Below are 144,179 nucleotides of genomic sequence, written 5' to 3'. Positions count from 1 at the left end.
CTTGTGTCTACTGCTTTGAGCTTTCTTATAACAGGTTGGAACCTGCCTAATGTCAGCAGCACGGTACTTTACTACATCTTGAACCTTACACTATGTCTATCAACCATCTAACAACTGCATAGATAGTCCCTGTAACTAGCCAGAATGTTGTCTGTAACTTCTGCTGTATAGAACCTTTTAGTATCTAGAACCTATATATATATATATATATATATATATATACAGTAATTACTACATAGGATGTTCCTGTAACAAGATGAAACCTGTATGTATCATTTGCTCCATAGGACGTTCCTGCAGCTAGAACCTTGCATCAGTTCTGTATTAACTGAACATCTATCTGCTGCTTAGAACTTTCCTCTTGCAGTGTCCCACTAACCAGCGGTATACATTCCTCCCTATAGGCTCAGCCATTCCTCTTTACAACTAGCCAGCTCACACAATCATGTTGATTAACCCCTATGATCTCAGGTATTATATAGATTCATAGTGAAGAGTTAGACAGTACATTGCAGGCATAGAGGAAGGGGTTAAAACACAGAGGAATGAAGAATCCTCCCTCCCCTTCTTGCTTCTTACGAGGGGCCTGTGGACGTGGCATGTACTGTAGTAGGAGGGTTAGCACAATGTACTGCAAAGCTGCATTAACTTGTGGGCTTTATGGTGCTTGAAAGTTTGTGAACCCTTCAGAACTTACCATGCTTCTGCTATGCTTGACCTAAAGCTGTACCAGATTTTGCCTTCAGTATGGGAGACCCCTTGTGCAACAATAACTGCATCTAAACGTTACTGGGAATTGTTGATTAGTTCTGCACATCGGCTTGGAGGAAGTTTAGCCCATTCTTCTGTACAAAACAGCCGTGACTCTGTTGGGTTGGCGGGTTTCCTCCCATGAACGGCTCACTTCAGGCCCTAGTACTAAGGTCAGGGCTTTGACTTGGTCATTCCAAAACTTTAACTTTATTCTTTTTTAACTATTCTTTTGTAGAAGGACTTTGCATTGTTCTCTTGCTGCATGACCCGCGTTCTCCTGAGGTTCAGCTCACTGACCCATGTCCTGACATTTTCCTTTAGAATCTGCTGGTATAATTCAGTATTAGACCTTTTATATTAAATCTGTACAGTACAGATACAGCGGTGCTTAAAGTTTGTGAACCCTTTAGAATGTTCTATATTTCTGCTAATATTTGACCTAAAAACTGCATAATTAGTCCTAAAAGTAGGTGAGGTGAACCAAATCAAATAAATGAGTCAAAAATATTAGACATGGTCATTTATTTCAGTAAAATCAACGAATACCACATGTCTGTGAGTGGAAAAAGTATGTGAACCTTTAGGCCTCATGTCAACGGGCAAAATATGATTTAAGATCCGCAGCGGATCCGCACCCCATAGGGATGCATTGACCACCCTCGGGTAGATAAATACCCGCAGATGGTCAATAAAAGTGATTTTGAAAAAAATGGAGCATGAAAAAAAAATGGACTATGCTCCATTTTCGTGCGGGTCTCCCGCGGGCTTCTATTGAAGCCTATGGAAGCTGTCCGGATCCGCGGGAGACCAAAATCAGAATATACTCACCTGCTCCGGATCTTCCCTTCTTCGCGGCTTCATCTTCTCTCCGTCGCGGCCAGATCTTTTTTCTTCGGGCCGGCGCATGTGCGCGGCACGCAACCGACGTGCCGTGCACATCTGCCGGGCTGAAGAAAGAAGATCCGGCCGCGACGGAGAGAAGATGAAGCCGCGACGAAGGGAAGATCCGGAGCGTGCGAGAGGTGAGTTAATTCTTCTTTTCAGCGCTCATGTCCGCGGGGCAGGAGAGACCCGCTGCGGATTCTCCATGGAGAATCCGTAGCGGGCCTGATTTTTTCCCCATGGACATGATGCCTTAGACCTCATGTCCACTAGTAAAATTGAATTGCGGATTCTGCATGTGGATTCCGCGGGTGAAATTTTGCCCATAGGAATATCATTGGCCATCTACAGCCAATTAAATTGAATTTTGCACCTGCGGATGGCATTTTAATTGATTTGTGTTCTTCATGCACGGAAAAAAAAATGCAGCACGCTCCATTTTAGTGCGGATTCCGCGCAGATCGGCCACATTGCTATCACATTGCTATCAATAGGTGCAGATATCCGCATGAAAAAAAATATACAATTTAAAGCAAATCCGCGCGGAATCTTGCAGAAATCTGCGCGGATTGTAATTTTTCAGTGGACATGAGGCCTTAGGCCTTTTTCACACGGGCCACAGTGATATCACCAATAGAAAATTGCAGTAATATCGCATCGGTGTTCTGTGCGATATCGCTGCATTTTATTGAGGTTATATTGCGATTTTGACGCTACAAAGGATTTTCAGGGGGCTTGAAATATAAGCCCTACTCCAAAAATAAACCCTACCTGCATGAAAAAAAACCAATACATCACCTAAGAGGAGCTGTCCGTATCTGCTGCACGTCTCCTCTGTATCTCCGGCACTTTTTAATGTCCTCCGGGAGAACTTCCTGGTCAGGAGTTTGAAAACCCCCGCCTCCAGAAAGCGCCGCCTCTGATTGGCTGAGCTGCGGCACTCGAGGATCCTGGCTTGGCTAGTCAGAGGCCTGTAATATGGGTAAGGAGAGGTAACATCTGTCCTAGAGCACTAGGAAGGTGTTCCATCTTCCTTAGTTGCATATTACCCAGGGGAGCATGAATGGTCTTATAAGTCTCCTCACTCACCTTCTTCGTGCTCTCCTTAGGGGAGATGTTACCCCTCCTGTGCCAACGACTGTAATGGATCAGTGTGTTGTCCGTGGATAGCCAGCTGCAAATACAGACAGTAGACACGCTTTACATTTTTTTTCAAAAATGTACAAAATCAGAGATTATAAGCATTTTTGCAATATATTTTATCAGCCTATTCTGTACATTTTTCATAGAAAACCCTTCTTCAGCAGCTAGGAGAAGACGGTGCTGAGAAATCAGTCATCAACTAGCCAACTGAGCTGTGCAGGGATCTCCAGCTGTGCCTGCACTGTTCTCTAGTGCAGACACAGTAGCTTTCATAGAACCGTATACTAATAAAATATCTGCCTTATGTTTTATTACATTTATATATACAGTTTTCTCAAGTGCCATCTTCTGACATTGCTTTTATATATATTTGGCTCTATCCGCCTTCCCTTGGTGCTGTGAGAGAAGAAGCCATATTGTGTTGCAGACAGCTTCTCCTCCTTACAGTGCACCCGTTTCCCGCTGGACCCCAAGCACTGTCAGGGTGTTAGTACATTGGATTGTGACATACATTATGTCACAATATGTATAGTATGTCACAATGCGATGCACTGAGACCCTGACATTGCATGGGGTTCGGCGGGGAATGGGCGCACTATGAAGACGAGAAAATGGGAAGGTATGTGTAACACAAGATAGCTTCTTCACTACAAAGCGCTGGTAGATAGAGGCAGGACCAATATATAAAACAGGATGTCAGGAAAGAACACTAGGGGAAAATGTATATATAAATGTAATAAAAAATAGGGCAGACATTTATTAGTATACTGTTCTATGAAAGCTGCTGTGCCTGCACTAAAGATAGCCGTGCAGGCACAGCGCAGAAAGAAGCTCCCTGCTCAGCTGTACAGTTAGACTGGTTTCTCAGCACCGTCTTCACCTAGTTGCATAGCTAAGTAGGGTTTTCTATGAAAAATGTACAGAACAGGCTGATAAAACATATTGCAAAAATGCTTATAACTGTTTATTCTGTACAGTTTTGGAAAAAAAAGGTGTATGCACCTTTAAATATTTTTTTTTTGATATGTCAGAATTGGACTGAGACCCTAATCAATTACTGTAAGGGAGGATTGCCATGCTGCAGTGAACAGTGTTCTCCTTTGGCTTCCAACTCATATTTCTGTATCTCTAAGCTTCAGCAATTCCTTTGACATCTATGCAATCAGGGAAATCTCAGAGGGAAGCCAAAAGGGCACAGAATGCACTGAAGTGTAGCTACCCCTTCAGTTTGATTATCAGTAGGGGTCTTCTTAATGGAATATCAGAAAAAGTTAACAGCTGCATATTGGAAAATGCCGTTTATTCTGTTCCGTGACACATTTTCCTCATTACCGCAGTACAAAATTATGCTGTTTATATCCACTTATGGCAGACTGGCAGAGATTTCCTGCATTTAATATAATACTGCACAATATACCTTAATGTCCCCTTGTTCACTACCCCCAGGTGACATTGGTTGTGAATGTGGCTAGTCAATGTGGCTTCACCGATGAACACTACAAGGCATTACAGAAGCTGCAGCGGGACCTGGGACCTTACCACTTCAACGTATTGGGCTTCCCTTGTAACCAGTTTGGGCATCAGGAGCCGAACACCGAACGTGAAATTGATTCTTTTGTCAAAAAGCTTTACAATGTTACCTTCCCCATGTTCAGCAAGATAGCGGTGACGGGCACCGGCGCCAACGCTGCCTACAAATATTTGACAGGTGAGAAAACTATATACTGCCCCTTCGAATGAGACATTTTACAGTTCATTTTGTTATGGTGTAGTGGGTAAAAACCAAAGACCAAACCATTGCATAGAACCCCAAAGACTAGATATCGATGAGATGGTTAGTTGGTATGTCATCAGTGTTATTGGTGGGAAAGCTTTTTGAATGGGTCTTAACTAGAGATGAGCGAGCACGCTCGGATAAGGCAGTTACTCGAGCGAGCATCACTCTTCTCTCTCCCTGTCCCCCGCCTGCTCGAATGAGAATGCAGTTACTCGAGAAGAGCGATGCTCGATCAAGTAACTGCCTTATCCGAGCAGGCTCGCTCATCTCTAGTCTTCTTAACCCATTTCCAACCTCATTATGTAAATTTACATCATGCTGTTGTGAAGGGTGTATGGAGTGGGCTCGGGAGCCGAACCCACTCCATACCCGGTGGCTATCAGCAGTATTTGAGTTAACTCTGATCATAGCAGTTAACTGTTTAGATGCCAGAGTCAAAGCTGATCATGCGTTTAAACAGTCAGCAGGAGGGGGAACCTCTTTTCACTACTCACTGGCACCGTCTGACTGTGGCATGGCTTGATAGGCAACATCAAAAATCGCCATATCCTGCAATACTGAAGTACTGCAGTATAGTGGCCGATTAACGCGCGAGAATCCCAGTACTGAAAACGAAACCATTGAAATCAATGGTGTCATTTTGTTTTGTTTCGCGGCCGTGATTTTCACAGCCTCAAAACAGAACAAAAACACAGCCATGCGTTTAGGCCCTAAAATAACACTTTAAAATCTGCAACAGTCTAACACAAGGATCCACATGCGGATTTAGCCCTGTCAATGGGCAAACTTCACATGTGGAATTTTGACGAGTTTCCGCATCAAGCAGTGACATGTCACTTCTTGATTCAGAAACACTTTTGACGCAGTTTTTAGAGGTGGAATCTGCTGCAGATAATTCTGCTGTGTGAACTTATCCCTATGGTGCGTTCAGGTGTGGAAAAAATCCACAGCAATTCTACAGGGTCTGGTGCAGATTTTGGTGAGGATCCACAGCAGATTGCAGCCCTTGAATTTGAATTCCACACGTGGTTGATTTGGTGCATAAAAAAAGCACCAAAAAATCTGCGCAATCTGTGTGGATTTTGATGCAGAGCCGCAGAAAATTTCACCCCTTGAGTTGAAAGGGCGAAAGCACCTACAGATCCATATCAAAATCGCATCAAAATCCGTACTTTATGGTCCTCACCAAAATCCACCATGGTTCATACATGGCAGAATAGGTGCAAATTTTCTGTAGTGGAAATGTGAATGAACTTCTGTGCCAAAACTCGTAGATCCACATCATAATTCACCCTTCAATTCTCTTGGAGTCAGCAACAACAATGGGATGAAGAAGCTGCTGCTGGAGCAGTACCTGCATGGGCTGCAACACTGTTTCCTCTCTTGGGGAATGGGATCCACCAGTACTCCCTCCTCCTCTGTCCTCAGCCCGCGTGTTCTACTCTGAGGCTCAGGTGCGTACTGAGTGGACAGCCAGAACTCCTCCTCGTGCGCAACGTCACCTCTGTCTCCACCGCAGCGTGTATTATTGACATGGGGGCGGAGCCAGAGCCGGTATACTAGCACTACTAGTGCTGCACTATGTACAGAGAGAGGACAAAAGGTGTGGACTAAAATATGGGCAGTTTGGATAGCCCGGGCCTGCCTTGAGTCTTGGGCCAGGGGCGGCTGCAATTAAAGTTTTTTCTATTTCACCCCACTTAAATTTTTTTTTACGTTTTTCCGTAGATTAAATAGTACCATTAAAAAATTCAACTCGGGCTATTAAGGATAAGAGGATAAGGTGATAAGAGTGGCAGGTGGTTGGTCAGGGCACTCCACTCTAGGATGGCCCACCCACATATACATTCAATAAATACATCGGGGGGGGGGGGGGGGCAGGCTCACTCCCCGCAGGGGATCCTGGAGGAATTCCGGGCGTTCTACTCAAATTCTACAACATCCTGGGCCCCCTGGAGTCCACAGGGCACCAAAATTAACAAACCATAACGGAATACCTGGGCCATATTGCCCCGGGACTTGTCTCTCTGAAAGAAGCCCAGGCCCTACACCAGGAACTCATTGGGGAGGAGTTCGTGCAGGTTTTGCAGGGGATCAAAGTGGGGAAGAGCCCGGGTTCATATAGGTATTCCCCCAGATTTTATAAAACATGTGGACACTTAATCTCGGATATGCTCATTCAGGCTTTTTATGCCATTTCACGGGGCTGCCCCGTCCCACCCCAGGCCCTACAGGTACACATTGTCTTAATACCGAAGCCGGGCAGGGACCCCCTGTCATGTGGCAATTACCAGCCAATCTCACTAATAAACTGTGACCTTAAAATATTTTCAAAAATACTGGCAAACAGACTTAACCTCTTGGTCTCTCGTCTTGTACATGGGGATCAGGTGGACTTTGTTCCAGGTAGGGAGGCACGGGACAACACCATTAAGACCTTATCCTTGATAGCAAGGGCACGCAGAGAGACATTTCCTCTATATCTGCTGTCTGTCGATGCAGAGAAAGAGTTCGACAGGATTAGCTGGAGATTCCTTGAGGCGACCCTCTCTAAATTGGGTCTTGGGCCCAGGGCTCTCTCCTGGATTATGGCATTGTATTGCGGCCCCTTAGTGCAGGTCAGGGTTAATGCTAGATTGTCCACTTCCTTTGAAATCAAGAACTGTACATGGCAGGGGTGTACCCTATAACCAAACCTCTACATATTGGTGATGCAGACCCTGGCTAATGCCATTAGAAATAACCCCTCAATTCAGGGGGGACAGGTTGGAGATCGGAATCATAATGTTTCACTCTTCGCGGACAATCTTCTGGCCTATATCCCCAATTCCCGAGTGAACTTCCCCAGCATCATGCGAGAGTTTGCCATTTTTGGCGAGCTAAGCAATTACAAAGTGAATGCTCAGAAGTCAATGATATTACATATCTCAAACCTACAGAGGGCGAGGACGGAACTGGCCGTGGCCTTCCCGTTTCTCTGGGAGCATAAAGCAATCAAATATCTAGGGGTCCAGATCCTGGCGGATCTGATATATGACCTAAACTACAAACCACTTCTGTCGTCCCACAGAAAGGATCTGGAGGACTGGGCGGGGGTCCCTTTGTCATAGTTTGGTAGGATGAGCGCCATTAAAATGAACATACTCCCGAAGCTGCTCTATATTTTCCCGACCGAACCGTACTGCCCACCTGGGTTCTTTTTTGATAGACTACGAGGCCGGTTACTCAAATTCATTTGGAAAGGGGGTTCTAAGAGACTTAGCTATAAAAGTTTGACCAAGCAGAAAGAACGGGGGGGGGGGGGGGGGGGGGGCTTCTAGATTTCTGAATGTACCACAAGGCTGTGATAGGAACCTGCATATCAGACTTGTTTTACCATGGGTCAGACAAATTATCTGTATCCATAGAAAGGGGAGGCGTGGGGCCTTCTGGATTCTGAGGAGAATCAATTGGGAAAGGTTGGGGGCTTCGACCATGCTGGTCACTTTACTCAGAGCATGGAGGGGGGGTGATGTGGGATCTTGTTTCCAGGGCCTCTTACCCCCTTGGTTGGGAATCCATAGCTCACATCCACACTGGGTCTACACAGCTTGGGGTTCATGCTGTAGGGGACGGAGGCAAGGGTGGGGGAGCTGATGGGAGCGGAAGACTTACGACCCCTGACAGACCTGTGTGGAACACGGAGTATACCCCCAAGCTCTTGGATGCAATACTTACAAATATGTAGTTATATGGGGAAAATCAGACCGGAACTGGGCTGGAACCTGAGGCTTACCCCCATTGAACGGCTGTGTTGCACTCCGGAGACGCCTAGGCACACAGTCTTGTTGCTCTATAACCAGCTGCGAGAGGAGTGCCTGGACAGTCACCTCCCGAGATGGATAGGGGCATGGGAGGAGGCGCTGGTTAGGTCCCTTCCCGGGAAGCTCTGGGGCAGAGCCTTCCAGTTGACACACAAAATGTCCATATCTAGCAAACTCCAGGAGCTAAATTTCAAAATTATCTTGCAACGGTACATGACTTGGGAGAGACTGCACAGGTTTTTCCCGATGACCTCGGAGGCTTGCTGGAGGTGCTGGGCAGAGGTGGGACCGATGCTTCATATCTGGTGGGAGTGTCTCATGGTGACACCATTGTGGCAGGCTGTAATGCGCCTATATGGGAAAGTGAACAGAGATCAAAATAGTTCTGACACCCGAGCTGGCATTGTTGTCCATCTCTCCCATGCCTGCCACATCGCTCAAATCAGGCTTATTGAAGTTCTTCATTATAGCAACGAGACAGGTAATACCCAGGTTTTGGAAGCAGGGTATAGTGGTACCCAGAAGTGCATGGGTGGAGGCGATAGATGAGATTAAGCATATGAAGGGGCTTTGACTCGCGGACTCAACAGAGGGCTATGAGGGTTTCCATCGCACTTGGTCTGCCTGTACAGACATTTGGAATACCCCCTTACTGACTACATGGCTGTGAGCAAAACGTCTAAACACTATAAGGAGGTAAGTGCCCTGGAGTTAATGCCTGGATTCTCCCCCCACCCTCCCTCCCTTTTTTTTCCGTGACCCTTTTGTCTTTTCGTGTTTGTGGTTTGTGTGAATATTTGCGACATTGGCGTATAATTCTTTTCTGTAAATTCTAGCTAGCAAGCCCTTTACAGCCACTGTCATTTTTCAAGTGTATTGTATTTGATATTAACGAACTTATAAAATCAATAAAAATTTCTTGAACATAAATACAACTCGTCCTACAAAAAACAAGCTCTTGGAAAACGGGGACAAAAAAACTAAAGTAAAAAAATGAAAAATCTCTGGTCTTCAAGTGGTTAAAGGAAAGTATGTACAGACATCCGTTAGGCCCTACCACAGGTGGTCCCAAGGGACAGTCATAGTGGCCTTCAGGTATCTCTATAGAGATGCTAGCTTTAGTGGTTGGGTAATTGGGGACCAGGAATCCATGAAGGGGTTTACTACTGGGATTAGAGTTTTCTGTTCACAGTATTTTTATTGAATTCTCAAGAAATGTCATCAAATTCCAGGAAAGACAAAATTATTACATCACACAGATGACAGACTGATTATTTTAACAAAATTTGGATTAGGAACACTAAGTGATAAAAGAAGGAGAAACAAACGAAGAAAGGAGGGATTTGGCAGTGGAAAAAACATGATGATCATAATGATAAAGGGGTTTTCCATGGAGATACTATTGATGACCTATCATCAGGATAGGTCATCAACAGTTGATCGGTCGGGGTCAGGCACATGCTGTCAGCACCGCAATAACAGAGGTCAGAGCAGAAGTCTCTGCGCCAACCTCCGTGTAGTGGCTAGCGCTTGTAACTGCAGGCATGGCTCCCATTGATTTCAATGAGAACCGTGCCTGTAGTTACAAACGCCAGCCACTACACGGAGGTCGACGCGGAGACTTCTTCCGCTCTGATCTCTGTGTATTTGCGGCCCTTCCAGCATGTGCCCACTCAGCTGATTGGTTGGGGTTCCCGAGCTACGGACGCCAACTGATCAACTATTGATGGCCTATCCCGATGATGGGTGATCAATAGTATTTCCATGGAAAACCCCTTTAAAGGTCTTTTACAGGACTTTACTATTGATGACTTGTACTCAGAATAGGTCATCAACAGTTGTTTGGTGGGAGTCCACAGCTCCCCACCAATCATCTGTTTGCTGGGTCTGCAGACAGCTCTATAAGCATTGCAGGTTGGTACTGTAGACAGGGCAGCTATAGTGTTTTCAGCCCTGTTCAAAATCATCAAAGAAATGGGAAGAGGGGTGGTGTTTGAACTTCAGATATTTCTTTTGTTTTAGTATCATTGAGCATTTTTGTAAAACTTTTTCTAACATTTTTTTTTTTTAGTCCTACAAGAGTTGGGCCTAATAGGCTTCCGTACATGGGCCATGACAACTAGTCAGAACTTAGCGATCATACTAAGGAAGGGAGACAGTCAAGTGACACAGGGAGCTCCCTTACCCCTGTCAAACTACTTAGGTGTGGTGATCACTGATCACCGTAACATGTAAGGGGTCGAACCTTTCAGTTATCTCCAATCCTAAAACAATCATAATTATCCCAGGCATTGCCGGCTGGTGTCAGCAGAATGAGCCCGCTTCATACACAGCAGTGATCAGAAAGGGGTTAAATGAGTAAAATGTTGCACACCCTTTTCATCTTTATTTATATCTTTGCTCTTTTTTTCCCATTTTGTCAGAATCTTTTGGTAAAGAGCCGGATTGGAACTTCTGGAAATTTCTAGTTGCACCTGATGGAAAAGTGGTGAATGCATGGGGTCCTACTGTCTCTGTGGAAGAGGTGAGACCTCATGTTACAGAGCTGGTGAGGAAATTAATCTTGAAGAGGAAAGAGGAACTGTGATGCTCAATATCAATGGCCATAACCTGGCGGCTCAGGGAACAGGACAGGTTTTTATTGAAGCTATGTTGACCCTTTGGAACCATCTGCAACCGTGGATTGGCTGGTAATGCTGCCATGGAAACCTACGTATAAACATTAATCATTTCTAACAGAAGTCACCATCCCTCATAATAAGACGTTTAGAAGCACAGAACATGACTCAAGGATTTCCCAAGTCGCTGCAATAAGGAATCAATCAAGCAGGACAAGTGTTATCTCTATGTCGCTTCCTCGTCATTTTAAAGAGCGCAGAACATGTCATTTTTGCCAGATATTTCTACAAGTGTTACTTTTCTACACTTTTTTTTCAGATTTTTATGACCACTGCTTAAGAAGTTCCCATAATTTCAACCAAAGCCTTTTCCAATAAAATAAATTAACATATGGTCTTTGTATGCTTTGGTGAAGTGCAAACATTATCACGTATCGTTCCCTATTGGTCCCTAATTAGAATGTAATTTGATTTGTTGATCAAAATCTCACTAGTGTGTCCTTTTAAGGGACTGTGTCATCATCAGAAAATGACCTGTTGGTTAAATACTATGGAAATCTTTTTGGGGGAAATGTTTCAGGCATGAAAACAATAGTCCAGCATTAGGATAATAGGAAGTCCCTGCCTGTACAGGTCACGTTCAGCAGGTGTACCAAACAGCAGGGCTTTTACCTCCAGTAGGTATATCAGGCGTGGAGTGGAGAAAGTGGAATGGATGGCCCCACTACCAGCCTACCATCCATTCCAAAAATCCAGGCCCAAAGACTTTTAAAGAAAAGATCTCTGGCAACTACTTGCTGGAGATTACATTGCACTCCTGGATTTTCATGTCTCAAAGAGCGGGACATGACCTTCCTCCAGCCCCACTAGGCATAATAGCGGAACCTAGGGGCGGTGTAACAACCATCCTCTATCATGCCCCTCAGTACCTCACATACCCTCCCCCTCTGTTCGAACCCGTAGGGGCGAACATTTTTAGTAACCAAGCAATGGGTTCGGGATAACGTATCAGCATTGCCTTGTAACTTCCCAGCCCTGTGCTCAACAACAAATTTAAAGTTTTGTAAAGTAAGGAACCACCTCATCACCCGAGCGTTTCGCTCTTTGGCCTGACTCATCCAGGTAAGAGGGGAGTGGTCTGTCACCAATCTGAAGTGTCGTCCTAGAAAATAATACCGTAGGGACTCTAAAGCCCACTTTATCGCCAGACACTCGTTCCATGATGCTATAATTTCTCTCTGCGGGGTAAGTTTCCTACTAAGATACGTGACTGGGTGCTCCTCGCCTCTAACTTCTTGGGAAAGGACAGTCCCCACACCTACATCAGAAGCATCTGTTTGTACTACGAATGTTTTGGTAAAGTTGGGAGTAATTAAGACCGGTTCTCTACATAGGGCTGACTTTAACTTCAGAAATACCTGCTCGACCTCGTCATTCCACTTGATCATGGTGGAACTTCTTCCCTTTGTTAGCTCTGTCAAGGGCACTGCTATGGTGTCAAAGTTAGGGATGAACCTGCGGTAGTAGCCTACAATCCCTAGAAACACTCTCACCTGTTTCTAGGTCGATGGTATGGGCCAGTTTTGGATGGCCTCTACTTTATTAATTTGGGGCTTAATAACTCCTCTTCCTATTATGTACCCCAAATAATGTGCTTCTTCCACTTCCAACGTACACTTCTTGGGGTTTGCTGTTAACCCTGCATGACTGAGGGAATCAACTACCACCTGTACCTTTGCCAAGTGACTCTCCCAGTCATCACTAAATATAATCATGTCATCCAGATAGGCGGAGGCATACCGACGGTGAGGTTTCAGGATGATATCCACCATTCTTTGGAAAGTAGCCAGTGCCCCATGTAGCCCAAACAGGTAGGCAGACATACTGGAAGAGTCCCTTGGGAGTAGCAAAGGCAGTCTTTTCTTTGGCCTCGTCGGTAAGTGGTACCTGCCAATACCCTTTAGTCAGGTCCAAGGTAGAGAAGAACCTAGCATGTCCCAGCCTTTCTATTAACCCATCTACTCATGGCATTGGGTAGGACTCAAACTTCGAGACTTCGTTCAACTTCCTGAAGTCGTTGCAAAAGGTGCCATCGGGCTTAGGATTCAGGACAATCGGACTAGACCAATCACTTTTTGACACTTCAATGACCCCGAAGTCCAACATCTTTTTTACTTCCTCTGATATAGCCTGTCTATGAGCTTCAGGAATTCTGTATGGTTTCACCCAGACCCGTATGTGAGGTTCAGTGACAATTTCATGTTTGATCACTGACGTACGTCCCGGTAGTTCTGAAAACACATCCGTGTTTCGAAGCACAAACTCCTTTTCCTCCTGTTTTTGTACCCTGGACAGGGACCATGAAATAGCCACTTCAGGATCTTTGTCCACGGACTTTACAAAAACCCAGCTGCTCAGCGCGTTCACAGCTGCCAGAGACTCTTGTTCTTTCCAGGGTTTAAGCCAGGGTATACCTGCTCCAACCTGGAAGGAGGAGGCCGGTACGCTTTGTAATTGACTTCTCCTATGCGCTCAAGCACCTCATAGGGCCTCTGCCATTTGGCGAAGAACTTGCTCTCTACCGTAGGCACCAAAACTAACACCCTACCTTTGGCCAACCTGTTATAGACCCAACTCTGTGCCACTTGTGCCTGTTCCAAGTGTTCCTTCACGATGGGCATGACAGCTGCTGTCCTGTCCTGCATCACTGATATATGTTCTACAACACTTTTGTAGGGGGTGTGTTCACTTTCCCAAGTTTCTTTGGCAAGGTCGAGGAGACCGCGTGGGTGTCTACCATACAGCAGTTCAAACGGAGAAAAACCTGTGGAAGATTGGGGAACCTCACGTATTGCAAACATCAAGGCTGGTAACAAACAATCCCAATCCTTCCCATCCTGGCTGACCACCCTTTTTAACATACTCTTCAAAGTTTTATTAAACCTTTCGACCAGGCCGTCAGTTTGCGGGTGATATACTGAGGTACGCAGTTGTTTAATCTTTAGAAGTTTGCACATCTCTCTTATTACTTTGGACATGAACAGAGTCCCCTGATCGGTAAGGATCTCTTTGGAATACCAGTGCGGGAGAACATCTGGAACAGCTCTCGGGCAATGAGTTTGGAGGAGGTGTTTCTCAGAGGAATTGCCTCCGGATACCGCATGCCATAGTCTAGAAGGACCAGTATATACTTATGTCCCCTAGCCGACTTTACTACTGGACCGACTAAATCCATGGCAATCTGGTCAAACGATACCTCTATAACGGGTAATGGCACCAATGGACTCCTGAAGTGTGACTTAGGGGCAGTTAATTGACATATAGGACACGAGGCGCAATACCGCTTAACCTCCTTATGTATGCCTGGCCAATAGAACCTTTGCAACACTCGTTCTCTGTTTTTTTCGCTCCCCAGATGACCACCCAGCACGTTTATGAGCCAGGTCAAGAACTACCCGACGATACTGTTGGGGTACCACCAGCTGTTCCAGTTCTTCCCCGCGCACCTTATCCACTCTGTACAACATATCATTGTTAACAGCCATATAAGTGTATGCCTCACTACCACCTGGAGTTTGAGGTACACCAATTTTTTTTTTACAGCCTCACGGGCCCTGATCAATGTTGGGTCTTTCAGCTAAGCAGACCCAAAATTTTCATGCGACACCTCAAGTTCCGGCATGGCAGGAACTTCTGCCGTTCTTTCAGTGTCACCAACTAGTACAGCTAGGGGACAGTCGACATCGTCACTTGTGGTCACCCCTACTGCGGGCAGGGCAGTGTCTGGGTCATACGGCTCAGGACTTACCTCCTGACACACAACATTATTAGCAACATTCTTATTGTCCAAAGTCCTTTTTCTCCACATGGCCCAGAACAGTGGAAAGTCCCTTCTGATAATAGCCTCATGCATTAGGGACTTAACCACTCCTACCTCGTGGGTAGTTGTGCCGCAAGGGGTGGCTATTTGTATGGTAGCGGTGGGGTATTGCCGAGTGTCCCCGTGAATGCACAGTACACCCACTCGGCCTCCATTGTAACACGGTGAATTAACCAACGAACCATGCACTAGTGTCACAAAGCTTCCGCAGTCCAGCAAAGCCTGTACCAGAAAGTCCCCAATGTTCACTGAACATACCTGCGGCTCATCCCCTGACAGGTTTTCGGCGGCTAACATGGGGCATGTGTACAGAAAGACCCTCCGCGAGGAGCTGCAGTCCATGGGCTCGGAGCCTAGGGGGCAGTGTGCTGCAACGTGACCCCATTCGTGGCACCGCCAGCACTGTAGGCATCCGGGATCTCGCTCTCGAGCCCCCCGATGTGGGCCAACTGCTGGCTCACCCCCTGAGCCCCCTCTCTTCTTCCACATAGACCCACTGGAAGTAGAAACTGGCATAGTCTTACCAACACGACTGGAACCCTTAGCCTCTTTGTCACGCCCCGTCTGGTAGAGGCTTGTAACAGTTCCTCCGTGGCACAGTACCTCTCGACCAGATTCACGAGTTGGTTGGCGTTAGTCGGCCCAGCTTGCCCCACCCAACGCTGCACCGCAGGTGGCAAGGAACCGCGGAAGATATCCAAAACGATACTCTCTACCATTTAAGCAAGAGTGCAGTTCTCTGGCTGAAGCCACTTGGAGACAAGGTGTATTAAGTCCTGCATTTGGGACCGTGGGGATAGGCTCTCCGAGTACCTCCAGGTATGTACCCAGCCTGCACGCACCTGCATGGTCACTCCTAGTCGTGCCAGGATTTCGGCCTTTAGTTTGGCGTAGTTACGGGAGTCAATTTCACTTAGGTTGTAATAGGCCTTTTGGGACTCTCCTGACAGAAAAGGGGCACAACATCCGCCCATTGGTCCGTGGGCAGCCCTTCTCGTTCTGCAATCCTCTCGAAGATGTTGAGGTAGGCTTCCACGTCATCTGCGGCAGTCATCTTCTGCAGCGAAGCTTGCACCGTGGCCCTCGTGGTTGGTCATCCTTCTTGGGCCCCCTGTGGGTGAGCGCAATGACCTGCTGCGACTGCAGGCCGTTGTACCATCACCGCCTCTCGAAGTGTCGCAATTTGTTCCATTAGCAGGCGATTAGTCTCTTGCTGCATCTGCCTTGCCTCTGCATGGGCGTTTTATTGCTGTAGACTAACCTGCACCAGCTGTCGGACCAGGTCCTCCATGGCAGCAGTCTTCTACGGCTTTTACCCAGGACATACAGTGTTAGGGCTCATGTCCACGGGCAAAATAAGAATTAAAATCCGCAGCGGATTTTAACTCTTCTCCTGCCCGCGGATCCGCACCCCATAGGGATGCATTGACCACCCGCGGGTAGATAAATACCCGCGGATCGTCAATAAAAGTGATTTTAAAAAAAATGGAGCATGAAAAAATCTGGACCATGCTCCATTTTCATGCGGGTCTCCCGCGGGGACGGCTCCCGCGGGCTTCTATTGAAGTCTATGGAAGCCGTCCGGATCCGCGGGAGACCTAAAATAGGAATTTACTCACACGCTCCGTTTCTTCTCTTCGCGGCGGCGCCATCTTCTCTCCGTCGCGGCCGGATCTTTTTTCTTCGAGACGGCGCATGCGCGGGGCACGTCACCGACGTCATCATGCGCATCCGCCGAGCCGAAGAAAGAAGATCCGGCCGCGACGCAGAGAAGATGGCGCCGCCGCGAAGAGAAGAAACGGAGCGGATGGGAGGTGAGTTTATTCTCATTTATTCTGATTTTCAGCGCTCATGTCCGCGGGGCAGGAGGGACCCGCTGCAGATTCTCCATGGAGAATCCGGAGCGGGCCTGATTTTCCCCGTGGACATGAGGCCTTAGCCACAGGTGTCAATTCTTTGAGTATATCTCTTTAAGACTGCGTATGTCACTGCCCGCATACTCCACCATATGTGGGAAGACAGCTTAGTAGAGTGCGGGTTTGCGGGGTATTCGGCAGTCAGAGATGGAGACACGTATTTAAAGTCCACATACAGGCATGACCTGTGTTTATTTCAGTCCAACAAATCAAAAGCAAATCCAGACTTGACTTCATGCATGAAAACAATAGTCCAGCATTTAGTATAACAGACAGCCCCCGCCTGTACAGGTCACTTGCTGCAGGTGCACCAAACAGCAGGGCTTTTACCTCCAGTAGGTATATCAGGCTGTCTAGGTCCAGCAGCCATCCAGTCTCTCCCTGTGTCAGTGCACACTGCTATTTATATACACCTCTTCCTGGCCCAGTCTCAGCACCTGTGCTGAATAACCTTACACAGAGTGGAGGAAGTAGAATGGATAGCCCCACTACCAACCTGTCATCCATTCCCAAAATCCAGGCCCAAAGACTTTTAAAGAAAAGACCTCCAGCAACTACCTGCTGGAAATTACATTGAACTCCTGGATTTTCATGTCTCAAACAGTGGGAGATGGACTTCCTCCAGCCCCACTAGGCATAATAGCGGAACCTAGGGGTGACATAACGACCATCCACTATCATGCCTCTCAGTACCTCACAATATACATAATATCTCATTACTGACTTTTTTTTTTTCAGTTTTTTTGTTTTATTGGGGATAAAAATGCTAAAAAAAAGATTTTTTTTAACATTTATAGTTATTTTTTTTAAAATGTAGTATATTTATGCTAAAATAAAGTATGGGAACGGGTTCCTCTATTTGTTTCGGACGTTTTGATATATAATATGTATGGTTTTGGTTTACTGGGCGCATACGGTGACGGTTTTGGTTGGCGTCGGTTTTGTGTTATTTTCTTTCTTATGTATATATTGTTGTATTCTGTAATTTTTATTTACTTGTGTATGTAATTATGTTTTTTACTATCTATGTCCCCCATGATGTTATATAAGACCTCTGTGGGACATTCACTTTTTTTTTTTTAAATTTGATTCTTTCCCCCTGTAACTGGGGCTCCTATGCATGCCCCAGCTACATTGGTAAACAACCCCTGTAGTGACATTAGTCACTGGCAGAGCTGGCCAGGGTCTAGTATGACCCTTCAGCTCTGCTGTAGCAGGGAACCCCGGCGGTCACATGACCCCCCAGCACCTGCAGTGGAAGAAACCTACTTTCACTTTCTGGCTCTTATTGATTGCCGAGACAGGAGGCTTAAAGCGCCGCCGTAATTTTACTATCGGCGAGGTTTTAAGCCCAGGACCAGGCGCCGTATATTTACCGTGCATGCTCCTTAATCGGTTAAACGAGCGAAAATGAATGATAATTGTTCAGATTAAACGCAGCCAATGATCGAGTGACAAACAATAAGTTGTTCACTTATTGTTCATTTAACACTTTCCAATCCACTGTCTGACGTCTGAAGACATTATGATTTAAGGCTGTACAGCTCCGATGTTGGAAGACGTCCGTCGGGGTTCTCTTACTGTATATTGCCAGCCTCTCTGCTGTCGGAGCCTATCCAACGTGTCACCTCATGAAGTACTGGCTTTAGCCAGCAGATAGCGCCATTGTATAACGGCAGAAAAAGAGTAAGCCCCCTAGGAAAACCAGGATGCAAATTGGATTGGAAAGGGTTAATGCAGGCATAAAAATAATCGTTGGCTCGTTCACTAATCGTTTGATTTAAATACAGATCGTTCAGTTGTTCTCAGTCGCTTATAAAGTGAATGTAAACAACTAAACGATTTTTCGTTTGAACGAGCTAAAGATGTATCTGCCTGTATAAACAACCTGCCTGAGTAAACTCTGATATCACTCGCTTGTTAAAACGAGAAATTGGCAGGTCTAAACGGACCCAAAGGATGAAAACTAAGTCGTCAGTCCAGCTTCACTGATGGATCTTGTATTGAGAGTGCAGTGTCTGTATACAGTGATGTGCAGAAGCTGCAGAAGACAAACAGTGCAACAATTATAATTGAATACTATTGCAAAAATGATAGCCAGCCCAAAATACATACATTTATGTAATAAAATCATTCCCCAAAAGATGTCCATAGCCTTTAAATCAAGCTTTGGTTAAGCACATTTTTAAATAATTTTTTATTGCATTTTTATTCTAATTTTTGATGTCAATGACTCCATGCCACCGGTGCCCTCCAATTTTCCCTGTGACTATCCTCCTCTCCGGCGTCCTCCCATCTGTGTTCCCGGCCCGGATGTCACAGTCCTTTTGCACCCTCCCTTCTCCGCTGCCAACCCCGCTGTCACAGTGGTCGGCACCATGCCATGTGTCCGCTCACGGGACCGCGGTCAGGCTTCCCGGCGACATCCACCCTGTGCTTCCCAATCCGCTGTCACTGTCCTCATGGATACTAGACATGGATGTATGCAGTTGCAGCGTCACGTAGGGTGACCCCAGACACAAGGTACACATTGAGTAGCTGGGAGGGTAGAGTGGTCACTTGTCATGGTTGCTCTTACCAGGCTCCCTCCTCGAGGGACACGCGTAGCTTCGGCCAGAGCAGCGCTGGGCCTCTTCCGGACACTCCTAGGATAAGGATGCTCAATAAACTGGAGGGCAGGGATAGCAGATGTCAAGGGTTATGCCACCTTTCCGTTACCCACCGCTATGACTCTCGGCGGTAAATAATGGAGCCGCAGACAAAAATAACATATCTCAGGTCCCTGGAAACGGTCAGGGCCTGGCAAAACTTTACTGAACACAAATTCCAGATGATGGTACAATTTATACAAAATTGGCAGTGCAGGTAAAGAAGTAGACTTGAGAGTACCTGCACCTGGTGATCCCAGACTTCAGGACAGCCGGATGTGAAAACAAATGGGTGTACCTCTACACGGTTATCCCCTAGATTAGGAAGGCCGCATAGGAAAACTTCTCTTGCTCATGCTCTCTCTCCTCTCAAAGGACTCACTCTGCCATGGTTACTGTCACACAGATAGTTAGGAACCACTCTTCGTTCTCCATTCTTCACCACATGAGAGTTGAAGATACACCCATGTGGCTGGCACTCTCTCAGGAACCCAGAAGAATGGAAGACCTGAAGAATGAACCCTTTCCTGCTCTCATACACTCCTATTTATATTCTCACTCATACCACGTGACAAGACAAATGTATACATTGCAAGCATTTCCCAGGCTCATGTCAACACTTAACTCCTCACTTGCTGCAGCTGTGCAATACACATAACAGAATAACTAGACACTTTTGCACAGTGCACCTACACAAGACATGACATGTATGATATTATGGAGGGGGAATAGATGTACTGGGCCACTACACAGTGCAAAAGCCGCAACCACAGCTTTGGACCGGGTGTCTGGGCATCTGCTTCACAAATGCCAAAGCAGAACACAGCAGCAGCATCCTAACCACATCTGGGGGTGTGCCCTGTCACTGATCCAGCCCAACCCATGTCTCCACCCCTAGTTCTGGTGGAGACATAATGCACCAGTACCCATGTCCTGGATTGCGGGACAGCTGCTGAATGGGAGACAGTTGGGCAGCATGCTGTACAAATATTTTTCAGTTGTAGGGGTATCATCCAGTGAGCTTTCAGCAGGATTTAATGGGGTTATACCAAAATCTAAAGTTATCCATTATCCACAGAATCCTGACAATGGTGGTCCTGTGTTCCCCTCTTCTCATCACCGTGGGGTTGCTTCCCCCACCTGCAGTGGCAATAGACTGAATGGAGAGCCGTGCGCGTATGCGCGTCTACTGCTCCATTAATTTCAATGGGGCTGAGGGAAATTGTTGAGTGCTTAGAGTATCGCTTGTATTCAGCATATCTTTGACAGTCCTACTGAAAGTGAATAAAGCGGTACCGCACATGCGCAACCACCGCTGTATGCAATCTCCTCACTGGAGGCAGTGCAGTAAGTCTGCAGTGAGGGGGGGGGGGCAAGGGACTCACATTTTCTGGATCAGTGATGAGGCCCCACTGGTTTCCAATCTTGTACATAGGGAGTTACTTTAGATTTTGGAATAAGCCCTTTGTGTATTTTCTTGCACTTTTCTAAGCCTGGCAAACTTCTTAAACAGCGTAAATGATAACGTAATACAAGGCGCTTTAAATTCTCCAGAGCCTGCTGGAAGTGAAGAGGTTTAAGGATGGCAAAGGCTGTAGATGGAGAGACCATCATATCCGTATTTCTATAATTGAATGGTGATCTTCTCATTATGACTGATATGATTAAATTAATGGTATTGTTATAAAAACACGTATCGATAATGATGACAGACAGATTCCTTTTCTACACGTCTCAAAGAAGCTTATGATCTCCATCTGAAAAAAAAAAGAGATAGTTTAGTCTTCTAAGAGTTCATTTCATCGGAGATCCCTTGGAGAAATCCACCACTCTTCCCGTAATTCTCAGGCAGCATTTTAGTTAGAGTTAATTATAACTGGAACAAACATATGTATATAAATCCTAAACTAATTAAGACAATGTTGCACAGATATTGCAGGCTGTACCCAAGGGATGGTGCAATTTCCGAAGCAAGTCTGAAAGTAAGAGATAAGAGTTCATTCTACATGTGTCAAAATATCAAAGCAGATGGTGAAGAACCAACAGACAGAAAATCTCTGTAGGCGCGCATTCATGCTGATGCCATTGTCAGAAGTTGAAGTCCATTTTGATGTGAAAATACTGATTTATACGCTGTATTAACTCAAACATGATGTTAGAGCCGAAACTTATTATATTAGATGCTGTGAACATCCAAGAGGAGAAACAAGAGGGCATATAACTTTAACGTGTAAGATGTTGTAGGAGAATCAATGGCAGCGGAAAAAAAAAATTGGGGGGGGGGGGGGGGGAGTGGGGACGTAATCTCCCTATATCACACCCTGAACCAAAATCCTTATTCATTAAAGAAGAAATAGACATAAATTCTGCACTTTACAATACAGTTTATTAGAGATGCTGATACATTTCACACATACAATGCATGGCCACTTTATTCAAGACCCCAGGACTTTCGCGATTAGAGCTTCCCTGTATGGAAATTAGACCCGTAACCACGGAATGCAGCAGAAAATCTCACAAGTTTTCCGTGGATCAGTTTCAGTGTGAATCCACATTAGATGGGAAAATCCAGCGATGTCAACTTCCGACAAGACCTGGTCATCAGTGCTAGACTAGCTGAAGCTTCACTGCCAACCTTGTGGGGTTTCCTTGTGCAGACGTGTGGAGCATGGGCGAATGTAAAGGGGGTGCGGTCACATCTGGGCCTAGGGGGCCTATAAAGTCTCTCTTGCCCATATTGCAAACCTATACTATCAATGAAGCTTGGGGGCTCAGTTCCAGATTCTGCACTGGGGCCTAGCAGCTTCAAGTTATGCCTCTAGTGTGGAGAGTATACCGAGAATGGTGTACTTGTGGGAAAACATCCAGCAAAGGTGGGATCTTGTGGACGGATACAACTTGTTAACAAAGGGATCAGAAGAGGAAGTGAAAAATTGTTCTGATGACAAATACAAAGCTGGTGCTCCAGTTAGGACATCTGACCATACATCTCGTTGTTCCGTAGCACTGATGGGCTATAATAGCAGATGACCAGTCTAAAAGAAACAAAAAAGCAAGACTCTGCTGCGGAAAAAAGTGCAAAAATTGGATCACTTATCGGTGGAAAAAGATCGCCTGGTCAGATGAAGCCAGATTTCTGTTGCACCGTGTTGATAGGACGGTTAGAATTTGGCGCAAGCTGAATGAATTGATGAACCCTTCCAATTAGTTGTCAATAGTTCAGGCTGGTGGAGGTGCAGTAATGGTGTGGAGAATGTATTCTTGGCACACCCTGGGTCCATGACGAATCAATGCGGTCGGTTATGAAGGCCAAAGAGAGCCCAATGTTCTAGTAGATGTCTCTTAATAAAATTGTCCATTCAATATATGTATGAATATGTCTCTGAATGGTTCTGGAGATACGTGAAGTAAAGAAGTGGCCATGGTGGCTATGATTTTACTGGACCACCATATAATGCCTCAGTAGTGCTAAAGTTGTTGGTCATCTAGAGCAGGTATGGGGTATAGGGTAAAGTTCCTTCTAGTCCAGTTAGACACGTCTTTCAGCCTCGAGCCCTGTCTACATTTTTCATGACATCTTCTATATTTAATGAGGTTTACATAGTCTTCTTGTGGCCGGTGTATCGGCCCCAGGCTGAATTCAAGGTTCTGTCTGCCAAGAAATTGATTCAGAATAACACAGTTTTCCAGCATCGTGATAAGCTCTTGCTATGCTGTGATTTGTGAATCTCTTAACATGTCTGCAGCAGCTGGACAGTAATCTTCAATCCTCTTATATCCTGATGGAGAAATAGAGAAACTACACAGCAGGCGGTGGGAGGGAGTACAAGGAACCAAACTGATTATACGTTACTCATACATAAAGTACTGTTGTATCTGTAGAGAAAATTCTTTTTTTGCACAAGTTAAAGGGTTATCACTTATCAGGGCAGAAAGTTTTTCTAAACCATTCAGAGTGGTCTACCAACATAAAAGAAGCCATACTCACAGCACCTCATCTGGTGGTCTTCACTTCTAGTGACAGTAGAGGTAAAGTCCTGACAATGAAATGTGACCACAGCAGCTAATTACCATCTGAAGTGAGCCTTTGATTAGCTGTAGGAGGTCACATGTCCATGGTACACTGCGAGATGCACAAAAAAACATTGCAGCGCCCCAAAGAAGAGTAAAATGCAGAATAAGTAGAAACAGACTCACATGGTGTGGTGGGATCGCCCCTGCAGTGCGGGGTTGCACCACAACACCTAAACACCTAGTTAGCGTTGTGTATCCACCACAATGGGCGGAAGGAGGGTCCTCATCCGATATGGACATCCACTCTAGAGAGCGTCAATCACGTCCGCCCGTCCAAACCAATAGGGTCAGCAAAGATAGGAAAAAATAGAAACAAAATGGGAGAAAGCGCTCAAGTAAAATCTCCATGCAGTAACCAGAAGGAAAAATCAGTAAAACCAGTAAATTTACTCTACCAGAGAAGTGTGTAAGTCCTAGGGGCACCTCCGTCAGCTCCCGTGTCCAGAAGTGCGGTAATTCACATGGGTGTTCCAGAAGGCAGGACTACACGGTGCAAATGGATTATTTTTAATAAAATTTATTTGGGGATGAAGTATAATGATGACACTAGTCACTTTTAGGTCAATTGGTATAATGTAAAAATAAACCAAAAACTACAATATAATGAATTAAAAGAAAGTAGAATAAGAGCTTATTTATTTTAAGTCTTTTTTTTTTTGGAAAAGAAAATGCTGGAAGTGCTGGATCCGGCACATGCGAATGGGACAATGTATGGCTGCACATGGATCTAGATAAGCTGGGGGACCACCATGGACCCACTGTGCTAACTAGAGATGAGCGAGCATATTTGCTAAGGACAATCGCTCGATCGAGCATTGTCCTTAGCGAGTATCTCCCCGCTCGGAAGAAAAGGTTCGGATGCCGGCGCGGGTGACAGGTGAGTTGCGGCCATGAGCAGGGGGGAGCAGGGGGAAGAGAGGGAGAGAGAGATCTCCCATCCGTTCCTCCCCGCCGCCGGCAGCTGAATCTTTGCTCCCGAGCGGGCAGGTACCCACTAAGGGCAATGCTCGATCGAGCAATTGCCCTTAGCGAGTATGCTCGCTCATCTCTAGTGCTAACCAAACAAACCTGGTTTTTAGACTGGTATGGCTGGCAGCTGACCCCAGTGGTCAGAGGTATGGAAATCTCAGATGGGTAGCTTGCCCTTATCTAAGCCGGAAGATGGTAAGACCCCTGACTATAGGCAAAGTAGGCGTCCTGATAAGAACGACCCCGTGCTGTAACCTTGGGGCTGACTATCCCTGACAGGAAACAGGGACAGTGTACACAAAGCACAGAACAGGACTGGCTACCACAGAAACAGGAATTATGCACAGACTGGACAGAAATGGACAGACGCACACAGGTTAAAGCATAAGGCAAAAAAAACATACAAAATAAACAGATACAGATACTGACTCAAAAGACAGAACAGTCCTGCGACAAGTGACCTAGATGTGCTGGGTGTCTGAAGCAAACACACATCAATTCTGAGGCAAATAGGAGGGTAATTGCTATTTCAGCTGCAACTGGGCTGTGAGTACTAAGAGGGGTTAAGTCCCTTATTTCTAGTAGAAAATAGAACAAAGAGTACATTTAAACAGAAGAAGCAGAGCGATGCCTGCCTATGCCAGGAATAGCAAGAGGGTAGCAGACACGGGTAGCAGACCTAACAAAGTCTCTTTGAAGCGCTACGACATTGCAGGATCTAAACATTAAATAACTAGAGGGGTTGTTGTTCCGGATCTTGGAGTGAGGTAGGAACTTTCAAATATTGATCCAGAGATTGTTCTGACTGCCATTATGGAGTCGGGAAGGAATTTGTCCTCCAAAATGGGATAAATTGGCTTCTACACCATTGGTTTTTTTTGCCATCCTCTGGATCAACAAGGAAGGGGTGGGGGTGGGGGTGGGGGAGAGAAACAGGCTGAACTGGATGGATGTTTGTCTTTTTCAGCCTTACAAATTATGTTACTATGAATGGATCCTCTTGACTTTAATGGGATCTGTCTGATTTATGGCTTCCCGATTGACATTTTACTGGATGGAATATTACAGCATGCTGCTATATTTTGTTCAGGATTTTTCACCAGATCTGCACCACAGCCTCCAACACAAATATGAATGGAGCCTTTCCCGACTACTCATGGTGCAGAGAGCTTGGTATTCCCCTGGTTCTGATTCCTCTACAATTTAGCATCCTCATAGCCTATATGAAGCCGCCATATATAGGTCCCTATAACAAAACTTGGAATGGGACACCACTCCATCAGGATCCGAAAGGCTTATGAAATGCACTGTGGAAGCCAGAAGCGGAACCCGGGTTGATTAGTTGGTCACCCCAGAGACCACATTCGGGGTTGTCTAATGAGACACCCCTCTGATAGTTTTTCATATTTCCGTTTACACACTATAGTCCATCACAGGTCACTTATGGACACACTTAGAAACATGAGTACAAGTAGAATTTCTAATTCTCCCCTACTGCCTCCGTGATCCAACACGTTCATAAATGTGCAGCTAATCTCACAGGCGGCTGAGCCGCTTGGAGATGTCATCCTTATCCTTCATCATCGGCCACAGCTGGAATCCATGCAAAGCAATTTTACACAAGAGCGAAACGCAGTTGAAACAGTAAAATGCCTGCTGAATGCTGATGGCTCAGAATTAATATTTAATGCTATTAATATTTTTAATTATACAACAGCCCTGTGAAGGGCAAGGCACTAGTCTTATAATCTAGGCTTTAAAACTAAGCAAGAACAAAAGGAAATATGTTACTGCTTGGTCTAAAGCACATTAGCTGACAGCTCCTGCTAAGTGGTGATGCCGGTCAGGTAGAGAGAGACTAATCCCACAGCTGACATCACGCTAAAGCTGGCTGTAGATGATAGCGGCGGACTCATGCATCACTGCCTGTTCCGTCTACAACCTTATATCACTGTTACCTGCTGTTAATGCCTGCAGAAACCATCCAGCTGTGCTAGAAGTAGATCAGTACTTACAAGATCATAGTCTTGTTTCACAAGTCAGAGCAGCCCAAAAACAACATACACTACAGAACTACAGAAAAATATCATTTTTACACACAAATCTAGTGTTTGTTAACTCCTTTAACTCTCAAGTACTGAGCCTAAACACCCCTACCTTAGGTGTATGCAGTGGCTGGGGAAGGGGGTTGGGATAGACTCAGTACTTGAAATAAGTGTGAGTTCCAGAGGTGGGACCGCATCTGTCACACTTTTATGGCAGATATTGTGAATATGCCATAAATATTTGAGATGGGAATACCAATCAGAAAAGCCCTTTAACCCTTTAGTGGCATGCCCAGAAAATCTTTGGGATTGCTGAACTGACCATGCAGTTAAGCCGCGGAAGATTTCCGTGGACAGCTCAAGTGCTGAAATGTGCAGAGCACTGAGTTGTCATCTGAAATCTTCTAGGGTTTAAAATTGCATTGTTGACTCATTTAAAAAACCTACCCTGGGAGGCATGACATGGTAATAATAAACCTGCCACTGAAGGGGTTAATGCATGCAAAAAACAGCACTTCCAACAAATAAATTAAATGTGAAGGTGCACGCAAGCCATGGCTGCAACAAATACAGTAAGAGAAACACATCCTTCTGCACTCATATACATTCAAAGGGGTTGTCCCGCGCCGAAACTGGTTTTTTTTTTTCAATAGCCCCCCCGTTCGGCGCGAGACAAACCCAATGCAGGGGTTAAAAAAGAAAACCGGATAGTGCTTACCTGAATCCCCGCGCTCCGGTGACTTCTTACTTACCTGGTGAAGATGGCCGCCGGGATCTTCACCCTCGGTGGACCGCAGGTCTTCTGTGCGGTCCATTGCCGATTCCAGCCTCCTGATTGGCTGGAATCGGCACGTGACGGGGCGGAGCTACGAGGAGCCGCTGTCCGGCACGAGCGGCCCCATTCAGAAAAGAAGAAGACCGGACTGCGCAAGCGCGTCTAATCCGGCGATTAGACGCTGAAAATTAGACGGCACCATGGAGACGAGGACGCTAGCAACGGAACAGGTAAGTGAATAACTTCTGTATGGCTCATAATTAATGCACAATGTACATTACAAAGTGCATTAATATGGCCATACAGAAGTGTATACCCCCACTTGCTTTCGCGGGACAACCCCTTTAATTTTTGAATAAAATGGCACAGCTGTGGTTTATACTAACTAAGGTTTTCGTCACATACTTTGATCAAAACTCATGGGCCCATCTGCCACGGCCAGATGAAATGTATTGGATGGGTTCCTTGCTCTAAAAGACTCCTCTTTGAACAAAAGACCTCCAAATAGACACTGGGAAAGTACGATTATTTACTTTCCTTAAGACACCTGGGACAGATGAGTGAATGAAGTGCACAACAAAAGTGAAGGCAGCCACTGCTCCACCATACAAAAAAGTGAAGGTGCACATAAGCCATGGCTGCAACAAATACAGTAACAGACACAGGTGTTTCAGCACTCATACACACAGTATTTAATATCTGAATAAAACTGCACAATTGTTGTTTATACTAATTATTTTAAGGCAGCCCCTTTCCTCATGCTCTATTAGGGCATATCGACGTCACTGGGATGCCTCCATTAGTCAAAGAGCACCTCGCCTGTTCATGTATTACATGGACTTCCATTAATTTGAATAGCTGACATGTGAAACTATATTTTGTCTGCAGTGGTGGCTGTAGGGAAAATGCATGGCTTGCCACTGCTAATCCCCATGAAGCTGACCTTTAGCAATGACTTGATTACATGGTTGGCTTGATGAGAGTTCCTTTAAGATACTTTTTACATGGGACCACCTGTCAGGGGCAAGATGTCCGACAGGTCGTCCCAGTGATAACTGTTCCTGTGCTTAGTACACCAACGATTATAACTAGTGAATGGAGTTGGAGTGGGCCAGGGATCGTTTCGGCTTGCACTCCTCCATTCACAGCAAGCAGGCAGTGATCCTTAAGTGAATGACTGATTGACTGTTTACATGAGATGCAAGAATCTGAATGATTTTTCATCCCGTGTAAAACAGCTTTAGGGCTCACACCCACTGGCCACCTGGCTCACACCCATGATTTTCAATGGTTTCATTCTCATTAGCGATGTTTTCACTGTAACCTGTGATTGGCTGAGCACTGTGACCAATCACAGGCAGCGCTCAGCTGTCATTCAGCCAATCAGAGGCAGCGCTTTCTAGAGGCGGGTATTTTCCAATCCCCGGCCACCAGAAGACAGAAGAAGACTGCCAGGGCTGGAGAGAAGAGCCGGATGGCTCTTCTAGGTGAGTTAATAATAATGATTTTTTTTTTACTGTTTTTTTACAACTGGGTATAATTTTTAGGAAATGGCTTATATTTCAAGCCCGTCCCCGAAAATCATCACCGCGGTGGTGGCCTTCATTCCATTGCTTTCAATGGGGCTTCAGTAGCGCCGGCCCCATTTGAAGCAATGGGATAGCATCGCGGACCTCTGCCACAGCTGTGACAGCATTCCGCCATGACGGCGGTCCCCGCGGGGATGAAGGAATCCCCTGCCATATCTGTCACAGCTGTGTCAGGAGAGCACAATGTACTCCTTTTATTTTCAATTGGGGTGGCACTGCTGCCACCGGCCCCATTGAAAACAATGGGCAATATCGCACATTCTTCTTTGCGATGCGAGATTACAGAGAAAACATCGCCAATGAGAAAATTCGCCAAAATCATTGGTTTCATTATCATGCACTCCCGCATCACAAGGATATCGTATCACCAGTGGGAGTGAGCCCTATCCAAAAGAGGATCTCGAGTGGTGTATATTAGCATTCACGCTTCGTGCTTTATGTCATTCTCCAAGCTGCCACTGCAGCACTTAAAACTTCTGAAATGAACTTGTAACTTTCTTGTGCGCTTTACATTTCTTCACTATTCCTTCTGTTCTGAAAAATAATAAATAAGGAATGAACTTCAAACAAAGTATAGAGAAGAAAATTCTGGAGGTTCATGGACCAAGAAAGCATTACGCTTTATCTTGGCAACTACCTGCATTCCTCAGCAGCACTGCTAATTACATGTTTATATACTTCTCTATTGTCATTAGTATTCTATATCTCAGGGTGCGGGCAGACGAGCGTAGGCGTATTTACGTTCGCACGAGCGCAACGTATAATCGCCCGAGCGATCGTTTTTCACCGATCACGACCAGAGCTAGAAAGCGTATTTTCGTTTGTTCCTACTTTGCAAACGGTCTTTTCAGCGATCGAATATGGGTTGGTGCGTATTTCGGTCGCATATGTTCCGGTTTTTTTCGAATTGCCGTTTTTACGCGCCGTAAAATCGCCCATGTGAACGAATACATTCGAAACCATTGCCTCAGATCGTCACTTATATACGTTTGGTCGCAAAAACGCGCCGTTTATGCGCTCGTCTGCCCGCACCCTCACTTAGACTATATTAACCTTATCTACGTGAAACATAAAAGGTTCATCTTCACCGTTGAATACCAAAGTCACCAAATCTTGACAGTTTTAGAATGGATGTATTTTCCTTTACTGGTAAATTATTGCATTATATGATAGTCAGACTTTAACCCTTTACAATCCAATTTTGGATTCAGGGTTTCCTAGGGGGCTTTCTCTTTCTGCCATTATACAATGGCGCCATCTGCTGGCTAGAGCAATCTACAGTAAGAATACCCTGCTAAACATCTTCCAACATCGGAGCTGTACAGCCTTCAATCAGAATGTCTTTAAACGCCAGACAGTGGATTGGAAAGGGTTAAAAGCGAACCTGTCACCCCCCACAAAACTAACTTCACTGGTCGGCAGGGGATGAAGAGTCAATTACTTAGAATGCCCTCCTCTTTCCTGGTGAGTCCATGTACCTCTGTAATTAGATTACAAAGTTATTCTGTGTCGTATGTAAATCAGCAAAAAAGAGGGATCTGGACAAAAAGAGTCACGCTAAATGGTGACATGAAGAGCAAGCATTGTATTTAACGATTGTCAATCGTGTTGCATTGCAACCTAACGTCACTTTGACACAGCCATCATAGAAATTCCAAATCGGTTGGATTTTGGCTCTAAGTTGCATAAAACTTTTCCACTGTAGACCTCAATATAAGCCGTATGACACTGCGACTGACTTGGGTATAAGGGAGTCGTTCTTACCAATCTCCACTCAACTGCCTAAATAACGACATACACCAATTATCTTTTGGATAATTTGGCCACAGCAGCCATTTTATTATAAACTCAAATTTACATAAAATTAACATATAATTACCACAATTCAACAATAAACCAAAGAAGGGAGGTCCTTAGAGAACCCAAAATCTGTCGCCTCACTATTTTAGGGAAATATCCAAAATGCCTCCAGCTGCACACCCACTAACTCATGAAACCAAATTTCCAATTTACCTCCAACCACAGGCCAACTGACTCAGGAGACCCAATATTGCCAATTGCCTCCAGCCGCCCACCTCCCAACTTCCCAACTCGGAGACCTACTAGCCTTTACAAGACAAGACACTCCACCATCTCTGCAAGGACTCCCCCCTGTCAGAGCCAAGAGGCGATAGACCCACCAGTAACCATTAATCAAAGGGGAGGAGGTAGCTATCCAGCCCCTGCCTTCCCCCACCCCACTTTTATACCGACTCCAAGGACCCCCCCCCCATCCACCACAGCAAGCAGGTTTGACCACCTCAAGCCTCCGCTGCACCCCATAAAGCCACCACTCTCTTGATCCCCTCCTGGATCGCCAATGACCAAAGGTTAATGCCCACCTCATTTAAATGCACTCCATCACCCCTCCAAAAATTCCTGTGTCCAGTTTCCAGTTCCACAAGCCACACAGCGACACCCCCCTTATGACCCACAAACCTTGAATCCCAATTTAACTTTACCCAAGCCTTGTTCAAGCTTCTCACTGACCTTGCATTGTGCCATGCCTTACGCGGCACAATCTCTGACCACACGACTATCAAACCCGCATATGACATCAAAAGCCTTAGAATATCATACCGAATGTCCCGCGACAGATCTCGAAAAGGCCAGTAACCCTGTCCAAACTCACCAAATTCTGAAAATCTGGCAACACCTGAAGTCTAAGACTGGTACCTCACCAGGTGAGCAACCCATCACGTGTTCTCCACTTCCTGCAGTCTACAGAGCACTAGGCCGTGCCGCTTTTTCAGGGCCAGGCCCGAGCACAATGCAATGCCATGCCGCCTTATGGAATTCCTCCCAGAGCTGCTCTCCTCCCTGTCAGGTAGTGCGGGGAGAACCAGCCTGAAAGGGCCTCGGAATGGTGCCCTAGATGATGGCAGCATCTCGGCGTGTGATCAAGGCTCAGCCTCACCAGCGTATGTGCTCGCCATGGTCTCTTCTCTCTACAGCTCCGGACTCCTCATCAGATGTCCTCAGGGCCTCCTCCATGGTCCTCTGCAGCCAGCCACTTCCACGCTCTGCCACGTGGCCCGAAACTGCTCCAACATAGTCTCCATCTCCCTGGTAAGTATGGCTTTCTTCCTTCAGCCTCTCCTCTTCCTTCCTAGTTCTCCTTGCTGTTCTCTCCTCTGTTTTCTTTCTTCAACTGTCGCTCCCGATCTTGTTTAACTCCTCCCCTAGGTTTCCCAAACTTTGGAACTCCACCCCTCCCACTCATTCTCCTCTGACCCCTGCTAACTCCTTCTTTACCACTCTCCGTTAACCCTGTCATGGGCGGCCTTCGCCCACAGCCTTGCAGGCCTCTGCTATGGCCCTTCTTTACCAGCGATTTGGCTGTTTAACAGCCAAATTGTAGCTCTGAAATAGTTGCGGACAGCAAGTTGCACAGTTTTTTTTGATGAATCGACTTTTCTGAGATTTTGCCGTATGTCATGCGGCACATGTTGCCATGTAGCCCTTGATAAGAAGGATTTCCTATGTAACGGGTAATACAGCGTGGTTAGCTTTACTGCTCATGAATCAGTGCAACTCTTCTCTTGTACATGACTCTTCTCTGCTGATTTGCATACAGTGCAAAATAACTGTGGAGCCTAATTGCTGAGGTCCATAGGCTCATTAGGAAAAGAGAGTGCTTGAGAATTGACTGATGTTTCATCCCTGCTGGACAATGAAGTCAGTTTTTTGGGTGAAATAGGATAGGTTCTCTTTAGGTAACCTCCTCACATGGCGAAAACTATGTGGAATTTTTGCTAGCGGAATCGCTGCAGAAATTCTGTAGTGTTTACAACACAAGCGATACGGAAGGGATTTAAAAAATTTTCTTCACATGAAATGGATATTTTACGCAAAGAATAAGCAGAATTAAACAAAAAATGTTGTGGATTCAAAATCCGCATCATTTGTATTCATGCTGTAGAATTCAACCCTTGAAATACAAAGATTGAATTATGCACCTGTTACACAAGTAAAAACGCGGCCAAATCCACAACATTTAGGTGCGGCTTTGCCCACCGCATTATTTTTGCGTAGTTGCTGCGGGCATTCTGTTTTGGAATGCCCACAGCCATTCCGCCACGTGAGAAGGCGGCCTTAAGGTTTAAAGACTGCGGACGTCTTTGGGGACATTTTTCTTCTTGTATTGCATGTATTTTTGACTAAAATCATTCTTTTTTCGCATTTAGTTTTTTAAAAAAAAAAACACAACCGTTTTTGCAATCCGTTACATAACAGGCTGTAAAATTCCATCAACTGCGATACCTGTCAGAAAGCACTAAGGCCGGATTCACGTGACCGTATTTACCCGAGCTATACGCAGTGATTAGAAACTAGAGATAAGCGAGCACCTAAATGCTCGGGTCCGCGTTATTCGAGTCTAGCTTTTCGTAAAATTCAAGAGCTCTACTTAAGGAACGAACCCCATTGACTACAATGGGAGACTCGAGCATTTTTGTATGTGGGACGCCGGGTCCTGAGCTTTTTTTTTTTTTCTTGGTTTCTGTTTCTCTCTCTCTCTTCCTCCTCCTTCCCCTTCCTGCCAGACTAAAAATTTCCAAATGACACGCGCTGTGTCGCGGTGGGGAGAGGCCAAAACAGGCACGTCACTGTGGGGAGGAGCCAAAAGCTGGGGCGGGGTCGAACACAATTTGATGTCCGTTCGAGTAACGAGCACCATCGAGTACGCTATGCAGCATACTCTATTTTCTTGCGCATTTGCACAAGGAAATAGAACATATGAAACTAATTAGGCTAATTAGTAGAGATGAGCGAACGTGCTCGTTTAGAGCAATTACTCGATTGACCATCGCTTTTTTCCAGTAACTGCCTAATCGGGCGAAAAGATTCAGGGGGCGCCTGGGGTGAGCAATGCTCGATCGAGTAATTGTCCTAAACGAGCACGTTCGCTCATTTCTACTAATTAGCCATTTCAATATATGGCACTGTAACTGCAGGTTTTTTTTCACGTGCAAATGAGCACAATTTACGTACAATAAAAAAAAGTGTAAAAAACACAGTTGCACGCAAAATATGCTATGCCTGATGTGCAAAAAGGTGGTGCAAATGTGTGCATAAATGCGCTTATGCAGGTGTGAAGGTGGCCTAAGGGTGCATTTGCACAAGTGTGTGCGTACATATGCGAGCACAAAACCGCGCACCCACGTATGTGTACAAACACGCGTGAATGGACTGCCGGCAACCCCTGCAGTGACTTTCATGGAAGGGCTTGAAATATAAGCCCTTCCCTGAAAATCATACCTGTTTGTGTAAAAAAAAAAAAAGCCCTTCCCTGAATATCACTGCAGGGGTGTCTGCATTGCGATCCTCTGCCTCAGCTGTCACAGCTGCAGTAGGGGATTCTTCACTCACCGCGGGGAGTCCCCTTGGCACTGAACACTGGGGAATATTGACACGCACCACGGACCTATGGTACACGCATGTCCTATGTTTCTCAGGTACGTGCGTTTGCACGCCTGTAAAACATGGACATGTGAGCACACCATAGGGAACCAGTGGTTTTAATAGATGCATGGTTTTGTTCGCACCTATGTATGCACACGCTCGTCTGAAAGCACCCTTACAGTATCAATCTGTGTAGGGACACGCCCTATTGACAAGGGGAATGGTAACACACAGTTGTCAATTTATTCATACCTTTTCAGTAAGAATAACTGAGGAACGGTATACCGCTGTGCTAAAAAAAGATGCTCCGTTATTGCTATTTACTAAAGCAGATATGTCGAGAGCAGACAGATCCTCTTTAAAGGGGAAATGTACAGTATATGTGCATCCATACAAGGGTACATATACAGGGCCCCTCCTGCTCCTGCCTCCATGCAGAGTGGTGACAGTTCTTCTCCCCTAACCTTCTCTAACTGAATCTGCCTTCTGTATTAGGACCCCTTTGATGCTGCTTGAGTTTCTTTAGTACATTGGAAAATGTGACATTTTGATTGCTTAAAAGGCTGAAAAATGATTTGCGAGATTATGGATCAGCGTGTGCTTATCATCCATACTCTTCACACGTATAAAAAGATCCAAGCATGGGGTCCGCCGCTTCACAAATTGCCAGCATGATTCAACTAGGTGAATTTTAGAAAATCGAATCTCAGCAACCTTCATTAGTTTTTGATGTAGCGGAACATATAACCTTTTACATGAGATCAAACTTCTACTTAAAGGGGTTGTCCAGTTACCGGGCAACATGTCTTAAAATGACACACAGATCTGTATTTACTTGTCCTCTGCCGCATGGATGTAGCGCTATTGCCCTGTTGCCCTGCCGGCGATTGTTGTGGAAGATGACGCTAGAGGAAGTTAGGTCACCATTGCGGCTAATCAGAGGCTGCAGCATCTTTGTTCTGAACTACTGACATCATGGCACCAACTGTATTTATGCTATGAGTTTGGCTCTGGGGCTGTATTTATGTTATGAGCTTGGTTCTGGTATTGTAGCTATGTGCCTAAGATGTGAGAACTAATGTTAGGAGTTTAAGCAGTGATGCTGCAGCCTCTAATTGGCTGCAGTGGTCACCTGACTTCCGCTGATCTTATCTTTCACAACAATCACTGGGTGGATGGCGGGGCAACATCACTGGATCCCGGTGGCACAGGAGCGGTAAGTATAGCTCTGGTATGACGTGGCTGTGAAAGAACTGTAGGAAGAGAAAGGGCCAGTAGAAAACGTCAGGAGAGTGCTGCTTACGCCACATCAGCAGGGGGGACTGTCCATTGAACCCACTAAGAAAAAGGAGGCTTTGAGGGGCATTATTTATTACTGAAGGGTGCTATGAGGGGCATTATTCTTATTATTTAATGGGCCTATGATGGGCATTACTGCAAACATGGCCATGAGGAGCATATTTTATTACTGAAGGGTGCTATTAGGGGCATTGTTTATTATTTAATGAAACTATGAGGAGTATTAATGCTAACACAGCCATGAGTGGCATTATTTATTATTTAATTGTGTTGTAAGTTGCATAATTTATTACATAAGCAGGCCATAGGGGCAATATTGCTTAATGGGGCTATGAAGAGCATTATTTATTGCTTAACCCAGTAAGGACCAAGCACTGTAAATTTACGGCGCCTAATCCTGGGCTTTAATCCCAGCCGATTGTAAAAATACGGTGGGGGATTAAAGCCCTTACTTCTGCAAACAATCAGAAGCAGGTTGGGCTGTCAGGTATTAGTCACAGCTGAGAACCCAAAGGAGAAGGCAGCAGTGGTTTTTAACCCCTTCTGCCTTCTCCTTTCCTGAGTACACAGCGCTCAATGAGCGCTATGTACTACAAAGTGAAAGTGGAAGTGTTTCTTCCACTATGCGAGCTGGTGGTCATGTGACCACTGGGATCTCCTGGCACAACAGAGCTGCAGGCTCCTAGAAGACCCTGATCAGCTTTGCCAGTGACTATTGTCACTACAGGGAATGTTTTCCCCTGTAACTGGGGCTCCTATGAATGTCTCAGTTACAGTAGAAAAGTATCAAATAATAAAAAACAAACATGTGACTGACCCCCAGAGGTCTTATATGACATTATATAACTATAGACAATAAAAAAAAAACAATGACATAAATAAGTAAAGCAAAATTACTAAATAAAATAAAAATGTATGCATAAAAAAGAAAATAACCCGAAGCTGACGCCAATCAAAACCGTCGCCGTATGCGCCCTGCAATCCAAAACCATACATATATATCAAAACATCTAAAACAAAATCAGGAACCCCTTCCCATATTTTATTTTAACGTAAATATAGTAATTAAAAAAAATATATATAAATTTTTAAAAAATTATTATTTTTAGCTTTTTAACCCAATTCAACTGAAAAACGGGAAAAAAGGCAGTAAAAAAAAATAGGAAAAAATAAACCTATATTTCCATAGCAAATCCGCCCCGTGTGAACCCAGCCTTAGAGTTTACTGCATACTGTTTTATTATTGATATGCAGTAGGCTAATAAACTCCCTCCAGTTACAGCTACAGACAGCTTCAATTGTATCATTTAGCTCTATATCCGTATAGGTGATTTGAGGTTACGTTTCAGAAATACAGACTTCACTTATTCTAGAAATACGTTGAGAAATTAATTAGCACAGAATACTAGACTTACACATGATGTTTTAGCTCAATTAATCAACTGAACTTTTACGGGCGACTTTTGCAATAGCAATTATGTATTTATTTTTGATTCAACAACTGGGGAAGGTTTTTTAACTTTTAATATTTTTAAATTTACAAAAAATGAAAAAAGAACTTTATTCATCTTAGTTTTACTTTTCTGTTTAGCCCCCTCCCCCCCCATAGGGAAACTTTAATTGTCTGATGCATGCACAATATACTACAACTAGTGCCAGTGTTTCTGGTGGCGCAATGCACCACTTTCTAATATACTACAGCACGGCTCTGCATGTTTTAGGACTTGTGATGATGTCACTGTCATGTGATCAGGGGCAGAGCTCAGAGCCCGGTGACTGATCACATGATGGTGACATCATCACATGTAATTCACACAGTCACTCAGTCACTCATCACTCACAGACAGGTGGTCGTTAGTATTTTGATACTTCAGTATTGCAGTATATTGTACTTTAATAGACATTCTATTAAGCCCCACCACTGTCAGGGCTTAATACAAGGAAATCCATAGCAGGCCGGGGGCCTTTACAAGACCCCAGGATGTCATGGCAACCAAAACAGCATCTTGAAATCTCTTTGCAGGGGACTGCTCGAATGACGTAGGGGGCTCCTTCCCTCTATCAGACCATTTAATTGCTGCTTTCAGCAGGGGCACCCCTAACATGAGGCAACTTGAGACTGCTACCTCAGAAAGAAGTTTGCAGGATCTCAGAGGGGTGGCAGGTTGCCACCCGGCCGGTATTTATTTTTTTCCAGCCTGTAAAAAGTAATTGCCACTTGCAAGCTGGTCAGGTGGCAAGCCACTGTCCCTCTGACGTTTTGCAGACTGCTGCCTGAGGTGGCATTCTCAGGTTGCCACATGGTAGGGACTAATGGGGGTCACTATTACTATTGGAGCCACTATTACTACTGGGGCCACTATGGGAATACTATTACTACTGGTGCCACTTTGAGGGCATATTATTACTACTGGGGCTACTGAAGGGGTCACTATTACTCCTGTGGCCACTTTGGGGGTCACTATTACTATTTGGCCACTATCAAGGCCACTAATACTACTGGGGCCATTGTGGGAGTCATTATTATTACTGGGGCCACTATCGGGATCACTATTACTACTGGGGCCATTAACAGAGGCACTATTACTACTGGGGCTACTAACAGTGTCACTATTACTATTGGGGTTATTTAGGAAGTCACTATTACTATTCAGGCCACTAAGGGGGACACTTACTATTCGGGTCACTACTGGGAGCACTATAACGTTGTCACTTCAGACAAGTTTCAATGGTGTAAATACATGTTGGGTGTCTTGTGTATTGTCACTTTTAATGCCTGTAAAATGAGTGTTTTTTTGCAAAGGGCACTTTCCTCAGGCGGCATAAAGGCTTGGGGCAACCCTGCCTGTTAGTATTTATCATTTTACACTAGTGATTTTCATCCTTCATGATACATAACTCTTAAGGTGTGCTGCAACACTCCGGAACTAATTTTGAGGAGCAAAAAAATTCTATTTGCAAGAAGTACCTCCAAAGATGAGTGGGGGAGCATGGCCGTTACTCACACAGAAAGCTTCACTTTCAACGGTGCTTTCTTCTGTCTCAAATAGCAAATATATGGTTGACTCTTGGGATGTGACTACTGGGGAGAGAATGGTGGAGATCTGTCTGTGATTACGGGGGAGAGAATGGTGGAGATCTGTCTGTGATTACGGGGGAGAGAATGGTGGAGATCTGAATGTGATTACCAAGGGGGGGCAGAGGGGGGGGGGGGGGGCGGAGAATGGAGCTCTACATGTAATTACTGTGGAAGTTGAGGGACGTAGGAAACCCATTTCTCCAGATAAGTGGGAATCCTATCCATGGTCAGCCTTAGCTACGTGCAACCTGCACAGAGTACCTGCCGCTAGCTTGTATGAGGTTCATCAGGTAGATGTAGGCTGGGAAAGCTTTCATTAGGTCCGCCTGGCCAAATGATCTTCCTCCATGCAGCAGCGTCTTGTGGAGCTACATGAATCATCATCCTCCTAGCTTTGTCTCTTCTCTGATGTTCTGAGGTGCTGCTGTCATCTGATTGGCGTCCCCACAAGACAATTACTTAGTTCTGCTACTGTAGTTATGCCATGAGTTTGGTTCTGGGGCTGTATTTATGTTATGAGCTCAGATCTGGTATTGTAGCTATGTACTGAAGTTGGTTTTGGTGCTGTATTTATGTCATGGGCTTGTTTCTGGAGCTATATTTATATTATAAGCTAGGTTCTGGCATTGCATCTATGCACTGAGCTTGGTTCTTGCTGTATTTAAGTTATGAGTTTGGTTTTGGCATTGTATCTATGTACTGAGCTTGGTTCTTGCTGTATTTGGCCTCCTGCAGACGGTCGGGTCAGATCCCGCTGCGAGAGTTCTTGCAGCGGGACTCCTCCCGGCGTCTCCCCGCTCTGCTATGTGCCGGCTGCTGCCCAGCCTGCAAATGCGTGGTGCAGAGCCGGCGAGTCACTAGTGACATTTCTGTGCGGGGCTCGCACAGAAATAGGACATGCCATGAGTTTTCACGCGGTCTAATCACGGCAGCGGGCACTGGTGGAAATTCTGCGGGAAATCCCGCTGCGAAATTTTCACCTATGTGCAGAAGGCCTTTATGTTATGAGTTTGGTTTTGCTGCTGTATTTATGTTATGAGCTTGGTTCTGATACTGTATTTATGTTATGGGCTTATTTCTGGAGCGGTATTTATGTTATGAGCTAGGTTTTGGCATTGTATCTATGTACTGAGCTTAGTTCTTGCTGTATTTATGTTATGAGCTTAGTTCGGGTATTGCATCTATGTACTGAGATTGCTCAGTGTTGTCTCTATATACTGAGCTTTGTTCTGGAGCTGTATTTATGTTATGAGTTTGGTCCTGGGGCTATATTTATGTTATGAGCTTGTCTCTGGTATAGTATTTATTCAGTGAGATTTTCTGGTGTGAGTATGCAGCTATCTTGCTGCTTTCTTCACAAGCAGTATACAGGCAGACTGCCTATTGGTGCAATGAGTATCTTTTTTTTCTGACAATGGGCGGGTAACAAAAAAATTCCGCATAGGGTGCCATCTAACCTAAAACAGGCATCTGATCCCACCCACACCACATGTGTCAATTGTTGAAATTACGCTTAAGGCCGCCTGCAGACGGGTGGAAATTCCACTGCGGGATTTCCCGCGGAATTTCCGCCCATGGAAGCTGCCATAGGGTTGTGTTAACAAACGCAATCCTCGGCAGACGGCCGCGCAAAATCTCGCGTGGCAAATAAATCGCGGTATGCTCTATCGAGCCCCGCACAGAAACGTCACTCCCCGGCCACCTGCTCCGCTCTGCGCATGCACCGGCTGCCCGGCAGCCAGCACATGAAAGAGCCGGGGCCGCGGGAGCAGGTGAGTGAGGCGCTGCTCTCTGCAGACGCTCGGGTCAGAGAATTCTCGCAGCCGGATCCGACCCGGCCGTCTGCAGGCAGCCTTAATCTACTGTTCACTACAGCTGTTCCTGTAGTACCCTATACTTAATTATACTCTTCACCTAATGCTAATGATCCTGCACAAGCAACAAATGTAAGCTATCTGGTGTAATGACTTTCCAACTCGCTATTAAATAAGTTCAGCAGGTTCCTTTTCGGCCATATTGGAAAGCCATCTGCTAGAAATGGCGATAACTATGAAAAATATCCGAAATGTTCTGTAAAAATGCAATCGTACTACACATGGATCACTGGTGATAAATCAAATCTAGTATATTGTGCTTAGGTTGAACTTTTTGAAACTCTGCTTAGCATAGCACTAGTCTTTATTCTTTTTTTATCCTTTAGTGTCTCTTCAGTATTTTGTATTGCGATCAGCGTAAAAACTATTCTGCTTGCGTTCAGCGTATGTTCCTATCGCCACCAGAGGGAGACAGAGTTGCATCTTGTGCCAGTTATCAGAGCTGCCTCTGTATAAGGAGCATCACTTGTGGTCCTGAGGAGAGCAGGGATGCTGAAGATGCAGCTGTGAGGGTCTCATGCTTCTTTTCAGGACTATGGCACTCATCTTTTTGTCCATGGGATGGTGGTAACAAATTTCTAATCTCTCCATTGGGACTTCTGGTGCCTTTTCATGTTGTTTGCTTGGTGAAGCACCCAGGAAGACTATGAGTGCGGAGTGCTCCAGTTACACCACAGTAGAGAAGGTGATGGTAGGGGCGTTTAACTGTCCGAGGGTGGACAGTGACCTGGGAGCCATATATTGCTGTGGATTTAAGGACTTCAAATATTGCTGTGATGACCCCAACAGTTTTTTCCCCTACGAGCACAGTTATATGTGGTGGCTGAGGTAAGACTGCTGTCTATAGCACTGTAAGTATTAGTTTGGGATGAATGAACTTCCTTTGGAGTCAAACAATTGAGGAAAATGAAAGAACTTGAAACTCAAATGTTACTTTTTTGTATCCTTTTAACTATGGCTGAATTTGTTACTTATGTCTTTCTTTGGTGCTGATGATCACTTACTAAGTTACTATGTAGCCGAAGAGTTACTTGGCAGTCTTATGAAGGACACATTGCAGTTTATCATTCCGTTCATCCAGGATATTCTGGGTTCCAGCTCCCATAACGGAATCCCTAGTGCAGGGGTGAATTTAGCCTTAGAGGGAAGAATAAAAAAAACATTTATGAGGATTAATGAGCCCATTTTTAGCTCTACCTCTTGCAAAGGTTGGGATTTTTTAACACTTTCAACTGCAGAGCGCAACACTGTGAGAGAGCAGTGCATCTGACTTCAAGCAAGTATTGGGTTGCTAGTTCAGGAATGGCATGATATACCAGCATAGGTATAGGCACAACTGTCTCTGATCTCTGAGTGGATGGCATAGACCTTCCCCGAGTAGTTAAAAAAAGTTATTTCTGTCTGATCTCAATATATCATACTACTACATGTTCATTACTATGTCTAGGGGTGTGCCTAACCCTTCTGCTGCTCGAGCTGAACAGCAATATGGTACATATATACACATGCATACACGGACAGACTTACTGAGGAGTTGTTCCTTGCACTTTTTTGGATCACCCTGGAGCAATTTTCTTTACCTGCTGCTGGCTGCTTTCTGAAGGCCTTGCATGCAACCAAGTAAGGGCGCCCACCCACTGGCGATTTTTTTTTCTTTGCGTTTTTTCTCAAGAGCAATTAGAATTGAATGTACTCCTGTCCACTGGCGTTTTTTTTTGCGTTGCGTTGCGTTTTTTAACATAGGAACTGTCAGTTGCATATGTGTCCTTATTTTTCTCCTAATGCACCCATGAAAGTCAATGGAAATTAATGGAAAAGCCGCGAAAACGCGGCAAAAAACGCCGCGAAAACGCTGCGTTTTTCACGCACAAAAATCGCAAACGCCAGTGGGTGGGCGCCCTTAGGGCAGAACAATGCCTGGGGAGGGCTCAGTAACCTATATTCTAACTATACAGTGCTGATTGGCATCTGGGCACAGATTTTGAAGTTCTGGTGTTGCCTGATAAAGTTGTTATCCAGTAATTCAAAAAAGCAGCAGCAAAGTTGGCCTGAAATGAAAAGAAAAAAAACTGTGATGGCATGCAGTGATGGCAATAAGACCAGCATGTGACCACTGATGCCAATGATCGGCTGCAGTAGTCACATGCTAGTATAGCATATTTTTGCTGGCAACCGGTAAGCAAAAACCATTAGGCAGCCAACAGAGCATCTGCGCTGGATCAGAGGGAGTCTGAGGAGCTGAGGAGGTGAGCGCTGTTTTTTTTCCATTTTCTAACACCTGGAGATCTTCTGCAGTTTTTTTTTTTTAACTAGTAGACAACCCCTTTATTCACATGTAGCATGTTTGATCCGGATCTGCATCAAAATCTGCACCAAAATCCATGTCAAAATCTGCGTGTAAGGGCTTAAACACATAAGCATGTTTTATTCCTGTTATGCTGCCGTGATAATCACAGTCGCATAGCGGGACAAAACGAAACCATTGATTTTAATGGTTTTGTTTTTACTATCGGTATTCTCGCCTGCTAATATTGTGTTTACCTGAAAATAAGGGGACCCACAAGAGGCAATAGGTCTTACTTTCGGGGATGTCTTATCATACTTACTTAGCAGGCTTGGTCCAGGTCCCTCCGGCTGCTCTCCGGAGCTCTGATGCACTGACCCGCGGAATGGATTGGCCAATTCACGATGGCCATGATTGGTTATTCAACCGCTGCTCAGCCAATCAATGCAGAGCTCGATGAACGAATCACAGCCATCGCATTGGTTCATCAAGCGTTACATAGATTGGTTCTCAAACGCTGTTCAGCCAATCAGGGACATCGCTTCCTGGAGGTGGGATTTATAAATCCCATAACCAGGAATTGATCTTCTGTAGGAGGCACTGCAGAGCTCCAGACAGCAGCAGGAGGACCCAGACTGCGCCTGCTAGGTAAGTATTCCTTTTTTTTATGTAATGCAGCTAGGGCTTATATTTCAAGCCTCCCTGAAAAACCGGGGTAGGGCTTATTTTCTGGATAGGTCTTATTTTGGAGGAAACAGGGTAGTACAGATGAGAAAAGATAGGGCAGGACCTATCTTCCTGCTGTTTCTTTCAAACTCCTCCGCTATCACACGGTGTTTGAATGGCCAGAGAAAATAAATAAAAAACATCCATGTGCAACTATGCTCCATATTGCTGCAGTTTTTTTTAGAAACATGTAAACGGATTTCTCAAAATGCATGCACTTTGCTGCTGCTGTAATACACTGCGGATTTTCTGCTGTGTATTTGCCATGTGTAAACATACAGTAGAGGAGACCTACCATGGGTTTCAGAAACATTGAAAGGGTTAGTAGGCACATCCCTGGTGACCTTGGGCAGTTAAAGGCACATTCCTGGTGGCCTAAAGTATGGAAGAAGTTTATAGGCAGAGCTCTGGTGGGTTAGAGCAGAAAAAGGGTTAATGGGCACACCGATGGTGATGATGGAATAGTGGGGTCTTAATAGGGTATATCTTTGGTGGTCTAGAGTAGTGAAAGTTTAGCTAGCCCCAGGGCATGTGTCCCAGTTGCCCCCTCTTTCCACCTCCAGTTACTACCCTGTACAAAATAAAGAACTACAACTTCTAGCATGTCGAGGACAGAATGGATCAACAAATGAAATTACAGGGGAAGAATATAAGAGGGGGGACTTCAAGCCCCAGCATGCCCATGCTGTTATGTGATATTAGAAGAGGAAGTATAAAATAACTCCCAGCACATCCAGGCTGTTATAGTGGCAAGTCAGAAGGTATAAGAGGAGAAAACTACAACTTCCAGTATTTCTATGGCTATAAGATCTCACCCAAAAATCCATCATCACAGGACCTTCACTCTACCCTCTGGAGCTCTGCTCCTGGTGACATCATCACAGGCCCTTCAGCACTAGCATATAGCCTAGCCTCCACTGTTGAGCTCCACCCCTTGTGACATCATCATAAGTCCCTATTCAGTGATGCTCTCCACATTAAGGAAGGTCATGGACACCTTTGGGAGGGGCACATAACTTTTGTTCACTTAAATGCATGTATTTGGGGGTGACAATGATTTTTGCAATACGGTTTTATTGCACTGTTTATCTTCTGCAACTTCTACACGTTACTTTATATAGACAGTACAGTCTAAGCCTCAAAAGGAGATCCATCAGTGAGGCTGGACCAATGGCTTACTTTTCAGCCCTTATCCCTTCTCTCCTGCACTTTGTATCAGAAATTTATGACTGAGTACGAACGGGTGGAGGACACATGAGGAGTGTGATCTAGTTGATTTTTGTTTCTTTTTTAAAAAGTTAAATTGTAGATCCCTACTAGAATGTGCTCCATGCTTGACAATGTCGTCTAGTGTACATCTTGTGCCATGGATGCAGTTCTTGACCAGCCGTTCAAGGGTACATACTGCTGTATGAGATGTGAGTGTGTTACACATTTGGAAGCCTAGATCCTGGATCTAAATGAGCAACTTGCAACACTGAGATCCATTGACCTTATAGAAAGGAGTTTGCTGCTCCCTGAGCATACACTTGCTGGGGTACCTCCGGTGGTGGATGGTAGTTTGAGTGAGCAGGATGATCAGGTAGCTAGCTGGGTGACAGGAGGGGTAGAGGGAAGAGATCCAGGGAGGCTAGCACTGAACTGGCACACCCCAACAAGTTGGTAGCAAAGTTGGCAGATGCGGGAGATGCCATTACAAGGTTAGCATTGGTGCTGCATGACATGCCCTCTGACTGTCAGGCAGATGACCAAGAAGGGGAAGGGGAGCGCAGGGCGGGCTAGACAGGTCCTAGTAGTGGGGGACTCAATTATTAGGGGGAGAGACAGGGCACTCTGCCACAAAGACCGGTATTGCCAAAGGTGTGTTGCCTTACTGGCACTCAAGTTCGACATATCACGAATTGGGTTGACAGATTACTGGGAGGGGCTAGTGAGGATCCAGCTTTCATGGTGCACTTTGGCACCAATGACAAAGTCAGAGGTTGATGGAGGACACTTAAAAATGATTTCAGGGATCAAGGATCTAAGCTGAGGGCTAAGTCCTCCAAGGTAGTTTTCTTGGAAATACTACCTATGCCATGAGCCACAGCAGGGAGGCAGCGGGAGATTATGGAGGTAAACAAGTGGCTTGATGTAGGAAGGAGGGATTTGGGTTCCTGGAGAACTGGGATGACTTTTCGGTTGGCTACAAGTTCTATTGTAGGGACGGGCTGCATCTCAATGGGGAGGGTACAGCTAGAAGGCTAGAAGGTTGGAGGAGTGTTTAAACCTAGGACTGGGTATAGGGCAACACGAGAAATGGGGGGAAGACAGTGTAACCAAAGTTCCGGGACTAAGGAATGGAAATATAAACTCTATGGCAATGAATGCAAGAAGTCTCACTAGTAGGCTGGGTGAGCTTGAAGTGACAATGTCTGAAGAAAAGTATGATATAGTGGGAATAACGGAAACATGTCTTGATGATAAATGCGACTGGGTGGTGAACTTAGAGGAGTGCAATCTCTTCAGAAGAGACCATGGGAACCAGAAAGGGGGAGGGGGGGGGTAATGTCTGTAACTGAAAACGTATTAATAAGACAAATAAAAGAGGTGTCAAACCGCAATTAAGTAATTATTATGGGAGACTTTAATTATCTGAATATAATATGGGAAGATGAAAATTGCGAATCTCACAAGGGTGATAAGTTCTTGAGAACAATTAAAAAAAACTACGTTACCCAATGGGTACAGAAGCCAACTAGAGGGAGGTCCATTCTGGCCTTATTAATAACCAACAGACCGGACAGAATCATGGGGGTGCAGGTTGAGGGTCACTAGGGAAATAGTAACCACAATAAAATTAATTTCAAGTTGTCATTCAATAGAGATACATGTTGCATCGGGTCGATCGCCGTGGTTTTGGAACGCACGACGTGCAGTCCATTGTGGCGTGATGATGTCACTCTGCTTCCTCTATGCAATTTTCAATCCATAAGGGAAAACCTTATTCACTACACCCAGTATCTCACTGAACACAGATGTTGATTTGCCAAACTTTTATAACCTTTCTTTCTAGGTGTTGTATTTAAAATGACCTTTTAGGATCCTAAAGATATATAATCGTTAATGGTTTGTGCTTAGTATTGATATAAAATGTAATTTATATTGTTATCATTTTTCAGCTGTAATTTCTGTGCAAAAGAAAGCGAATACTGGCTCATCACCTCATATGGTTTAATCACTGGAAGTGGATGGTTCCAGGCCCTTTTCTGGCACATACACTTAAGTTGGACATATAAATACCAAAAATTTCAATTAACAATAAAATTCACAATCAAATTCCATAAATTGGTGTTTGATGATAAAACCCGAATAATCACAGGTAAATGATGGAGTCATAGTTCTTCCTAAATGTCTGGTACACTGTAATGTGTGTTTTCCTCTATGTCACCATCCATAGGTGCCGCTAGTGCATAAATATAATCATATATATGTTAATAAATAGATAAAATTATAAACAATGTCAATTGATTAATATACATATATTCATAAACAGTCATAAAAAACACTTCCGAATATGATCGTCTCACCCTCCTGTAGTTGTTCTCTCTGTGTCCCGCCATGATTATTGTCAATGGCTACCTTAAATTAGATTCCAAATGGTATGTTGTTATTAAATGTTGGTCTTACCTAAACTTTTTCTAATATTTTATTCAGACCAAATGGGACCAGGGTATTGAGTCTGAAAATCCAGAACATCTCCGTGTTTTCAAGCGGGTGAAAGATTTTGATGATATACGTTCTAGTGGTATAACTTTTAGGTGACTCACATCACAATTATGTTTTTCAAGTAAATGTCTGGATACACTATGCTTAGTGTATCCTTTGAGTATATTAAACCTGTGATTGTTGACTCTACATCGAAGAGTATTAGTTGTTCGGCCTATGAATCGTAGGCCGCACGTATATTCAATTAAATAAATAAGAAAATCTGAACTGCAATTTAAAAACTCTTTATTCTTAATGGGGTCTTTTTCTTGGCCCTGGGTAATGGTTTTCCTCCCATGATAAATTATTTTGCAGCACTTACACCAGTTTAGGCCACACCTGTATACCCCCACCAATTTGATTATGTGGTTATTTATAAGTGGCTCATTTTGAATCTTGTTTTTTTGGCAGGAGGGGCCAGAATGTACTTGAGGGACCATTTCTTTCTAAAGATCACCCTGGGGGTTCCTTCTATATGTTCTCCCAAAAAAGGGTCCCCCCCCCCTAGGATTCCCCAATAGTTGGTTAATATATTTTTAATTTGCTGGTGTTGGAGGCTGTATTTTGTAATGAAAGAAATTGAAGGATTTTGGTTTCTTTTGATTGTTTCCTTTTTGTTGGAGGTAATTTTCTGTTTTCCTAAGCCCGTCATGGCGCCCCCAGGGACCCCAATACTTACCTGCGGATCCGGCATCCTACGTCCCGCATGACGCTTCAGCGTGATGCGCCGCAGCGTTATGTGACACGCCGGCCACGTCACATGACACGCCCACAGTGTCACATGACGCAGCCGGCCACGTCATATGACGCGGCGGCGGTAGGCGGGGAAGCGGTTTCATGCTATCTTCAGCTGTGCTACAGCGGAAGATAGCATGACGGACGGCTTCCATTGACTACACCCGCGGCAAATAGAACAGGCCGCGGGTTAGGTTGGGTGATTTCACAGTGCAGAATTCAGCGGTGGAACTCTTTTTATCATATATTAGGGTGCGTTCACACAAGTGTGTGCCATAGATAGGTGCGCACAAAACCATGCACGCACGTATGTGCACAAACACGCGTGAATGCAGGTCCATGCCTATTGCCTTCAATGGGGCCGCAGCTGCTGCCGGCAGCCCAATTGAAAGCAATGGGCTGCTGGCAACCCCTGCAGTGATTTTCGAGGAAGGGCTTTAAATATAAGCCCTTCCCTGAAAAATCATCCCTGTTTGTGTAAAAAAAAAAAATAAAATAAAAAATATATGTACTCACTTCTCTGCTGCTGCCATGTAAATAATCCCCACGTGGAGTCCCCTTGTCACTGAACACTGTGACAGCACTGACAGGGAGTAAAGAATCCCCTGCCACAGCTGTGACAGCTGTAGCAGAGTATTGTGATGTTCTCCCATTGAAAGCAATGGGCTGCTGGCAAGCCCTGCAGGGATTTTCAGGGAAGAGCTTTAAATATAAGCGCTTCCCTGAAAAATCATCCCTAGAATGTGTTAAAAATAAAAAAAAATTATACTCACCTATCCTCAGCTGCGGAGGCTCAGGCACATCCAGCCTGTCTTCTCCCTGCACTGCTCTGAAGCTCTTTCAGCAAGTGGGGATTTAAAATCCCTGCCTGCTGAAAAGGCTGTATCTGATTGGCTGAGCGCTCAGCCAATCATAGGCAGCTCTCAGCCATTCATTGAATGACAGCTGAGTGCTGTCTGTGATTGGTCACAGCACTCAGCCAAACACAGGCAGTGCTTGGCCATTCATTAAATTCATTGAAAACCGCTGTGTCCGGCTCCGGTGCTCCGTCATCATTGCCTGTGTTCATGTACAGTGTTACGATCATGTGGGCAAACTAAGCAAGGGGCCCACATTATCGTGACCAATGAACAGATATACACACAGGTTTCAGACAAAACTCGCCCTGTGATACAGAAAGGATGACATGGCCCTACCTGAGCGGGGACATCGCCCCAATAAAGGGCAGCCCAGCGGTGTTCGGATCTGGGCGCTAGCTGCTCTTGGAACCACGCCACCAGAATATGACACATACACAGGCCACGTGATAGGGACAAGTGGACAGAGTAAGATGACACACAAAGCCAGAATACACAGCATACAGCAGCCAAAATGCGACCACTAGTGGCAGGTAGTAAAGCTGAATATAAATACTAGGTATTAGTTGACATTTTGCTGAAAACGTGAAAGCTAGCGGGCCACTTCACGGCTCGTGGCTATACCGCTAGTCCCTACACTAACCAGGAGTCCAGCGACACCAGACACAGATCAAACCACAAGCTGCACCAGGACAGAACAGAGCACAGATCACACAGCAAGCTGCAACTGGACAGAACAGAGCACAGATCACACAGCAAGCTGCAATAGGTCAGAACAGAACACAGATCACGCAGCAAGCTGCAGCAGGACAGAACAGAGCGCAGATCACACAGCAAGCTGAAGTAACATGACTGCACACCTTGAAAACCAGACAAACACTGACAGGAGCTGGGTTTATATGTGAGCAAAGACCCAGGGGATTGGCTAGCAGGAGATCACCACACCCAGCCAGCTCAATCATTCAACACCTGTGAGCTGTGCTGCTAGACCCCTAGTACTACAGGTCCCAGCAGCACAACATAACATACAGGCTGCATAGAAGTCTATGGGAGGTGCACAAATGCGCACTCAATACTTGCATGATTGCACCATACGCTGAAAGATTCCACGGGAAATATGACACATCTGGACCTCATTAGGTTAAATAGCCTTTTAAATCACAGAAGGGGTATGTCGCACATGCATGTGAACCGGCCCTGCGTGTGCATTAGATTTTTATCACGATTATAGGCAAATACAACACAAACAGGTCTGCTCTGCTGAATACCGCAGGCTATTATGCCTTTCAATACAGCTGAATGCAACTGCGCAATTTACATTTTTCATAATGGGAGTCGGGCAGTAATAGATTGCGCCCAGCAAGGAAGAGCTTTTACAGAAAGCTACTTGAGAACTGCAGATATACACATCTATATCAGCAGGGAGCAACGTCTAATGGATGCATACAAGTCGGATTTACAGCTATATCCTCATAATGTAACAGTCACTGGATCAGATATTATAGAATATTGTGGTTTAGTGCATTACATACCTTTTCAAGCAGTTTTTATTGATTTTTAACAATATAAGTAGAGTGAGGCGGGAGGTACGCTATTACTGCACTTGAATACATGTTTTATGGAGAACTTCCAAGGAATGCTATGCCAACTTTTTTCTTTTGAGTATGACCAGTTATACAAGAGCCCAGGAGACTGAGATTTAGGGCTCCTATACACGTTTTTGTGCAAGCCGCAGCGCAAGGTATTTGCGCTATGAAGGGCATATTTTTTGTGCATGCAGGGCATGTTCGTTTTTGTACAGTAGATGAACACACCCAGATTTAAATGGCTATTTAGCTTAATGAGTTGCTAGAACTAGTGTTCTAGTTCAAAAAATTGCGCAGCGTATCGCACATTTGTGTTCACATTGTGTGTGCATTTGCACACCTCCCGTAGGCTCCTATGGGGATCTTTGGTGCGCAAATACGCACAAAATAGAGCAGGTCCTATTTTTTTGCAAGCGTGCAAGATGTGTATGAACCCATTTACATCAATGGAATCTGTTCTCTGCCTATTGCATACACAGAATTTCCATGAGCAAATATGCCCGTGTGAAGGAGCCCTTATACTGCTGATTTCAGGGTCCTTAAGCCCGTCCCATCTCAGGACATCTATATACATAAAGGTGAAAGCCCTGACTGGCTGAATGGCCACTAATTCTCTAACTTCCCAGTGTCGCACAAACATGAAATTTGGCAGGACCATTCTTTAGGTCCTAAATAGGAAATATAAAGGGGTCGCAACTCGATTATTCAATGCTAAGTGCAAAAGTATTGGCACCCCTGTGTAATGTGACTTCCGGGTGTCGTACAAACATGAAATTTGACACGACCATTCTTTAGGTTCTAAATAGGAAATGTAAAGGAGTCACAACTCGATTATTCAATACTAATTGCAAAAGTAAGTGCACGCCTATGTAATGTAACTTCCTGACGTCTTACAAGCATGAAATTTGGCGTAAGCATTCTTTAGGTCCCAAATAGGAAAAGAAAGAGGGTCACAACTTGATTATTCAATGCTAATTGCAAAAGTAAGTGCACCCCTATGTAATGTAACTTCCCGCTGTCATACAAGCATGAAATTTGGCACAAGCATTCTTTAGGTCTTAAATGAGGAGAGTAGGAGGGGTGGCACATTCTGCAGAGGGACATCGATACATGCAGCCTGAGGAGAATCTAACGCTCCTCTATATGTATACATATTTTATTCCTCGGTTACTCTAAAGTAAACTTGACTTCATAAAATTTTCTGTACAAACAACACGTAAACACCTGTATCAAATTAACTCGAGCGAAGCCAGGTATATCAGCTAGTATATGCATATACATGTTTGTTAAATCCTTGGCCAGGGTGAGTGTTGCAGACACTTGTGAATGGCGCTAACACTAGTGTATGGATTAAAGGGATTTTTTGTTATTAGAAAAAAAAATCTGTACTTACCTATTCCTCCACGTTAGTCTTCCTACTGCATCTTCTCCTCCCCAATCTTCTCCTGGCTTCTGCAGTCCCCCGGGTCACCTCACCGCAAGCCAGCTGGATCTTCTTCTTCATGTTATATAGCGTCCATTCTCTGCATCCTCCTTCCTGCAGATCAGTGTACCCAGTCACTAGTGATGTAGCATTCACTGCCTAGCAGGGAATGCCGAATCCTATACCGGGCCATTGCTGAGACTGTGCATGCACGCTATCTTGCCACGAGTGTTTATATATTATTGCCGCGAGACTGACCTGCAGGAAGCAGAATGCCGAGAATGGACGCTACATCACAGGAAGTAGAGGATCTGGCTGGCTGGAGGTGATGTGATCCGGGGGACTGGAAGAGTCAGGCGAAGATCGGGGAGGAGAAGATGCGGTAAGAAGACTGCCTGGGGAGGAATAGGTAGGTACAAAAAATTTTTTCCTAATGACAGAACATCTTTAAAGTATGTTGCCTGTACTTTATGCAAGGACTTTGAGGTTAATTGTTGGGTTAATGTAATGTTCTATGGTTGTGGGGTAATGTGATGTATGAGACATTTGTAATGGTGCAACAAGGCACCTACTAAGGTGACGCAGCACATATATGGATGTGATGGAGGGATTGAAACGCTATTATTGCACGATGACCTCTGTAAGATATTGTCTACGACATGGTAGCATTCTGTGAGTAAGACCACAGCTCCAATTGAGCATGAAGGGTCGGGGTCTACAGAATAGTACATACCTGTAATGGTTATGCCACAAATCCATGTAAATTGTCTGGTGCCTTGCAGCTGCCAATAAGAGGAGTTGTAAAGCTGATGTATATGCCAGGGTGAGACACCGAGTAATGAAAACAAGATGATAGCTGCAAATAGGGAATTGGTTCTTGTTGCTTTAAGAAAACTGTTTATACTGATGACTAAGGGTTAGTATATAACATTTAGGTATTTAAACCCTCCAATGGAGTGTAAATATGTTTATTTGGTTATTGTTCAGTAAAGTTCCAATACCTGCTTAACTGCCAGTAACTCATAAAATCCTAGAACGGTAGAGTTGGAAGGGACTCCAGGGTCATCAGGTACAATCCCCTGCTCAGTGCAGGATCACTAAATCATCCCAGACAGATATTTGTCCAGCCTTTGTTTGAAGACTTCCATTGAAGGAGAACTCACCACCTTCCGTGGCAACCTGTTCCACTCATTGATCACCCTATCTAATATCTAATATGTGTCTCCTCCCTTTCAGTTTCATACCATTGGTTCTAGTCTTTCCTTGTACAGATGAGAATAGGGCTGATCCCTCTGCACTGTGACAGCCCTTCAGATATTTGTGGACAGCTATTAAGTCTCCTCTCGGCCTTCTTTTTTGCAAGCTAAACATCCCCAGACCCTTTATCCGTTCTTCATAGGACATGAATAGTGAAGCAGAAAACCCACCCCTATGACGTATCATGATACTTTGTGGGTTATCCACTCCTCCCCACAGCCCGTATCATTATTATAAGGCTTTAGCTCTCTCTGAGGGCTGGAGTTATATACCTCCAAGGTATAGTAAATTCAGCCCCCACCCTTTTAATCCCTTAAGGCCCAAGCATGGTAAATATACAGCGCTTAGTCCTGGGCTTTAATCCCCGCTGAGAGCAAACATATGATGCAGGATTAAAGCCTCCTGCTTGATTGCAGGAGAAGGTCAGATTCTCAGCTGTTAGTCATAGCTGCGGACTCAAAGGACAAGGGAGAAGCAGTTTTTAACCTCTTCTGCCTTCTCCTTTCCCGAGTACATAGCGCTCATTCAGCGCCATGCACTAAGAAGTGAAAGTCAAAGTATTACTTCCACTATGCGACCCGGCAATCACGTGACTGCAGGGTGCCCCCTGTTATAGCAGAGCTACAGGGTCCTGGCAGACCCTGATCACCTCTGCCAGTGACTATTGTCACTACAGGGGAATGTTTGCCTTGTAACTGAGGCTCCCATGGATGCCTAAGCTACAGTGGAAAAGTGTGCAATAAAAGAAAACATGTGAATGACCCCAGGGGTCTTATTTGACGTCATGGGGGACATAGATTACAAAAAAAATTGTTACAAAAATAAGTAAAACAATTTGCTTAGCTCCGCCCCCCGTCCATTGCAAACAGCAGCAAGGGGTGGAGAAGAGAAGAGGGACGGAGTTTACCAGTTGCTTTTACGCTGCAGAGATACACCCCTGTGCACTCTGCATTGGAAACCAATGCATCAGAGGAGGGGCATATATCGCCAGGGCGAGAAAACCTGGCCGATATACGCCTATATGAATAAGCCCTAAGGCCCACATGCGTGAGATCTGTGTGTTTGCAAGACACATAAATCTTGCATATATATTAAATTCATTCTTTTGAATGGAGTCCTATACATGAGTGAGGCAGTGTGGGAAAAAATCATGGCATGCCCTATCTTATTGCATTCCTCAGAACGCATAGTTTATTGATTTTAATAGGACCTTTAATGCATCACATGGCTCTCCCATGCCGTGAAATGTGAGGTTTCCCATTGAAATAAATGGGGAAACACTTCTGATCCTCTATCGCACGTGGAACTCGCACAAGAGGATCGGAACTTCACAAATATGATGTGAGGCATTTTCGCTTGAAAAACACCTAGAATCAGTAGGTAAATTGCACATTTACGAGCGTGATAGCGGGCCGGGTTTCGTCCATGGGTAGGTAGCCTAAGCTTCCCATTACTTCAGTAAAATGGCAATCCTCATGCGCGACTTCCAGTGGGAACGGTTGGTGAGGTGTTCCAAGGGATCGCCCAAAGATAGGGCATGCCGCAATTTTTTCCTCCACCATGATGCGGTGTGGTAAAAAATTGCTCATGTATATACCCCTATGCGAAAGAATGGGGTTCCTATTCAAGCGAGATTTATGCATCTCGTAATGCACAAATCTTGCGTGATTTTCTCAGCTGCGTGTAAGCATCCCGATGCCTTATTTACACGCCCGTATTTACAAAGCTATTTAGTCGCATTAAAAAATCGCGAACATCTAAAGCATTGGATTCCAATGTATTCATTCAGATGAACAATTTTCAGGCACGTAAAAAAACTGTGCTGGGAAAAATAGCACATGGTTGCTGATTTCATATGCCGCATCAAAAAATAGTCCATGCCCTATCTTTTGCCGAGATACGCAGGAAGCTCACAAAGACTTCTTTGGAAGCTGAACAAAAAAGAGAGGGGGGGGGGGGGGGGAGTTTTCCAGCATCCAACAAGAATTTCCAGTCATTCCGAGGATTTCTGCCGATCAAGGGATTTCCGCACTGCAACACATTTTTTTGCCGATATGCTGCAGCCACCTGTGTGAATGGTCGATATACGCTAATTAAGATCAAGACTAGATTGCAGCTTTTCTTCATTCATGTATTTTAATGGCGCATAGGGGCGAGTGTAAAAACGCATACAGTCGTGTGAATGAGGCCTTAAGGTGCATTTACACACAGAGATAATTGCTCAAAATTCGTCAATTATTCAAAATTTTGCATAGGTACTAATCAGTCCTTTAGTACTTAATTTGCATGTATTTAGAGAACAGCAGGTGGTCTGTTCTTTAAACACACTGCTATTGTTCTCCAGCAGGACAGCATCTGTTAACAGCTATTAAAGAATCTTATCAGCGCTGCCTACAGAGAACTCAGCGTGCGGTCTCTCTTATCAGGGACGATGGATTTCATGTTGACCTGAAGTCAGCGATGGACGAAAAGTGCAAGGTAAGTGGACGATGGGCACACATTTACATGCAACGATTATCGCTCAAAAGATGGCTTTTGAGCAAATTTTGAGCGATATTCATTATGTAAAAGGGCCTTTAAGCAGGAGATGTAATTTTAATTGCTGATTAGCTATATTCTCAGCAGAAGAGACAGGATGTGCACTAGCAGATGGTATTGTACTCTTTAACAGATGTGCCTGACAGAGGCTCTTGTGTTAATTATCCACCATTCAGCAGTTACACAAAAGAATGCATCTTGCCTCTAGCAAGATGATAAAGTATAAGTACACAATAATGTCCGCTAAATATGTCTTGTTTCTGCCTGTTTTGATAGGTGCACGCATGACAGTTTTTTAAAAAGAAGTCTATAAATTATTTTGGAAGTTTCTCACTGGTTGGTGATAAGCCATAGCTGTCAACAATAGGGCTTTCTCATCATTACCCGAGACGATTAATGACGGCTGCGCTGTTGAGAATCATTCATGTTTACAGTGTACGCTGCTGGTTTTTGAGTCACCTTGTAGCGTGGTAAGGAATCACAGAGAACTACGCCCGCAGATAGACGTTTGGTATAAGATTCAGATTTCAAAAGATTGGTAAGCTGTCAATCAATCTATCCATTTAGTTGTGTTCGACTCTCGATGACTTTATAGGTGAATATTCTCCATGCTTTCTTGTCAAGAACTGCTTCTTTTACCTGCTTGAAGTGTAAGATGGTGAAACAGTCCTCCTGCTGTAAATGTCCTGGTTTCTGTTGTAACTGTCATTTTGTTTTTGACCACAAGAGGTCACTGTGCTCTGGACTGAGACAGAGAAAAAAGAAGTGCATCATGACCATAGAGAGTAGGAGAGAAAAGCGGTTAGGTGCGTGCGAGCGAGCTGAGATGAGCTGGTGAGGACTGCAGCTAGCGAGACAGACACTGCGATCCACCAGAAAAAGGACCCCAACGAGGACCGGAGCTTCCGTGAGGGGAGCTGCATTAGAGACTGTTCCAGAGTTTGTCAGACTACCATCTTAACGGAGAAGATGGTCATTGCAGACCGGGCTCAGAAGTAACGGCGTCAGTGAGTTCATATGGTTCTTGGATGAAATCCTATTCCTGCGTTCCGGACAAAGTCTAAAGGTACCCACCAGACCCGGGTCAGCCAGAGAACTAAGGCCTCTGGTGTAACCGTGCACGCACTGCCAATCTGACTGAGACTAATAACAAGGCCGGCAGTTAGTTAGTTAGTTAGTTAGGCATACTGATGGCCGCCAGCCGCACTGCTGGGGACTGAGCTGTCCGACATAGTCCTAACACACAGAGAACTCTATACTCGTAGAGCTGTCTAAGGATATCTACAAGTCACACGTTACGCAACTGTACTTTGCCTTGACTTGTGAGCTATATATATTGTTATATCTGTTGAGTGGTGTTGTGTAAGGGGAGAATACGGGTGTGTTGATAAGATTGTAAGCTCTTGTGCTGTGCCGCCGGTGCTTCCCTAGCATCCACACTGATTGTTCCTGCTTCCAGGGTGATAGAAGGTAATAGCGGCTGGTTAGAGACGGCCTGCGGCTAGGCAAAAGCTTGGAGGATATTGAGGGCGCACATTATAGAGCACAGCGCTGCATGGCACAAGAGTCTCAGCTTCCCCGCTGAGTGTATGTAACTTTCTGGGGGAGTTCGGGTTGGTTAAGGGTTCTGCCAAATTAAGTAAAATCTCATTGCTACGGATTGGTTTTGAGTCGCGTCTTTTGTTCAGGACTTCGCTGTATTCTGGAAAGCCCACCCCGGTCGGCGGCTTACACTTGGCGTAGTTCGGCAGGATACAGCGATCGTCATGGACGGAGACGTGGCGGGAAACATTCCCCTAGCGCCAGCGGCCCAGGGTGCCCGTGCGCAACAAGAATTTCTAGCCCCAGTACCTGTCACGCCAGCCCAAGTAGGGTACTTATCGGCTGGAGCACTAATGCAGCACTTGCCAAAGTTTAACGGTAAAAATATGGGGTTGCAGGACTGGACCGAAAGGGTACAAAGTATAGTTAAATTGAGTAATTTGATACCTGCGCTGCGTGCACAGATAGCATTGGGGGCCCTGGAAGGCGACGCTAGACGGACCGTGATGGTACGACCCGAGTCAGAAAGAGACACTTTGGAGAAAATATTCTCCCTGCTGGAGGGGGCACAGGGAGGGCGAACCAGGGTAGCGCAGTTGCGCAGCAGCTTCTTCAACCGGTCCCAGCGAGAGGGTGAAACGTTAATACAATACTCTAACGCCCTACAGGAAGTGTTGAATGAAGTGCAACGACGGGATTCAGGGGCCATGGGAGCTTTCAAGGAAGTGGACCGGCTACTACGAGACCAATTTATTCTAGGACTATCCAATAGATTTTTACAGGATAAACTGCAAGAGATGACCCGGGCAGATGCTGACCTGACATTTTATAATGTTTACCGGGCTGCTGTAGAGAGAGAAGAAGAGCCCATGGCTGTGAGTGTGAAGGCAGTGAGTAGCACCCAAGTGACAGGGGCCCGGGGAGGTCTTGAAGACTCCGAGTCCTTGAAGGATGTGGTCCAGGCCCTACGAGCAGAAATGAGAGAACTCCGCCTGGAAGTGTCCCAGATGAAGGCGGACTCATCCAGGGCCCCGGGATTGACCCCATCGTCCTGCCCACCTCCACAGAGAGTGTTCCGGGGGCGAGGATCCATTAATCCAGACCCATCCGGGGTGCGAGGATCAAGGGGACCTCTTTGCTGGAACTGCCGACGGTATGGCCATATCGCTCGAGAGTGCCACCAACAGACGGAACCTGAGCTGGCTTTAAACTTCCGACTGCCGCAGTAACAGGGCATCCTGCGGCAGTTCCCTCAGAGCTAAGCCCACTATGCAATGAATGCGATCTCTATGCTAGCAGTCCCATTATGGAAGCTGAGCTGGAGGGCCAAAAGGTACACTGCCTAGTGGATACCGGATCGGAATGCACCCTGATGCCGTTGGAGTTTTTCGAGAGACACTTCGGGCATATGATGGAACCGGAAGATGGAAGTGTTATCCGGTTGACAGCTGCCAATAATGGTGCAATGGATGTACAAGGGATCGTCTGGATGCGAGTCCGGCTGTTTGGGCAGGACATTGGCAAAAAGGGGATCGTGCTGGTAGATCATCCGTCCCGAAAGGGACTCGATGTAACGCTGGGCATGAACGTGCTGAGAGACCTCGATCATCACCTCTATGCCAAGGAAGGGCCTAAATACTGGCAGCGGACCACCACGCACCGGCCAACTCAAAAGGTCCTACAGCAGATGGTGAGGAGCTGCAGTTTACAGAAGAGCCTCATGTCAGGGTGTCCTATTGGGCATGTGAGAGTACCGCTGAGAGCTCCAGTGAAGATTCCACCACGCCAGGAGAAAATTTTGATGCTTCCAGTGGGAGCTGGGCGGCCACTGAATGGACTGGAGGTCCTGATCGAACCTGCTCCACGGGGAGAACTGCAGAACCGCCCGCTGGTAGCCCGAGCACTCGTCACCGTGAAAGATGGGTGCGTGCCTATACGCTGCCTCAATGTCTGGGACAGTGAGTCGATCGTTCCTGGGAATACCCTGCTGGCTGAAGTTCATGTGCCCGAGGGCGGTGTCATTCACCAGAGGAGCTTCACGCTACAGCCAGATGGGAGGTCAGCTTGGACCTTTGCTGTGAAGGTCCAGCAAGAACAGGCCCCAACAGCTGAGTGGAACGGTCGAGTAATCATGTCTCTGATGGGAGTGGACCCCCGCTCTCTGACCCCGGGGCAACAAAAGCTTCTGGAAGACACGCTATGGGAATACCAGGAAGCGTTCTCAAGGCATGATGAAGACTTCGGGTGTGCCACCGCTATCGAGCATGAAATCCCTACCCGCGACGCTGCGCCAGTTCGAGAACGGTACAGGCAAATCCCACCCAAGATGTATCAAGAGGTGAAAAATATGGTGGCCTGCATGCTGGAAAACCAGGTGATACAGGAAAGTAAAAGCCCGTGGGCTGCTCCTGTGGTCCTGGTGCGAAAGAAAGACGGAAGTCTTCGGTTCTGTGTAGATTATCGGAAATTGAATGCCCAAACCATCCGGGATGCTTATCCTCTTCCACGGATCGAAGAGTCACTATCCTCCTTGGGTCGAGCCAAGTACTTTTCCACGCTCGACCTGGCTAGTGCATATTGGCAAGTGCCAGTAGCTGAAAAAGACAAGGCAAAGACAGCCTTTATCTTGCCCATGAGAGGGGGGCTCATTTCGGGAGCGCGAAGACGTACCAATGGCTCCAGCGCTTCGTATATTGCCCGGATTTGGGAGAAATGGTGACCGAGGCATGTCTGAAATGTCGGTCCTGCGGGCTGAGTAAAAGCCCCGAGCAACGGGCCCCTGTGCAAACTATCCGCACTTCCGCCCCCCTGGAAATCTTATTGATTGATTATGTACAGATCGGGTACTCTACCTCAGGACGCCCCTACTGTTTGGTCATGACGGACCACTTTACAAAATATGCAGTGGCCGTGCCCACCAGAGATCAGACGGCTGAATCGGCTGCTGAGGCAGTCTGTAAACACTTTATACAAGTGTTTGGGTGTCCGCGGAGAATTCATTCAGATCAGGGGGCATGTTTCCAGGGTGCTTTGATGAGGGAGCTGTATCAGCTCTATGGTATCGAACGTTCCCGCACGACTCCATACCATCCACAAGGGAATGGGGCGTGTGAGCGGTTCAACCGCACCTTGATACAGATGCTGCGGACTCTAGAGGAAAGTCAAAAAGCCCAGTGGCCAGAGTACTTACCTGAGCTGATGTGGGCCTATAACAATAGGGTTCACAATACCACTGGTTACTCTCCACACATGCTTATGTTTGGGAGAGCAGGCCAGGAGATCGAGGATCTTCACATGCCGGATCCGAGACAGCCTCCGCCGAGAAGCACCACCGCCTGGGTGCAAGATCATCGTCGCCGACTGAGAGCAATACATAAGGTTGTGGGTGAGCGCCTGAGAAAAGTGGTGCACCCCAACCCGGGGCCAGTGCAGATGGACGAGTATGCTGCAGGTGATCGTGTGATAGTCAGAGCCAAGAGGCCAACCGGAAAATTGGATGGGCGGTGGGAGGCGGTTCCATACATAGTGAAGCAGAAGGTAGATCCTGATATCCCCGTGTATGAGGTTGAGCCCGAGGGGAATGGGGGACCCTCAAGGAACCTCCACCGTAACATGTTGAGACACTGTCACTTTCAGCAACCTGCGGCTGATAAGGAGATGCTTATCCCTACCCCTAGTATTGGGGAACCCCTGGTAGATGATGAATGGTGGGTAGTTCCTGTACCGGCCATGTCGGAGTCCCCGGTCGTGACAAGCTCGCCACCCAGGGAGAGAGATGCCCAGCCAGCAGAACCACATCCACCGAGTGTGCCAACTGTCCCTGGTCCTATGACTCTGCGCAGGACGGCCAGGTCCACCGCTGGTGTACCCCCACAGCGCTACGCGCAGGATGAGTTTGAGTGGGGGAGGTTGCCGGGGACGGCAACATCTAGTGGGGTGGCATGTAAGATGGTGAAACAGTCCTCCTGCTGTAAATGTCCTGGTTTCTGTTGTAACTGTCATTTTGTTTTTGACCACAAGAGGTCACTGTGCTCTGGACTGAGACAGAGAAAAAAGAAGTGCATCATGACCATAGAGAGTAGGAGAGAAAAGCGGTTAGGTGCGTGCGAGCGAGCTGAGATGAGCTGGTGAGGACTGCAGCTAGCGAGACAGACACTGCGATCCACCAGAAAAAGGACCCCAACGAGGACCGGAGCTTCCGTGAGGGGAGCTGCATTAGAGACTGTTCCAGAGTTTGTCAGACTACCATCTTAACGGAGAAGATGGTCATTGCAGACCGGGCTCAGAAGTAACGGCGTCAGTGAGTTCATATGGTTCTTGGATGAAATCCTATTCCTGCGTTCCGGACAAAGTCTAAAGGTACCCACCAGACCCGGGTCAGCCAGAGAACTAAGGCCTCTGGTGTAACCGTGCACGCACTGCCAATCTGACTGAGACTAATAACAAGGCCGGCAGTTAGTTAGTTAGTTAGTTAGGCATACTGATGGCCGCCAGCCGCACTGCTGGGGACTGAGCTGTCCGACATAGTCCTAACACACAGAGAACTCTATACTCGTAGAGCTGTCTAAGGATATCTACAAGTCACACGTTACGCAACTGTACTTTGCCTTGACTTGTGAGCTATATATATTGTTATATCTGTTGAGTGGTGTTGTGTAAGGGGAGAATACGGGTGTGTTGATAAGATTGTAAGCTCTTGTGCTGTGCCGCCGGTGCTTCCCTAGCATCCACACTGATTGTTCCTGCTTCCAGGGTGATAGAAGGTAATAGCGGCTGGTTAGAGACGGCCTGCGGCTAGGCAAAAGCTTGGAGGATATTGAGGGCGCACATTATAGAGCACAGCGCTGCATGGCACAAGAGTCTCAGCTTCCCCGCTGAGTGTATGTAACTTTCTGGGGGAGTTCGGGTTGGTTAAGGGTTCTGCCAAATTAAGTAAAATCTCATTGCTACGGATTGGTTTTGAGTCGCGTCTTTTGTTCAGGACTTCGCTGTATTCTGGAAAGCCCACCCCGGTCGGCGGCTTACAGAAGCACATATTGGTATCCCCTTTGATGGTGTCAAGCCAGCGTGTTCTTTGTTGGCCCTTGTTTTCTGGTTCCACTGGTCATTCCCAACATTATTGACTTATCTAGCGAGTTTGCACGCATGGCCAAAGTAAGTCGCAGTCTAGTGACTTTGGCTTCTAGCGATGTCTCTCGTTTTATGTGATCCAACACTTCTCTGTTTGTTACCCTGGCTGTCCATGGTATTAATAATAATTTTGCCAGCACCAAATTTCGAATGCATCGAGTCTCCTTCTGTTGGCCTTTCTTAGTGTCCAGCTCTCGGACCCTTACATCATCATAGGAAAGACGATGGTTCTAACTAGTCTGCTTTTGGTAGTTAGAGTGATATCTTTGCTCTTCCAGATCTTATGCCAATCATTGCAGAGTGGCCCAGTGCGATTCTACGTTTGATTTCTGGGGTGGATTCACCATCGCGGTCAATTTTTGATTCTAGGAAGATTAATTCATAGAATCATAGAATAGTAGAGTTGGAAGGGACCTCCAGGGTCAACGGGTCCAACCCCCTGCTCAGTGCAGGATCACTAAATCATCCCAGACAGATATTTGTTTGAACTCTTCCATTGAAGAACTCACCAACTCCCGTGGCAACCTGTTCCACTCATTGATTGCCCTCATTGTCAGAATGTTTTTTCTAATATCTAATCTGTGTCTCCTCCCTTTCGGTTTCATCCCATTGCCTCTAGTCTTTCCTTGTGCAGATGAGAATAGGGCTGATCCCTCTGCACTGTGACCGCCCTTCAGATATTTGTAGACAGCTATTAAGTCTCCTCTCAGCCTTATTTTTGGCAAGCTAAACATTCCCGGATCCTTTAACCGTTCCTCATAGGACATGATTTGCAGACCGCTCACCATCTTGGTAACTCTTCTCTGAACTTGCTCCAGTTTGTCTGTCTTTTTTAAAGTGGGGTGCCCAGAACTGGACACGGTATTCCAGATGAGGTCTGACTAAGGAAGAGTACAGGGGGATAATGACCTCACGTGATCTAGACTCTATGCTTCTCTTAATACATCCCAGAATTGTGTTTGCCTTTTTGGCTGCAGCATCACATTGTTGACTCATGTTCACTCTATGATCTATTAGTATACCCAAGTCTTTTTCACATGTACTGCTGCCTAGCCCAATTCCTCTTCTTCTGTATGTGCTTTTTTCATTTTTCTTGCCCAGATGTAGGACTTTGCATTTCTCCTTGTTAAATTCCTGAATTGATTCAATTTCTTCATTGTTAATTTTAACCTTTAATTTGCCATTAGCCGTTGTTGTAAGCTGTAGCATGTTTACAATCAGTTGTAGTCATAAAGGGCTTCTCTTCTGTGGTTGATTTCTAGAATGGCGGGGTTAACAGCATATACTATAAAATTTACAGTATTTGGCATAACATGCATGGCGAATCTTATTTTTGCTCGCAGGTTTCCTGTTTTAATGAGAGAAAAGTGTCCGCTTGGTTCTTGATCGGGTACAAATCAAAAGCAAAAAAGGTGTAGCCGTTCATAAACTCTTCATGATGAAATCTTAATCAGATTTCTGTTTCCCGCATATATATGCACAAGAGCCATATGTTCTCTAATGGCTAATTCAAACTCAAAATTAGGCTTAAAAGGCCTGGCAGCAATCTGCTGTCCGTCCAGATACAAAGCTGCGTGATTTATGTTGTAGTGGTGGAAACAGCAGGTGTTTCTGGTAGCTGCCGCTAAATGCTTCATTATCGATAAAGCCTAATATTACGGTTTTAGAAATCTGCCCCAGGAACAGATTTTCATGATTGGTAATTCTCATACCCGTCGGTATACTTTCATGCATGCTCTATCAAGAGCGTATTTAGCCGTCACTGATAGAAGGGCTTAACTATGACCTATTCTGACAGCCGGGGACACTTGTACTCTTTTTACATACGTGCATAATCTGTACTTTTAACTGTTCCTGCTCGATTGAAATCAGACAAAAAGTATCTTTTATTTCTGGTCAGTTTGATCTTAAAGGGGTTGTCCCGCGCCGAAACGGGTTTTTTTTTTTTTTTCAACCCCCCCCCCCCCCCCCCCCCGGTCGGCGCGAGACAACCCCGATGCAGGGAGGTAAAGAAAGCTTACCGGAGCGCTTACCTTAATCCCCGCGCTCCGGTGACTTCAATACTTACCGCTGAAGATGGCCGCCGGGATCCTCTGTCTCCGTGGACCGCAGCTCTTCTGTGCGGTCCATTGCCGATTCCAGCCTCCTGATTGGCTGGAATCGGCACGTGACGGGGCGGAGCTACACAGAGCCTGCATTCTGCACGAGCGGCTCCATAGAAGACTGCAGAAGACCCGGACTGCGCAAGCGCGGCTAATTTGGCCATCGGAGGGCGAAAATTAGTCGGCTCCATGGGAACGAGGACGCCAGCAACGGAGCAGGTAAGTAAAAAACTTTTTATAACTTCTGTATGGCTCATAATTAATGCACAATGTATATTACAAAGTGCATTATTATGGCCATACAGAAGTGTACAGACCCACTTGCTGCCGCGGGACAACCCCTTTAAGATCCAAGCCATTCTGTGTGAGCTTCAGATGATTAAATATATAAATCGGCCCCAAAAGCTCGGTAGATTTAGATCAGACTGCAGCCTGGGCTCCTTTGCTGAAGCTTGAATTGGCCCCGTCAAGAGACCTTTCCTGATGATGCCCGGCTGGGTCTTTGTAGAACAATCCAGCTGTAAACTGTAATGCCAGGATTGCGACCTGTAATTTAAAATAGTTTTGATAGCTTTAAAGGTTATCCAATTGGGAAATAAGTTGATCCCCCAGGATAATGTCCACCTGATTGAATAAGCCCCACACAAGAACCGTCGGCGATAGAGTTATCTTGCTTCACTGTACGGAGTTTATATACAAGAGGGTGTTATTCAAGTCATAATAATATTCGCCGCTCCTGGCTATAAAGAATTCCAGCCGTGTGTGGTCAGCCAGAGCTGCTATAGGCTGGACTTCAATAAATAGTTATTTTGCAACACTCGCTTGTGTGGGTGTTATGTCAAAAATATCCAATTCAGATTTGGTGCACTTTACAGATCCGTCATGTATGAAAGCCATGTTAGTGGATTAGAATACGTCATCAGCTCCGCATCTGACGGGTTTCTGGTGGCGTCTTTTATGTGCTACACTCTTAGGGCTTAGTCACACGGGCGTTTTTTAGACCAATTTGCAGATGCACTTGCGATTTGCAGATACACTACCGTTCAAAAGTTTGGGGTCACCCAAACAATTTTGTGTTTTCCATGAAAAGTCACACTTATTCACCACCATGCGTTGTGAAATGAATAGAAAATAGAGTCAAGACATTGACAAGGTTAGAAATAATGATTTGTATTTGAAATAACATTGTTTTTACATCAAACTTTGCTTTCGTCAAAGAATCCTCCTTTTGCAGCAATTCCAGCATTGCACACCTTTGACATTCTAGCTGTTAATTTGTGGAGGTAAGCTTGTGAAATTGCACCCCACGCTTCTAGAAGCATCTCCCACAAGTTGGATTGGTTGGATGGGCACTTTTGGCGTACCATACGGTCAAGCTGCTCCCACAACAGCTCAATGGGGTTCAGATCTGGTGACTGCGCTGGCCACTCCATTACCGATAGAATACCAGCTGCCTGCTTCTGCTGTAAATAGTTCTTGCACAATTTGGAGGTGTGTTTAGGGTCATTGTCCTGTTGTAGGATGAAATTGGTTCCAATCAAGCGCTGTCCACTGGGTATGGCATGGCGTTGCAAAATGGAGTGATAGCCTTCCTTATTCAGAATCCCTTTTACCCTGTACAAATCTCCCACCTTACCAGCACCAAAGCAACCCCAGACCATCACATTACCTCCACCATGCTTAACAGATGGCGTCAGGCATTCTTCCAGCATCTTTTCATTTGTTCTGCGTCTCACAAACGTTCTTCTTTGTGATCCAAACACCTCAAACTTGGATTCATCCGTCCACAACACTTTTTTCCAGTCTTCCTCTGTCCAATGTCTGTGTTCTTTTGCCCATCTTAATCTTTTTCTTTTATTGGCCAGTCTCAGATATGGCTTTTTCTTTGCCACTCTGCCCTGAAGCCCAAAATCCTGCAGCCGCCTCTTCACTGTAGATGTTGACACTGGTGTTTTGCGGGTACTATTTAATGAAGATGCCAGTTGGGTACCTGTGAGGTGTCTGTTTCTCAAACTAGAGACTCTAATGTGCTTATCTTCTTGCTTAGTTGTGCAACGCGGCCTCCCACTTCTTTTTCTACTCTGGTTAGAGCCTGTTTGTGCTGTCCTCTGAAGGGAGTAGTACACACCGTTGTAGGAAATCTTCAATTTCTTAGCAATTTCTCGCATGGAATAGCCTTCATTTCTAAGAACAAGAATAGACTGTCGAGTTTCAGATGAAAGTTCTCTTTTTCTGGCCATTTTGAGCGTTTAATTGACCCCACAAATGTGATGCTCCAGAAACTCAATCTGCTCACAGGAAGGTCAGTTTTGTAGCTTCTGTAACGAGCTAGACTGTTTTCAGATGTGTGAACATGATTACACAAGGGTTTTCTAATCATCAATTAGCCTTCTGAGCCAATGAGCAAACACATTGTACCATTAGAACACTGGAGTGATAGTTGCTGGAAATGGGCCTCTATTCACCTTTGTAGATTTTGCACAAAAAACCAGGCATTTGCAGCTAGAATAGGCATTTACCACATTAGCAATGTATAGAGTGCATTTGTTTAAAGTTAGGACTAGTTTAAAGTTATCTTTATTGAAAAGTACAGTGCTTTTCCTTCAAAAATAAGGACATTTCAATGTGACCCCAAACTTTTGAACGGTAGTGTATATATACCCAATGCTTTGCAATGGGATCGGTCACATGGCCGTTTTTTATGCGGATGCGCCGAGAATTATATGACGCAACGATTCGCAGAAAGCATGTAACTGCGTTCTGCGCAAATCGTTGTTCTTGTATATGCGCTCACTGGGGCCCGTGGCAGCAGCGCCAACCCCATTGAGAACATATACTAAAGATCATTCTCCTCTGCCACAGCTGTTACGATGTTTTCCCATTGAATGCAATGGAGCCGGCAATACAGCCAGCTCCATTGAAAGCAATGGGCTGCCGGCAAGCGCTGTGTTAATTTTTGGGGAAGGGCTTCAAATATAAGTCCTTCCCTCAAAACCATCCAAAAAAGTGTAAAAAAATCAGACTGACCAGGAGCTGGGTTTATATGTGAGCACAGACCCAGGGGATTGGCTAGCAGGAAGTACCACACCCAGCTAGCTCAATCAATTAACCCTGTGAGGTCTGTGCTGCTAGGAAGCTCAGAACTACAGATCCCAGCAGCACACGTAACAACTGCTTTCTGTAGTATTCAGCAGGCCGGGATTTAAAATCCCCGCCTGCTGAAGGGGGGGCCTCTGATTGATCACAACCCTCAGCCAATCAGAGGCAGCTCTCACTCACCCATTCATGAATTCATGAATGGGTGAGTGAGTGCTGCCTCTGATTGGCTGAGCACTGTGACCAATCAGCTGTCATTCAATTTTTTGTGCGCACAAAAAAACGCTCGTGTGACTGAGCCCTTATTCGTGAGCAGCAGCTGAAATGTTATGGTGAGGCGCGGTTTTCCTTCATGCGTTTTTTTTGCAATGTGACAAAGTCCCGAACCTAGCTGTTCTTGTTGGGATCGTCTGTTTCAGTCCATAACAGGCATAGACATGGTTGTGATGGTGTATTTAGCTATGCTTTTGACAGCGGTCTTTACATGCAGTTTTACTAATTCTATACCTTTTCTGAAAAAAAGTATTACCGTATTTTCCGGCGTACAAGATGACTGGGAGTATAAAACAACCCCCAACTGTCGCCTTATACGCCAGGAATACAGTGTAGGAAAAAAAATCAATACTCACCTTCTGCGGCATTTTGTGGCACTGCTGCAGGCTGTCGCTCTCTCCTCCTCGCCGACAGAGCAGTGCTTTCTGGATGCGGGGCTTTAATGCTCCGCCTCCAGAAAGCTAATGCTTTGATTGGCTAACTCAGGCCGCGTCAGCCAATGAAAGCTGGCGCTGCGTTAGCCAATCACAGCCATTCAATGATGTCAGGGGGAGAGGGGAGGAGGTGTCCAGAAGCACACTGACATCAGTGTGCACCTGTGATCAGCGTTGCTGGAGGGCGTGCCAGGCAGATGAGGAGCGGCACTTCCACAGGGAGGAGGGGGTAAGTATGTGGGTCTCGGGGGAGGGGATGGGGGGCCACTGTGGGATGTCACTATTAGGGCTGAAACCCACTGGCGTTTTTTTCTCTCTTGCGCTGCGAGAGCAAGTGAAAACACTCACCTCGCAGCGCAAAAAAGACGCCAGGATGACGCCGGGATATCGCCAGTGTGTTCAATGGGGCCAGCGGCAGCAGCGCTAGCCCCATTGAAAAGATAGGGAGAATAGCGTGGACTTCTGCCACAGTTGTGACAGCTGTGACAGGAGTTTCCTTTACCCCCGCGGAGACCGCGGGGATGAAGGAATCCTCTACCACAGCTGTGACAGCTGTGGCAGAAGTGCAGCATGCTATCCTATTGCTTTTAATGGGATCGGCGCTGCTGCCAGCCCCATTGAAAGCAGTGGTTTGTGGCGAACCCTGCAGTATGATTTTCAGGGAAGGGCTTGAAATATAAGCCCTTCCCTGAAAATCATCAATAACTGGTTAAAAAAAGAAAAAAAAATTTACTCACCTCTCCGCCGCTCAGACGCATCCCCCTGACACTGCTGTCCAGCACTTTCTACAGGCAGGGATTTAAAAATCCCTGCTTCCTGAAAGCGCTGTGCTGATTGGCTGAGCGCTCAGCCAATTACAGCTAGTGCTTAGCTATTGGCTATTACACTGGGGGCCGCTGTGGGGTGTCACTATTATTACTGGAGGCCGCTGTGGGATGTCACTATTATTACTGAAGGGGCCGCTGTGGGATGTCACTTTTATTACTGAGGGCTGCTATGGGGTGTCACTATTATTACTGGGGCCGCTGTGGGGTGTCACTCTTATTACTTTGGGCCGCTGTGGGGTGTCACTCTTATTACTGCGGGCCGCTGTGGGGTGTCATTGTGATACTGGAGGCTGCTGTGGGGTGTCACTGTGATACTGGGGGCCGCTGTATGGGTCACTGTGATACTGGGGGCCGCTGTGGGGTGTCATTATTATTACTGGGGGCCACTGTGGGGTGTCACTGTGATACTGGAGGCTGCTGTGAGGTGTCACTGTGATACTAGGGGCTGCTGTGGGGGTCACTGTGATACTGGGGGCCGCTGTGGGGGTCACAGTGATACTGAGGGCAGCAGTGGGGTGTCGCTGTGATACTGGGGGCCGCTGTGGGGGGTCACTATTACTGCTAGGGGGGGTCACAATTATCGCTGGGGCTGCTTGGGGTGTCACTATTATCGCTGGGGTCGCTGGGGGGGGGGTCACTTATCGCTGAGGACGCTGGGGCGGGGGGCACTATTATCGCTGGGGCCACTGGGGGGGGCCACTATTATCGCTTGGGGCCCCTGGGAGGGGTCACTATTATTGCTGGGGTATGTTTACATTTGGTGGAAATGGGCAGGACTGTTTCAAAATAGACAGTGTGCAGATTTTGACTACTTTTTGAATGCGGTAATGCTGCAGACTTTTCCACAGAAATTTCCGCTGAGGGCGTTCTGCAGTATTTCCGAGTTCAAAAAGCAGTTAAAATCTGCACACTGCCTATTTTGAAGCGGCCTTGTCCTTTTTAGAACAACGAGAATAAAATAGTACGTCGTGATAAGCCCCGCCCCTGACGTGTTGGCACTTTGCAGTAAATAAGTGGGTTTTGGGTTGCAGTTTGGGCAATCGGTCTCTAAAAGGTTCGCCATCACTGGTCTAGAGGATCGCTGCTCAAATCGAATAATTTATAAATGGGTTTTTAGAATTTAATGTTGATAGCAACAACGACAAAATTTTAATCCATATAGGTTTGTTCACAACCTATAGTGAAGATTCCTTTATATTGCTTATTCACACAACCATAACCGTAAAATGCTCCGGGAGACCCGCATGGGTTTTAATGGTCTGTGTGAGCCAGCAGAGACCGTGTATGGCAGCGAGTGTACTGCGCGGTGTGACTTTGTCTTAAAGAGCGTATGTTAGGCTTAAAGTCCAGGATATCACTGTTGATATTTTGCCATATTCTTAAGAAGTTATGTTTTGTCATTTCAATGGGTGTGTAGCGGATTGTTGTGTGATAGGCATGGTTATACTGTAGCTATATGGTAAAATGTCGATATACCTAAAACTGTTATATTTTGTGAGGTATTGCCACATTTTCATTTTTAATGTACTGTTTAATCATTCTGCTAAGGCCACCTTCACTGTGTTTGTAGTAAAGAAATGGTGTATACTGTAGGATTTTAAGTAGAGATGAGCGAGCGTACTCGCTTAGGCAAACTATTAGAGCGAGTAGTGCCTTATGCGAGTACCTGCCCGCTCATCTCTAAAGATTCGGGTGCCGGTGGGGGAGAGAAGTGAGTTGCGGAGTGAGCAGGGAGGAGCGGGGGGGGGGGGGGGGGGGAGAGTGCTCCCCTCCGTTCCTCCACGCTCACCCCTGCCGCCCCCCGCCGGCACCCGAATCTTTAGAGATGAGTGGGCAGGTACGCGCATAAGGCACTACTCGCTCTAATAGTTTGCCTTAGCGAGTACGCTCGCTCATCTCTAACAAAGATGCTTCATGGCGTTTTTCACAAATTCTTTGCCTTGGTCCGTCTGTAATTTTTGCGGTACATGGTGATCATTTTCAAATATCAGCTCGAATGCTTTCGTAATACTAACACCTGTATTGGCAGGTAAACCAACGCAACAGGCGTATTTTGATAACACCTCTATGACTGTTAAAATGTGTTTTAAGCCATCATTTTCTCTCGAATGCTCGATCAAGCTTACAAGATCCGCCTGCCATTGTGAATCGATATCTGAAACAATTACTTGACTTCTTACAAATTTAATTCCGACTGGTTTATGAAGTGTGTAAGCATCCTGGGTATCTAGCAATCCCACCAAGTCTTTCTATTTTATACCCTAATGGTTGACGCATTTGTATAGTTTATCAATACCGCCAGGCTTCGCAGGATTCAAATATCTTCTCTGCAGTAATTGATCAACGCTTCTTGAAGACATTCTGCTTTACGATCTTCCAGATATGAAGACCCTCATTGTTTTTCAACACACAGGATTTCGTTTTTTTACGTTTTAAATAATTATCAGTTTAGCAAATGGTTAAAACCAAGACTGAGTACTCGGAGTCACATCTAAAAAAGACAAACTCTTCAGAGCTTCAGCACATATGATTTCGATTTTCAAGTCAGGTCATGGTCGTTATATAACCACTAGTAGTTATCAGGAAATTATAGTACCAGTGCTTTTGGTGGCGCAATGCGCCACATAGCTCTGCTACATCCATTATGATCCCCACACATACAGCTCTATTACATCTATCCTGACTCCACACATTACACACACAGCTCTGCTACATCCTGATTCACATACACAACTCTACTATATCCATCCTGACCCTACACATGACACACACAGCTCTGCTACATGATACATCTATTATGATCCCCACACATTACACACACAGCTCTACTACATCCATCTTCATTCCCACATATTATACACATAGCTCTGTTACATGGTACTTCCATTTTGATCCCCACACATGACACACACAGCTCTACTGATTCACACACATGACACACAGCACACAGCTCTGCTACATCCACATCCTTCCTGATTTCCACACATCACCAGACTCATGGATACAGTGATCAGCTCCTGGTCATGTGATTCCTGACTCCACCCAGACGTGTGATCACATGATGGTGACGTCATCACAGGTGCTGGTATTAGTTGTTGTTGGCTTATCCAGTATGCAGTACACTCTACCAAACTTCACAGTGGCTCCTCCCACAGCAGTGTCATCATCGCAGGTCCTTCAGCCCACTGGATCTCTGAGGTGACAGTAGGTCAGTGTCTTCTGTGAGGACCGCTGAGTTGTGTCTGAGATAATAACGGCTTAGTTGTATTCTCATTTTGTTATTTTTGTCCTCCCCTTTTCAAGAGCCCTAATTGTGTTGTTCTTCTGTTGGTCAAGCTCTGTGTTTTATATATGTTGTAGGACCTTCGATTACATCACTACTGGAAGTGGGTGAGTAGGACACGAGCTTCGATGACGTCACCAGGAGCAGAGCCTCAGAAGCACTCACATACTCACTGACAAGTGGTCGTTAGTAGTTTTAATAGTAATTAATAGCACGTTATAGTACCAGTGTTTCTGGTGGTGCAATGTGCCACACAGCTCTACTACATCCATCCTGACACCACACATAGCACACAGCACATTACACACACAGCTCTATTACATACATCCTGATTCACACACATCCCACACACACAGCTGTGGTACATCCATGATGATTTCCAGACATCACCAGCTCAGCAGGCTCCTGGATACAGTTATCAGCCGCTGGTCATGTGATCCATGACTTCACCCACACAGGTGATCACATGACAGTGACATCATCACAGGTTCTGGTAATAGCTGCTGTCGGCTTATGCAGTATACAGTACTTTCTACCAAACTGCAGAATGGCTCCTCCCATGGCAGTGATGTCATAGCAGGTCCTTCAGCCTCTGTGGTGGCAGTAGGTCGGTGTCTTCTGTCAGGACTCTTAAGTTGTGTCAGAGATAATATGGCTTAGTTGTATTCTTATTTTGTAATTTTTGTCCTTCCCTTCCAAGAGCACTAACTGTGTTGTTCTTCTGTCGGTCAGGCTCTGTGTTATATATATGTTGTAGGACCTGCGAATACTTCACCAGCATGAGAAGCATCCACAAGCAAACATACATACGCATGGTCAAGTGGTCATTACCATGTTCCCCCAAAAATTAGACCTACCCCGATAAGTCCTACCCTGATTTTCTGGCTTGGGCTTGAAGCATAAGCCCTTCCCCGAAAATAAGCCCTAGATACACTACATGAAAAAAAAAACCTCTGTGTTGTCCTCAGTGGTGACAGAGCATTCTCTTCCTGGTAACATGGGTTAAATACCCCGCCTGCAGCAAGAGATTGCTGTGATTGGCTCAGGACCGTGGCCTCTGCCAATCACAGCCAGAGCTCGATGAGCCAATCACAACAAAGGCCAAATTTTCATGCTCAATTTGTAGCCTAAACAGACACTACAAAGAATACGCAGGTAGCTGCGCGTTATGAGTCGGCTGAAGGGTCCGACTAGCATGTACCGATTCAGTATTTTTGCAGTCTTTTTTTTTATAGATGGCGAACCCTTATTAATGTCAGTGGTGTCAAACATGTGGAACATTTCAGCGCATTGCCACTGTGTTGCTAAAAAGTTTCTGCCTCTGGGGTGCGCCACTTTTATGCACACTCTGGCGAAAATGAATATATCCAATACTATCATGGCCGATCTCCATACAAGGGAGCTCCTCGATGAATTGAAAATGGACTGTCTTGTAAAAGTCAAAAGACCCTTGCTTCAATATAATGTATTCAACTTTGTACATCATACAGTCGTTTTGCTCTATACCCTGTATTCATTACACTGTAACTATATGAATGATATCTGTGTATCAAATCTATAAATTCCATGTTTTATTGTACGTCGGTGATGTATTCATATGTGTGTTCAATAAAGCTTTTAAAACTTTGCATCAGACTGCTGCACGCTCTCTACACTGTTATAATCAGTCTTGATGGTCTATAAATCCTTAGTTTTGGGAATTAAAAGGGCTGGGGCTGATTTTACTAGACCTTAGAGGTATATAACTCCAGGCCTCGGAGAGAAATAAAGCTTTATAATAATAATATGGGATGTGGGGAGGGGTGGGGTATAAAGATACCTTATAGGGGTGGGCTTTCTGCTAAAATATGCTAATTTGGAATAGGCTGGCATATGCTAATATGGGCATGGATCCAGCCCCCATAAGGGGCTGGTAATCACACTATCCAAGGGGCGGGGGGGCATGGTCATTAAGCTATTGGTAAATAACTTGCAATCATTGATAGGACAGCCTACTGGATCACTCAGCTTAGAATGAGCAGAGACATAAAGGAATATAATGGGAGATGAGCTAGCATGCTCGGTTAAGGCAGATACTCGAGCAAGCATCACTCTTCTCAAGTATCTGCATACTCGTCTGAGCAAATGCGGGGGGGGGGGGGGGTGTCAGGGAGAGTGGAGTCTCTCTCTCTCCCCCGACGCCCCTGCTCAACCCGCCGCCCCCCCCCCCCCCGCCTTTGCTCGGATGAGTAAACAGATACTCGAGAAGAGCGATGCTCGCTTGAATATCTGTCTTAACCGAGCGTGCTCACTCATCTCTAAATATAATACGAGCAATACTGAATCTTTCCCCATAGAACGATATATCAATCTGCTCTGCTCCTCCTGCTCTATAACCTGCTGCTTGCAGTATGGACAGCATGCTTGAGCTGACAGGTTCCCCTTAATAACAATGCACTTTGAATTTTAGCACAACACATCCCAGTTCAGTTCACACAATTAGCTTCCCTGCAGCTTGTATATTCCGGAAAGCAATGGCATAAATTCTACTCATATTGTTTATAAATGTCCAGGCTCCATACCTAACTAGGAGTCAAAGCTCTGTATTGCAATCCTGATCAATCCGGCTTCATGCTGTTGTTCTTCGGCCCCCAGTTATCAGGGCCCTTTTTAGTCTCCATTCATTAGGGGTATTTTGGTTCTTCTGCGCTGCTCCTCAGCCTAGGGACTGTGCAACACATGCCGATCTCTGTTATCAGTGCCTACCTCCATTTGAGCAAGCTCTTCTGCTGCTTCACTCTGCAGGCTGTATTTTACACTAATGCTTTTCTCTGCTGCTCCGAGCTATGACACAGTACTATGACAGCATGATGATGTCATAGGGGGTGGGGCTTCCTTAACTCAGTGCTTGACTACCTCTCCTTCTCCTCCTTCCTGGCATGTCATAGGCAGGGGGTGGGGCTTCCATCAAGCACTCACAGAGGCTGTACTCCTGCTCTCCCCTCAGCCTGGCAGACTGTTGGGCTGGAGGGGTGGAGCCTAACTGCAAAGATTGAGCAAATAATAAAGGGGTAATGGTAATCTCTGGATGCAACCCATTGAGAGTAAACATTGCGGACTGCCTACTTGACACATTGCCAGCTTCGGTAGCCAGAGCTAGGAAGAGCCCATCCATGCAAATGGAGTGGAGTTTGAAAGAAAAATAGCGAATACTCAGTGGGGCTATGCTGCAAAGCAATGCATCGAACTCCGCTAACTTTATCCTGTAGCAAGTTTTTTTTTAAGTATTTTGCAGTACTTTTCTTAGCCTGTATATTGTATAGTAAATGCTTATATTCCCCATGAAAAACAACTCTTAAAGGGAACCTGCCTGTTTCATCTCACCCCCCAAACTGATATCACTGGCTAGCAGGGAATGAAAACTCAATCACTTTTAATGCCCTTCCTTTTCCAACTAAGGCCAAGTACCTCTACAATTTGGTTACAAATGTAGTCTGCACCGTATGCAAATCAGCACAGAAGAGTCAGCTGGCCAAGAAGAGTCATTCTGATTCATGAGCTGCCCAGCTAACCACGCCCCCTTTTTCTTGATTACTGCTGACATCCCCTTTACACAGGAAATCCTGTCTATCAAGATAAAGGGGGCATAATAGACTTAACCCTTTCCAATCCAATTTGTATTCTAGTTTTCCTAGGGGGCTTACTCTTTTTCTGCCGTTATACAATGGCGCTATATGCTGGCTAAAGCCAGTACTGCATGAGGTGACACATTGGATAGGCTCCGACAGCAGAGAGGCTGGCAATATACAGTAATAGAACCCCGACGGACGTCTTTCAACATCGGAGCTGTACAGCCTTAAATCATAATGTCTTCAGAGGTCAGACAGTGGATTGGAAAGAGTTAATAGCTCATGAATCAGCAATTCTTCTCGGCCAGCTAACTCTTTTCTACTGATTTGTATATGGTGGGAGATAACTGTGTAACTAATTGCCGAGGTACATTGTGTCATTAGGAAAACAAAGGGCATTAGAAGTGATTGATTTCTCATCCTCTGACAGACAATGAAGTCAGCTTTAGATGGTAGATGATGGTGACAGGTTCCCTTTAACCAAATTTAGCATCTTCTCTGTGTTGTGCCGTTCCTTTATTCTTATTCTTTCTGGAAATGTATGAATAAATTGACAACTAAGATGTTTTTTTTTCTTGATTGGACGTATCCTTAAACACTGTTTTTTTTCAAGTAATGGACTACAAGCAGAAAAATACTGTCAGCCAGTAGTGTAGCGTTATTGGGGCTCCATGCAGCTATTTTTCCTCAAATGATAATTAAAATAGCAAATAGCTATAGAATTAAATATTGTAGAATTTCACTTCTATTTAAAGGGACTGGCCGGGACTTTTTCTGTTGATGACCTATCTTTAGGATAGGTCATCAATAGTTGATCAGCTATTCACACTGATCACCGCTGGACGGCACTGGAGGCAGATAGCGCTATCCGTATTGCAGTGGCCTGGATTGTTACTGCAGGTGTAGCTCACACTGAATTCAATAGAATCTGTGCCTGCTGTACCAACCCAGGCCACTGCAATATAGATAGCTCTATTTACTTTCAATGCTGGCCCAACTGACAGCTGGCCCAGTGAACAGCTGATCAGCGGAGATCCTGAGTAGCCAACCCCCCGCTGATCAACTATTGATAACCTATCCTGAAGACAGGAAAAGTCTCGGACAATCCTTAGAATGTACTGATTTCTATCAAATGAATACACAAGTTTTACTGGACATCAATGTGTCGTATAGGCTGATAGTATAGGCATTCAGTATGTGCTCTTGTTTCTGCAGCGTGGGGGCACTGGTGGGCTTGTCCATAGCAGCGGTGGTCCTGTTGGCATTTATCATCACCGTTTGTGTTCTCTGCTATCTGTTCATCAGTAACAAGCCACACAACAAGCTGGACACTGGGCTGAGCCTACAGACGACAGGTGAGCGTAGAGTTGTTCCATCTCTAGGCTTTGAGCCATCTATGTATATTCTTGGTAGTAAAGGGTATACAGAACCGTAAATCATTCTTTAGACTCTATAGATTGGTATTTCTTCTCTAATGTTTGTATGAAAACTGACAGTAAGTTCACAAATGGATATTCATGAAGACACTGAGGTTTGTAAGAGGTATAGATACAGAACAAGTCATAAATGACAGCAGATATATTAAATGGCCACATAAACCTTAAAGGGGATGGACAATTTGGGAGGCATTTTTGAAATGTAAATGTATGCTTTTTGGGCTGACAATCATTTTTGCGAAAGGGGTTGATTACAAAATTTAGACCATTTGGCTTCTGCAGCTTCTACATATCTTTGTGTATAGTAAGCTGCAGAAAGCATCTCCCTATAGATCTGTCAGTGTGCTGGACTGATGGATTGTGTTACATGTAAATGTGGGCACCATGCACTTTTCGTTTGAAAGAAGATTTTAAGGTGAACTCGCTAAGGCAAACTACTCGAGCGAGTAGTGCCTTATTTGAATACCTGCCGGCTCGTCTCTAAGGATCCGGCTGCTGGCAGGGGGCGGGGAGTGGCGGGGGAGAGCGGGGAGGAACAGAGGAGAGATCGCTCGGTTTTCACGCCGAGCCGATATACGTCGTCCTCATCTGTAGGGGGGGGGGGGGGGGGAGGATGGAAGAGCCGGGAGCAGGAACTGAGCTCCCGCCCCTCTCTGCCTCCTCTCCACCCCTCAGCATGGCGGCTATAAGGCTGACAAAGGCCATCATGTCTGCCATGTAACTCAGCCTATTAGACCCAACCTCCAGCAAAATGTATTGAGCTGCTGTAATACACTTAGTAGAATGCGCTATAAAAGTAATGCAGTGTACTATCTTAGTGATCGATCACATCTACAAGGCCTTTTCAGGGACCAAAAATAGTGTAAAAAAAGTTCAGTAAGGTTTAATTTAAAGAAAAAATTCAGTTTAAAAAAATTACACATTTTCCCCCCAAAAAATGCTCAGGTGAGAGCCGCTGTCAGTTCAGGCCATACCAAGCATAGCACTGTACATTGCTGTGCCAGGTATTGCAGCTTAGTCCCATTCACTTGATTGGGACTGAGCTGTACTCAAGCCATGTGACCAATGAACGTGATGTCATTGGCCTAAGAAGAGGTTGCACTGCTCACCCGAGCGAGCGTTGTGGCCTCCTCAATCAGCTGATCAGCCGATCTAGAAAATTTCTAGACTTCTTGTTAATCCTCTCTCCAGCACTACAGCTGACACCCCCTTCTAGATTATATATAATGTTCATATTAATGAAATGTATGAAGTTTACTTTTTATTAATTGCGTGTAAGCATGAAGTGGAGTAATTGTGTTTATACTGTATATCTTGAATTGCTGTTTCTTTTTATTATTTTCTTAGTATATTTTCAGTATCCTAAAACTCCCCCATGAGCAGCCATATTGGGGACACTTGCTTCCAATGTTGTCTGTATGGAGTATAGACAATTCGGCAGGGTGTGCGCTCGACTACGATTCCACTCACGCTGGAACATTTTTGGACCCTAGTTTTTGGGACACCCACCGATCTCAAAGTTATCTCCTATCCTGTGGATAGAGAATAAAGGTACCTATAGGGCTCCTTCACATGAGCATATGCACATTTGTGCACGCCTCACCTCTGCGTTTTTGCGGAACAATCTATGCTTTTTTGCGCTTGTATCAGTGTATCATAGGGCTTAAACAAATGAGCCCGATGGGCATTGATGTCAGTGGTTTTGTTTTCACTGACAGTATACTCAGGACGTTAATACTGCGTGCGAGAAAAGATAGGACAGTCACAGGACCAATCTTCCTGCTTTTTTTCAAACTCACGCAAAATAATGCAGAATTTGAAAGGTATAAAAAAAACGAGATTTTTACCTTGCTCATGCGCGCCTAAGCCCTTACTGTACTTTTTCCACCCACAGGGCATGTTCTTTTGTGCTCAGCAAACAGGATGCACCACTTGAAATGGGTAATTAGTTCCAGTTGTGTTCATTTTTGCACTCGCAATACGCAGAGAATAGAACCCATTGATTTCATAGGGCTCTCACAGTATACGCTTTTGCATGCGTATTTCGCGCACACGGAAAAATATGCAGCATACTCAATTCTGGTGCGCATTTACACACCAAGGCTCCCCACAGAGGTCTATGTATAAGTAGGTATGCACCAAACACCAGCACCTCATTTGGCTTAATAGCCATTTAAATCAGAGCAGGGGTGATTTCCCCGCTCATGTGAAGTAGTGGTGCCTGCATAAATACACACAGTATTTGCACAGGCACGCACACAAAAAAACACTCCATTAGGCTTCATTCCCGCGAATGTATATCGGCTCGGTTTTCACGCCGAGCCGATATACATTGTCCTCATGTGCAGGGGGGGAGGATGGAAGAGCCAGGAGCAGGAACTGAGCTCCCGCCCCCTCTCTGCCTCCTCTCCGCCCCTCTGCACTATTTGCAATGAAAGGAGGCAGGATGGGGGTGGGGCTAAGTTTCGTGAATTAGCCCTGCCCCCGTTCCGCCTCTCCCCATTGCAAATAGTGCAGAGGGGCGGAGAGGAGGCAGAGAAGGGGCGGGAGCTCAGTTCCTGCTCCTGGCTCCTCCATCCTCCCCCCCCTACACATGAGGACAATGTATATCGGCTCGGCGTGAAAACCGAGCCGATATACGTTCATGGGAATGCAGCCTTACTGCGCAAATGTGTTTTTGCACTTACGCTCCTGTGAATAAGCGCTTACGCAGTGCTTCATGCACCCCCTTGTGTATTGTGCGCGCATTTGCTCACCCTCTATTGCCTTCTTTGGGGACCTTTGGTGTGCAGAAAAGTAGAGCATGCTGAGGTTTTTTTTGCGCGACTGAAATGTTCGCATAAAATGCAGAAATGTGAACACACCCAATGAAATCAATGGGTTCTATTTTCTGTGTATTGCGCACACGCAAATACGTTTGTGTGGAGGAGCTCTTACACAGGGCAATTATATTCTCACTGGAAACAGTGAATTCTGGTGAAAATCGTTCCATGTACATGCGGCCACGAACAGGGCACTGAGCGAGAAATTGCTCACCTAGCAGAACTAGAACCCAATTGACTGTAGGGCTGTGTGAACAGGGGCTGCTCAATGTTTGAGCGACTCCTGTCTACTGTGAATGGAGGCAGGAGACTGGAATGATCCCCAGCTGCTCTGCCCCTATCCAGTTGAATGTCTATTGCTCCAGTGTAAGGCATAGCACCGAATGTTGGGTCGCAGCCCATGGGACAGCCGTCGGGCTCCCGTGTAAAATTTTAATTCTGACACAACCCGTTTAAAGCATTTATATACTCATAGCAACTCAATATTGTATTTAGATACATAATGTACAAGGTCACAAATACTGCAGCGTACATCCATATCAGATACTGTAGCTTGTCTGCTCTTCCTGCCCTATTCCATAAAGTCATGACGTCTTTATATTGGTAGGATGAAGGCTAAACCTTGTCAATATTGGCCTGACCTACAAATTTCAAACTGATGTGTAAAGGGGTCAGCCCAAAAGGAATGGGTATGTTTAGGGGTGAAGCTGAAGGCTCATGGGCCTGGGTGCAAAAGTTTATTTTGGGGCCCCCAACTTCTCTTAACCCCTTAAAGCAGAGGCATAACTTGAAGCTCCTGGGCCCCAATCCAAAACCTGTAACAGGGCCCCCAACTATAATACTTTATTCATAGTACTGGGCTCCCTATATGGAGAAGAGAGGCCTTACGGGTCCCCTAAGGCTCCTGGGCTCAGGTGCAACCGCATCCCCTGCATTCCCTATAGTTACGCCAGTGGGTATGTTGGATTACCATGTGTCTGAGTATGTATTGCCCCTAGAGGTGGTATTGGAGGTATCTGGCACTGGTTGACCTCTCTCTTTCTATCAGTATGCACACTTGGGCCGTCTACGTGTTTATGGGGGTTGGACAGATAGCTGCTGGCTCAATATGTGTTTTTTCCGGACAGATATCATGTAGTTTCACAGACAACTAATTGTGCAAAACATATGTAATTTTTTTGAGCGCAGATTTTGAGTCAAAGCCAGAAGTGGATGGAGCAGGAAGGAGAAGGAGGAGTCCTTTATATGCCTTTTCCTTATGGATCCACTTTTAGTTTTGGGTCAAAAAACTGCATCTTTTTCACACTGTGTGTGAAAGAACCCATCTCCTGTGTATGGTCAGCTTTACAAGGCCGTATTTGGACTTTATCTGTTCTCTACAAGTTCTGGATGCAAATTTGTTAGCAGAGGCAACAAAGAACAATTTAGTGGGTTGAGCCAACTTGCACAACCCCCTCCGAAAATGCCCTCGGGAACCCCTGGCCAAGCAGCTGATTTTGTTGGAGGAAGCTTCAGCCAACCACACATGCTGCTGCAGGTAAAATGTGGTATTTCAGTGTAGCAGAAGGTGCGCCAAGACAGAAACCCCTCTTTCTAAGTGACTTTCCATTCTAGGTCTTAGAGATGGATACCACTGTATGATGTTCATCTGTTCTAATAGATTCTGTGATGGAGGTGAGTTACATAATTACCTAACATTCTGAATGGATTTCTATGGGCTTGTGCACAGGGCCAACCCTTACACACAGGAATGGTATGGTGCCACGCAGCCTCTTTGTGCTGCCCTACAGGTTCTCTGTCCACTATTGTATGCACGGAGATAATCCTCATCCTATTGCACCCAATGGAGCTTGCCACAACTTTTTATCACCATTGGATTCATATGGAATCCCACAGGAGAAAAACCTGTGTATGACCCTGTATCACATTGGACTGTAGAGACCCATGCACTTCTATGGGAGATTCTGAACTAAACAGAGCCGTATATAGTGCTTAGAGAAAGAGTACAATGGTCAGTTCATTAATACCAATACTTGTGAGACATCTTTTTCCAAACTGAGGGCGCATATACGCCGCGTTTTTTTACACCCGACTGCATATACACGACTATTTGAGGCATTGGCTTCCAATGCATTCGTTCACACAGGCAATTATATGCCGTGTAAAAATGTTTACCTGCTGAAAGAAGAACATACGTCCGGCGTATATACGGTGGCCAAAAAGATAGCTCTGGAACTATATTTTGGCCAATATACGCCAGTGGGTTCTATAGACTTTCAACGCTGCAAAAAGCTTACAGTTGCCTGTAGGCGTTGGAAGGCATCTCAAGAATTTTGGTGAGGGTTTTCTGGGGTGCAGCGTATCTTTTCGCTAAAAACAAAGCTTACGGTCGTGTGAATGGGTGCGAAAATGCTGGCCGGGATTGTGGAAAAACGACCATTCACATGGTTTTACGGTGCCGCAAAAACACCTACGCTCATGTGAATGAACCCTTAGTCTTGGGATTTTTTTGTAGTGCAACTGATTGATTTTAAACTATTGAGCTACAGCGGAGTTGTCACACTATTAAAATCAATCTTTCTACAGAAAGTCTGTAGGCGATGCCTTAGGCCCTTCTGCAAATGCACAAGTTAGTCTAATTTGCCCTTAAATGTACGTACATTACAAAAGGGTTATCCAGTCTTGTACACCATAACTAAAGTTTGAAAATTGTACAAGATAAAGTTTTGCAACATTGTAACATACTTTGCATTTTGTATGGGCTCTGTATGGTTCCATACAGGGACGTAACTATAGAGGATGCAGTTGCCTTGGGGGGCCCATAAGGCCTCTCTTCTCCATATAGGAAGCCCAATACTATGAATAAAGCATTATAGTTGGGGGCCCCGTTCCAGGTTTTGCATTGGGGCCCAGGAGCTTCAAGTTACGCCTCTGGTTCCATATATTGATCCCCATGACAGAAGATTTTGTATTCATCTCTATGACCATGGGGCCAATTCTCCAATTCTGGAACTAGTTGTCTTGCACATGTTCTCACTCGGCAAGGTTGCCCCTCCACTCATCAAAGGCCCCATAATAGCTGCATGATAAGCGCACACTTGTACTTGCAACAATGAATCCTTTTTACCAGCTAGCTCTATAATAGACCTATGGTAGGTGACATAAGTACATGAAGAGTAATTACTCCATTCGGAGGCTTACAAATGAATTAAACTACGATAAAATCTAAAGCTGATATTTCCTAACTGCAGTATATTAGCTTAATGAAGTCAATTAGGTGGATAAGCTGTTTACATAAGGTCGTTTGGCCGGGTGCCATGGATTTCCTCAGTTGGAGAACTCTTTAATGAGAGAAAGCGTTAATTTAACACTGAAGTCAAGATTAACTGTGACAAAATGTTCCAATATGACAACGAGCAGCACAAATTACATTTTTAATGTCCCATAAAGGCAGAAAGAGGAGCGACCTATTTCTTAGTCCTTGCCTCAGATCAGTATTGTCATTATGAAGTATAACAGTCTTCCTCTCTGGCACTTGGTTAAGGGTGTTCTTATTGATTGGCTTTGTACACTGCATGTCTACAAATCCTTAACCCCTTAAGGACCAGGGTGTTTCAGTCCTAAAGAACCAGACACTTTTTAGGGATTTTACCCATGTGTTGGTTTTACTGCCCAATTTTTTTTCTTCAGCTGCCAAAATTATTTTTGCTGTGTTTCTTTTTCCAGTGACAAATAGGGCTATTTTTTAAATATCTTTTTTCACTAACTTTTTTTCCCCCGTTTTTAAGTTGTGTTGGTGGTAGAAAGTTTTAAAAAAAAAACACAATTTTTAAAATTTATAGTAGTTTATTTTAAGGTTAGTATATTAACCCTTTGCAATCCACTGTCTGACGTCTGAAGACATTCTGATTGAAGGCTCTATAGCTCCGATGTCGAAAAACGTCCGGCAGGGTATTCTTACTGTATATTACTGGCCACTCTGTTGTCGGGGGCCTCTCCAGCATGTCCCATACTGCATTACTGTCTCTAGCCAGCAGACGGCGCCACTGTATAATGGCAGAAAGAGAAAGCCCCCTAGGAAACCCTGAATCCACAATTGGATTGCAAAGGGTTAATGCACCAGCCCCCTCCCCGCCCCTTGTCCCTTGTCTGCAGCCAACAGTCCCATCCAGCTCCCTCCCATTGCAAACAGCCAGAGGGGAGGAGAGAAGAGAGAGGGAGTTTAGCAGTCACGCTGCTAAACTCCCTCCCATCTTCCTTCTCCGGCTGCTGTCATTGGCTCCCATAGGAGCCCATGCAGCGACTAACTTATTCCGAGAGGAAAGATAATTCCAGGACTATCTTTTTGGCCAGGCGTGAACACTACGTGAGATCTTGGCAGATCAGCGACCCCCACCCGGAGCGTGGTTTCAGTACCTACAGCTATGCCATTATGCGGGAGCTCCGGGGAATGCACGACAGTTAAGGCGCCCCCTCACCCCCTTCGAGAAGCTGTGCGTTTTGACCCTCACAGTCCAGCAGAGGATCTTAAAGCTGTATCGGATGTTCCTGGAAGAGGATACGAGCAATAGTAATAGGGATATGGAACAGGAATGGGAAAGAGACCTCTGTTTTATGCCCCCAGAGGAGTCTTGGAAAAAAAACTATATCTTGATCCATAAAATGAACATATCCAGCAAAATGCAAGAGCTAAATTATAAAATACTGACCAGATGGTATCAGACCCCGGTGAGGCTGGCCAGGATATTCCCCCAGTATCTGGATACCTGCTGGCGATGCCTTTTAGGGACTGGGTCCCTGATCCACCTCTGGTGGTCTTGCCCCCTGATCCGCCCCTCTGGCAGGAGGTCAACACCCTATACTCCTCAGTTTGCAGAAACCGAATTGTGTTCACACCGGAGATAGCACTGCTGTCCATGATCCCAGGCGCCCTAATGTGTTCTAAGGGTTCTCTGCTCAGATTTTTCATATTGGCCATGCGCCAGATAATTCCTAGGAACTGGAGATCTACAACACCGCCCTCCAGACTGATGTGGTTAGAAGCATTAGATCATTTAAAATACATGGAGGAACTTTGCGTAAGAGATGAAATGAGACATGACAAATGTTTTACAACGTGGATGATATGGAACCAGTTCTGCTTTCCTCCAGACCTAAACGTGTGGCTTGAGAGCGGAACCCTACCCACCACATACACAAGCAACAACCTAGCCAACACTACAAGACCATAAGAAACCATTTCCTTATCCTCAGAGGCCGGGCCGTATCCTCCCCCGGTCCCCATAACCCTCTTTTTCCGTCCCCCTTCCCTTCTCTCTTCTCATTTCTTGTTTATTTGTTTATCAGTACTTTTATTCTAGATTTTTTTTTCTGTTCTTTTTGTTTTCTTTTCTTTTATTTATCAGCTTAAATATTTGATATATGACTGATAAAATATTCTAGAGTTATATAAGAGGTATTATACAACTAAAGTAACTGTCTTAGAAAACTGAAAATGTAAACTGAAGAATGAGGACAGAGTTCTTGCATGTCAATTTTGTTTATTCGATAATTGGTTTTTACAATTCAGTATTCATTGTATCATGTTAGTCATTGGCAGACTAAATAAAACTTTTTGAACCATAAACCCAAAATTGTAGCCTCCCTCCCAATTAATACTTTCACACATTGCAAGTCAATTTTCTCATTATTGCACTAGTTAAAGGGTGTATTCAGACTTTTGTCTCAACTTGTACACTGCAGTTCATATGTACTGCAGTGTATTATCTTTAGATTGCAAATTCAAATCCCCTACAGGGATATAAAAATGCAAAAAAAATAGAATATGGTGCAGTCTATGTCAGCTGCTATTGCACTGAGATTACTCTTAGCTGCATTAGCCTCCAGGCCATTACCCTGAGGGTGCATTCACACGAACATATATCGGCTCGGTTTTCACGCCAAGCCGATATACGTCGTCCTCATGTGCAGGGGGGGGGGGGGGAGGATGGAAGAGCCAGGAGCAGGAACTGAGCTCCCGCCCCCCCTCTGCCTCCTCTCCGCCCCTCTGCACTATTTGCAATGGGGAGAGGCAGGATGGGGGTGGGGCTAATTCTCGGAACTTATCCCTGTCCCGCCTCCTTTCATTGCAAATAGTGCAGCAGGGCGGAGAGGGGGTGGAGAGGAGGCAGAGAGGGGGCGGGAGCTCAGTTCCTGCTCCTGGCTCTTCCACCCTCCCCCCTCTGCAGATGAGGACGACGTATATCGGCTCGGTGTGAAAACCGAGCCGATATACGTTCGTGTGAATGCACCCTAAGATCAGATCCTGCTTGGAGGGGCTAAAGGGTGAAAACCAGGGGACCCCCTAGGTGCTGCACTCAACAAAAGTCAAATCTGTCAATGGCACATTGGGTTCACACCTGCTGCGTGAGAAATTAGTTGGATGAGGTTTCTTTCACACAGCTCTGTGCATAGAAAAATGTATGACTTTGAAAGAAGAATACATAGGATGTAAGGAAAAATCTAGTCTAGATCAGAAGTTTTCTTCTTAGAGAGATGTTCTTTTGAAAAGGTAGAATATATAAAGTTGGGTCATTATTTTGATAGGAGGACATGGCTCCTAGTCTAGAAAACATAACATATCTCATATCACCAGGTTCTTTGAAGGACGTAGAAAAATCCATGAAGGGTTTTTACCTTTCTAGGTCAATTTATGTAAAAAAAGGTGGGGAATCATAAAAAGCGAAATTATTATTCCTCTGTGGAATGCCACTAATTAGAGCTGGTGTCTGAGCACAATACCCCCAAAACTAACTCATGAACTAGCTTAAGCCATTGGCCGCCTTGTGGGTTTATAAATACATATCCTGTGGGTTAGTAAAGATTTGTCTGAGATCTTCTTTCACACCTCAGACTCACTTATATATGCAAACCTTGTCTTGAAAGTGACTCCTTCTTTGAAGTAATCTTCTATATAGCGGTATAATTAATATTCAGTCCTGAAGGATCTACAAACAGTCTATATCTTCTTTCTATCACATCTGCCTCCTGGATATGGATCCTCTGCAACAGTGCACCTTCCGTAATAACGTGTATTATTTATAGCATGGCTGTGAAGACCAGGATGATTTCTCTAGGGCTTAGATTTCTAAAATAATGTATTATTTGTCATATTAATCCTTTCCACAGACATGAAAGCCAATGGACGAACTCAACAGTTCTAGAATGTCTTTCAGTGAACTGAACAGTTGACTTTAATGCCACTTGGTGACTCAAGGTTGCCTCATCGTGTTACCAAAGTGTAATATTTAGTGCCATATATTAAAATATAAGTAAGGCTGGTTTCACATCTGTGTTGGAGCCTCTGGTCTGCGGTTCCGTTACAGATCCGGCACAAAATACTAGAAAAAAAAGTGCTGTATGCAGCGCTTTTTCTTCCGATAAAATGCTGGGCAGCTGACCAGAAACCGAACTGACCCCACTATAGTCCATTGTAAATACTTTTACCTATATGAATATGTTTGAGGTTAGTCAACATGATGCTATTTCTTAATGTTGAAAGCTATAGAAGGCAACAATATCCATTACGGCAACATAGCATATACAATACAGTCTTAAATTTTTTCTTTTTACATAGACTGATTATGGTGAAAAACAATGAAAGATTCTATAATCACCCATGTCAGGTCCCCACACCTCCATACTCTACACCAGGTATGTTTATAGCCAAACCTGTTGAGTTGAGGGGATGTCATAGGTCGCTGCAGAAAATTGCTGAGCTCAGCAGTCGACTGCTCTGGTCTATGATTGACAGTTCCAGGACTATCTTTTGGGCCCAATGTAAAAACGTCTGGCGCTATATTGGCCGGCTGGGCGCTTTTATGTTGCGGGAATACGGCCATGTGATCTGATGCATTGGAATCCAATGCATCAGATCACAGCGTATATCGGCTGATCGTGAAAACGGCGGGTTGATATACGCTCATGTGAAAAAGGCCATAGAGTGTCAATACGGATATAGAAATGATTACCAACTATCATTACACCCTAAATCCCATGAGGGAAAATGGTAGTTGTGACAACATCTTTCTCTTTTCCACCCTATGACGTATTATTGTGTAATGAGAACCAAGCAGTTCCTGCGATTTGACATAATAGATTTAAAGTCTCCCAGTACCCACATAATAGTGCCAGCCACAGTGCCATTCACAATTGTCTGTCTGTAATGCCCATTATACACCAGTGTGAGCATTAATGCCTCTAATAGCAAGAACAAAACATCTTCCAGTGTCCATACCAAGAACAATGACAGCCACGGTGCCTCCGGTGTCCATGTCTATAAATGTGCGTGGCTTTCTGGATGCTGCACTTAAATAACTGAGTTAATTAATCTCTTTATTAATCTCTTTCCTCTGAGGCAGGAAGATATAAAGCCTCCGGGCTGCTCTTAAACTGATGAGATTTCATGTAGGTAAAGATAAAAGTAAGATAAAGTGGTTACATCAATGATGATGTACAAAAATATGGCTTAATGCAAGTAATTCAATCATGGTACAAAATGTGACTTTTCTGCGTACTTCATGACATGCGCCTCAAGATGGTTTGGGTCATGACCGTGAGGTCAACTGCTTTATGGGAACATGAAGTTGTTTCCTATGATTTGAAACAAAATTCCGGGCTCTTTCACCCACTACAAGGTTATTAGCAAGGAAGGCAGTGTCATGTCACCAAGACCCTAATTACTCTCATACAGGGATTAAGAACTGCGGAGTCTATAAGTCATGTACGGGCGGATTCAGATGAACATGGTTTTCTCCCCTTATGTGCCTGTGATAATCACAGCCGCATAACGAGCCAAAACTAAACCACTAATTTCAATACGATTTCAGCAGTTTGGTTTTCACTAGCCCTTTTCTCGGCGTTAATTGTACGGTCAGGAAAAGACAGGACCTGCCCTACGTGCGGGAAAGATTGGGCAGCACCTATCCTCTGGCATGAAGTTTGAAAAGCTGATGAAGTTGAGGAAATTCTCCTAATTCAGGCGCAACTACCCTCCATACCGGCGAGCGTAGTCGTGCCTACGCTTGTCTGAATCTGCTCTTAGGGCAGAAAAAACATCCGTGCCAGCAGATAGATTTTTTTTGTGATTGAAATGCCAGTTCACGCTCTCACAAGTTACACCCTTCCCGTGCAATAGAATCGCATTTAAATGCCAAATTAGGGCCAGCTGAGCCAATCAAAGCCGGCGCTGGATGAACCAATGACAGCCATTCATTGAATGACATAATTGAATAGCTGTGATTGCTTCATCAAGCGCCGGCTCTGATTGGCTGAGCTAGCGCTCCTGAACCAATCAGAGCAATCGCTTGCTGGAGGCGGTGTACTCAAGCCCCTTCACCAGCAACAGATGCTCGATTGACATTGAGGACTACACAAAAGCCTGCCGGAGCGTTGCAGCCTGCTGGGAGGGACCTGAATGGCGCTTGCTAGCTGAATATAAGAAACCCCCGAAAATAAGACCCTGTGCTTCTTTTGGGGCAAAAATTTAATATAATACAGGGTTTTATTTTCAGAAAATTACTGTATTAAAGCGCAAGAATCCCAATAGTGGAAACAAAACCCTTCAAATTAATCGCTTTGGTCATCTCATTATGCGGCGGTGAAAGTCACATGTTTCCACATGTTTCCTTCCATATGTGGCTCTTTCCCTCTCTCTCTGTCTCACCCTCCGGTCCTGGTCCTCACCAGTCACAGTCTGAGGGCCGCGTCTTCCTGTGCAATGTGCCTAATTCTCCTACAGTCTCAGAGCCCGTCTCATAGATCTCCGTAGCCTATCTAGGTAGTGCAGCACTTCTTCTGCGCTACTCCACCCTGGGATGCTGTTCAGTCTACTGCCCTGAGATGCTGTAACCAAACTCTTATTTTGACCTTTGTTGCAAATAACATTTTAACATAAAAATAGTAGAAATGACACAGACACGGCAAAGAAAGATAAATAATGTGAAGTGTATTATATGTATGTGTATATTGTATATGTGCTTCTTACCTCCCGTCACTCACGAAGAGGGAACGCAGGACAGGAAAAAACCCCAGTGCAGGAAACCTGCAGGGAAATCATGGCCGCCATTTGTGTCCCTATAAAAGACATCTTTTTTTCTGAAGTCCTCATCCATCCGCCCTCTAGTTCTTCTCTTTGTATTTGTGATTGCTAGGGTCTTCATCCATCAAGTCTTCTGATCTGTTCTTCTTCTGGTCGGACAGTGATGTTCCCCATCCTGGCAGCAGTACATCTAAGTTATAAGTAGAAATAAGAGGAGGAAAAGTTTATTAACACATTTACAACAGGAAGGAACATGTTATCGGGCTATATGGACTTCTCATTAGAGAAGTCTTTCCATCTTGGAATGATACGAGGATCAGCCATAACAGTCTGACTCTTATATCACCCCAACATTACACTTACCAGAGATATTTATGGCTCTACTGTTCCCAGTTCCTCCTCTGTGACTGTCAGGCATCGGATGTTCTCAGTCTCTTTCGCCTCAGATGGTTGGACAGTGATGGTACAGATAGGACAGGATGAAGAGCTACACTCTTGGCCACTCTGATGTAGCGCCAAGCTGAGATAGAATTTCCACTTTCTCTTCCATGCCCAATGGTCCAGGTCATGTGCAATGATCTCAAATTAGACATCATTGTTGTTGTTAGCAGTTTAGTCATTCACAACCCTTGTTGACCCTGAAGGCGAGCTCCTTCCATGTTTTTCGGTTTACCACTCCTTCTTTCAGTTGTCTGATATCCATGCCAGTATCGGCTCTGACAGTATCAGCCATCGTCTTCTTTGGTGGCCAAGTTGGTTCTTTTGCCACTGATCTGTCCAAGCATTATAGATTTTTCAAGCTACTCTGCTCGCATTACATGGCCAAAATCCGTGAGCCTGAGCCCGGTCATCTTGTCCTCCGTGAGCCTGAGCCCGGTTATCTTGTCCTCCAGTGATATATCGGGTCTTATATGATTAAGGGCTTCTCTGTTTGTTACGTTCGCCATCCAGGGCATACGCAACAGCTTTGGCCAGCACCACAGCTCCAACGCATCAATCCTCCTTCTATCAGCTTTTTTTCCGCTGTCCAGCTTTCACATCCATACATGGCTATGGGGGAAATGCTGGTTTGCACTATCCTGCATTTAGTTTGATGTTGATAGCCCTACTTTTCTAGATTCTGTCCATGTTTAGCATTGTGCTTTGCCCCAATGCTATCCTACGTTTTATCTCTGGCATAGATTCTCCATCTTTGTCAATTTTTGAACCAAGGAAGATGAAGTCTCACACATATTCATTGGCCTTGTTGTCGATTTTGATTTGAATTTGGCCATTTTTTGCAGTTGTCATAATGTTAGTCTTCTTTAAATTCAGGTAGAGGCCCATTTTTTCACTTTCAGTTTTAATCTTCCATATCAGCGGCTTCCGATCAGCTTCTCTATCTGCAAGCAGAGTTGTGTCATCCACATAACGGAGATTGTTGGTGTTTCTACCTTTCACCCCAATTTCCAATTTGCCTAGGTCCATTTTCTGCATGATCACTTCCGCATATAGGTTAAACAAGAAGGGTGAGAGGATGACTCCATGTAGGAGTTATCCCTCTACGCTGGTCCTGCTCCCTGGATAAATGGGGAGGGTTAGGGAAAGACCTGGAGACCTACCTTGTAAAAACTTCACCTTGGAAACCCTATGAAAGAGCTCTCGAATGATTCAGATATGGTATCCAATCGTAGGGCCCTCAGGCCAAAAGATTCTCTAAATGCTACTGGGGAAGAGCAAGGTCTGAGTACAAGTAGTCAGGGTTTTCCTCATGATGTAACTGGGGGAAAGCCCTCGGGAAGCCCAGCTGCTGATGCACCTCATAATGAAAAGAAAGTGCCCCCACCAAATCCTTTGCCTAGGGCCCCATGGTTTCTAAATCCGGCCCTGGTCAGCTGTGTATGCTCTACATAAATGATCCTATTGGCACAGATGCCCATAATGAATCAGGTACTAAGGGAGCCCCAGAAATCTGGTTACATACTTGTAACTCAGGTTCTCACAGACTAAGAGAGCCGAGACTACCATTGCGCTGCTTACTGGGGGAGAAGAGAGATGAGTATTATTTGTTTTGTTTTGGACATAGCCATGTGTTTCAGGTTCTTTTTTATGTGAGACAATCCCTTGTCTTACACCACGTTCACCTTTTTTGAAGAACAGTACAATTTATCCACTTTTTTTATTTTGTCACCACTAGAGGGCCCCCTTGCACACAGTGATAACGCATTTACTAGTGAGTTACATAAGCCTAGGATGCAAGGCCGTTCAATACATTCCTTTCTTACCAAGCTTTTTGTATCAGTAATTGAAAATTCTTGGACCATGAAGAGGCTGAGATCTTTTTTCTGACAATTATTCCCTTGGAATGAAATTAATGGAATCTAAAAAATACCAATTTCTGGTAAATGCCAACATTAGATTTAAGGTAGTGATTCTAATTAAATGTCATTTTGCTCAAGGGCCTACGTAAACCTGCAGCCGGCCCTGCAAAAAACATCAAATACATTGATTACTGTAACATAGTATGCAAGGCTGAAAAAGACAATGTCCATCCAGTTAAGCCTGTTTAACCCCCCCAACCCCAATTCCTTGTTGATCCAGAGGAAGGCAAAAAAAACCAAATAAGGCAGAAGCCAATTTACCCCATTTAGGGGAAATATTCCTTCCCGACTCCATAATGGCTGTCAGAATAATCCCCAGTAACAAGAAGATTTTGACAGCGATTTCATAGTTGTTCTATGTGTGCATTTATATATATTTGATCTTTATCTCATTGTGTCCTGTAGGTGAACAGTAGCTTAATTTATCATGACTGCACAGGGCTCTGGTGTAGGAGAAAGAAGCCCAACAGGCCCCCGACACACTTCGTAAGAGTAATTGGACTTTATATCCTTTCAAAGCAAATGCAAGTGGCTCCATAGGGAGAAAGTGAGTGCAAGGAAGAAAAGGTTAGAAATTTAAATGACTTTTCAGTGAGGATTGTGAAGAACGCCGCCAATTACAGCATGCATAAAACTTTTCTTTAGCAGCCACAAACCCATAATCAGCTGCCGGCGGCAAGCGATAGGATGACCCAAGCTAGAAAAACACATTTTATACACTTTCAGCCTGGAAGCGTTTGGGCGGTGATGGAAATTGTAGGGTCAACTGAGTGGCGTACATTGCTCTTTATGTAGGCTCCTTATGGTCGGCTCATACATAAAACAAGCATAGAGACATGAGTAAGCAGTTCGTTCACAGATGCAGCTTATAGAAAGGCATGTGTATAGGAAATCCCATGCTACTTATACAACGGCTGGGGTATAGGGGTGCAGCCACAGTTAGCACATTCACCCTTCTGACACAAGAGTAGACCAGTATGATAAATGACACGAGAGTTTGGGGGGCCTTGACAGATTTTGCACTGGAGTCTAAGAGTTTCAGGTTAGTCCTGTTTTCAATGGCAGGAACCAAGATCTTGACTTAGGGGCCACAGTGTAAATTGCAAAGCTATTGTAGTGGCCCAGTACATCCATTTCTGGCCCCCTCCATTATGTCTTATGTTGATTCTCAGTGCAAAAGTGTCTAGTCATTCTGTTATGTGTATTGCACAGCTAAAGCGTGTGATGGGTTAAGCATTTGCAAAAGCCGTGACATATAGGGCAATTTTTTAAATATCTTTTTCACTGCCTTTTTTCCCCCCAGTTTTTTAGTTTTATTGAGAAGCTAAAAAATGTTTTTTTTTTAACATTTATAGTTAGTTTTTTTAAATCAGTATATTTATGCTAAAATAAAGTATGGGAATAGGTTCCTCTATTGGTTTCGGACGTTTTGATATATAATATGTATGGTCTTGGTTTACAGATCGCATATGGCTTTGGGTCATTTTATATCTTATGTACTGTATTTTCCGGCGTATAAGACGACCTTTTAACCCCGAAAAATCTACTCTGCAGTCGGGGTTCGTCTTATATGCCGGGTATATAGGTCCGGAAAAAAAAAGGAAAACTCACCTCTGGCGGGGCTGCTGCAAGCTGTCTCTCCCCCGTGCATGCCGGCAGAGCATTGCTTTCTGCAAGCAGGGCTTGAATGCCCCGCCTTCAGAAAGCTAATGCTCTGATTGGCTAACTTAGTCTGGCGTTAGCCAATCACAGTCATTCATGACTTCCAATCCGAGCATTAGCTTTCTGGAGGCGGGGCATTCAAGCCCCGCTTGCAGAAAGCAATGCTCTGCCAGCGTGCACGGGGGAGCAAGAGCCTGCAGCAGTATTCTTTTTTTTCCACACTGTATTCCCGACACATAAGACGAAAAGTCGTGGGTCGTCTTATATGCCCCGTCGTCTTATATGCCGGAAAATACGGTATATATTGTTGTTTTATTCTGAATTTTGTTTTACTTGTGTATGTAATTATCTTTTTTACTATCTCATTGAGTGCTGTGTAGTCAGGGAAGGAAAAGGCAGAAAGGGTTAAAAAACCCTCCTGACTCACTAACAGATGACAACCCGTCCTGCAGAGCAGGAGGCTTAAATCCTCGCCATAATTTTACTATCAGCTGGGCTTTAAGCCCGGGACAAAGCGCCGTATATTTACCGCGCTTGGTCCTTAATGGCTTAAACAAATAACTGAAAAAGCCATTTTTTTGCAGTTTAGGGAACATTTCAAGAAACAGATAACAGCGAGGGTACTGTGACATAAACCTGAGTATGTTTAACTAAGGCCTACAACTGTTGTACTATGCATACCATGAAATAGTAGTTTTTCACATGTCATATTAGATCATCATAACGTTAGTAACACACACTAGTGATAAGGCAAATCAAACAGTCACAGTTAAATATTTGAACCTCCTTACAAATACCAATGTCCCAAAAGATAGCATTTGACGTACTACACTGCCAGCAGGCCTGCTTAGTCCTCTCAAAAGTCACTTTTAGTGTGTACAATATTCAGCTTTTAAAGAGGCCGTCCTCACTTACAAAGAGTCCTGGAAATCCATATGGTGGTTTTGATGTTCTCTTGTAACTCATTACTCCTCCTGGATACTTCCTCTCAATCCCGCAGTTTGTTGCATCCTGAACAATGACTCCTCCATAGATGAAGAACACTGCTGTACCTCCAAGCAGTCCCTCAGTCCTCACTCGGTGATCTGGTGACCAAAGCGACCTGCTACTCCTCTCACTGGTCCCTGCACTTTCTGCAGACTCATCACTCTCGGCTTTATTCTGAGCCACACAGCACCTCTGCACACACTGCCATCCTTGCACCTTCTCCTATGGCACAGCTGAAGTTGCTTATTACATGGCACTAGTAGTGCTGAGAATCTTTCCGAATGTGTTGAGCACCCTAATATTTGTACATGCGCCTAAATATTTGCCAGCATGTTTGCACAGGTCCGCTCTTACAAAAGCGCAAGAACGATAAGTCTTGGAACGACTGTAGAGCACTTATGCCCCCCAACAGTTGCCCTGTATAATGCAACCCTTAGTACAAGACCGACAATTAGGAAAAAAAAAGTCATAAAACTATTAAAAGCAAGTCAGTACAAACAATCAAAAGAAGGCGGATGAATGGAGTTGAAAAAAAAACCGGTCAAATAGTCAACTTTTTTTGATATAATACCGTTGTTTAGATGCCTGGTGGGAGAAATAAAATGATTACTGATTATTTTGTAGCTATATACAGTTCTTCCGCCTTCTTTTGGCCTTTTGTACTGCCTTCTTTTAAAGTGTTTTATGTTCTCTTCGAAGAAATGTAAAAAAATATTTTTTTCTGTAATTGTCGGTCTGGCGGATTAACTTTTTTTTATAGGTGCTGCACAATAAGTGGATTTATCACTAGGCAGATTTGTTATTTACAGGCTCTTGATAATGGAAATATTCGCAGGTCATGACATTCTTATTATCGCTGAATATATTTTTAAAGCTCAAGCCGTTTTAGAGATCTCATTAATTAAGATGTATTGTGTCCGTATGACCAGTCTGCACCAGTGCAGGGGAAGCCTTCAGCACAGCCGGCTAAATCCAAGATGCCGGACTGATACAAGAGGTTTTAATATAGTTAATCAGATGCTAAAACACGGAGCGCTGCAGCGATTGTGGCTGTTCCTATGGATATTTGCGTGTCTGATCCTTCAAGCATTGCTTGAGTTTAACCTTTTCCAATCCACTGTCTGACGTCTGAAGACATTCTGATTGAAGGCTGTACAGCTCCGATGTCAGAAGACGTCCGGCAGGGTATTCTTACTGTATATTACTGGCCTCTCCAGCATGTCCCATACCGCAGTACTGGCTTTAGCCAGCAGATGGCGCCATTGTATAATGGCAGAAAGAGAAAACCCCCTAGGTAACCCTGAATCCAAAATTGGATTGCAAAGGGTTAAAGTAAAGCTCCACTGTGAGCCAGTATAAGGGCTTTAGGAAATTGCATAAATACTGTATCACACTCCCATAGGAGAGATGCAATAGTACCTTTGTATTTACTGCTTATACCCTGTTGGATCTGTTACATTGTGACAAGTAGGACATCCATATTGTCACCTAAATAGCAATACTATAAAGTGCTATCCTAAATTGCAAAAACATAATGCATTGTATAGTGTCTTCTACATGGACTTTGGCACTTCCAGCAGCTTCCGTTTCCAAATAGCCCCTGGATCTAGTCTATGGACTGATCATCTGGTTGAGCAAGGAGGGAGACTCCCTCATTTACCACTTTTGCTGGGCTGCATAGTTGGCTGTGGCCATCCTTTGTCCATGACATCCATAGTGACCGCTCTCATTCCCAGCTTGGGACAACATCTAGACCTGGTACTATTACTGGTTGTCCGTGTTCTCCATGTGCCTCTCTCGACTAGCCAAGATGACGCCCACTGGTGCTTTATATTCTGGCCGTTGACGTCACTGGTGATGCACAGCCATTGGAGCGAGGTTTTGAGGGTTATGAGCATTCACATCATCAAAGGGCAGAACTCCATGATGATGCACAATTGTATTATCAAAGGGGAGAGTATAGTCATAATCCAGCACTTGGAGCACATCATGCCGGTAAAGGGGCCATTCCAATTCCTTATGCAGTGACCAAATAACAGCGCCATACATAGACAAATCTAATTATAATATTACTATTTATTGCGGTCAACATGTGCCCCATACCGTGACTTCCCCTCCTGCACCCCAGCATTGTGTGCATAATAGAATCCTTGTGTGAGACCCGGGTATGTACTGTATAATTCGTGGTTCAGGGCTGCATGGACAGACGTCATAGCCCACAGGCGTGGCAGCAGGTTAAGGTTACTTGGATGGAGACGGGGTTAGGAGCAGCAGTCTTCATCCAAAAGACTTCAGTTTTTGGCTACAGACTAACCTTAATGGGGAAATCCTACTAAAATGTCATATAAACTGTCAGTGAAAAAAGTGTTTAAAGTCTGCAGTGCTCTACAGTAAATGGTGAACTCTTAGATTTCGGAAGTTGTGAGTTCTCCGGTTATAAAACCTATCCCACCACAGCCTTTGCCGTGAGCTGAAATCCCTAAGTTGGGTCCCCTTAAAAAGAAACTTTTAAGGCTCCTGCACACTGGCGATCGCGATATCTCCACGTGAAAATCGCAGTGAAATCGCAACTTTTTTCCCACGATTTTTGAGCAAAAACATCGCTGCCACTTGTGATTTACTCGGGTTTTTTTAGCATGATTTAGCTGTGATTTTTTTTTTTTTTTAAAAGCAAAAGTCAATAGGACTTTCTAATGTGAAAAACACATTGCAAAGCACGAAAATCGCAAGTTCCCGCTTTGCGATGCGATAAAAATGAGGCTCCATAGGGAACACAGGAGATTAAAAAAAGCGCAAAACGCAGAGAAATAGGACATGCCGCAATTTCTTTTCTCGCAACATCAAATGAGTGAAAAGATCGCAAATGTGAAGGAAACCATGGAAAATTATTGGTTTGATACTATTGGTTCTGCATTTTCACTCCCTCTCGCATTGCACGAAAATCGTGCGATTTTATCGCCTGTGTGAAATCCCCCTTATCGATATGTAATAAAATATATTAGAGTAGCAATGAATTAGAAACATCAGAGTCTCAATGTAGTGTGAGTGAATGTGATATAAGAGACAAAACCGGCCTAAGAGAAACAATATCCTGCCTTGCTGATTATATACAAATATCAGGGTCACAACTTGCTGCAGATGGTGCGCACTACCATGCAGCAGTACACTGCTATTGTGTTTCCCTGAAAATAAGACCCTGTCTTATATCAATTCTTGCCCCAAAAGAGACACTAGCTATTATTTGCAGCAGATGTCTTATTATACTTTTCTAGCTGGCTCAGTCCAGGTCCCTCCTACTGCTCTCCGGAGCTCCGACCCACTTCTTGCAGTCCTCGCCCGCCCACAGAAGATCACTTCCTGATTACAGGATTCATAAATCCTGCCTTCAGGAAGCAATGGCTATGATTGGGTTTTGAGCGCTGCTTAGCCAATCAATGCTGCGCTCAATCAACCAGTGCGATGGCTGTGATTGGTTCATAGAACGCTGCATTAATTGGTTCTTCAAAATGCTGCTCAGCCAATCACAGCCATCATGTTGTATAGGTGGGATTCATGAACTGGCTGAGCCACAGCATTGATTGGTGAATTCATAAATCCTGCTTTCACAACATGATGGCTGTGATTGGTTCTTTGACCGCTGCTCAGCAAATTAATGCAGAGCTCGAGAACCAATCAGAGCTAGCGCTTCCTGGAGGCAGGATTTATGAATCACGTAACCAGGAAGTGATCTTCGGCGGGCGTCCAAGGACTATAAGTAGCATGTCGGAGCTCCGGAGAGCAGCAGTAGGGACTTGGACCGAGCTTGCTAGGGAATGTATTCCTTTTTTTTTAATGTAATGCAGCTAGGGCTTATTTTCGATTAGGGCTTATATTTCAAGCCTCCCTGAAAATCTCCAAAAATCGAATAGGGCTTATTTTTGGGGGAACATGGTATGTACTAAAGATATGGCAAGTGATTAAATCCCTGCATGAACTGCCAGCATGTGTGATAAATGCTGCCAGATAAACTAAGTCTGAGATAACCTTTAGCAGGATAGACAACATGAACCTGTGTGCTTAAAGACCAACTTTGACGACTAGTTTCACCAGAACTATGGCGTCATCAGGTGTATAGGAGCTAGAGTTGAAGCCTGGCTCCTGGCAGGAAGTAATAAAGGTGGAAGGTGGGTTCAATAGCAGCCATGCAGCCAATGTAATTACATCACAGCAGTCACACATGTGTAGTAGCAGAAAAGTAACTGACAGACCACAAAGGATGCAAAAAACCCTGTGGAAATGTGCTGCAAATACCTGAACAAAAATGTCAGCAAAGGCTGTGGTGCGATTGGTTACAATTTAACCCTAGTGGGCCCTCGAACCCCACCAAATTTTCGTTTGGTTATGTAGTGGCCCAGAACACCATGCTGGTCCCCTCCATAAATGTCATACATGTTTTGTCCAATGTAGATGCACTGTGCAAAGCTTGTCCTGTCATATCCAGTGTGTGTGTGTTGCACAGCTGCGGCACTTAAGCGGTTAACACTAATAAAATCACTGCCTGCATGTAGATGTATCAGTTTGTCATGTCATGAAGCACCTTCAGCTTCCATGTAGGTGAAGATGGAGGAAGAGGAGCGATATCCCATGGCGTTTGGAGTGTGGATGTGAAAGGAGTGAGTCCCATCATTAGAGAGAGAGAGCCCTACCAGAGTTCTAATCAAGGTACCAGTTCACACTAAAGGCTTTTCCTGTGCAGCCGTCCATAGTTAGGATCACCGCACAGAGGTACTTTATTGTGACACCCACGCGCCTGCCGTGCGCGGTGTTTATTGTCTAAGCCTTCTTTAATAATTGTCTGCCAGAGAGTCTGCTGAGTGACCCCTACCTCCCTTCCTCCTCTGGAGTGCTCCCAATCCAGGACTGGTGACATACAGATAACGTGGACTGTAGGACCATATTCATCCTGTGTATCCTCCCTACCTCTGAGCTATAGCCTGCTAACGTTTAAAGTGAATTGTATCTGCATTACCTGTTGTAAGAAGTTATACTGGGCCCGAACCATTCCTGGGAAGCTGAGGTACTATACACAAGTCAATGTGTTCATTTCTCTGCCTCGCAACATACAGGTGTGTAGGAACAGTGGCGTCACGAGGGATCAGTACTACTACTCCCCCATCCTGTTTATTGGCATTTCTATCATAGGGGTGCCGAAGCTGGCCTGCGATCCTATTCTGGCCTTGGCTGCATGCCATCCCTCTGGGACCAGAGCCTGGTAAGTGCCGCCGTGACAAAACAGCACTTAACCCTCCCAGCTCTTCACGTTAGCCAGGTGCTCATGGTCACCCCTCTGGGGTGTTGCAGTTATATAAATATGTGAGATGTTTGAAGATGATTTTTGGTGGAATTCCTCTTTAAGAGAAAAAATATAAACTGAGTGTATACTATAACGATATTTGTTTTCACTTTCATCTCCTCCATCTATTAGCCCTGTCTGTCAAACACAGCAAACAGACTTTCACTATCATGTAATTCTCTCTGGGCTCTTCTCTCCTATGATAGATGACGATGTTCATTATACGCACTGGTGGTACATATGAACACAATCACTGACTGTCAGCCAGCGATGTACCTGTCAAAGCTTCTGTCACCCAAGGCAGCCGGTTTATCATCATATCGATCAGTTTCACAGCTAGTAATAGCTTCTCCTAAGCAGCGTATCTTCTTGCTGTGGAGCATGCTGAAACAGGATATACTGTCATGAAAAAACTAAGTACACCCTCTAAAGCTAGTTCCACATGGGCGAACATGATTTTGCCACGAGAAAACCGCTGAAAAATGGCATTTTTTTTCCTGCAATTTTTGAGCGGCAGCACTGCTTTTTCTCGCTGCCACTTGCGATGTTCTCACACGTTTTTTTGTCGTGCAATTTCGCTGCGATTTTTTAACCCAAAAGTCAATAAGACTTTCTAATGTTAAAAACACATTGCATCGCATGAAAATCGCAAGTTCATTCTTTGCTATGCAATAACAAGGAGGCTCCATAGGAAAACAAGGGAGATAAAAAAAACGGCAAAACACAGAAAGATAGGACATGCCGCGATTTTTATTTCTCGCAACATCACATGAGTGAAAACATCGCAAATGTGAAGGAATCCATTGAAATACATTGGTTTCACAATTCTGCATTTTTACTCACTCTTGCATCGCATTAAAATCATGCGGTTTTATCGCCCGTGTGAAACCACCCTTAGACTTCCATGGTTTTACGTATCAGGACATAATCGAAAAAAAACATCTGGTTCTTAGAAGGTGTAGGCAAATAGAACGTCAGATAAACAACAATACGTGACAAATTTCACCGTGTCACTATTTATTTAACAACAACTAGGCCAAAACGCAGAAGCAGTGTGTGAAAAATTAGGGCCACTCTCCCACAGTCATTTTATACAGCGTTTCAATGCTGCGCTAAGCCCTGTAAGACGCCTCCATTGATTTCAATTGGGCATTCAAGCCATGTGGAATAAGTTGGCGCAATACAAATAATGATTATTATTATTGCAGACGAGCGTTTGAGTGCGGCATTTCTAACGCTGTCTGCTCTATTTTAGTGTGTTTCATCAATTTTTAACGCTCCTCATCACCCATTGCAATGATGGGGTGCGTTTAAGAATGTTGTTGAAGGCGTTTGAAAACACTCTTTGAAAGTGCCGTAAAACGCTGCATTTAAAAACGTGGCGTCTTTACAGATGCCAGTGTAAGAACAGCTTTACTGCTTTCATAGGAAATGAGTGTTAGTAGTCAGGTGCTGCTAATTAAATGCTTTTGATTAATTGATCATCAGCAAGTGTGACCACCTCTATAAAAGCAGACGTTTTGCTGGTTTGGAGCATTCAGGCGTGTGTTAACATAATGCTCAGGTGGAAAGACATCAGCAATGATCATAGAAAAGCAATTGCTGCTGCCCATCAATCCGGGAAGGGTACAAGGCCATTTCCAAATAATTTGGAGACTATTATTTTACAGATTATTCACAAGTGCAAAACATTTAAAACAGGAGTAGACACCCTGGAAAATTCACTAGAAGGTCAGGGCTCTTTGACATGGGTACTGCGATTTTCGTCCGCCCGAATCGCGGCCGAAAATCAAATGAACGTGAGGCAGCCGTGACCAAGTTGCGACAGCATTTCTAGCCCATTCAGACGGCTGGGTGCGGCATATATACCGGAATACCATCAGCCAGGGGGAGAGAGTTCAGCTCTACTAAACTCCCTCCCCTCTGCTCCTTAACAGCTACCAGGAGGGGGCGGGGCAGGGGCTGGACGAAAGCTTAGCTTAGCTAGTCATGCTAAACTCCTTTCCCAGCCTATGGAAGCTGACGGCAAGGGGAGGGGGAAGGGACTTTAGCAACGCAAGTCGCTGCTAAATTCCCTCCCCTTTCCCTTTCCTGACAGCTCGCTTAGTAGGAGTTTATGGGAATGGCTGGTGCATTCCGACAAAACATAAGACAAGACCTATCTTTTCCAGCCGGCCGATTTTACGCACCTGAAAATCGCCCATCTGGACGAATGCATTGCAATCCAATGCTTCAGATGGTCAAAATTTTTTGCCCGGTGTTTTATAAGACACCCATGTGAAACTAGCCTCAGAGTGTGCATTGCTCAGAGAAATCGGAAGAAAACTTAAGGACCACATGTTTTCTTACTATGTTCTGATACGCCAAGCCATAGAATTAGTAGTGTACTCATCATTATACAGTACTTATATATTGTCTTGGTGGCCAACTCAATGCCTTGAACTTTTTTTGTCATGTTTCTTCAACCACTCCTGAACCTTTTCCAGGGTGGCCAATGCCTACACGTATGTAATTCAACAAAAATAATTTATATTTATTCGTGGGTTGACCCCTTAAAAATGGTATCTGAGAAGTTATCTTGCGAAACAAAAGATACCCTTTAAATGTACCGCTAGGCTGCTCTTTCTTCCAGTCTTTATTCCTTTTGCTTTGTGGTCATCAGATTTTTCTCCTGTGGTATTTGGTGATACAAAGAGCAATGAATTACAACCCTATGGTTCCAAATAAGCAATCACGAAACAATTCATTCCAGCGGTTCTAGTATAGATTACTTCTCAACAGGTCCGGCCAAGCTGTGCCTTTGGGTGCGTTCACACGAGCGCATAAACGACGCGTTTTTGCGCCCAATCGTATAAACGTGACCATCTGAGGCATTGGTTTCCAATGTATTCGTTCGCACGGGCGATTTTACGGCGCGTAAAAACGGCAACCCGAAAAAAAGACGAAACATATGCGACCGAAATACGCGCCAACGTATATTCGATGGCCGAAAAGATAGTTTGCAAAGTAGGAACAAACGATAATACGCTTTCTAGCTCTGGTCATGATTGCTGAAAAACGTTCTTTCCGGCGATTAAACGCTGCGGACGTGCGAACGTAAATACGCCTACGCTCGTGTGACCGTGCCCTTTGAGTGTAGACTTTGTTTTCAATTAAACATGTATTATCCCCGGCTTCCTTTCCTCATCCTGTTGCCATGATTTGGAATTAGTAACGCTAGTTAATATGTAAATTCATTATTGCAGTTCTTCAGATCAGGCCCAGGGGCATAGGGAGACGTTCAAATATATCATTTCATTAGGAATGTCTGTATTTCTGTGCTGTTGTAATGAATGTAACCGTGGGAGACCATCTTCAGGAGGAAAGACATGTGACATCTTAGGACAGAATTGTTTTTTATAGTTCAGCATTTTATTTTATCTAAGCAATGTTTTTATAATTTGCTATAGTTTTCTATGTCCTTAAGGGGTTAACATTTGCCCCTTAAGGACTTTGCCTATTTTGGGCTTAAGGACGCAACAATTTTTGGCAGATTTTCATCTCCGTTTTTCAAAAGCCACAATTTTTTATTTTTCCGTCGATGAAGCTGTATAAGGGCTTGTTTTTTGCGTGGCGAACTGTAGTTTTTATTGGTGCCATTTTTGGGTACATGGACTATAATGTAGAACTTTTATACATTTTTTTTATGATAGCAGGGAGAGAAAATGAGAGAAAATTTAGTTGCGTTTCTTGGGAGTTTTTTACGGAGTTTTTTAATGCATTTTGCCCTGCAGGATAAAAAGCATGTGCAAATATGTGGGATTTAAATTTTTTTAAATTTATGCTAAATTGAGAAAAAGCACAAAGAAAGTTTTTTTAAAATATATTTTTTTTACATTTTTCTTTTTTTTTTACACATTTTTTGTCTCTGTAGGGGACTTGCACCATAGCACCTATGATCGCTATGATAAGGCATTGCAAGATTTCTGTCCTGCAATGCCTTATCGATTGTATTAGCGATCACAGGCACTGGCAATGTAGGACGCCGGTATCTGGCATCCTGTTGCCATCGCAACCCATCGGGCTCTCCACTATTATATCGCGAGATTCTGATGATGTCACAGAGGGAGCTCGCTCCCTCTGTGAACCCTTCACATGCTGTGATCTACATAGAACTACATGCCCGAAATACATAAAAACTGCACATGGTTGTACGTCCAACTTGGAGGGACTCATCTACAACTCTGCACCCAGTCTTTCCATTATGTTTAATGTGAAAAATTATCTTGATGGTTTAGAGAAGAAAAAAAGTTAAACAACAAGAATCTACATAAATCCACTCTACAACATCTGAACCTTTTGAGGAGTCTTGTTGATTCCTGTATTTCTATGTCTTCCTTCACAACCAGACTTTTAACTGTCCAAATGCTTCTAAAATTAGGGAACTTTGAAAGAAGTCTTTATTAAAAATATTGTACCTGTTATGTCTGTGCCGTACTCATAAGGGTCTACATGGGCATGAATGAAATGTCCTAAAAGGACTAATTATTATGGCCATGCAGGATTTATCTTTATGTGGCCTGCATGGCTGCCAATATTAGGTCCAAATAGGACGGAAAGATACCAGGAATGGAAACATGACAAACACGGATACTATTAGTGCAAACAAGGACAACAGAACATAACATAAAGGGAACAAAAACAAGGAATCTGACCCTGGTCTCATCGCAACAGAGAACCCTACCTAAGAGTGGAATAATCACCCTGATGAGGACGATCCCACATCAAGAACCTAGGGTGATCCTGCCTCTCCCTAGGTGGCAAGAAGAAAAAGAGTTACAGCAGCACTCCAAAAGTTCAGTCACACCGCTGGTGCAAGGCACTATGCAATAGCCCAGTTAGGGTCCCGACTCCCCGGGTCCACCGTTGGTCATCAATGCAGAAAAGGAGAAGAACCAGGCAGCATTCATTAAAAATCCTCTTCTTTATTGGAATAGCATGAGGAAGCAAGCAGCCACGTATCGACCCTGTGCTCGGGTCTTTATCAAGCTAATGATACTCTCCCTAGGTGGCAACAGGGAGCAATGGCAAATATATTTGACACCATAAAACCACAAAGTACAAGGATCAAGTTGTTACAATACTTCAGCTTATAGTAGTACCATAGACTGACTTATATAGAGAGAGTAACGCTGGTCAAGAAAAGGAGTAGCAGACGAAACATAAAACACCTTCAGACAGACAGAAAGGAGTCAGGGCTCAAACCAGACGTCAGACAGGAATGAGAAGAGACTCAGACAAGCTTCAGATAGGACACTGTACAAACTAGACTTAATTCAGACATGGTTCAGGCGTCAAACACTACATCTATCAAGAGTTCAGACACGACTAAAATAATTGACAGATATGAATCAAACTGGATCCAGACAAGAAACAAACAGACAATAATCTCGCCATCATGCATGCTTAAACCAGAATTATGTCAAGAGAATAACCAGCGCCTCCTGAAAGGAGGGGCTGGAATACATGTGCACAGACCCAAGGTGATTGGCTGGCCAGGCTAATCCACCCCACAGCTAACCAAATCAATCAACACCTGCAGAGATGTGTTCCTATCAGTACCTCATACCTGAATAACAAGGATCACTTGCTGACATGCAGTGATAGTACTATTTTGTTTCTACAGCTCCTGTATAGATATATGTGTCTCCATATTAATAGACTACAAACAAACTCTGTACACTGATTCTGCAATCAAATTTTCATTATGTCTTATGCTTTCCAATATACATGTGGTACAGCAGGTTATCAATAGTGATGAGCAAATTTTTGAAAAGTTCAGTTTGGCTGGTTCACCGAACTTTAGCGAAACCGAACTGGAAATTCACCAAAACCCCTGAGACTATCTAAACACGCCCATGAAAATCACACAAGAGAAATCTCGCACAAACATGAACTCCATTCTTTTGAATGGGGTAATACACATGAGCGAATTTTTTTCCAATTGCACCGCGATGCGGGAAACAAATCGTGGCACGTTCGATCTGGCTGAGTGATCTTGAATCGCAACCCTTTTGTTTTCAGTGGCACCAGTGAAAGCAATGGGAGAAACTCTGCAATCTTCCAGCGTGGCTGTGACAGCCGCGCCAGAGGATTCCTTCCTCCCCGTAGTGATGCGAGGCTGTTTTCCTAAGGAAACGCCAAACATCCCTTGGTATATGGTGGGGAGCGCGATATGGGGGCAGGATTCATGGCCCCATATCTCGCTCACCCTTGTAGGGTTAGCCTAAGGCTCTTAGATAGTATTACACACCAGTGTTCAGGAGTAGTTTTGAGTGAACTAAACCAGTAGAACCATGTTTCTGGTAGAACTTTGCTAAAAGCTTCATTTGGGTTTGTGCCAAAATAAACTTTTAGCAAAGTTCACTCCGAAACATGGTTCCACTGATTTGGTTCACTCAACACTATCAAGAAGAAATGGACAAATGGAAGAGATAAGACTGCACAGAGTATGTTGCCTGTTAGCAAAGAAATAAATGCACAAAATAAAATGTAAGTTTTAATCAAAACCATATACAAAGTTGTTACGTTTGCTCGGCGCACTAAAGTGCCATGCCTGTGTACGCATGCAGGATTGTGTCCTTTTAAAACTGCAACACTCACACATGGTATTGCAAGGACTAATTGCACCTCTCCAGGCTAACTTGGAAGGACTCCTTTCTCTCACTGATCAAGGAAAGTGGGAAAACCCTGCCTAAAAACACGGTAATCATCCTGTTAACGTTAGCCCCACTATCTTCATCTAGGACCTGGCTATCCCCGATTAGGAACCTGGAGAACCTCTTCGCTCCTCTAACTAAATCAGATTAAGCACCGCTATAATTCGAACCTCTCATTCTCTCCTCCAAGACTTCTCCAGAGCAGCACCAGTCCTCTGGAATGCACTACCAAAGGCTATCCAGGCAATCCAGGACTCGAAAAACTTTAGGCGTGCTCTAAAAAGGCATCTCTTCAGGAAGGCATTCCTATATTCCCTAAACCAAACCCCTCTTTACTCCCCTTGATAACATGCTCCCTACTGATTGCAATCCCTGCTAGCCGTAATCAACCACCCCCCTGCAGTCATACCGATTCAGCCACCATAATTCTGACCATTGTCTGTGTCTATAGCATCTTACACTCTCCACCCCGCCATACCGTGCACATCTCCAACCCTTTTACCTTCTGTATCACCCCATTAAGGCCGACTGCACACGCCACTGAAAGCCTGCATAGGAGTGCATTACAATACGCACTCCTATGCAGACGGCCGCGGTTTGGCCGCACGGCAAACAAACCGCGGCATGTCCTATTTCTGTGTGGGACATGAAAGAGCCGGGGCCGCCAGGCGCGGGTGAGTACACGCTCCTCCCTGCAGGCGCTGGGGTCTGGTCCCGCGGCGAGAATTCTCGCCGCCGGATCTGACCCGCCCGTCTGCAGGCGGCCTATCTGTAGTATGTAAGCTCGTTGGAGCAGGACCCTCACCCCTACTGTTTCCATCCATTGATTACTACATGTAACCGTGTTTTTTGCATTTTTGTTTCTGTCTTTGTTCCCCTCTGTTTTGTAAGCGCTGCGGAATATGGTAGTGCTATATGAATAAAGATTATTATTATATGTCATAGTACTGAAACAGGTTGGATGCTGTGATGGCATTATTGTGACAGACGGAGGCGAAGGCAGTTCGTTGCAACAATAAACTATTGTTACTGAAGCATAAATAATATATACATAGCACTCCATAGGAGGGTGAACGCACTTGAACAATGCATCATAATGTTATATTTCTCAATAGTATGTTCTTAAGTAACATTTCTCAACTTGGGTCTTCGCCAAATATGTCTGATCTAGTTAGAATTTAGCAACTCTGTTCTCAATAGTTCTGATCAATATACGTATGTGCAGGGCTCTAACTATGATTTAGATTACAGGCAGCTTCTTGGATTCCACATCCAGCCTCCTTCTGCCCAAGTTGTGTGGGACCTCTTTAACTACGTACACTTGGCAAACAAAAGATGCATGGAAACCTTCACTAAAAATATACACTTCTCACGACTAGCTACTTTTTGATCCTTCAGCCCACACTTTTTGGAACCAACATCGGAACAACTTTGGTCAATGCACAGATTACTTTATTACTGTGTAACATGTAACGTAAAAAAGGCAATGCTACTCACACTAAATCTTTACTTTTGTTATTCAACTAGTACCTTTCTGCACCATATCACTATAGGGGTGGAAGGAAAAGGGACTTGTTATTTGTATAGTGCCAACTTATTCCACAATGCTTTCAGGTAATTTTTATTTATTAGTGAGTACTCTGTTTTTTTATTGTTCCCCTTGATTCATTTGGGGGCTCCCTAGGGAATTTGGGCTCTGAAAAATTGCCCAATTTGTCACCCCTAATGGAAGTCCTGACTGAGACTATGGTGCAACTATTTTCTTTTTATATGGTGCCTGCTCGACACCTAGAATATTCTCCCTGTTTCTGGGGCGGGGCTTAGTCTTCTATTCAATGCGCTACTGCGGGCCGATCTTTTGGGCGGGGATGTGCTGATCAAGTCACTCTTTTTCGTAGTGCCTGAAGTGCCTCTGACCTCTCCCCTGTCTGCATCACTGGCAGGCAGCAGGGCGTAACGCAGTTGCGCCGCTCAGATTGTGTATGGAGGGAGCGTTAAACACTCCTTCCACTCTGTTACAGCAGAACTGAGCAGTATTGATCGCAGCTAAGGGGCACCGCGCCCAGCTGAGCACTTTTGCCCTTATACTGCAGTAATTCGACTACACTATTCTGCCCTCCAAAGATAATGGAGCTAAGCGAAAACCTGGTCAAATAGAGATCAAGGTTCGCAACTTTGGTCTGAATTTGACCAATTAAAGTTTAGGATTCTGTCCAGGGTTCTAACTAAATGCCTTTTTCAGCAACTTAAATGGAAACTTAGGAAGAAAATCTGAACATAGCAAAAAACACTATGCGACAACAAGGATATATGAATAGATATCTGCTATACTGAGTATCTTAAAAGAGTTGTCCGCTTGTAAACTATTCATTGCCTATCCTTAGAATATGCCACAATAGTAGATCGGAAGGGGTCTGCTGCCAGAATCTCTGCTGATCAGCTTTTTTCCAGGACATGCGCCAAACTGTTTTTGCAAGAATGAGACAGCTCCGTTCTTATTGTAATGGTAAAGCTTGGTATTGCATGCAAAGTCCCTATTTTTTTCTAAGGGAACTATGCCTTTAATACCAAGCCTAACCACTGCAGTGGGAATGGACCTTACAGAAATCAGCTCAATTCACAAAGGCACCACCCGGGCAAGCAACTGATTGACAACAGACCCCTGTGAATAGGCCATCAATAGTTTACAACTGGTCAACCCCTTTAATATGAACATTTTATACCTGTCAGTCACTGTGCACCAAGTCATTTATAAAAGAAAGTCCAGCATTGCAGTGTAATTAGTGTTCATTCTGCCTACTACCTAGGAGATTCTAAGATTATGCATTCAGATGAATGCAGAGAGAACGAGCTGTTCAGTCTTTTTGAAAGCTTGAACATTCAAAGGGTCACCGACTATGAAAGACGGAATAATTTATTCCTGACACTTAAATACTATAATTAAAGTATAAATAACCATGCAAATGACGCTGCTAAAATACTCCTCTACACAATGATGATGAATGTGACAGAAAGTGCAGAAAATTAATGCTAAATTAAATGTTTAAACATCTCTAAAAACACTAGATATCCGTGTATAAATATAGATAATGCAATACCTTTATGGTATTTTAGGCTTTCTTGGACTCCCTGTTGCTCTAGTCTATGGTATTCATTGTGCCAGACACTTCCTGGTCGGTGTTGTGTCAATGCTTCCCAGTCAGTGCTTCTCGACATCTGCTCACTATACCTCCTACCCTTTTTTGTCTCCATCCAATACACTTCTTTGCATATTCCATCGATGCTTCCCCCCTTGTAAGACGCAACATACATCACTTTCAGGTGCCACAGGACACAATGCCTCGCGTTGCACAGTTGCTATTCTCAGTGGTGTACAGGACATCGGTCAATTAGTTGGGCTGACGAAGACTGAGTCTTACAAAAGCACATGTGAATAGGGTGTCCAGATGGGTCATTTGGGAGGAATTTTGGGATGGGGTCAGTCATAGTAGTGCAACAGGCTAGACCGAGGAAGGGGGTCTGTGAAATCATAGTAGTCATGGTGGAACAGCTGCCCCTCTCGGATGGAAGATGCAGCCTGGTGCAGCGTTGCACAGTGGTAAATAGTAGTTCTTATTTAAGAAACTACCCACGGAGTTGGGTAAGGGAAGGTGGTAATTCCCAATAGGGTGCTACCTGCGGAGTCGTGTAGGATAAAATTTGTCGTGACACCAGGTAGGGACCCGTTATGAATAAAAGTAATAATTTGCAAAAAGGAGAGAGCTAAACAAAAATGGTATTACTAATCCTTGCCCTGGTGAGTCTAGTGTGGTACCTCAGTGCAGATGTTGTAGATGGTGGGAAGGGACTCCAGGAAGTAGGATTAGGTGGTAAAACATGTTAACAATTTATTAGCAGGGAGAGAGTTCCTTACTTTGCAACAGTTACACAACTTGAATTACATTTACTTGAGTAGATGATGACAATTGAGATAGACGGATGCTTTTCTTAGATTTGAGTATTTTGGATTGAAATTCCCATTCTTGACCTCCTGACCTTAAACTCCAGCTTTACTTCTCTGGTCTTGACTATCCAGTTTTACTTGCTCCTTTCTTGCTTTTTCCCACTAGCTTCGTGCTGCTGTTTCTTCTAACTGAACTTTTCCCTTTCACTATCTCTCTCTGCTGCTTACTTTATGTCCAACAAGCATAACCTCGCTTTGGTATTCACACTTGATATTCCACCTTCCCACCGCACTGGCTGATCCTAGGTCTTCATTTCTCTTCTCCTCCTCAGCTCCACCTTGATCAGACGTCTCGCAGACTCTCCTCAACTCCCTTTAAGCTCTACCCCCTCTACCTTTTAAACCCTAACTCTCATCATTTGGAGCAGGAGGCTGAACCTCCAATCCTAGGGCCCCTAGCAAGTGGACAGCTAACTAACCAATCCCTGAGCTAGCTGGGTGTGATCGACAGACAAAGCAGAAGATTAGGGTGATTTACCTGAATCAAGCGGGGTTTGGTTTCAGGAACACACAAATTTATCAAATAATAGACCATTTAAAGGTATATACACCTAATTATAAGAAGTGGCCATAAAAGTGCTAGAGTAGCCAACTCTGTGGTACTACAATAGGCCTACCTTCGGTATGTATATAGACTCTGGATATCTCCAATAGAATTCCTGTGAGGAGGGTTGCCGAGGCAGTTTATGGTGGGGAGGCAAGGAAGCAGATCGAGACCACATCTAGCATTGCTTGAAACTTTATTAACGAGTAAAGCAGTTGAACCCGACAGCAAGTTTTTGGAAACAGGAAATGGTGGCAAAAAAAGTTGATGCACTACATCACAGCAGCAGTCTATACTACTTTGTCGCCATTTCCAATCTCATGGCTGAATTTCCGTACTTGCTGACGGCACAATGCTTATATTTTTCTCTCAGTGGTTCTGTTTTTTTGTTACATCACCAGTACACCTACAGGGATGATGAGAGGATGCACTGAGCTTCTGCTGAAGAAGGCGGATTGTCACGATGCAAGTTGCAGATATAATGTAGATAAAGGCATTACAAAAATACACAAAATTTATTTGTGAACAAAGAAGATTTAACCCTTTCCAATCCAATTTGTTTCCTGGTTTTTCTAGGGGGCTTACTCTTTTTCTGCCGTTATACAACAGCGCTCTCTACTGACTAAAGCCAGTACTGCATGATGTGACACGTTGGATAGGCTCCGACAGCAGAGAGGCTGGCAATATACAGTAAGAGAACCCCGATGGATGTCTTCCAACATCAGAGCTGTACAGCCTTAAATCATAATGTCTTCAGAGGTCAGATAGTGGATTGGAAAGGGTTTATGGATAATATGAAATAACAAGAAAACAATTTAGCTTTTACTGCATGGTATGTTCAACTAAGGCCAGTCTCCCATTGATCTCTTTTGAGCGCTGTCTGGTCTATTTTGCCATGTATAGTGCACCTCATCACCCTGCACAATGATTGGGTGCATTAAAACCCGCTGTTGGAGGCAGAAACCTGCGTCCGAAAACGACAGTATAATCGCGGTGACATGCTGTTATTGAAATCGCGATACGTTGCCAACGCATTGTGTGAGAGTGGCCTAAGGCTGGCTGATGATTAACCATTCAGTCGCATCCGACCTTTGGTCGGATAATGATTGGTCAGCCTTAGGCTACTCTCACACAATGCGTCGGCAAAACATCGTGATTTCGATAATGACATTTTACGGAGATTATGCCGTTGCTTTCGGATGCAGGTTCCTGCCTGCTGACTACCGCTAACTAAATCTTATAAGCAATATACACACTATAATCCCAATACTCTTTTAAGAACACTAACAATAATATTTTGGAAGGGACAATTCGGTTACACAATATTGCAGTGCTCTTGATGTCATGCACAGTCCTTCTTTGAAGAGTTAAGACTTCCATTTAAACAACACAGTCTCCTGGGAATACAATATATAAAAATCACTTAAAATGTCCCTCCTACAAAGGCCTGGATTTCTTTAATAATAAAACAGTTCATATGCAGAAGTGAAGATAATTTACTAAGGGTCCAAATCCATTGGCTATGATACCCTACTTTACTACAAGCTTGTTGACTAGCTAATAAAGTCCTCAATGGTGTGCACACTTACAGTAGATTGAGGCCAGCCTCACTTACGGTATGTCAAGTAGGAGTAGTAATTTCGAACAACTGAAGCTAATCTACAGTCGGGAGAATTCTTCAACCACAGTTTCCAGAAGTCCTTGACACTGTCCAGGGTCTTTTATCTAAATTGGTCTCCTGTCACATGGCAGATCGGCCCAGATTCTCTTAGAGTCACAGCCCTTATTTTTGGCCTTTTCAACAGCCAGATGTCGATCCTTCTATATTGTTCATGCTCTACACTTCAGGGAGTTCCTTGTCTCAATTCCTAAATCGATGCCACACTAATGTCTCTCACTGCCCAGCTAACACTTTCCTCTGCGGTATGTCGCACCACCAGAAACTCCTGTTACAGCCACATTCTCAGCTGTCTCTGTCAGTCCCACCTGGACACAGCTCCAATAACCTTTTATAGTCCTGACCTCATCCCTCGAGATGTGTCCCAGGGAGCATGCTCGGTACTACAGTGCTGAAATTTGAAGCAAATTTTGGCACAATTTTTGGCATAAGTTACAGTCCATCAAAAAGGCAACCATTTAACCCTTCAGAGTACCCCCTCAAATTATCATCAAGGCAACTTCAAGTCTAGTGATTTTCCAATGACCTTCAGATGTCACTTATCCATATATTTAGCATTTCTTTCATAGGCAAGTCCAATATATCATACCATATTGAATATAACATGTCTGTATTTTTTCCTTTAGGCATAGAACAAAACTCTTTGGAAGGTCCCAGCAGGTCCAGCCAATCAGCAGTGCCCAATGGTTTTAAGCGTCATTTTCTGAGCCATAAATTGGACTGTGATAATCAACCCCAAGACCCAGACAGATTGTTTCAGAGATGTTTTCTTGCAACTGTGACAACAATCAATGTACAAGGACCTTCCTGAGCTCAATCGTCATTCTAACGAGTATGTACAGATTATTTCCACAGTTCTCAATCACATCTTGTATTGACAGCTTCATTATTCCTAGCCTGTTACGGCTATTAACAGGTTCCAATGGGCTTTTGTTTGTGTCCCAATCGGAGATAAGCTTTGGCCGCATGTCGTTTTATGATTTGTATGGTGGGCATAATGTGCGCCGTCCTCCCGCAGTCTGATTTCTCATTATGAATTGCAGACAGAACATGTCTTTGTTCAAGTATCCAAGTTGCAGAATGTTCAAAAGGAAAAATAAGGCTGAAGGTTTCTGTGTAGAAATTCATTTTGTTGAAGCAGATTTACAAAAATGTGAAACCTTGAAGAACAATTACCTTGATTCTAAGGGTGCTATTACATAAGTGCCATTAACAGTCATGTAATAGCGCTAATTGCCGAGCTACACCTGAGATTACAGTTTCAGCCTGGCTATTGTTGGGAAAACACAAGCACTAGCGATGGTGTGGCGCTCATCTAATAGCAGCCTTAGGCCTCATTCACACGAACACGCGATAAAATGTCGGGCGAAAATCGCGACCATGTAAAGCATTGGATTCTGATGCATTCATTTACATTAGCAATTTGCCGGTACATAAAAAATTTAACCATCAAAACGTGAAATTGGCAACCATTCTTGGTCGCTGATTTTTCACGCTGCTTTACAAAAACGCTAATGGCTCTCATAGACTCCTATGGACGCTGAAAAAAAGGGAGGGGTGGGAGCTTAGCTGCATCCGGCGCTCAGAAAAAAGAGACTTTCTGCCGACCAACAGAATTCTGTGCTGCCCCATATTTTTCCCACCATACGCCTGTGTGAATGGATGAGACAATGCATTAAGCTCGAGGCTCGATAGCGGCTATACCCCATGAATGCGATTTTCGGCTGCGGTGCGGCCAGCGTAAAATCACTTCGCCCGTATGAATGACGCCTTAGTCCCAACAATTACATCTTGGAATTGGCACTAACAAAAGGTATACACTGCATGGCCACTTTATTATTGTCATCTACACTGATTGAAGCTTCCTTGTATGGAAATTAGACCCATAAGTGCAGAATAAAATCACCTGACAAGTTTTCTGTGAATCAGTATCAGGCCTTAGTCAGACGGGCGTTTTTTGCCGCGATTTGCGGATCGCATGACGGATGCGCATCCGCAAATCGCGTGACCGGTGCGCGCAAGTCGCCCGCAAATCGCCCGAAAATCTGCTCCTAGCCGCGTTTCATTAGAAACGGGCCGGAGCTGTCCAGCGCATTGCATTCAATGGAGACGGCAATACAGCCGTCTCCATTGAAAGCAATGCGCTGCGGGCGAGCCCTGGATGAATTGTCGGTAAGGGCTTAAATATATAAGCCCTTACCTGCAATTCATCCTAAATGTGTTAAAATAAAAAAAAATTGCATTCTCACCTTCTGCCGGCAGCTCCGAGCGGCCGTCCTGCAGTGGGTGTGAAGGGGGTGTGAGTCAGACCTGCCCCCTGATTGGCTCAGCGCTGAGCCAATCAGAGGCATGTCTCACTCACACCCATTCATGAATTCATGAATGGATGTGAGTCAGACCTGCCCCTGATTGGCTCAGCGCTGAGAGGCAGCAGTCACTCACCCATTCATGAATTCATGAATGGGTGTGTGAGTGAAACCGGCCTCTGATTGGTCAGGCTGTGACCAATCAGATGCAGATCATTCAGCAGGCGGGGATTTTAAAGCCCCACCGGCTGAATAGTGCCGAGAAGCAGTTCAGGAGAACTGACAGCGGCCGCGGCTGGACTCGGGCTGCAGCGGAAAGGTGAGTAAACAATTTTTTTTTATTTTAACACATTTTAGGATGAATTGCCGGGAAGGGTTTATATATTTAACCCCTTCCCGACAATTCACCCCGCGCACGCCGGCAGCCCATTGCTTTCAATGGAGCGGCTGTATTGCCGCTCCATTGAATTCAATGGGCAAACATCGTTCTTCTCTGCCACAGCTGTTACAGCTGTGGCAGAGAAGAATGATTTGTCTTCTATATGTTCTCAATGGGGTCGGCGCTGCTGCCGCTGGCCCCATTGAGCGCATATACAGAAGCGAACAGAAATCGCAGATCGCAGATAGGTGCGATCTGCGATTTTTTGTTCTATAATTTTTCGGAAGAGCGCATAAAAAGCGCTCATGTGTCCGATACCATTGCAAAGCAATGGTTTTAAAAAATCGCCGGACGCATGCGCATGCGCAAATCGCGGCAAAAAACGCCCGTCTGACTAAGGCCTTAGTGTAAATCCTCATTAGATGGGAAAATCCATTGATCTGAGTGACTTCCAACGAGGCCTGGTCATCGGTGCTAGACTAGCTTGGACCAGGATTTCAGACAGTAATGTCACTGGAACTGGTTGTCTGCTAGCTCATCTGTGCTAAAGAACAATAAGTTGTGCATTCAGACACATTAGATGGAGCATCAGCGTTGTATTCGGCTGCAACATACTTAACTGTGCACTACCTGTTCTTCCGAATGATTCTTGACATCCTCCTCTGACCCCTCTCGTAGACATGTTACTTATGTCCACATCATCCCCTTTCGCTGATTGTTTTTCCTCGATCACACCATTCTCAGTAAACTCTTGACATTGTTGACCAAAAAATCCCCACAAGATTGGCAGTGAAATTCTGGCTCTGGCTAGTCTACTACCGATGACCAGACCTTGTTGGAAGTCGCTCAGATCGCTGGATTTTCCCATCTAATGTGGATTCACACTGAAACTGATCCACATAAAATTTGTTATGTGATATTATGCTCTGGCGTTCTTTAATAAAGTGGCTACACAGTGTATACTAGAATTACTGATACAGAGGCGTAACTTGAAGCTCCTGGGCCCCAATGCAAACCTGTAACAGGGCCCCCAACTATAATGCTTTATTCATAGCGCTGGGCTCCCTATATGGAGAAGAGAGGCCTTATGGACCCCTAAGGCTCCTTGGCCCGGGTGCAACCGCATCCTCTGCATCCCCTATAGCTACACCAGTGGACTGATATACACATAAATAATATTTTTTTTTTCCACTCATCCAGCTTGAACAAACTTTCTGGACCCTGTGATTGTGGCAATTGTACTCTGTAAGCGGCCGATCTCATCAAGACAAACACATTTTCAAATCAAGTCACTTCAACGTTTAGCTGATTGCTATGGATCTGGTTTTAAAATTGCTGATGTTTTTGAAGTTGCCTTATGATTGGCTACTATGGCTTATCCAGGTCTACCAGACATACTTCTCTTCCCCCTTTTGCCAAAACATAAAAAAACACTGTGATGACTCCAGCCGAAGACGAGTCTACTGAATTTGAAGGTGGAAAACATAAAATCTGCAAACCAATGATCCCAGCCGAAGACTAGTCAAATTAAATTGGAAGATGAAAAAATGGGGAAAAAAAACATAAAATCCACAAACCAATAAAATATTCCTGCAAAAACATTCATGGATGTCTTAACCATCAGGCAGATAGTAATGGAAAACATAGCAGTCATTGTGATGTATCCTCATAATATTGAGACATTGGCTGATTTCCGTCTCTTGTCCGGTGTTAATGTAGATTTGTCTATATCAAATATGCAATTTTCGCATTTTGGTTTCTGTGTGACTAATTTGTATTTTTGTACTTTTTTATAGGTCCTTGTGCTAAGCTTCAGTGTTTTCAAGCAGCTGCTTGGCTTCGATCTCCTGTGCCTGCCGCCTTACAGCCCACATGCCACTCATTCCATCAATAAACATTTCTATTGCCTCTTTTACATTGCTTGTCTTTGTGTGGCATTTGTATTAATCTTCCTTTTTCAGAATCACAGTCACATTGCTTGAAAATACAAAAGTTCTGTAGGCTTTCAAGGCCTTCCAATTGAAAGAAATTAACATTTGTTTCTACTTGGCCTTGATAGGCGACAAATGGCTTCCATGGTATATAATGGAAATGAAATTCAGTATATAGACATTTTTTGCAATTGCAATGTCTAATATTTGCTACATATACTACAGATTAAAGAGTAATTTCATCTTTTATACAGTATCTTTATAAATATGTGCACTCAGACCAGGGTTATTAGCAGGATGGGGGCATGTGAGTACCAAAATATCCCTCTTCCTTGCCCAGAAAATTTAGATACACGACAAGGACTGAATCTGTAGCCCAAGTAAAAGAAAGTCTGGCTAGTCACTGACACATAATTGTTGGCACAGGCAAAAAATGGATATTAATGTACAGAAGTGTCAAAAAACTAATATGCTCTCTAGGAAGACATGGACTACTATTCCTCCTCCAGAACCATGATTTGCAGGGGAGCTGCATGCAAAAACATTTTTTTATACTGTATAGTATTGCTATATTGCCTTCTCAAGCCCTCCAGCAAGTTCAATAGAGCTATCTTCTGTCATTTGTCATTAAATCCCTGTCCTTTTAAAATATTGAGATGACTCTTATGACTCTATCCCAGTCTACACAGCAAAGCTTTAAAATGAATTGCAAGCAACAGGACGTGTGGGGTTATTGTCTGTGCTGCGGTGCCCAGTGTGAAATAGTGGATAGACTTGTAAAAATGAACACAAATACCAAATCGGACACTTTCTGAAAATACACAAAATGTCAAGTCTCATTATGACCTTGGATTTTGACTGCTCATTCCAATTACCAACTATTTGTTTTATGTTTAAGAAGTTGTAAAAATGCAGTCAACATTCGTACATGTGCTCAACTGCATGTATATAGTGATGCCTACACTGGCATTGCGATGGTGACTGGAATGTTGAGTTAAGTTTGTGCCTTTAATCTATAGGACAACCTTATGAATTACATTTTCTGCCTTGCCTTTCCCGTGTGCTCTGAGTCTTGTCCTGTTTTCATGCATAATAGTTTAGACATCAATGGCACTGAGGGAGGTTTGATTATTCGGGTCCATTTCAAAGGAACGTCAGATGTGAAGGCAACTGTGGGTTTATAAAGAGCATTGGGTCTATGGCTGTGACTGTAGAGATGTCTATGGATTCCTGTAGTGTAAAAGTGCAAGACACGTTTTTCCCATTCGACATATCTTGTGACTTGTCTTATTTTGGGACCATTATTAAGTACATACAGGTCTGGAATTTTTGATGATCACACAACAGCTTAATAAAGGTGCAAATTGGCACGTAACTAGGGATGAGCGAACGTGTCCGTTACGGACACATCCGCACCCGGACACCGGCTTTGCCGAACACTGCAGTGTTCGCGCGTAAGTGTCCGGGTGCCGCCGGGGGGCGGGGAGATGCGCGGCGGCGCGGGCGGCAGTAGCGGGGAACAGGGGGGAGCCCTCTCTCTCTCCCTCTCCCCCCCACTCCCCGCCGCACCCCCCCGCGCTGCCACGGCGGCCCCCGAACTTTTTCGCCCGAACACTGAAGTGTTCGCAAAGTTCGGTGTTCGGGCGAAAAAGGGGCGGAGCCGAACGTGTTCGCTCATCTCTACACGTAACCTATAGAGACTTATATTATTACTAGAGATGAGCGAGCACCAAAATGCTTGGGTGCTCGTTACTCGGGACGAAATTTTCGCGATGCTCGAGGGTTCGTTTTGAATAACGAACCCCATTAAAGTCAATGGGCGACCCGAGCATTTTTGTATATCGCCGATGCTCGCTAAGGTTTCCATTTGTGAAAATCTGGGCAATTCAAGAAAGTGATGGGAACGACACAGCAACGGATAGGGCAGGCGAGGGGCTACATGTTGGGCTGTATCTCAAGTTCCCAGGTCCCACTATTAAGCCACAATAGTGGCAAGAGTGGGGCCCCCCCTCCCAACAATTTTTACTTCTGAAAAGCCCTCATTAGCAATGCATACCTTAGCTAAGCACCACACTACCTCCAACAAAGCACAATCACTGCCTGCATGACACTCCGCTGCCACTTCTCCTGGGTTACATGCTGACCAACCGCCCCCCCCCCGCACGACCCAGTGTCCACAGCGCACATCAAAGTGTCCCTGCGCAGCCTTCAGCTGCCCTGATGCCACACCACCCTCATGTCTATTTATAAGTGCGTCTGCCATGAGGAGGAACCGCAGGCACACACTGCAGAGGGTTGGCACGGCTAGGCAGCGACCCTCTTTAAAAGGGGCGGGGTGATAGCCCACAATGCTGTACAGAAGCAATGAGAAATATAATCCTGTGCCACCGCCATCTGGAGCTGCACACGTGGGCATAGCAATGGGGAACCTATGTGCCACACACTATTCATTCTGTCAAGGTGTCTGCATGCCCCAGTCAGACCGCGGTTTTTTATAAATAGTCACAGGCAGGTACAACTCCGCAATGGGAATTCCGTGTGCACCCACAGCATGGGTGGCTCCCTGGAACCTACCGGCTGTACATAAATGTATCCCATTGCAGTGCCCTGGACAGCAGAGCTAACGTCAGATTAAATGCAAGTGGGCTTCGGCCCACACTGCATGCCCCAACCTGACCGGGGTTTTTAATTCATAGACACAGGCAGGTACAACTCCCTATTGTGAAGTCCCTGTGGACCGACAGCATGGGAGGGTCCCAGGAAGCCACCGGCGGTACATAAATAAATCCCATTGCATTGCCCAGCACAGCTGAGGTAATGTCATGTTTAATGCAGGTGGGCTTCGGCCCACACTGCATGCCCCAGTCAGACAGGGGTTCTTTAGAAGTGGACACATGCAGTTACAACTCCGTGTGGACCGACAGAATGGGTGGCTCCCTGGAACCCACCGACGGTACATAAATATATCCCATTGCAGTGCCCAGCACAGCTGAGGTAATGTCATGTTTAATGCAGGTGGGCTTCGGCCCACACTGCATGCCTCAGTCAGACTGGGGTTCTTTAGAAGTGGACACATGTAGTTACAACTCCGTGTGGACCCACAGCATGGGTGGCTCCCTGGAACCCACCGGCGGTACATAAATATATCCCATTGCAGTGCCCATCACAGCTGAGGTAATGTCATGTTTAATGCAGGTGGGCTTCGGCCCACACTGCATGCCCCAGTCAGACTGGGGTTCTTTAGAAGTGGACACATGCAGTTACAACTCCGTGTGGACCGACAACATGGGTGGGTGCCAGGAAGCCACCGGCGGTACATAAATATATCCCATTGCAGTGCCCAGCACAGCTGATGTAACGTCAGCTTTAATGCAGGTGGGCAAAAAATTACTTGGATTACACTGTAGGCGAGGGCCCCAAAAAATTGGTGTACCAACAGTACTAATGTACCTCAGAAAAATTGCCCAGGCCCAACCAAAAGGGCAGGTGAAACCCATTAATCGCTTTGGTTAATGTGGCTTAATTTGTAACTAGGGCTGGAGGCAGCCCAGTTAAAATAAAAATTGGTTCAGGTGCAAGTTTCAACGCTTTAATGAGCATTGAAACGTATAAAAATTGTTTACAAAAATTATATGACTGAGCCTTGTGGGCCTAAGAAAAATTGCCTGTTTGGCGTGACTACGTGAGGTTTCAGGAGGAGGAGGACGAATATTATACACAGATTGATGAAGCTAAAAGGTCCCCGTTTTTGATGGTGATAGAGAACAATGCTTCCATCCACGGGTGCAGCCTATGTATTGTTTAGGTATCGCTGCTGTCCGCTGGTGGAGAAGAGAAGTCTGGGGAAATCCAGGCTTTGTTCATCTTGATGAGTGTAAGCCTGTCGGCACTGTCGGTTGACAGGCGGGTACGCTTATCTGTGATGATTCCCCCAGCCGCACTAAACACCCTCTCTGACAAGACGCTAGCCGCAGGACAAGCAAGCACCTCCAGGGCATACAGCGCGAGTTCAGGCCACGTGTCCAGCTTCGACACCCAGTAGTTGTAGGGGGCAGAGGCGTCACGGAGGACGGTCGTGCGATCGGCTACGTACTCCCTCACCATCCTTTTACAGTGCTCCCGCCGACTCAGCCTTGACTGGGGAGCGGTGACACAGTCTTGCTGGGGAGCCAGAAAGCTGTCAAAGGCCTTAGAGAGTGTTTCCCTGCCTGGGCTGTACATGCTGCTCGATCTCCGCGCCTCCCCTGCTACCTGGCCCTCGGAACTGCGCCTTCTGCCACTAGCGCTGTCGGATGGGAATTTTACCATCAGCTTGTCCGCCAGGGTCCTGTGGTATAGCATCACTCTCGAACCCCTTTCCTCTTCGGGTATGAGAGTGGAAAGGTTCTCCTTATACCGTGGGTCGAGCAGTGTGTACACCCAGTAATCCGTAGTGGCCAGAATGCGTGTAACGCAAGGGTCACGGGAAAGGCATCCTAACATGAAGTCAGCCATGTGTGCCAGGGTACCTGTACGCAACACATGGCTGTCCTCACTAGGAAGATCACTTTCAGGATCCTCCTCCTCCTCCTCCTCCTCCTCCTCCTCCTCAGGCCATACACGCTGAAAGGATGACAGGCAAGCAGCATGGGTACCCTCAGCAGTGGGCCAAGCTGTCTCTTCCCCCTCCTCCTCATCCTCCTCATGCTCCTCCTCCTCCTCCTCCTCCTCAACGCGCTGAGATATAGACAGGAGGGTGCTCTGACTATCCAGCGACATACTGTCTTCCCCCGCCTCCGTTTCCGAGCGCAAAGCGTCTGCCTTTAAGCTTTGCAGGGAACTTCTCAAGATGCATAGCAGAGGAATGGTGACGCTAATGATTGCAGCATCGCCGCTCACCATCTGGGGAGACTCCTCAAAGTTTCCAAGGACCTGGTGCCAACCAGGCCCACTCTTCTGTAAAGAATTGAGGAGGCTGACTCCCACTGTGCCGCCCATGTTGGAGTTGGTATTCCACTATAGCTCTACGCTGCTCATAGAGCCTGGCCAACATGTGGAGCGTAGAGTTCCACCGTGTGGGCACGTCGCACAGCAGTCGGTGCACTGGCAGATGAAACCAATGTTGCAGGTTGCTCAGGGTGGCAGCGTCCGTGTGGGACTTGCGGAAATGTGCGCAGAGACGGCGCACCTTTCCGAGCAGGTCTGACAAGCGTGGGTAGCTTTTCAGAAAGCGCTGAACCACCAAATTAAAGACGTGGGCCAGGCATGGCACGTGCGTGAGGCTGCCGAGCTGCAGAGCCGCCACCAGGTTACGGCCGTTGTCACACACGATCATGCCCGGTTGGAGGCTCAGCGGCGCAAGCCAGCGGTCGATCTGCTCTGTCAGACCCTGCAGCAGTTCGTGGGCCGTGTGCCTCTTCTCTCCTAAGCTGAGTAGTTTCAGCACGGCCTGCTGACGCTTGCCCACCGCTGTGCTGCCGTACCGCGCGACACCGACTGCTGCTGACACATCTTGATTGCGAGACAGAGGTTGCATTGGAGGAGGAGGGTGGTTTAGTGGAGGAAGCATACACCGCCGCAGATACCAGCACCGAGCTGGGGCCCGCAATTCTGGGGGTGGGTAGGACGTGAGCGGTCCCAGACTGTGACTCTGTCCCAGCCTCCACTAAATTCACCCAATGTGCCGTCAGGGAGATGTAGTGGCCCTGCCCGCCTGTGCTTGTCCACGTGTCCGTAGTTAAGTGGACCTTGCCACTAACCGCATTGGTGAGGGCGCGTACAATGTTGCGGGAGACGTGGTCGTGCAGGGCTGGGACGGCACTTCGGGAAAAGTAGTGGCGACTGGGAACTGAGTAGCGCGGGGCCGCCGCCGCCATCATGTGTTTGAAAGCCTCCATTTCCACAAGCCTATACGGCAGCATCTCCAGGCTGATAAATTTGGCTATGTGCACGTTTAACGCTTGAGCGTGCGGGTGCGTGGTGGCGTACTTGCGCTTGCGCTCAAACACTTGCGCTAGCGACGGCTGGATGGTGCGCTGACAGACATTGGTGGATGGGGCCGAGGACAGCGGAGGTGAGGGTGTGGGTGCAGGCCAGGAGACGGTAGTGCCTGTGTCCTGAGAGGGGGGTTGGATCTCGGTGGCAGGTTGGGGCACAGGGGGAGAGGCAGTGGTGCAAACTGGAGGCGCTGAACGGCCTTCGTCCCACCTTGTGGGGTGCTTGGCCATCATATGCCTGCGCATGCTGGTGGTGGTGGCTCCCCGGCTGATCTTGGTGCGACAAAGGTTGCACACCACTGTTCGTCGGTCATCTGCACTCTCAGTGAAAAACTGCCAGACCGTTGAGCACTTCGGCCTCTGCAGGGTGGCATGGAGCGGTTTGGGCGCTTTGGGAAACAGTTGGTGGATTATTCGGACTGGCCCTGCCTCTACCCCTGGCCACCGCACTGCCTCTTCCAACCTGCCCTGCTGCTGCACTTGCCTCCCCCTCTGAAGACCTGTCCTCAGTAGGCTTAGCAAACCAGGTGGGGTCAGTCACCTCATCGTCCAGCTGCTCTTCCTCCGAATCCTCTGTGCGCTCCTCCCTCGGACTTACTGCCCTTACTACTACCTGACTGATAGACAACTGTGTCTCATCGTCATCGTCCTCCTCACCCACTGAAAGCTCTTGAGACACTTGCCGGAAGTCCCCAGCCTCATCCCCCGGACCCCGGGAACTTTCCAAAGGTTGGGCATCGGTCACGACAAACTCCTCTGGTGGGAGAGGAACCATTGCTGCCCATTCTGGGCAGGGGCCCGAGAACAGTTCCTGAGAGTCTGCCTGCTCCTCAGAATGTGTCATTGTAATGGAGTAAGGAGGCTGGGAGGAAGGAGGAGCAGCAGCCAGAGGATTCAGAGTTGTAGCAGTGGACGGCGTAGAACTGTGGCTGGTCGATAGATTGCTGGATGCACTTTCTGCCATCCACGACAGGACCTGCTCACACTGCTCATTTTCTAATAAAGGTCTACCGCGTGGACCCATTAATTGTGAGATGAATGTGGGGACGCCAGAAACGTGCCTCTCTCCTAATCCCGCAGCAGTCGGCTGCGATACACCTGGATCAGGAGCTCGGCCTGTGCCCACACCCTGACTTGGGCCTCCGCGTCCTCGCCCGCGTCCACGTCCACGTCCTCTAGGCCTACCCCTACCCCTCAGCATGCTGTATTACCAGTAGTGCAGAAACAGAACGCTGTAATTAAATGTGCCGCTTATTGGCCTGTGGTTGGAGGCTGACTTCGCTTACGGAACGCACAGCAGAGCCAGGAAAGAATTTTGCGCAAGCCTGCTGTAACACTTAGCTGGCTGCGTATGAATTAGGACAACTACCCCCAGCAGAGACGCAGTACACTGAGGACGGTCACAGGCAGCCCAAATAGATTTTTTTTCCCAAAATTTTTTTGGAAAAGCCCACTGCCTGTATAGACTGTATATGTCTTTCACTGTCCCTGCCTCACCACTACTGGCCCTGGACTATGTAAAATTACTGCAGACTGTTTCCCTCTGGACAGGATGACAGCGGGGATGTAAGAGGCAACGCAGAGCCAGGAAAGTATTTTGCGCAAGCCTGCTGTAACACTTAGCTGGCTGCGTATGAATTAGGACAACTACCCCCAGCAGAGACGCAGTACACTGAGGACGGTCACAGGCAGCCCAAATAGATTTTTTTCCCAAATTTTTTTGGAAAAGCCCACTGCCTATATAGACTGTATATGTCTTTCACTGTCCCTGCCTCACCACTACTGGCCCTGGACTATGTAAAATTACTGCAGGATGCAATGCTCTGGACGCAATGCTCTGCACGGCCGATATACAAAACAAAAATGTGCAACACTGCAAACTGTAATGGAAAGCGATGGTTTCAAGGAATCTTTAGTGATGAAGCCACCTTCCATCTTTCAAGCAAGGTTAATAAATGTAGTATCAGAATCTGGGGAGGAAAACCCACCTGTCTACGTGGAACAGATTTGTGAATTCCCCGAGTTGAATGTGCTTTGCACTATAACCTGTAACAAAGTGTACGGCCCCTTCTTTTTCCATAAGGTAACAATCCCGGGGATTTCCTACCTGGATGCTTCAGATATGGCTTCTGGCGCAGCCGGAACAGGAAATCCCAGGCTCCATCTTCCAACAGGTCGGGCCCCCTCCTATTCCTATTTTCACAATGAAGTCAAAAGTGAGCTCAGTAGGCGACTACTAACACATGGATTGGTCTCCTTGTTCCCTGGACTTTACGCCCTGTGATTTTTTTTCTCTGATGGAGTATTAAACCCTTTAGTGACAAAGCAAAATTTTGGAAATCTGACGTGTCACTTTAAAATAGAATAAATCTGTAGAGGTTTTGCATATCCAAGTGATTCCGACACTGGTTTTCTTTTTACCACATATTGTACTTCTTTAGGTGGTAAAAATAGACCGATAGAATTTTTATATATTTTTTTAAAGCGCCAAAATTGAGAAAATTTTGAAAAAAATTGTCATTTTTTCACATTTTCAATTGCAATATGTCAAATATGTGTAAACATACTGTAAAATTTTTTGATATGATATATATTTTCATCTGTTTACTTTATTCTGGGCGCACATTTGAAAACTTTAGTTTTTTTTAACCATTTAGGAGATGTACAAATTTAACAGTGATTATTAACATTTTGAGGAACATTTTGTTTTCCTACACCAAGCTAAGATTGCAAAGGCTCATAGGTGTCAGAACGATACATACCCCACACATAACCCCATTTTAAAAATTACACCCTTAATATATTCACTGAGGGGGTCAGGAGGATTTTGATCTCGCAGTTTCTTTTCAAAAGTTAATGCAATTTAGAGGAGAAAAAATAAAATTTCATATTTTAGCAAATATATCATTTTAAGGGTAGTTTTTTTTTCTATAGTGCACATGAAAATGAGGATTTACATCTCAAAATGGATCCCCCTGTTTGTCCTGTGTTCAGAAGCATACCCATCGTGGCCCTAATATTATGTCTCTATGCACAATGGAGCCCAAACCGAAAGGACTAGCCGGGGACTTTTAGTACAGATATTTTGCTTGAAAGTGATTTAGGCCCCATTGCCCACTTGTAGAGCACTTGAGCTACCAAAACGATGACGAACCCCCAATAATGACCCCATTTTGAAAACTTGACCCCTTAACGAATTCATCTAGGGGTGTACTGCGTATTTTTACCCCACAGTTTTTGAATGAATCTAAGCAAAGTTGAAGGAAAAATTAAGATTTTCATTTTTTTGGCAATTGTCATTTAAAAAAAAGTTTTTTTTGTACAGCACACATATGAATGAAGACTTTTACCCCAAAACTGGAACAGTTATTAACTTATACATGATCTCGATTATCTGTTGGTTAACGGCGATCACATGACCGGGGACCGCTCAACGCGGTCCTTGGTCACTGCTTCAGGCTACCTTTAGTAGCCAAGAGCAAGGGGATTTTAAATTTCCCGGGCCCTCCCCAGCTTCTGCGCTTACATCCGCCATTTTGGCAATGGATGAATGCGCCAAAGTTGAGGAAAAGTTTGCGGATAAAGATCCCATCGGGGAACATTGACAGAGGTCTTAAGTAAATAACTTCACCTTCCCTCACGGATCGGATATGTGACGTAAGGTGAAATTTTAACCTTTTTTTACTTTTACATGATTGCCATTATTCATTAGATAGCGGCAATCACATGACCAGGGACTGCGTACCACAGCCCACTGTGAAATCTCCGGGCTCTCGGCTATGTTTGGTAGCCAGGAGCAGGGGGATTTTAAATTACCCTGCCAATCCGTGGCTTTGCGCATTCATCCACCATCTTGGCAACGGGCAAGTGCCCAGAAGCCAGGGAAACATCTGCAGATAAAGATCCCATAAGGGGACCTCGCCGTAGGCCTTGGGTAATTCATTTCACCTCCCCTCCCCTCCAGATATGATACATCCAGCAAGGGAGTTTTTTTGCTTGTGGTTTTTCTCCCATTCCTTGGAGCTATATACTCCCATTTAGGGATCCCTCCATAGGGAAGGTTGTGGCAGCACATCAACCACGACACATGGTCTCATAGTAACAGCTACTTGGTGGGAAAAAACTGACTCAAAGTTTCCCTCCGGCTTCTAGACAAAATTCTGTCCCAGGACCCGCAGTTGTTCCTCTCTGCTGCTCCTCAAACCAAGCCCTGCAACAATTATTTAACTACCTAAGGCACACAGTGTACTACTCTCCAATTGGCCAGCACTTATCACATGAGCAGCTCTGGCCAATCAGAGAGCAGGTATAAGTGCATTGGTAGTGTAGTGCCACAGAGTTAATGGGGTCCCCTCCAGAATGTTCTATGTCTGCCTGCATCAGGTATATGTGTATTGGATGGTTGCAGGACTGAAAGGGTTAATGTCTGTTATGTCTTGTCCTGTCTGGAAAATGTATCATTTTGTATGTGTCGTTTGTGGTCATGTGATGGTGATATATGTATTTGCAAGATGGAATGCAAGGGTTGTTGTTGTTGCTGTTGGGAGAAGGAGTCAGTCTGAGGACTAGTACGTGACAGACACTACAGAAAGGAGGAGCATGGAAATGTCCGAGAGGTGGAACGTTGTTCCCACCTGGGCCTATCCTTAATCTCTAAAATGAGAGAGTGTACCTGGACTATGAGAAATGCCTGGAAACCGCATGAGTCCAGAGAGAGAGACAGGAACCGCTAGCAAGCGAGAGAAACGTAAGTGACTGGCAGAAAAGAAAGAGAGTTATCAGGAGAGTTAATGCCTATTGATAACTGGGACTGTAGTGATACCAAAAACCCAGTGAATCCTCCCTGCATCACCACTGTAAGAACTGTTGGACTGTTGTTATTGATACTTGTTAGGTAAACGGGCAGAACCGAACGTTCCAGGTTCCTGTTCAGAAAAATGTACTTTGTACGTGGACTACTTTATTTCCCAGAATTTACATCTCCAAAGATCCACCGCAGAGGATGGAACATTGGCATCACGAGTGACAAGTTGGACTAAAGGTAACCATGGTTACTGTCCCTGTGATCTACCCCAGCCGTAATGAGGTCAGGTCCCAAGCTACCCTTAAGGAGGAGATGGTAGAGCCCCATGACAATGTTAACACATCTCTACCCCGCTATCTCCTCAGCTGAGGGCCTGGTTCCTCAGATGCTGCAGGGCAGAGCTTTGGCATCATGAACAGGATGATTCCTCCGCCCCTTCCTAAAAATGTGAAGTGATGCCTCCGCCATTGCTAGACATGGATGAAAGTGACATGTGAAAAGGACTTGGGTGTACTAATAGATCATAGACTGAACATGAGTTAACAATGTGATGCAGCAGCCAAAAAAGCAACATAATTCTGGGACCAAATTAGGAGAAGCATAGAGTCTAGATCACGTGAGGTAATTATTCCCCTCTACTCTTCCTTAGTCAGACTTCATCTGGAATACTGTGTCCATTTCTGGGCACCCCACTTAAAAAAGACATAAACAAACTGGAGCAAGTTCAGAGAAGAGTTACCAAGATGGTGAGCGGTCTGCAAGTCATGTCCTATGAGGAACGGTTAAAGGATCTGGAAATGTTTAGCTTGCAAAACAGAAAGCAGAGAGGGGACTTAATAACTATCTACAAATATCTGAAGGGCTGTCACAGTGCAGAGAGATCAGCCCTATTCTCATTTGTACAAGGAAAGACTAGAAGCAATGGGATGAAACTGAAAAGGAGGAGACACAAATTAGATATTAGAAAAAACTTTCTGACAGTGAGGGTGATGAATGAGTGGAACAGGTTACCATGGGAGGTGGTGAGTTCTCCTTCAATAGAAATGTTCAAACAAAGGCTGGACAAATATCTGTCTGGGATGATTTAGTGATCCTGCATTGAGCAGGGGGTTGGACCCGATGACCCTGGAGGTCCCTTCCAACTCTACCATTCTATAATTCTATGAAAGTGAGTGCCCATGCCTGAGAAAGAAAACCATCTACAGTATCAAGCCCTCTGAGCTTTCCAGTAATTCAAAGACAAGATCCCTCCAACCCTCTGAGCCTAAAGGAATTGAAAGGAGAAGATTGTAGCTCCTCTAAACCTACAGAAAATTGGAAGGACAAGGCCATTTCACCTGCAAGATGCAGAAAAAAAGTAAGGACTCTTTATTTGAACCAAGTTTATATGTGTCCCCGATGCGTTATCACCTGGAGAGAGATCTGTCGTGTTGCTTGACATAGTAGAATTGCCAAGTCTACATTATGTAACAGACAATATGGAAGACTCTATGGGTTGTCAAAATGGCGCTTAGCCTTTTCCTACAGAGACAGAAAAGACAGTAAAACTTTCCCGCCACAGAGTTCCCGCCATGGCTGTGGGAAAAGTAGGGGGGACACCCCCACCGCGGAACAGCAGCAGCAGTGTGCTGAAGACCACCTAGGAGAGGAGCTACTCGTGCTGGTGAGTGAGATGCCAGAAACCACCCAGCAGACCAGCGAGAGCATCCCTGCGCGTGACGTGGCTGCAAAGGTACTGAGAGGAGTCCCGGCTGGATACCTGCCACCTGAGCCACACTTCTACTGGGGAGATGAGCCAGAGCTGCTGGAATTGCCCAGGATTTCTCCAGCTTCCCCCGAATCAGAAGAGAGGATAGAAGAGCCACGGAATCCTGACCCCGCTAGGGAGAGGGAAGGACTGACCGCTCTAGGCTCTGCTGAGGCCTATGTTACAAGGCCATCTTCTATTCTTCGACCCACAGCAAGAAACCCGCTAATGGGAAGGCTAGTAAAAAGAAACACTTCAGCCAACTACTACCCTTCTAGGAAGAGAGTATGGACTTTGCAAAATTACAAGACACATGATGGATTTGTGGAGTCGCATTATCCACCATGGATTTTGGTCCACCAGGACAATTAGGTAGTGAAGGACTTGTTGCCTGAATACCTCCAACCGTTCATCGTGGAGTATGGGGACACTAACTTCACCTTTGCGCACAGAGAGAATAGAAGCAATCACCCGTTGGATTTATTTACTCTGCGGTGGCAGTCATCTGATTGTTTTGAGCCATACACCGTGAGAGAGGACAGCGATGTGAGTGCTGCCATGCGTGCTAGTCCCTAACTTTACTCCTCCACTGGAATCCGCTCCAGGGAGAGTAATGCAACCTCCACTGGCTATACCACCAAGTCAGTGTTTAATGAGCCAGCAGTTTCGTCCGTCAGAAAAGTAACATGGTGTTAATCCTTTCCAATCCATTTATTTTTTTTCATCCATTCTCCCCAGCTCCAAATAAATCAGAGCTGGGGAGAATGGATGAGAAAAAAATAAATTTTCCCTGCACCCTCCTGAACTGACAGAGTCCAGGAGGGTGCAGGTGCTCACCGCACCGTGGAGGGACCTGCTTACCTGTCCGGCGTCTTCCACATTCTCCCTTCTGCCTCGGCGATCATGTGACCGCTGGGGTCAGGTGGCACCCAGCGGTCACATGATCGCCGGGCCGGGAGGCAGAAGAAGAATGTGGAAGACACAAGGTAAGCAGGTCCTCCCATGGTGCAGGCTCCCGGCTTGGCGTTCATGTGACCGCTGGGGGTCAGGTGACACAGGCGGTCACATAATCGCCGGGCAGAATCTCCTGCATTACATAGCGCTAATTGAGCACTATGTAATGTGTAAAGGAGAAGGCAGAAAGGGTTAAATGCCTTTCTGCCTTCTCCTCAGGGGTCCTTGTTGAGGATCAGTGTAGGAGTGCATCTGCACCCGATGTGCCTGACGATCAGGTGCAGATGCACTCCTGCACTGCAGTGTCCGGCCTGTCCTGACATCGGAGCTGTGGAGGGAAATTATGATGTCGGGGCAGGCCCGACATTGGATTGGATAGGGTTAAGAGACTTTTCTATGCCCTTTGTGTTTTCAAACTGTTTTTAGGACTTATTATTTTACTTTTTGCCAAAAAGAACTCCAAAGTTATTTTACTCCCTAATGCATATTTGATTTGTCTATAGTGCATAACTTAATTTCTAAAACAGTTTATACTGTCTAATCTTATTGCAAAGTTGAAAGTAAAGTTAACGTTATCATGCTTATGTGCAGGAGGGCATATTAAGGACTCAGTCACACAGGCCTTTTTTGGTCCGATTTGCAGACGTGCTTGCGATCTGCAGATATATAAACCCAATGCATAGCAATGGGATCGGTCACATGGCCGTTTTTGATGCGGATGTGCCGATGATTATATGACACAACGATTCGCAGAACGCATGTAACTGCGTTCTGCGCAAATCGGTGTCCTTGTATATGCGCTCAATGGGGCCGGCGGCAGCAGCGCCGACCCCATTGAGAACATATACTAAAGATTGTTCTCCTCTGCCACAGCTGTGCCACATCTGTGGCAGAGAAGAACAATGTTCTCCCATTGAAGTCAATGGAGCCGGCAATACAGTCGGCTCCATTGAAAGCAATGGGCTGCCGGCAAGCGCTGTATTAATTTTCGGGGAAGGGCTTAAAATATAAGCCCTTCCCTGAAAACCATGCAAAAAAGTGTAAAAAGTAAAAAAATATATATACTCACCTTTTTGCAGCTGCCGGAGTTCAGCCGCGTCCAGCCAGCAGTTCTCCTGAACTGCTTTCTGTAGTATTCAGCAGGCAGGGATTTAAAATCCCCGCCTGCTGAATGGGCTGCCTCTGATTGATCACAGCCCTCAGCCAATCAGAGGCAGCTCTCACTCACCCATTCATGATTCCAGCCAATCAGGAGGCTGGAATCGGCAATGGAACACACAGAGCCCATGGTGCACCATGGGAGAAGACCCGCGGTGCACCATGGGAGAAAACCGCAGTACATCCTTGGGAAAAGAACCGGCGGCCATCTTTGGGAAACGTTTTATAAGTTGATGAAACACAAGAACTGTGAGTAGAAACCTGCTTTAAAAGCTATTTACACTGGTGCATAGTAATGTATGCTTAAGAAGGGGGACTGGGCAAAAAAAAAAAAATCACTGTTGCCTCGAGACAACCCCTTTAAGGCCCATTTAGACCCAATGATTCTTGCTCAAAAATCGCTCAAAGCCGTCTTTTGAGCGAGAATCGTTGGGTCTAGCTGCATGGACATGGTGCGGTTTTCGTGCACAAGTTGTTGATCGTTGTCTTTCAGCAAGCTTCACAGCGGGATACCGCTGATACTATTGTTTCAGCTGGTATCCTGATCCATGAACTTGCTGGAGTATGAAGAACACAGTGGTCTAGCTGTGTTCTGTATACCCTGAACGGAGTGTAGTGATTTTCGGGGAAGGGCTTTAAATAATACAATGAATGGCCAAGTGCTGCCTGTGTTTGGATGAGCGCTGTAACCAATCACAGGCAGCGCTCAGCTGCTAATCAGATACAGCTGTTTCAGCAGGCGGGGATTTTAAATCCCCGCCTGCTGAAAGAACTTCAGAGCAGTGCAGGGAGAAGACGGCTACACACGACTGAGCCCCGGCAGCGGCGGAGAAGTGAGTATATATTTTTTACACTTGATAGGGATGATTTTCAGAGAAGGGCTTATATTTAAAGCCCTTCCCCAAAAATCACTGCGGGGTTGGATACCCCGCATGGAGCACACAGCTGTATAGCAGCTGTGCGCTCCGTGAAGACAACAGGAGTATACAGAAGACAAGCTTGTCTCCTGTATACCCTGCGCAGAGCGCAAAGTGATTGCTCACGGCTGTCAATCAAACTGCCGTTTGAGCAATCACCTTGCTCTGTTAATGCACACAACGATTATCGCTCAAAAATCACTCAACAGACCTCTTTTGAGTGATAATCATTGTGTCTCAATGGGATCTTAAGCTATCATCCATCATGAGTCATAGGGGAGTGATGTCCATGCCACTTGCCCTCAGTTAACAAAAAAAAATCTTCCAGTCACCCTGCTTCTATCTGCGTGTCAGTTTGCAGTGATGTATTTCAATTTCAGTCTGTGGGGAGAAGAATTATGTAAGGGCCCCATAGCTATGCTAGTGAATACTGAGGTTCTGCCCAGCCTAGCATTACTTGTTCTTGTGACTGGCTAGTCCATTTCTCTTAAATGCTGCCATAAATCACAACTGTGCACCGGAGGTGAGATTCCAGGTAGTCTGAGTCCACCGGGATGGGTTTAACTCAGACAGTAACCAGGTCTAGGAAAAGAGTTCTTCAAGCCTTTAAGTGTGAGAAAACCAGAGAGACAAGGCTGAGTTACCTGTAGGAAAGCAGAGTGGACAAAGGGACTCTAAACTTTATTCTTATGTGTCCCGGATGTATTATCATCTGGAGAAGGATTGTGTACTACTGCTGGACAAGGTGGAATTGCCTAGTCTACACTTTGCACCAGAAAATCTGGAAGACTGTATGGACACTCCGCCCGTGGAAATTTCCTGCCACTCAGTTCCTGCCAGAGCTGTGGGAAAAATAAGGAAGGGGGGGGGGGGGCAACACTGCGTCAACAGGCTTCAGCATGGAATTGGAGCCTGAAGAGCCCACCATTTCATTTAGTCCAAGAGTGACTTGGTGTTAAGAGACTCTATGTATCCCTTTTTACATTTATCATGTTTAAGCTGATGTGCAGGAGGGCGTACGTGATTTAAAGTAAAAGTTCTGCATGCACTGAATGACTGCCTTGTATTGAATGAAGTGTTTGAATAAGTGAGACAGGAGGTCTAGATGCTACACCCTGCTAATCCACTTAGTGCACCAGTGTTTGTTTGTCGTCATATCTGTTTCAGTGGACACAGTCTCATTACCATTTGTTTCTTTAGTCTGCTCCGTTGGGAGTATAGACTTAAGCTACCACCCTTCACAAGATTCAGAGGAAGGGATGTTCATTCTACTTTCCTATTATTTTTCAAATCCTATCAGTCACCCTTTTCTATTCTCCTGTGCCCCATTGCAATCCTAGTGCATCCTGGATTCCGCCAAGCCTAGTAGTAATTTTCTGGTGGTTATGGCCATAGCACTTTTGTAGACATTGTCATGTATTATGGCTTTTCAGAGAAAGTGAGATCTCAGGTAGTCTAAGTACACTGGGATGGGTTAACGCTGAATAGTAACCAAAGGGGGAGTTCATGTAACAGTTTCGCTTTACACTATCCAAGACTGTGTAGATGGTTATTAAGATGATAATGAGTAGAACACTGAGGAATTCCAACTCTATTTACACTCTATTTTCAAAAGCTCAGGGGTCAACTTTTTTAAGTAGGGGGGAACTGTAGTGGCCCAGAGTTAGTGGGGCCCCTCCATAATGTTTTGTATCTTTCTCATGTCAGTGTCTTATGTGTAATATGCATGTGGTTTATGCCTATTGCACATCTGCAGCAGTGAATGGGTTAACGTCTGGGTTATGTCTGGAAGATGTAGCGTTGTGTGAGTCATGTGACTATGTTCTATGTATACATGTATGTGTTTGCAAGCATGCTAGAGAGTCTAGGAGAATAGGAGAGTACAGAGCAATAGCTAGTCTTAGCAGAAGTTTAGGAGCAAGTGTCTGAGATTGGTCTGTGTGTGGAGCATGGAGGAGGCCGAGCAATGGCCTGGGCCAGGCCTGCTCAGCAAACCTTGGTACAACTCTTGAGTGCTGAGAGTGAGACAAGCTGCTTCCAAGTGAGAAGAATACAACTAATGTGAGTGTGAACCGGTAGAGAGTAAGAGAGAGAATGAGCTACTGGGAGTGAGATCACACAGATAACTTGGACTGTGAATCATTCGAGAATCCTCCCTATAACACCATTCCATGCCAAGACTGTTGATGTGGTTTGGACTTTATCATGTTACAGTAAAATGGACATTACCAACCAGACCTGGTTTTGTTCGGAAAGTTTTCCTGTGTGTGGACTACTTTATTTTATCGTCAAGTTTTACCGCAAGGGGAGGGCAAAAAGAGAAACAGGGGTAGACAGTCAAGATAGCGACCTGGGGCTAAGTTATGGAAATTGGGCTTGAGCAGGGGGTGAAGTTATAACTGACAGAACAGCCAATAGTACCATTAGTAGCACAATGAATATAAAGAACAACAACTATATAAATTGTATAGCAACGAATGCAAGAAGTCTGATCGATAAAGTGGGTGAGCTTGAAGTGAGAATGACTGAAGAAAATTACGATATAGTAGGCATAACGGAAACATAGCTTGATGATAAGTGCAATTGGGTGGTGAATTTACAGGGTTACAATCTCTTCAGAAGAGACTGTGGGGAACAGAAACATTAAATCCTACTTAATGCCGAGGCTACGGGAGGATATAGGGGCAGGAGATGAACTTGTGGAATCTCTGTGGGTAGAAATACAGGGAGAAAAAAAAATAACAAAATACTGATAGGGGTTTTCTATAGACCACCAAAAGCAACAGAAGAAACTGAAACGTTATTTAAAGCAGATAGAAGAGATGTCAAACCGCAACAAGGAAATTATCATGAGGGACTTTAATTACCTGGATATAATATGGGAAGATGAAACCTGCAAATCTCACAAGGGTGATAAGTTCTTGAGAATAATTAAAGATAACAACTTTACCCAACTTGTTCAGGAGCCAACTAGAGGGAGGGCCACTCTGGACTTATTATTAACTAATAAACTGGACCGAATAAATGCAGGTGCCGGGACACTTGGGAAATAGTGACCCCAATAGAATTAATTTCCAGCTATCATTCAAAAAAGAAGCCTTATCAGGGAGCAACAAAAAAACTAAACTTTAGTAAAGCAAAATTTGATCAGCTCAGAAATACTATCGAATCAACTTCATTTAGCCTGAAGAAGAAGCCTGAGAGGTTCGAAAGCTCGCAATAGCATCATGTATTTTTGTTAGCCATTAAAAGGTATCATATCTACAAGATTACTTGGTTTTTCTTGCTGGGAACAATTACATTTTAGACTAATTATGCATGCTAGTGTGCAGTGTGCATCATGTAGTCAGAGAAGCTGGTGTGGCCTTCTTTTTTGCCCAGGCCCGGAAGGTTACTTTAATATTATACTTTTTTGCATTTTTCCCCTACCTGAATCCAACTACTTTCAATGAGTTTACAGTAAAGCAGCAGCCAAAAATGAAAACTCTAGAACTCCCCTAACTGGATTGGCCAGCTAAAGGATCCTCTGCTTGTTTTATACTCTGACCTAGTAATGGGTCCCAAAAGGTCTAGCACAATACAACCTCATTTGGGGTGATCTTGGAGCCAATCGCTTACCATTAGGGTGTCTTTCTTATAAATTGATTGTGCAAGAAACATTTTAATTTAAAGTGGATATACACATGAATAGATAAAGGGTGGACTCCACTATCCTCTAATAGACTGCAGCTAAACCTTGTACTGGTTATGACAATAAGACAAGTGAGCTTTATTTTTGTTTGACCGAGAGGACTCAGTAGAGGTAGCAAACTATTTCCATCTAAGCTCTAATGCTTAGACCACCAATAATCAACTGTAATCCATGGGGAAATCTAAAAGCAGATCAGGTGATCAATTTCCCTGCAGCGCCTCCGAAGGGAAAATGAAGCGTTACGTTATGTTGGGTTCTCCAGAAAAAAAGTTACACTTTGTAGTTGCCTTGTGCTCTGACTAATAAAGTACGGTCCTCATTGGGGATGAACACTCTACCAATTCAGAATTAGATTTTCTACACTAAACAACCATTTAATGGGCTTTTTAGTAACTACAAATTTATCCACTCAACTCACTGATACAGATGTTCTAATTGAAAATAGTCCAGAAAATAGAACTGGATGCTCCTTAAATAAAAGAGTATGTGCAATTTAGCTTTTTGTCTTCTTCTGGATCAACACAGGGTGGGGTAGGGAGGGGGGGGGGGGTAAAAAGGCTGAACTGGATGGACATATATATTTTTTCGGCCTTACATACTATGTTTCTATGTTACCTTTATCAACAAGTTTTTTTTTACATCTCTAAATGCATTGAAAAGAAAAGCAACTTTGTAAACAGTCTTGGTTAACCCTTTACAATCCAATTTGTATCCTGGTTTTCCTAGGGGGCTTACTCTTTTTCTGCCATTATACAACAGCGCTATATGCTGGCTAAAGCCAGTACTGAATGAGGTGACACATTGGATAGGCTCCAACAGCAGAGAGGCTGACAATATACAGTAAGAGAACCCCGACGGACGTCTTCCAACATCGGAGCTGTACAGCCTTAAATCATAATGTCTTCAGAGGTCAGACAGTGGATTGGAAAGGGTTAAAATCATGCAAATATGTAATACTGTAAGTCTAGTATTCTAAATGGCGATAATCAAATGTGCACATGGAACATGAATGAGTTATTGAAATGCCCCTCCAAAATATATTTTGTCCTGTTTCCTTTCAGTTACAGAATATAAATGTCCAATCTCTCTCCTCCTGAGAGATGTATGGGGGATGGATTCCACACTGGGATTTTCCAGGCTTTAGCTATTCGTGTAACCAGGTCCAGTTCAATTCCAGCATGCGGTACGATGGGCAATCAATATATTCACGGACTAGAGATACTTACGTTCCGACTTTCCTCTAAGCATGCATGGAGTTGTACCTTTTATCAGTCTTTCAGGGACATATTTCATGTTAATTTATACATTTCTTGTTGACAAATTGTCAGCACATCATATACCGTTTCCCCGAAAATAAGACGCGTCTTATATTAATTTTTGCTCCCAAATATGCGCTACGTCTTATTTTCAGGGGGTGTCTTATTTCGCCACGGCAAATCTGTCTGTGGCCACTAATCCCTCAATTGGCCAGCTTTGTGGACGAAATTTCTCAGAAATCTCGTCCACATGGGACAGCAAATCTGTCACGGCAAAGCTGGGAGAAGCCGGTGTTGTGGTGCGGATTCACCGGCCACAGAAATGGAAAAGCGTGCAGCCAGGTCACTTCAAAACAAGTGGCTGAGTGCCATGGGTTTTGAAGCAGCGCTTTCCCGGCGGAAATCTCGATGTTTATTGCTGTGGCCAAACTGCGAGATTTCCGCTGGAAATACGCTCTGTGAGAACCCAGCCTTAAGAATCACACACAGGTTGCCTGACTCACACACAGAGCCATAAAAAAATAAGGGCTGTAAAGTAACGTACCTGTCTGCAGACAGAAGTTCCTGTACCACTTGTAAGCAGGGATGGTATTGCAGCTTCCGGCCATCAGGGGGAGCTCATCACAGCAGACATGTACAGCAGGAACAGAACGTACAGTATGGACTTTTCCAGCCAGCAAGGGGAGCTCACAACAGCACACTCATACAGCACAGCAGGGACAGGATAACATCAGACTGCCTGCAGATCTACCTATACATCTGGAGGTAGAAGACAACGGGGATGGCAGCAGGGGACAGGCCTCTTGACTTGCCTGCACACTTTACTATGCCTTACTATCAGGGGGTGCCTTATATTTGGGACTTCTGCAAATTTCAGGGGGTGCCTTATTTTCAGGGAAACACGGTAAATATAAGGGCTTAAACAGATGACCGTGTTTTCGCAGTGTTTTGCGTGCGAGAAAATCACGCCCACAAAATGTGTTGAAGCGAAGCCAATGATTTCAATGGTTTTATTTTTACGGGTGTGTTTGTCGCTATGTTCCTTAGGGCTATTTCAGACGACCGTATATCGGCTCGGTTTTCACGCCGAGCCGATATACAGTGTCCTTGTCTGCAGGGGGAGGAGGATGGAAAAGCCAGGAGCAGTAACTGAGCTCTCGCCCCCTCTCTACCCCTTGCCACTATTTTCAATAGGAGGGGGCGAGATGGGGGTGGAGCTAATTAATGGCACTTAGCTCCGCCCCTGTCCCGCCCCTCCCATTGCAAATAGTGGCGAGGGGCGGGAGCTCAGTTCCTGCTCCTGGCTCTTCCATCCTCCCCCCCTGCAGATGAGGACACCGTATATCGGCTCGGCGTGAAAACCGAGCCGATATACGTTCGTCTGTATCCAGCCTAAGCATGAGAAAGAATAGACCTTGCCTTATTTTTCAGGGGTTTTTTTTCATGCGCAATAGTGCAAAGTTTGAATGTTACAAAAAAAAACTTGACTGGTTCATACGCAAATATGATCCGTAGCGGCGGGTGTATTTGCATATGTGCTCGTCTGTCGAAGCCGTAAGAGTGAGACAGAGGCTGGACTCACTTAAGCGTATTTGTATTGCGTATTATGTGTGCATAATACATGGTAAATGGTGTCAGTGAAAGTACATTGATTTACATTTTTCCACTCACGTTCATGTTTTTTTTTGCTGAGCAAATTCCCTTATGTGAATAAGGCCTTAGACTATTAATGCATACTATGCATGATGTGTATAGGGAGTCAGAGAAGCGGTTTGTCCATCTTTGTTTCTCCAGGGCCGGAGGGTCGCTTTAACAAGCCATCTGTAATGTGATCTATACCGATGGTGTTCAATCCTCCAATATTGTGATGGCAGCATTGCTTATCATGGACCTCCCATGTAATTATTATGTGGATGAACATCTCTGCATCTTTCTATTGCTATGTACAACAGCAATTTGTTTTTGTTTTCCTATTATTTCATTCTCAATAGCTATTATTATTATCATCCTGTAATTTTAGTCTGCATCACTCCCTGTCACGCGCCATTGTTCCCTTCTACCGTCTAATCTATTTCCTTCAGATTTCTTTATTGTTGTTTCCATTGCTCAGTGGTTTTTCATATACTTTATCATGTCTTTAATATTTGATATAAACATAACCACAAGTTCTCATGCTTAGGTTCCAGATGCGCCCCCACCCCTTCCCACTTATGTTCATTCATTAGCTTCTTAAAGGGGTTGTCCATCTTTATAATGGCCCAGCATGGTGTTGCAGGTTTCAGCTCCCATTCATTGTGTCTGTGTCTGCAATACCATGCTCAGCCACAGCACAATGTACAGCGCTGTCTGCTTATTGCTCCATACTCCATAGCCTAGTAAACAGCTGATGAGCAGGGGTCCTAGGTTGCAAATCCCTGTCAATCAGGTAGAAATGACTTATCCTGAGGGTAGGTCATGGATCTTTTAGATAATTCTGTGTTCTTTATGCAACAGCTGATAACATGCAATAACCGTGTGTGTGAGTGAATCTGTAACATTGAACATAGTGCCTGATCTATAGGCAGCATACTATAGAACAGGAGGAGCTGAGCAGATAGATGTATAGTTTTATTGGGAAATATTCAGTATAACTTGTATTTTATTAATTTAACCCCTTCCAATCCACTGTCTGACGTCTGAAGACATTATGATTTAAGGCTGTACAGCTCCGATGTTGGAAGACGTCCGTCGGGGTTCTCTTACTGTATACTGCCAGCATCTCTGCTGTCGGGGCCTGTCTAACGTGTCATCTCATGCAATACTGGCTTTAGCTAGCATATAGCGCTGTTGTATAATGGCAGAAAAAGAGTAAGAGCCCCTTGGAAAACCAGGATACAAATTGGATTGGAAAGGGTTAAATCTCTGCTCATTCGGGGATTAGGAGTCCAGTGGGCGGAGCCATCAGTGAGTGACAGTTATCTGTAACTGATAGGACCGCCTACTGGATTCCTAAGCATAGAAGATCAGGGATTTAAATAAATAAAATAATAGTTATGTTGAATGCTTCCCCACAAAGCTATATATTAATCTGCTCAGCTGCTCCTGCTGTATGGGATGCTTTCCTCACATACGCCTCATATTCAATGTAGCTAGGAGGCTCCCAGCCTTGAACATGTGTTGTTAGACTGCTGTACTGACTCTTGTTACAAGAAGGGAGCCTAAACCTTACAACAGGCCTGGCATCTATTAGTTTTAATGGACAATGTGACATGCGAACAGTCCTGTTCAGGGTGCATGGTGTTCTGTATTGTATGCAAATCCCTAGCGTGTTGGTGTGAGCCTAGGTTCGAGCCTTAGCTCCGCCCCGTCTCACCCCCTCCTATTGCAAATAGTGGCAAGGGACTGGGAAGGAGCGGGAGCTCAGTTCCTGCTCCTGACTTTTCCATCCCACCCCCCCCTGCAGACAAGCACACCGTATATCGGCTCGGCGTGAAAACCCAGCCGATATATGGTCGTCTAAATGAGCCCTCAAACTGTAGTTCCATTTTTAATCATAGTAAAACAGCTAGAAGTGAGACAAACCTTTTAGGAACTAGTAAATTGTTTCCTCTTTTGTGTCCAGCAGTCATAACTTTATCCTTTCCTCAGTGTAGCTGTATGAGACCTTGTATTTTGCGGGACGAGTTCGAGTTTTTTTAAGGAACCACTTTTGGGCACATATAATGTATTGAATAGCTTTTATTAATCTTTCGCTGTGGATTAATGGGAAAAAAGCCATAGTGTTTGGGGTTTCTTGTTAAGCGTTCACCATGTGGTATAAATATTATGTTAAAGAGTAGCTGCACTTTTATCTAACTTTTGACATATCATAGAGACATATCAAAAGTTCCCACTGCTGAGACCCCCGCTGATCACTAGATCGAAGGGGTCGCAGCACGCACCTAAATGCCGTGCCTCCTTATCTGTTTTCACTGTTTCTTGGCTCCTTCCAGCACCTGAAGACTGTCTGCATAGAGGTCTATTGTGTGGTGCCCAATGGCAACTGAGAGACACAAGGCCCACGCTGAGGAGCTGGCGAGGGTAGAGATGGCACTTGTTACAGTGGCTGTACCAGACTTCTACCCGGAGGGACGCACAGAACCTCGGCCAAGGCACCTCTAGCCCTCTTCCAGGCAACGCTGGGTGGCGGTTACCTGAATCAGTGTAGTGGACTAGATGAGTTGTCACGCGTGACGCCAGCGTTCCTTTCAATGTTGTTTTTTTGGCGGTAGAATAAAGAAGAGTCCGCACACACGAATTGAACTTCAAAACTTAATCACTGGGAACGAGCACTGACCGTTGAACCTTACTGTATAATTGAAGACAATACAACTTACTTGCACATACAGGGAAAGACAGCTTTTCAGTAGATGGTCAGGGAGAAAAACACAGGATGAAACTGGGCCTACAGTCTAAGTTATCTGTAATGCTCCGCTCCTGGACACACACTCTCCGGGACTCTGAATAACTCTGGAGGGGGACACAACACTCTGCAGACACTCACTCAGTATTCTTGGAGTAGACACTACACGGCGGACTCCTTTACTACTTTCTCTCTCACTCTCCTCACAGGCAGTTCCTGGGATTCGGAACGTCAGGATACCTTTCCTCTGCTTCCTTTACTTCACCACATGAGGGTTGAAGGTACCTCATGTGGACAGCACTCACTCCTTTCTCCACCGTTGAAGATGACAGAAGACCCCACCTAACTCTCAATCACTTATATTTATAATCAAGACAGACTTGATACTTTTTCCCAGACATATTCCAGCCACTTTCAGACATTAACCTCTTACATGCTGCAGCTGTGCTATACACATAACAGTAAACAAGGCACTTTGCACAGTGCATCCAAACTGACATGAGATGTATGACAATTATAGAGGGGCCGTATATATAGACTTCGGGCCTTATTACTTAGAATAAGCTGACCCTGATACCTCTAAAACAGAGTGTAATATCCGGAGAAGGGATATCTCAGTGTACTACTCCAGTTCAACTCTAGGAACACTACACAGTCACGGAGTGTGTAAGGTGAAGCCTGTAAACACAGCGCCTACCCTCCAGTTACTTATATAAAAGATTAACCCATTCTAGTGTACTGAGACCACCTTTGGAATATCACTTTCTAAGTAAGGCATTTTATTATGACGCATGTAGGAAATGGTTTGACCAAAACCATGAGAGGACGTCTACTAGGCTGAACTGAATTCAAGATTTGCTAGTATAGCTATAGGGAACGTACATCATTCTTCTCCCCAAAGACAAAATACATGAGGCAAGTGGAATGAATATCACTTCCTCTAACAAAAGAGAATACATCACTGATGCAAAACCACAAAATAGAGAAGGACGACTGGTAGGAAAAAATAAGAGACAAGTGGAATGACCATCACTTTCTCTGAAAAATGACACCATGACCGGTGGTA

The 144,179-nt window shown here is 45.1% G+C and overlaps 2 protein-coding genes across 2 annotated transcripts in view; both read left to right on the top strand.

Annotated features, from left to right (window-relative positions):
- The window catches only part of GPX7 (glutathione peroxidase 7), a 12,599-nt gene extending 1,231 nt beyond the window's left edge, over nt 1-11,368 (top strand). The window contains exons 2-3 of the mRNA XM_066597591.1: nt 4,225-4,486; nt 10,782-11,368. Of these exons, the coding sequence (XP_066453688.1) occupies nt 4,225-4,486; nt 10,782-10,945 (426 nt within the window). The 3' untranslated portion in view covers nt 10,946-11,368. The remainder of the gene's footprint in view (nt 1-4,224; nt 4,487-10,781) is intronic.
- A 29,694-nt stretch (nt 11,369-41,062) lies between these two features.
- On the top strand, nt 41,063-118,214 carry SHISAL2A (shisa like 2A). Its single transcript, XM_066594762.1, has 4 exons — nt 41,063-41,394; nt 77,230-77,369; nt 114,241-114,446; nt 118,096-118,214. Exons 1-3 carry the CDS (start codon nt 41,213-41,215, stop codon nt 114,423-114,425), a joined length of 507 nt encoding a protein of 168 aa, XP_066450859.1. The 5' UTR covers nt 41,063-41,212; the 3' UTR covers nt 114,426-114,446; nt 118,096-118,214.
- Nucleotides 118,215-144,179: the final 25,965 nt, after the last annotated feature.

This window comes from Eleutherodactylus coqui, chromosome 3 (assembly GCF_035609145.1).
Source record: "Eleutherodactylus coqui strain aEleCoq1 chromosome 3, aEleCoq1.hap1, whole genome shotgun sequence".
NCBI lineage: Eukaryota > Metazoa > Chordata > Amphibia > Anura > Eleutherodactylidae > Eleutherodactylus > Eleutherodactylus coqui.
The sequence above is the reverse complement of the archived record's forward strand: the minus strand, read 5'-3'. Positions and strand labels throughout refer to the sequence as shown.

What these genes read in the sequence shown, in the direction of transcription:
- SHISAL2A (XM_066594762.1), top strand. Translation starts at nt 41,213, where the DNA reads ATGAGTGCGGAGTGCTCCAGTTACACCACAGTAGAGAAGGTGATGGTA. An exon ending in AGTTATATGTGGTGGCTGAG is followed by an intron (nt 41,395 to 77,229) that starts GTAAGACTGCTG and finishes TTGTTTCTGCAG; the next exon opens with CGTGGGGGCACTGGTGGGCT. An exon ending in GCTGAGCCTACAGACGACAG is followed by an intron (nt 77,370 to 114,240) that starts GTGAGCGTAGAG and finishes TTTTTCCTTTAG; the next exon opens with GCATAGAACAAAACTCTTTG.